This window comes from Solanum lycopersicum, chromosome 10 (assembly GCF_036512215.1).
Source record: "Solanum lycopersicum chromosome 10, SLM_r2.1".
Lineage (NCBI taxonomy): Eukaryota > Viridiplantae > Streptophyta > Magnoliopsida > Solanales > Solanaceae > Solanum > Solanum lycopersicum.
In genome coordinates, this window is record NC_090809.1 from 62,195,320 (window position 1) to 62,318,533 (window position 123,214).

The 123,214-nt window shown below is 32.9% G+C and overlaps 16 protein-coding genes and 2 long non-coding RNA genes across 29 annotated transcripts; 8 read left to right on the forward strand and 10 right to left on the reverse strand.

Annotated features, from left to right (window-relative positions):
* Nucleotides 1-11,231: 11,231 nt before the first annotated feature.
* Nucleotides 11,232-20,700, reverse strand: LOC101251343 (E3 ubiquitin ligase PQT3-like). 2 transcript variants are annotated; one of them, XM_010313917.4, is made up of 17 exons: nucleotides 19,781-20,700; nucleotides 18,839-18,950; nucleotides 18,262-18,343; nucleotides 17,994-18,160; nucleotides 17,768-17,856; nucleotides 17,240-17,308; nucleotides 16,987-17,143; nucleotides 16,762-16,910; nucleotides 16,412-16,576; nucleotides 15,992-16,306; nucleotides 15,804-15,845; nucleotides 15,395-15,662; nucleotides 14,997-15,119; nucleotides 14,558-14,636; nucleotides 12,733-13,415; nucleotides 11,656-11,720; nucleotides 11,232-11,522 (listed from the first exon to the last, which is right to left on the reverse strand). In XM_010313917.4, exons 1-16 carry the CDS (start codon nucleotides 19,944-19,946, stop codon nucleotides 11,711-11,713), a joined length of 2,676 nt encoding a protein of 891 aa, XP_010312219.1. In that variant the 5' UTR covers nucleotides 19,947-20,700; the 3' UTR covers nucleotides 11,232-11,522; nucleotides 11,656-11,710. The 2 variants fall into 2 exon arrangements, with proteins under 2 accessions (XP_010312219.1, XP_004249416.1); XM_004249368.5 differs by having other exon boundaries at nucleotides 14,558-14,633; nucleotides 19,781-20,685.
* A 2,379-nt stretch (nucleotides 20,701-23,079) lies between these two features.
* LOC101251635 (uncharacterized) lies at nucleotides 23,080-34,865 on the forward strand. 2 transcript variants are annotated; one of them, XM_004249370.5, is made up of 8 exons: nucleotides 23,080-23,330; nucleotides 23,425-23,527; nucleotides 23,611-23,715; nucleotides 27,421-27,506; nucleotides 30,458-30,699; nucleotides 32,030-32,210; nucleotides 33,646-33,829; nucleotides 34,306-34,865. In XM_004249370.5, exons 1-8 carry the CDS (start codon nucleotides 23,278-23,280, stop codon nucleotides 34,606-34,608), a joined length of 1,257 nt encoding a protein of 418 aa, XP_004249418.1. In that variant the 5' UTR covers nucleotides 23,080-23,277; the 3' UTR covers nucleotides 34,609-34,865. The 2 variants fall into 2 exon arrangements, with proteins under 2 accessions (XP_004249418.1, XP_069146587.1); XM_069290486.1 differs by having other exon boundaries at nucleotides 23,128-23,330; nucleotides 23,436-23,527.
* A 654-nt stretch (nucleotides 34,866-35,519) lies between these two features.
* Nucleotides 35,520-36,458, reverse strand: LOC101252341 (small ribosomal subunit protein eS17). Its single transcript, XM_004249371.5, has one exon. The coding sequence runs from the start codon at nucleotides 36,145-36,147 to the stop codon at nucleotides 35,692-35,694; it is 456 nt and encodes a 151-aa protein (XP_004249419.1). The 5' UTR covers nucleotides 36,148-36,458; the 3' UTR covers nucleotides 35,520-35,691.
* Nucleotides 36,459-38,967: 2,509 nt separating this feature from the next.
* On the reverse strand, nucleotides 38,968-41,238 carry LOC101243657 (short chain aldehyde dehydrogenase 1-like). The gene is made up of 3 exons (XM_004249733.5): nucleotides 41,100-41,238; nucleotides 40,271-40,548; nucleotides 38,968-39,705 (listed from the first exon to the last, which is right to left on the reverse strand). Exons 1-3 carry the CDS (start codon nucleotides 41,138-41,140, stop codon nucleotides 39,167-39,169), a joined length of 858 nt encoding a protein of 285 aa, XP_004249781.1. The 5' UTR covers nucleotides 41,141-41,238; the 3' UTR covers nucleotides 38,968-39,166.
* A 1,397-nt stretch (nucleotides 41,239-42,635) lies between these two features.
* LOC101252642 (secoisolariciresinol dehydrogenase-like) lies at nucleotides 42,636-48,954 on the reverse strand. 6 transcript variants are annotated; one of them, XM_010313919.4, is made up of 4 exons: nucleotides 48,813-48,954; nucleotides 47,051-47,165; nucleotides 44,316-44,355; nucleotides 42,636-43,627 (listed from the first exon to the last, which is right to left on the reverse strand). In XM_010313919.4, exons 3-4 carry the CDS (start codon nucleotides 44,351-44,353, stop codon nucleotides 42,835-42,837), a joined length of 831 nt encoding a protein of 276 aa, XP_010312221.1. In that variant the 5' UTR covers nucleotides 44,354-44,355; nucleotides 47,051-47,165; nucleotides 48,813-48,954; the 3' UTR covers nucleotides 42,636-42,834. The 6 variants fall into 6 exon arrangements, with proteins under 6 accessions (XP_010312221.1, XP_019066366.1, XP_019066368.1 ...); XM_019210821.3 differs by having other exon boundaries at nucleotides 47,051-47,168; nucleotides 48,813-48,951; XM_019210823.3 differs by lacking the exons at nucleotides 47,051-47,165; nucleotides 48,813-48,954 and adding exons at nucleotides 45,431-45,454; nucleotides 45,630-45,974.
* On the forward strand, nucleotides 46,070-46,905 carry LOC138339019 (uncharacterized). The gene is made up of 2 exons (XR_011211992.1): nucleotides 46,070-46,665; nucleotides 46,744-46,905. It is a non-coding gene; the product is annotated as an uncharacterized lncRNA (long non-coding RNA).
* A 2,744-nt stretch (nucleotides 48,955-51,698) lies between the features above and the next one.
* Nucleotides 51,699-55,790, forward strand: LOC101253336 (uncharacterized protein At5g41620). Its single transcript, XM_010313920.4, has 3 exons — nucleotides 51,699-52,822; nucleotides 53,663-53,785; nucleotides 54,025-55,790. Exons 1-3 carry the CDS (start codon nucleotides 52,346-52,348, stop codon nucleotides 55,396-55,398), a joined length of 1,974 nt encoding a protein of 657 aa, XP_010312222.2. The 5' UTR covers nucleotides 51,699-52,345; the 3' UTR covers nucleotides 55,399-55,790.
* An 820-nt stretch (nucleotides 55,791-56,610) lies between these two features.
* Nucleotides 56,611-61,925, reverse strand: LOC101253640 (uncharacterized). 4 transcript variants are annotated; one of them, XM_004249376.5, is made up of 4 exons: nucleotides 61,460-61,925; nucleotides 59,157-60,147; nucleotides 57,708-57,982; nucleotides 56,611-57,558 (listed from the first exon to the last, which is right to left on the reverse strand). In XM_004249376.5, exons 2-4 carry the CDS (start codon nucleotides 60,143-60,145, stop codon nucleotides 56,804-56,806), a joined length of 2,019 nt encoding a protein of 672 aa, XP_004249424.1. In that variant the 5' UTR covers nucleotides 60,146-60,147; nucleotides 61,460-61,925; the 3' UTR covers nucleotides 56,611-56,803. The 4 variants fall into 4 exon arrangements, with proteins under 4 accessions (XP_004249424.1, XP_010312224.1, XP_004249425.1 ...); XM_010313922.3 differs by having other exon boundaries at nucleotides 59,157-60,150; nucleotides 61,460-61,600; XM_004249377.5 differs by having other exon boundaries at nucleotides 59,157-60,183; nucleotides 61,460-61,600.
* A 9,749-nt stretch (nucleotides 61,926-71,674) lies between these two features.
* On the forward strand, nucleotides 71,675-73,506 carry LOC138339016 (uncharacterized). The gene is made up of 2 exons (XR_011211986.1): nucleotides 71,675-71,894; nucleotides 73,306-73,506. It is a non-coding gene; the product is annotated as an uncharacterized lncRNA (long non-coding RNA).
* Nucleotides 73,507-76,874: 3,368 nt separating this feature from the next.
* LOC101254147 (B3 domain-containing protein At2g36080-like) lies at nucleotides 76,875-82,078 on the forward strand. Its single transcript, XM_004249378.5, has 3 exons — nucleotides 76,875-77,567; nucleotides 78,237-78,520; nucleotides 81,448-82,078. Exons 1-3 carry the CDS (start codon nucleotides 76,976-76,978, stop codon nucleotides 81,496-81,498), a joined length of 927 nt encoding a protein of 308 aa, XP_004249426.1. The 5' UTR covers nucleotides 76,875-76,975; the 3' UTR covers nucleotides 81,499-82,078.
* A 536-nt stretch (nucleotides 82,079-82,614) lies between these two features.
* Nucleotides 82,615-84,965, reverse strand: LOC101254437 (uncharacterized). Its single transcript, XM_004249379.5, has 4 exons — nucleotides 84,638-84,965; nucleotides 83,852-83,997; nucleotides 83,629-83,782; nucleotides 82,615-83,025 (listed from the first exon to the last, which is right to left on the reverse strand). Exons 2-4 carry the CDS (start codon nucleotides 83,987-83,989, stop codon nucleotides 82,826-82,828), a joined length of 492 nt encoding a protein of 163 aa, XP_004249427.1. The 5' UTR covers nucleotides 83,990-83,997; nucleotides 84,638-84,965; the 3' UTR covers nucleotides 82,615-82,825.
* A 3,491-nt stretch (nucleotides 84,966-88,456) lies between these two features.
* On the forward strand, nucleotides 88,457-90,040 carry LOC101254746 (probable F-box protein At2g36090). The gene has a single exon (XM_004249380.5). The coding sequence runs from the start codon at nucleotides 88,522-88,524 to the stop codon at nucleotides 89,695-89,697; it is 1,176 nt and encodes a 391-aa protein (XP_004249428.1). The 5' UTR covers nucleotides 88,457-88,521; the 3' UTR covers nucleotides 89,698-90,040.
* Nucleotides 90,041-91,390: 1,350 nt separating this feature from the next.
* On the reverse strand, nucleotides 91,391-94,972 carry LOC101255044 (small RNA-binding protein 11, chloroplastic). Its single transcript, XM_004249381.4, has 4 exons — nucleotides 94,759-94,972; nucleotides 92,061-92,129; nucleotides 91,875-91,981; nucleotides 91,391-91,790 (listed from the first exon to the last, which is right to left on the reverse strand). The coding sequence occupies exons 1-4, from the start codon at nucleotides 94,865-94,867 to the stop codon at nucleotides 91,686-91,688; spliced, it is 390 nt and encodes a 129-aa protein (XP_004249429.1). The 5' UTR covers nucleotides 94,868-94,972; the 3' UTR covers nucleotides 91,391-91,685.
* A 376-nt stretch (nucleotides 94,973-95,348) lies between these two features.
* LOC101255546 (casparian strip membrane protein 1) lies at nucleotides 95,349-97,784 on the reverse strand. The gene is made up of 3 exons (XM_004249383.5): nucleotides 96,658-97,784; nucleotides 95,924-96,047; nucleotides 95,349-95,839 (listed from the first exon to the last, which is right to left on the reverse strand). Exons 1-3 carry the CDS (start codon nucleotides 96,954-96,956, stop codon nucleotides 95,624-95,626), a joined length of 639 nt encoding a protein of 212 aa, XP_004249431.1. The 5' UTR covers nucleotides 96,957-97,784; the 3' UTR covers nucleotides 95,349-95,623.
* A 1,853-nt stretch (nucleotides 97,785-99,637) lies between these two features.
* On the reverse strand, nucleotides 99,638-100,689 carry LOC101255845 (protein S40-7). Its single transcript, XM_004249384.5, has one exon. The coding sequence runs from the start codon at nucleotides 100,627-100,629 to the stop codon at nucleotides 99,904-99,906; it is 726 nt and encodes a 241-aa protein (XP_004249432.1). The 5' UTR covers nucleotides 100,630-100,689; the 3' UTR covers nucleotides 99,638-99,903.
* A 1,735-nt stretch (nucleotides 100,690-102,424) lies between these two features.
* Nucleotides 102,425-105,763, forward strand: LOC101256143 (uncharacterized). The gene is made up of 5 exons (XM_004249385.5): nucleotides 102,425-102,749; nucleotides 103,158-103,405; nucleotides 104,469-104,581; nucleotides 105,131-105,271; nucleotides 105,356-105,763. The coding sequence occupies exons 1-5, from the start codon at nucleotides 102,509-102,511 to the stop codon at nucleotides 105,606-105,608; spliced, it is 996 nt and encodes a 331-aa protein (XP_004249433.1). The 5' UTR covers nucleotides 102,425-102,508; the 3' UTR covers nucleotides 105,609-105,763.
* Nucleotides 105,764-106,634: 871 nt separating this feature from the next.
* On the forward strand, nucleotides 106,635-109,887 carry LOC101256436 (small ribosomal subunit protein uS11y). Its single transcript, XM_004249386.5, has 6 exons — nucleotides 106,635-106,891; nucleotides 107,406-107,525; nucleotides 107,632-107,677; nucleotides 108,437-108,522; nucleotides 109,307-109,436; nucleotides 109,586-109,887. The coding sequence occupies exons 1-6, from the start codon at nucleotides 106,889-106,891 to the stop codon at nucleotides 109,651-109,653; spliced, it is 453 nt and encodes a 150-aa protein (XP_004249434.1). The 5' UTR covers nucleotides 106,635-106,888; the 3' UTR covers nucleotides 109,654-109,887.
* Nucleotides 109,888-110,953: 1,066 nt separating this feature from the next.
* Nucleotides 110,954-116,561, reverse strand: Wiv-1 (acid invertase). Of its 2 annotated transcripts, NM_001246913.2 has the most exons (6): nucleotides 116,315-116,538; nucleotides 113,021-113,029; nucleotides 111,913-112,934; nucleotides 111,573-111,817; nucleotides 111,375-111,471; nucleotides 111,017-111,291 (listed from the first exon to the last, which is right to left on the reverse strand). In NM_001246913.2, the coding sequence occupies exons 1-6, from the start codon at nucleotides 116,508-116,510 to the stop codon at nucleotides 111,112-111,114; spliced, it is 1,749 nt and encodes a 582-aa protein (NP_001233842.2). In that variant the 5' UTR covers nucleotides 116,511-116,538; the 3' UTR covers nucleotides 111,017-111,111. The 2 variants fall into 2 exon arrangements, with proteins under 2 accessions (XP_069145783.1, NP_001233842.2); XM_069289682.1 differs by lacking the exon at nucleotides 113,021-113,029 and having other exon boundaries at nucleotides 110,954-111,291; nucleotides 116,315-116,561.
* Nucleotides 116,562-123,214: the final 6,653 nt, after the last annotated feature.

Below are 123,214 nucleotides of genomic sequence, written 5' to 3' on the forward strand. Positions count from 1 at the left end.
TTTTAGCTTGGACTGGATCTTCTCCTTCATGTCTTGATGCCTTGAACTTCCGGCATGGACTAGCTTCTTATGTATTTTTAGCTTCTTAGAAACTCTTAGAATTAGTAGTTGAAAGTAGATGTTCTTGTGATGATGACTTCCAGGTTTTGGGAATAATAGATGTTGAATATTGATAGTTATTGAATTGGTTTTTATTAATGAGTTTAAGTCTTTCGCATTACTTTCTGTTGTTATTACATTGAAATGTTAAGGTTTAGATTGGTTGGTTCGCTCACATAGGAGGGTAAGTGTGGGTGCCAGTCGCGGCCTGGATTTGGGTCGTGACAAAACTTGGTATCAGAGCATTAGGTTCGTTGGTCTCATCACACAAGAACAGGTCTAGTAGGGTCTTAAGGAACGGTAGGGGGATGCCTTTACTTTTCCTTGAGAGGCTATAAGACTTTAGGAAAATTCCATTCTTTCATTCTTTCTTTCGTGCTACTACTTGAGTCCAATTGGTATCTAGGCGATACGAATTGGTATCTGACCATCTTCACTCTATTTCGCGGATGGTTAGAACTAGAGCAACGACTGCGCCAACACCAACATCGGCAAGACAAGAAGCGTCTGAGCCAGCCACTGGGGCTGTGGCTCGAGGAAGAACAGCGGCAAGGGGCCGTGGTAGAGGTCGTGGGAGGACGTCCTCTAGAGGAAGAGGACGAGCACCGATCCCATCTGGTACTAGGGCGGTGACTCCTCCACCGACTGAGGAAGTGATAAGAGAGGGGGAGGATGGGGTGAATGAACAAGTGCAGAATGAGGAAATGCCACCCCAACCTACCCCAGAGATGATCAATCGGGTTCTGGCTAATCTTAGCGGGTTATCTGATCAGGGCCAGATACCCCCAGTGTTTTCTGCACCAGCACCTCAGGCTCCGGAGGTACAACATGCGGCTACTATGGCTCCCCGCATGGATGTTCCATTGGAAATAGGCACGTTTCCACGTCTGACTACTGGGCCTATAATGACAAGTGATCAGCATGAACTTTTCAGTAAGTTCTTGAAATTGAAATCTCCAGTCTTCAAGGGTGCTGAATCGGAGGATGCTTATGATTTTCTGGTTGACTGTCACGAGCTACTACACAAGATGGGTATAGTAGAACGGTTTGGTGTGGAGTTTGTGACTTATCAGTTTCAAGGGAACGCCAAAATGTGGTGGCGGTCACATATTGAGTGTCAACCAATAGAGGCACCACCTATGACTTGGGCCTCGTTCTCTAGCTTGTTTATGGAGAAGTATATCCCCCGGACTTTGAGGGATAGGAAAAGGGATGAGTTCCTGAGCCTAGAGCAAGGTAGCATGTCGGTTAATGCTTATGAGGCTAAGTTCCGTGCACTATCCAGGTATGCCACTCAACTTTGTTTCAGTCCACAAGAGCGGATTCGTCGTTTTGTGAAAGGGTTGAGGTCAGAGTTGCGGATTTCAGCCTTACAGGTAGCGGCTACTGCAAAATCCTTCCAAGAAGTGGTAGATTTCGTGGTAGAGGTGGAAGGAGTGAAGCCAAATGAATTCACCATGGCATCGACATCAAAGAGGTTTCGAAAGGGAGTTAAAAGCCCAACTTCAAGAGTTGTTGAGCAAAGGCTTCATTAGACCAAGTGCATCTCCTTGGGGTGCTCCGATTTTGTTTGTGAAGAAGAAGGATGGGAGTTTTCGAATGTGTATAGACTACAGACAACTAAACAAGGTAACCATAAAGAACAAGTATCCTCTTCCCCGCATTGATGACTTGTTCGATCAGTTACAAGGTGCTTGTGTCTTCTCTAAGATTGACTTGAGATCCGGTTATCATCAATTGAAAATATGGGCAACGGATGTGCCAAAGACTGCTTTTCGAACGAGGTATGGGCATTACGAATTTGTAGTGATGTCTTTTGGTCTTACGAATGCCCCTGCTGCGTTCATGAGCTTGATGAACGGGATTTTTAAGCCATATTTGGACCTCTTCGTGATCGTATTTATTGATGATATATTGGTATACTCAAAGAGCAAGAAGGAACATGAAGAGCATTTGAGAATGGTATTGGAAATGTTAAGGGAGAAAAAGCTTTATGCCAAGTTCTCTAAGTGTGAGTTTTGGCTAGATGCAGTGTCCTTCTTGGGACACGTGGTTTCTAAGGATGGAGTGATGGTGGATCCTTCTAAGATTGAGACAGTGAAGAATTGGGTGAGACCTACTAATGTGTTAGAAATAACGAGCTTTGTTGGGTTAGCTAGCTACTACCGTCGATTCGTCAAGGGATTCTTTTCTATTGCTTCCCAATTGACGAACTTGACTAAGCAGAATGTTCCATTTGTATGGTCGGACGAATGTGAGGAAAGCTTTCAGAAGCTCAAAACTTTGTTGACTACCGCACCTATCCTTACCTTGCCAGTAGAGGGTAAGAACTTCATTGTTTATTGTGATGCATCCTATTCGGGTTTGGGTGTAGTACTAAAGCAAGAGAAGAGTGTGATTGCTTATGCTTCGAGGCAATTAAAAGTGCATGAACGTAACTATCCAAACCATGATTTGGAATTGGCTGCGGTAGTGTTTGCATTAAAGCAATGGAGACACTATTTATATGGGGTTAAGTGTGAGGTCTACACGGATCATCGTAGCCTTCAGTATGTCTTTACTCAGAAAGATTTGAACTTGAGACAGAGAAGATGGATGGAACTACTGAAGGACTACGACATCACCATTTTGTATCATCCGGGGAAGGCGAATGTTGTAGCGGATGCTTTAAGTAGAAAGGCGGGAAGCATGGGAAGTCTAGCTCACTTGCAAACTTCTAGACGCCCTTTGGCTAGAGAGGTTCAGACTCTAGCTAATGACTTGATGAGATTAGAGGTAAATGAGAAGGGAGGATTGTTGGCTTCTGTAGAGTCAAGATCTTCTTTTCTTGACAAAATTAAGGGAAAACAGTTTGATGATGAGAAACTAAGAAGAATCCAAGATAAGGTATTGCGAGGAGAGGCTAAGGAAGCACAAATCGATGAGGAAGGTGTTTTGAGAATCAAGGGAAGGGTATGTGTGCCCCGTGTTGATGATTTGATCAACACTATTCTGACAGAAGCTCATAGTTCAAGGTATTCTATACATCCGGGTGCAACCAAGATGTATCGTGACCTAAAACAACACTTTTGGTGGAGTAGAATGAAGCGCGACATTGTGGATTTTATTGCCAAATGTCCAAACTGTCAACAAGTAAAGTATGAACACCAAAGGCCCGGAGGAACACTTCAGAGAATGCCCATTCCGGAATGGAAGTGGGAAAGAATTGCAATGGATTTTGTGGTTGGTCTTCCGAAGACAATGGGTAAGTATGACTCCATTTGGGTGATTGTTGATAGGTTAACTAAATCTGCTCATTTCATTCCGGTCAAGGTGACTTACAATGCAGAAAAGTTAGCCAAACTTTACATCTCGGAAGTGGTGCGATTGCATGGGGTTCCACTATCCATCATATCAGATAGAGGTACGCAGTTTACTTCTAAGTTTTGGAAGACATTGCATGCTGAATTGGGTACTAGGTTGGACCTTAGTACTGCGTTCCATCCCCAGACCGATGGTCAGTCTGAGCGAACGATTCAAGTGTTGGAGGATATGCTCCGTGCGTGTGTGATAGAATTTGGTGGCCATTGGGATAGCTTCTTACCCTTAGCGGAATTTTCATACAATAATAGCTATCACTCGAGCATTGATATGACCCCATTTGAAGCATTATATGGGAGGAGATGTAGGTCTCCCATTGGTTGGTTTGATGCATTCGAGGTTAGACCTTGGGGTACTGATCTCTTGAGGGATTCGATGGAAAAAGTGAAGTCTATTCAAGAAAAGCTGTTAGCGGCGCAAAGTAGACAAAAAGAATATGCAGATCGAAAGGTTAGAGACTTAGAGTTCATGGAAGGTGAACAAGTCTTGTTGAAAGTTTCGCCAATGAAAGGGGTGATGCGATTTGGAAAAAGGGGTAAGCTAAGTCCAAGGTACATTGGTCCCTTTGAAGTACTAAAGCGAGTAGGAGAGGTGGCTTATGAGTTAGCCTTGCCTCCAGGGCTGTCCGGAGTACATCCGGTATTCCATGTGTCTATGTTGAAAAGATACCACGGAGATGGAAACTACATTATCCGTTGGGATTCAGTTTTGCTTGATGAGAACTTGTCTTATGAGGAGGAGCCTGTTGCTATTTTAGATAGAGAAGTTCGCAAGTTGAGGTCAAGAGAGATTGCATTCATCAATGTGCAATGGAAGAATCGACCGTTTGAAGAAGCCACTTGGGAGAAGGAGGCGGATATGCGAGAAAAATACCCACATCTGTTTACAGATTCAGGTACTCCTTTTCGCCCTTGTTTTCCTTCCTTTGATCGTTCGGGGACGAACGATGGGTAAATTGGTATCTAATGTAACGACCCGTTTAGTCGTTTTGAGCAACAGACTTCAATTCTGGAAAAACTGGCAGAAGCGACGGACCCCACGACGGAACGTCATGGGCACGACGGACCGTCGCAGGGTCTCGTTTCAAAACACTTAGAAAATCTGAAATTGGGTACTGAAAATCGACTCTCTGAACTTTGTGACGGAATGGCAGGACGGACCGTCACAGGTGTGACGGACCGTCACAGACCCTTGGTGGAAATATTGGGTCTCTGAACCTTGCGACGACCTGCAGGACGGACCGTCGCAGGCACGACGGCCCGTCACAGGCACGACGGCCCGTCACAGGTTGCGCAAATCCCAGGCAGAATCGGATTTCCTTACACGTTTTAAGGGACGTTTTGGGACTATTCTTTCCTTAATTATAGATTTCGTGGGTTTATATTAATAACTCAAATTCTTGGGGGTTAAAAGAGGTAACCCTAAGTTAATTAGTGGGGTATTATTGCCATCTTTTATTCTTAATTATATACTAATTAGGGTAAAAGAAAGCGGGTTTGAATAAGAAAATAGAAAGAACAAGAAGGGAGAGAGAGAAACGATCGAGAAGAAGAGGAAAAACACCAAGCTTTGAGGATTAACTTGCTTGATTTCAATTCTTCGGTGGAGGTAGGTTATGGTTTTCATGCTTTCATAGTAAACTCTTAATAGAGAATGATATGTATTGGTAGTATTGTAAACCCTACTGTATGCTTAATTGTATGTTTGCATGAATATGATTATGTGATTGTGATAAGATAACATGATGAAAATATTGAATCCCAAATATTGAAAAGAAACTTTAATATACATTATTAATGATGATGCCTTGGTATAGAAGAAGGCTTGATGAATTAAAGTAATGGGATTGATGATGCCTTGGAATAGAGAAGGCTTGATGATTTACAGAATGATATTAGTGGATCGGAGTATCACGTTCTGACACCAGGATAGAATATGGATCGGGTGCCACGTTCCGGTACCAGGATAGAATATGGATCGGGTGTCACGTTCCGACACCAGGATAGAATATGGATCGGGTGTCACGTTCCGACACCAGGATAGAATATGGATCGGGTGCCACGTTCCGGTACCAGGATAGAATATGGATCGGGTGTCACGTTCCGACACCAGGATAGAATATGGATCGGGTGCCACGTTCCGGTACCAGGATAGTATATGAGGATCGGAATGTCACGTTCCGACACCAGGATAGTATATTGAGGAGCGGAGTGTCACGTACCGACACGAGGGGAATAAAGATAATGAATCTTGAAATATGTTAAAATATCCAATCTAATGAACTAAATTCCCAAATGAGTATGATGAGGAGGTGTGAGTCCTCATTGATGTGCTTGGTGTTGTAACCAAGGGTTATGGTAACTGTAAATGCTGCATGCTAAGGATATTAGTTGATTTTATGATATTGCTTAATACATACTGTTTTCTATTTTGAGTTGGTCGATGATATCTACTCAGTACATGTGTTTTGTATTGACCCCTACTTTTATGTTTTTCTTCTTGTTATTTGTGGAGTGCAGCAAACGTGCCGTCATCTTTGACTCAACAGTAACTCAAGCCAGTCTTCGTCACACCGGATCTTCAGGGTGAGCTAACGCTTCTAGCTTGGACTGGATCTTCTCCTTCATGTCTTGATGCCTTGAACTTCCGGCATGGATTAGCTTCTTATGTATTTTTAGTTTCTTAGAAACTCTTAGAATTAGTAGTTGAAAGTAGATGTTCTTGCGATGATGACTTCCAGGTTTTGGGAATAATAGATGTTGAATATTGATAGTTATTGAATTGGTTTTTATTAATGAGTTTAAGTCTTCCGCATTACTTTCTGTTGTTATTACATTGAAATGTTAAGGTTTAGATTGGTTGGTTCGCTCACATAGGAGGGTAAGTGTGGGTGCCAGTCACGGCCCGGATTTGGGTCGTGACATTTTGCTTTCTAATTATTCGTAAATTAATCATATATTAGTTTTTAAAAATATATACATACTAATTATACATTGCATTTGCAGTGTGTAATTGAAGTAAATTTCAATTAATATATTTAATATGCAGTGTATAATGAATAACCATTAAATAATGTGTGTATGGTTGGTGTATATTCATTATACATGAATTATATATTTATTATACACTAATTATACACCTATTATCATTGCATTCACCTTCCCCAAATATATATATATATATATATATATATATATATATATATATATTCTTGACTGATAATTGGATTAATTATTCTTGATTTTCTTAATTGAATTGTACTATGTTATTAGTCATTTATAGATATGTAAGAAATGTGTTATATTTGAATTGTTTTTAAAAGTACACTTTCCTCAAAATATAAAAATGACAATATAAGTCTTAACATAATATATGAGTATTGACATAATATAACGGTCAATAATCAATTCATTTTTTTTAAAAAAAAAGGTATGATTAAAAAATGCAATAAAATTAATTATTATTGGTGGATAATATTTCTTGAAAAATTATTTTTTTTTTTGGTACTAAACAACACCAAGATCGTGTGACATAGACGCATATTATTATAATTATTATTATTATTTCTCAAAAATTATTTTAATAAACTCTCAACTGTTAGAATCATGAATGCAGATCTATCATCTACCTATGGATTTGATCGTAATCAATTATTTTAATTTGTTTTTATCTAATTCCTATTAACTATATCTCATGAAAGTCAACTATGCATGTACTAGCATTTACTATTAGTTTGAATTTTGATTAATAAAATGATTATCATGGAAAAATGGAATTTGTATTGAAAAGTTTTCTTGTTAGGAGGTGATTAAAAATGGACTATGTAATGTGTGGATTCTTATTTAATCAGATTTCAATATAAATATTCTAACATCAGACATGAAATTAAAAAAAGAAAAAGTTATCTTCCGCGCGATATTATAACTATTTTTGGAGTTGTATGGTAAAGTACCTCTAAACTTAATTGATTTAGTAGGAAAAACAAGTAGAAGAACTATCTTAGCCAAATAAATTTTAATTAAAAAGATCTTTACATGAAGTATGATGAAAAGGCATATATATTATTGTATCATAAAGGATATAAAATTATGAGTTATAATGGAAGGGTGAATCCATAATTTGAAGTTAATGAATTTCTCTGTCGACCTCAAGTTAATATTATAATAATAATTGAGTTCACAATCAATTGCTTAGATAATTTCATAATATACATAAAAACTACTGAATTTTTATGAATTAATATACAAACATCTACTTCCGCCCCTACTTATAATAACTTATAGGATTTTGGAATTTCTATTAAAAAAAAGATTGAAGTGAGCAACCAACATGTACATCAACTATCATAGAAGACATTAATCTATTTTTTTTTATAACAAAAATATTATATTCAATTATGTCCAAGTATCGTAGAGGGTAGTGACACTTATTTGTATAACAAAAATATTATTTGAAGTCATAATTTCAAATTCCAAATTGAAGAAATTAAAAAAAAAAAAAAACTCATAATGCAACTAGTCAATAAATTTGGTAGTAATTAAATTTGAATTTACAATAATTTCGTATGCAATATAATTTTAGGTAAAGGTCATCATGGCAAGATATACATGAATTTGAATTAGCTTGGTACTAAGCAATTATATATGAGCAATTCATTGTTGACCTAATTGTTATTTAATTGCCATCGTTTAGTCATTAGCACCTAACTTTAATTCAATTAAAATGTCTATACTAATTATGTCAGGTAATTATTTTAGAGCTTCGATTAATTTGCATTATGATTTTTATACAAATAGTTAATTCAGAAATTTTGTCTACTTTTTGGAGCTTATATAAATAAATTATATATACACTGATTGTATATGTATCATACATGACTATTTTTAGTTTAAGTGGCTCAATTTCATGGTTATTTAGGCTAATTTTTCCTTCGGTAAGAAATGAAACGGGTGGGCAAAATTACGTGAGAGAAAAAAGAGAAATTTTTAGAAATAGTAAAGATAATAGGGCAACTTTCACATATAGCAAATAAAAAATTCATATTTGTATGTTATAGCAAAGTTTGCATGATTGCGCTCCATAGCAAACATAGAAACTGTATAATTCGTTATACATATACAGTTGAAGCAAATTGTATAAAACGAAGTGTATAAAACAAGAAAGAGAAAGACACTTGGGCAGAGAACTGTATAAAAATGAAGTGTACAAAATGAAATCTATTATCATAAGTGTATAGAACGATTATATACAATTTGAATTTGTATAAAATGAGAAAGAGAGAAAGACAAAAGAGACTTGACAAGGAATATACAATTGAATCGAATTGTATAAAACGAGAAAGAGAGAAATCAGATACAATTTGAAAGTTGTATAAAACGAGAAAGAGAAAAAGGCAAAAGAAATTGGGCAGGGGAGTATTTTTATTGTATAATTATAAGTGTATAGGACTAAAATATATGTACTTGCATGCATATATACAATTTTCTCACGCTTTATACAAACAGAAACGCAATTTATACATTTCGCTTCTGTTTGTATAAGTGAGAAAGGCGAGGGTGGCGAGCGAGATCTGGGAGAGTGGCAAGCGAGATCTGGAAGAGGGGGGAGTGAGGAACAAAAATATATGTATTTATACAATTTTCTCTGCTTTATACAATTAGAAACAATTTTTATACACTTATGTTTGTATAAAAAGTGAGGAAGCGAGCGAGAGATTGGAGGAGAGTGGCGAGCGAGATATTTGGGAGAGAGGTGCCTGGGAATTTTTTGCAAACGTTTGCTATGGGGCACAATTAAATCAAACCCTAGCTACTCCATTTATTTTAGGTTATTAGTTTGCTATTATGTACAATTTTCCCAAGATAATATACATAATAAGTCTCTACATTTTAATAATTGTGTTTCATAACTATAGGTATGTTTGTTATGGACACTGTAATTTATATCACTATAAGAAAACTGTAAATTACATGAGAATTTTCATACTAATTTCAGGAATTCTTCATAACTTTGTTTGTATATTTCACTTGTCAATTTACAAAGAAAGTAATATATTATGAATTATATACAACATAACTAGGGTAATCAAATACAAATTCTAGTATACAATCAGAAACAAAATTATACAATTCAGTGTTTATACAAATAAGACGAATAATAAAAAGTAAAAAAATTGTAGCCGCTAATTATAATTTTCTTAAACTATAATTATAATACCTAATGTAAGTTAAATATATATTACTCTACATAATTTTTCGAAAAATAAAAACCTCTTGATGAAGTCTAGTCCTCCGAAAGATGAAATAACATGTCCAATTAAAAAAAGAAACCACTCCATAACTAGATCGAATTTAAATTATCGCTACTTTAATTTATTTAATAATAAAAATTTTCATATTTAATTCAAACTATCCTAATTTTCATCGAATGCAAGAAATAGTGACATAAATGAATTATCTGACATTATAAATAGTAGTACTATTTTTTAAAACTACTGGATCTTGGAGTAACTTGTTTCAGATACCATTAATTATACAATTTATTCATTTTTTTTCTTATATTTTTTTTTTCTAAAAATAATAATAATAATAATTCCGTATAAGTAACTCTAATAATAATGACTTTGTCTGTATGATTTATTGTTTCTTAATTTAGTTTCTGTACCCACTTTTAATTTCGAAGTAAAAGTTCTGAAAATTAAAATTAAATGTTGAGGTGTCAATTATGAACCTCTTAATTATACCAATAAATAAATAGCGGTCAGTGGACCCACCTATTTTAAGTGAACAAGCCCTGTGTTTGTAATAATTATTAAAATTTGATAAATTGTGTACTTTCAATAATAATAATATTTGAGTTTTAATTGCAATAAATGGAAATATGATGTTACTATTTTCTGCTACTTCTTACTCCTAATATTTAAAGTTGTAATTTTATATTGTGTATAGTATTTTAATTATCATATTATTTTATTATTGATATTATTTTCTTTAGGTATTTTTGAAATAATTTTTTTTCTTTATGAATCGAAACACATTGTTGTTATAGTTGTCTTAAAATTATTTGTTATTTTAAAATTTTAATACATTACAGAATATAAAAACAAGTGAATAATAAAGTAATATTAACTATGTGCAAGCTTTTAATATATACATTAACATAATTAAAAATACAATTGCCCTTGTGACTTTTTCACATCCTTTCTACGAGTTTGAGGAGAATATTTATGTAAGCAAGTAATTTTCTTTAAAAACTATGCTACAATAATCTCAGCATAGTAAGTTCATAATTTTATTTTATTTTTAAAGTAAAATTTTCAATAAAATGATAAATAATTTTATTTTTAATGTTTGATGCGATTTTTTTAAAAAAAATAAATTTTATCGAATAATGCAATCGAGAAAATAATTAATGAACGTATAAATTAATTACAATGAACACGAATTACTTATTGATTTTTCTAGATCGGTCAAATTAACTATCAAAAATATAATATGAAAAATATTATTTATACATCGATTTGATAAGATTGACAAATATAACCAGACCACTATTTACAGAAAAAATGACATTGTAAAAAGAAATATATTTTAACATTACTCTCATTGTGATAGCCAAACAACCTTTTTCACTTCAATAGATCACTTCCAACTAAACATTAAAGGGAAATTATAAGGATTGGAGTGAGAATATAGTCTAAACAAATAGGAGATAACCCACAATGATATGAAATCTCCAATGCCACATAATACTGATAATTATTGCAATAAAAATTTGGCGAAATCGCGGTCTTATATTTTGAAATTTCGATGTTTGCAATTATAACTAAAACCAACCATGTAGCATTCATAAGATAATACAATTCTTAGATGGAATCTACAACAATTCATTAGAACGTTCATGTATTGACGATCCTTGGATGCGCAAATTCGTACTGTTCCCATCTCTCAAGGATCAAACCAAAAACTCATACCGTTGCACCGAGAGCTTTGTGAAGTAGATGGTATCACTCAGGAAACTCTATCCAGATTTGAATGTTAAAAAGATGCCCGCGCATTCTGAATCTGCACCCCAATCAAACAAAATGTCAACTCAAAACGAAACGAGGTGAAACAGCAAGGCATGTAAGTGAGAGTAATAGCATTGTCTGAGGCAAATATGTGAAAAATGTCTGAACAAGAGCGAACTACTCTCTACCTGTATTTATATCCATGCAAGATTCTTTTTGATCCAGTCACCCCATCATCATATACTATCTCAACCTGCACCGAGAACCAACGAGTTAAGCATACGTAGAAAAAGGACCACAAGGACATTATGAAAGCTATGACAGGAATGGTAGAAGGATAGCTGTACTCAATAATGAAGAGGCTAAACACACAAAAGAACTCCACTGGCATCTCAAACAAAAATGACTTAGCAACAATTTAAAAGAGATACAAGTGAATATAATGCCACATACAATATGAGATTGTTCCCATCAAAGCTTCAAAGTGATATTCTCACTCACAATACTTGGTGACAAAATTAACATACAACTGTCGAACTAAAAGGCATGCAAGTGAACCTGTGCAGGCTCCTCTAGATAAGTTATATGTACAAAGCAAAGTAGAGACGTCTATATTTTTCTCTTTATTCTCTTCCTTCCCATGAATTATTTTGACATTCAGAATTCTGCCAGCTAAAGAAATATATTATAATAAATATCATAAGACAGGTTGCCAGAGAGGTTAAGCCAACAATGTTCATAACTAACCAGATGCTTTTTTGTTAGCATGACAAACGAGACTCATATTAACTATAAGCCCCTAACTGTTGTGTTCCTTAGATAAACAAACCTAGGTAAGTAAAGCTACATTTAAGACAGTTAAGCCAGTAACATATTTTTTTGCCAAGACAGTAAAACTAATACATAATGCACAAATGAAGACACGACAAGGAAATGAGAAACAAAAAAGAGATTCAAAGCAATATACGTACATTCAACTCTAAATATTGCACAGTATTGCATCAAAATCTACCAACAGAATAGCTGGAAAGAACCCAAGAAAATGGTGAACTGACACATTAGAAAGTCAACAACAACAACATACCCCAGTATAGTGCTACAAGTGAAACGCAAATAATTGACATAGTAAAGATGTGAAAAATGCAAACATAACTTATATGCAGATTACCCCCTTCCCCTAGTCCCCTTTGTTATGCCTAGGAGGAGGCCCCTCCTGCTCCTCTTCTTCCCACCCTACAAAAGCTGGTGGCGGAGATGGTTCGTACCTTGAAGGCTTTCTTTTGAAGTGCCGATCATCATCACTACTCTCGTAATCCACACTCACAGTGGCACTCTTCCTTGATCCAGTAGTCGTTTTGTACTCCCCATGATACCCATTCGTTGTGCCACCCCTGTGGCTCGCTGAAGAACTCACTGGTACTTCACTCGAGGATGGCACCTTTCGCTTCTTTGAAGCTGCTGCTGAATCTTCGGCTGGGAAACTGATACGAGAAAAAACACTGGCCTTCCTCTTATCAACGGATTTGGATTGCGGTTCAGATGGGCCTACGGAGGATGGTTTGGCGTTAGCTGAAGATTCTGAACGGTGATGGCTACTGCTACTGCGATGGGTACCGCGCTGATGGCGGTCCTCATGGCGGTGGCGGTCCTCATGGTGATGATCGTCATAATCTTCATACTTTTTCTTGGAAGAAGGGCGAGGAAGTTCAGGGTCACGCAATCGGCGATCTGGAGACAGCCTCTCAGGTCGGCGGGGGTAATCATGGTCTGGCGATGGCCTCTCAGATCGGCGGCGGTGGTCAAGGTCTGGCGATGGCCTCTCAGCTCGGCGGCGGTGGTCAAGATCTGGCGATGGTCTCTCAGGTCGGCGGTGGTCATCAACGCGGTGGTCAAGGTCTGGGGAAGGCCTCTCAGGTTGGCGGGGACGGCTCGAGCTCGACGGAGCTTTCTGTGGAATCATCAATGTACATATTAATATCAACTATTGCAAAAACAAAGAAGAGTCAAAAATGCAATGCAGGTCTAAAGCCATAAAAAGAAATGAGAAATTCACAGCTATTCAAAAAAAAAATAACATTGACGGAAATACACACTACAAAAGGAGATGACATTAAATTTTACAAGAAATATTTTTCTTGAGAAATAAATTTACATCTCCTTAATTATTTATTTGATAACCAAGAAATTTAAAACTCTTAACAATAGGCTCTTCAACTCAGGTTGAGTTTTCAAAAGGATTTCCTCAGTTTGAGTTCTTTTTTCTGCACTTGGTTTTTCTTTTAATTTTAAGAGGTGTAGCAAATATTTAAAATCAATACACCTTCGTGTACATTTATGGGGACCCGTAAAATGCCACTCCATTTTTGTTATAAGATGATTTACATCACCATCTCCCACTCCACTCAATGATTCTTTTGTTTCCAAGTCTAGACTTAAGAACACTTCTGGAGTCCTATCCACTTCATCATTTTTGTCAAATTAGGCAAACATCATCATAAAACGTTTCTGCAATAGCCAAATCTCGATGCTGTTGGGAAATGGTTTATTTTTTTAAAAAAAGAGGGAGGTACATAAGGGAACAAAATCACTTATCATCATCCACCACATCCAATGAACAGAAACCAGAAAAACGAACTAACAAAAAATATAAACCAACATCTTAATGGGTACTGTTCTGATAGCTCCTAAAAATTGAGCTCCAGTCAACTGCCCGGCAACAAAAAACTGCCACAATATCGTTTGCCATCAAGCAACATCAGGCATTCGAAAGGAGCACCAACTACGGTAGAAAGTCATATATCCCCTTTTTGCATAATGGGCAACTGATCTCCAATACACTCAATCGTCAAGATATCAAGGTAATCCAAAGAAATGTGTCCTGTACTTATGATCTTAGAAAATTATCCAAGAAATTCAGTCTCCAATACTGTTGATTTTTTTACTTTTACATGTAATAGAAAGATGAAACTGGAAACTAGCTGTTAGCTGCTTCTTGGCTAAACCAAGCCAAACTTTTCCCCTCACACACAGCATGTCAACTAAAATATAGGGCCAAAATGGCCTATAATATTTGATGATCAAGATACATACAGATTTGGGTTTCAGGGAAGGACCATCAGCAGTGCTCCCAACATCCCTTGCATGCTCCCTGTCTTTAGGGAACTCCCTGCTGAAAATAACAAATATATTATCAAATTGTCATTGAAGGTGATCAAAAGAGTAGAAGCAGAAAAGACGATGACTGTTGACAATAATAACCTACTAAGGAGGATATAAATAGATTGTGCAAATTGATAGCAACGTGACTACCAAGTATAGAAAACCTAAGTTATACGGAAGCACTAGGAGTAAACAGAGCGCAAAAACCTCTACTCAAAGCTCAACAAGTGATCATAATTTCAATATCATCTACATGTAAATTCTTTGCAAAACCTCAATGCATAGTGCTCAGACCACTGGATGTGATTTAACATCACCCACGGAAAGAGCACCATAATGTGCTACGAATTAACAAGAATGGTCAAATTACCTCTCTCCACGTCTCTCGCTCTCACGTTTCCTTCTCAGATCAGCCTTTCTAGCCTCAAATTCTTCTCTACTCATGATTGGTGGGCCAGCATTAAATCCCATCCCAAAGTCTGCTGCAAGGTCCCTAAAATTTGGTGGCCAATTTTATCCAGTCAGGTACCACTAATCGCAAATGCGCCAACATATTTGTATACAGATACACTAATATAGAAGTAATTAAACTACAATATATGACCATCATCAGAAACTGCAAGAGAGACCCGAAAACATGTGAAAATACTTATCAGAGATTAAACAGAGAGAAGTTTAGAATAAAATACAATGGAAGTTATACCTCTGCATTGGAGGACCGAAAGACAGCATAAGAAGTTTAGAATAAAATACAATGGAGGTTATTACCTCTGCATCGGAGGACCGAAAGGCAGCATAAAACCTTGTCCGCCAAATGGATCATGTGGTACGACAGGAGGCGGCATAAAGGGCACATCTAGAGGACCCATTCCATAAGGATTATATGGCATGGCACCAGGATAAGGGGCTCCAAACCCATCTAGTCCAGGTTGCATGCCTGTCCAATATGGATTATAGGCAGCAGGACCCATGGACATCATATAATTCTCAGCAGCAAGATCTTGTGCAGCTCTCCACTGCATCTCAGCAGCAGCAGCTGCAAGGGCACCAAGTAATTTAGGAACTAGGAAGTGTACAAAGCTCCATCAAGAATGCAGACATAATAATCAAAGTTTTATTCCAAAATAGTTAACAAATCTATCAATACGTGCACAAGATAAAGGAAGCGAGTACATACGGTTCAAAGGCAATCGTGTTTTTTTCTTCTTCTTTTTTTTTCCTGAAAACATAAAAGAACAATATCTAGATGAGAACACTTCCCGATCCAAGGGAAGTAAGAAACTAAAGCATCTCCTCTAAGCTGCTCGGTAAGAAAAAAAACAATAACTTGCGAATCCAAAGAGGTAAACGAAAGAGCACCATTACCTGCCTCCCCAACTACAGGCTTTTGCTGAACCTCTTCATCAGCCAATGGAGCACTCCCCGGGGATACAGGTTCTTTAACACTGACGGACTCGTGTGTAGCTTCAGAAACATCTGCAACCTTCAAAGTTCTTCCTCTTTCCAACATTTGCTGAGAAGCACTGCCATTCTTACCCTCTTCTGCAATCTCCTGGGCTTTAGAATTTTCCTCCTTAACAGGTGGAGGAGGTGGTGGTGGTGGCAACGGCTCACCCCTTGAAGCTGCAGATTGTGAAGGAGATGGAATCTTTGGTGGGAGAATGCGCGCTGACTCCATATCTGGAAGATATAACAACAAAGGCAAGACCTAAGCCTAATAAAAACATCAAGCAGATAATGGACTTGAACGAGAGAACAGTTCAGAGAGTTAGAACCGGTACTGACCTTGAACTTGGAGAGCACTACCCCCATGCTCTGCACTGCTATTATTTGATTCCAATATTCTATTAATTGTATCCCTCACAGTCTTGTTGGGTAACAGGTCATCAGCAAGTATATTTGTGGCCCCACAGACACACACCGACTTCGAGATGATATGATCCCTTATGCCTGAGGATCACCCTTGCAATCAGTTTGAAATTCCAGAATACAGGCACACTAAAATTGAATAGTAAAAAACCAAATTTCACTGTAGAAGCTACAACACAACACCCACATTGAACAGCAAACTCCTTGCGTTTATAGAAAAAACACTTAATCAACACAACACTCAAATTAAACAGCTTGCTCCTTACATTTATCGCAGTAACTGCTAAAACAACACTTGCTTGTCAACACTGCATCTTTCATTACTTCTTTACACAAGGGACAATGAAGCTCTTGTGGAAGATCACCAACGGAACGTATAGAAGGCATCCCTTCAACTTCTCTTTCAAAAGCAGCCCTACAACGAGTGGGCCAGTCATATACATTCTTGTTACAAGCAGACACAGCAATACCAACATAACACGAAATCTTACTCATTGGGCTTTAAAACAGCACTGGCACCACTTGGTAAAGCATATGAACCATCTGGGGTTGCCATTAACATGGACTTCGGAATGCCAGTTGGAGGTTTCACTTTCCTAATGTCAAAATTGGGGTCACCATTTGTTGGACAGTGCTGAATGAAATGCCCTGTAATTATGTCATAATTGGATACAATGACTCAGCATGCTAATAGCAGATTTCATAGACAATGACCAGTACGTGGATGAAGAATAAAAAACATACCAGGCACCTTACAGCGATGGCATACATAGCCTGGTGGTGGTGTTTTCCGTTCCAATCCACCACCCCAACCTGGAAGAGCAGCATTCAATTTGAGTATACATAAAAAAATAGAACTAAATATTCAACTAAATTTGTAAATCATCTAACCAGTAGCAACATAAAATTTAATACATACTTAAAAGCATCTTGACAGTTATCCAACCACATGGAAAGTGAAAGAAACTTGACCACAAGATCTTAAAAAATTTCAACCTACAATTGGCCTGATGAGTCTTTTGTCACTAAATTTTACAAAAGAATGAAATGAAGGCATGTGGAACTGAGACCGGCTTTAATGGAGTCACTTGGACAGTAAGGATTCATATAACCATCAACTTGCTTCCGATCAACGCATAATTGTTGTAATGAAATAAACCCATGGAAAGACTACTATGTCAAGTTAGCAAACACTTAAGTGAACAATGTCCTTCAACCCAACACGGATAGGAAGATTCATAGTAGATTAACAGACAATTTAGAGTGAATTACCAAAACCTCGCCCACCACGTCCACCCATCATTCTTCCACCTTGACCTCGTCCATACCCTCTACCAGCACCAAAGCCATCAGAGGGTTGACTGCATCAACATAAGGACCATAAGAATCATTTTCATACCAATATCATCACATATTAGAAATAGTAACAGCTAATGCAATAAAAACAGAGTCAAGTGTGCATGAACATTTCAAAAGGAGAAAAAAGAAGCTTTCCCACCTCTGCCAATCTAAGGCTGGAGTGTCAATTAAAGCTTTGATCTTACTCTCCTCATCAGCTTTACTTGGAGGAGGAGCATCCTGCACTTGGTTGCTTGACTGTACTGATATTGTTTCAGGAATAGAGTAAAGATCATTTCCAAATTCATCCCATTCAAGATCTTCAGGCTACAAAATGGATATAGATATTTCAGTATGCTTAAAGATCACCAATTGTTACAACTACAATCACCAACACTCTCCTAATGCAGAGTGTTACGGGCGCTTACATATTTGGTGGCAGATGACTCCCCTCCCACAAAATTACTTCTAACTGCTTGAGCCTCCTCAGATCGGTATTCTACCTGGGGCCTGCAGAAAACACATCTTGGTCATATTCAACACAGCTATTATGGCACAGACCAAAAGACAAAAGCAGTACAAGGACATATGATTACCAATGCCCACCCTGGGGAGAGGGGGGAGGAAAAAGAAGCTTTGAACATCATATTCAACAAAATGCAAATGACGGCATTAGCATCTATTCTCCCCCTGTACGCCTCCCCCTTTCAACCACCCTCCACACAGTGTAAAGGTCTATACCCACCCCACCACCATTCTAAGATCTTCATAAGGGAAAGGAAAAAATCAAAGAAAAAGGATCTTGAGATTTAGTAAACACCCATAACACCCCACCACCAGCTCCAAGAAGAAAAGTAACCCACGTCACTCTTTTCTTTGGAATAAACAATGTAACTAATCCAGGTAAACCGTCTTTTTTTCCACAGATTTTGGATTCTCAACGATAAAGCAGTATTTGTATTCATAAATCTAACAGATGAGAGTCAAAAGGATCAAGATTAATACTCGTCTGGTTCTGTTACAGGTGCAGTTACTATGGGCATGCGAGGTCGTCCAGGAACGCGACGAATCAAAACACTAGTATTTTTGGGAATCAAGGTGTCCTCATCAAGATATTCTGAAATTGCAAAAAGAGAAGACAAAACACATAAAGCCCTGTAGAGTTCACAAACATATGGATGGAAATACAAATTATGCAATCAATTTGGTATGATCCAGCATTCATGCACCCTAATCAAAACAAACTATTCGCCGAGCACTATATTCCTTACACAGGATCAACTAGACCATGAGATTTGTTGTGTGACATCAACCTTGAGTGAAATAGGCTCTTCACATGAAACCTTTTTCCTCGGCTAGCACTAGTAAGGTACATATTGTGTGCCGGGTCGTACAATACATAGTAGTATTGGTGAAGTTCTTCAAAGACTACTATGGAATAACCAAGTTGCAGAATGATATGGTACTAGCTCAAGTTTTACAAACCCAGCACTTAAACATTAACGAATAGACGACTCTCCTTTTAAACCAATATAATTATCAACCCACCCATCAAGATGAGATGCCAGAATTATACCAAAGAGAATGAGAACTACAATCAGACATTTTTACAATGCAAAGGTCCTTTTAAGAGTCAATGCATCATCCTTCTCATTTCAAAGGCATAAATTTAGCAACTCAAAATTAAATCGAATCACTGTGATCATCTTCATCTGTTAAAAGCCACTTCTATTTTTGGAAAATGCACATACTAAAGTACCTAAATATATTTGATAGCAGAGAGATCATAATTGAATCAACCAAAATAACACCCTGAGAAACACCTCAGTAACAATGCCTTAGTTACACTAAACCCCAAGGTCAATGTCACACAACAACTTGCGCAATACTACTAGAAATGCAACTAGGAATGCACGAAAATGACTAACTATATTGAAGCTAACCAACCTTCGTTAGACTGGGCGTTGGTGACAACGAGGTCGAAATCTGTACCCCTGCCCAGATGCTTGGATTCAAATATTTTTTCTTTCAAATTACCAACAGTAATAAAGTGACCATCAATTGGAATTGAATCATAATCTTTCGCACTTTTAAACTTAAAATAAACTGACATAGCTCCTTTTTTCTTAAAATTCCTTTTTTTCCTCAAACAAAAACAATATAACAACAACGAGGCCGATCAAAAAATCATAATAGGCCTGATATTGAACTCAAAGAAAATTGATATAAAGTACAAAAATATTAAAAGCTCTTTTTTCTAGCTCACAACTTCTCTTCAATAACTCAAGAAAATCAGTCAAACCAAATTCCTCCAATAGATCAGTAGGAACATCCTCCACGAGCAAAATAATCCGCAAGCTTCCGTCAGCAGCAATATCTAAAGGCAAGCTTATTATAACCAAAATCAAACCACTGCTACCGCTACTCCTTCGACTGGGGACGATCTCGATCCGATCTATCTAATCACGCCGGGCGTCTCTCTTAGCGGATACCCTTGAAGAGGTTGATGATTCTATCCGATAAACTCAGAAGCTTTCTATGGGTTTATAGAACACCGGATTCTTCAGATCGATTGAATTGAATCGAATCCAATCAGCGACGACCAACCGACCGCCCGTCGACCGACAATTCTTCAGATAACAGGAGAGGTTTCTCTACCGGAAATCGTCAATTCCTCTTCGCGCACGGTGAACTCGCCGAAAAGTCCGTTGAATTCCGAAGCGGATCGAACGGAAAACTGAAAAGAAAGCCAAAAGAGTAAAGCTTTATGGGGGGTGCCGGAACTAGGGTTTCCACGGATGAGAAACTGATTGATTGTCGGGGTGGATTTGGGGATAAATTCCAGATTTTATACAGACCCCTGTTACAGATTAGTCCATGTAGTTTTAGTATTTTCAATTTAAACCCCAATTTTTTGTGGAGGCAGTTGTTTTGAATAAAAAATTCCCATTCTTTAATTTCGTTTTAGACTTTCAGTAGCAAATTGTTTTCTTATTATTTACTTTTAATAATTTAATCCATTTAGTTATTTATCCTCTTTGTGTATCTGTTTATTTTCTTATTTATGATTTATTGATCTATTTTTAAGGTGTTTTCTTTGCTTGTCAATTACTCGATTAATTCTTTTGCTACTTTGTTGATTGATAAAAAAAAATACGAGTGAATTCTACTAATACGATATGTAGTTTTATATAGGGCAACTTTCACATATAGCCACTTAAAAATAATTAATTACTTTTTATAGCTATAGTTTAATAATTATAATTTGTAGCTACATGTTATTTGGAGGAGAGAGGCGAGCAAGACTGGGAGAAAGAGGAGAGAGGCGAGAGAGAGGGAAAAAAGAGCGGGAGAAAGATGAACTGTATATGTATATTGGTTAGATAATCATATATTATACATGTGTAATTATATATATGACAAGAGAGATTGGGAGAAGGAGGAGAGATGGGAGCGAGACTGGGAGAGAGAATAGAGAGGCGAGTGAGAGAGGACAGAGAGTGAGGGAGAGGTGAATTGTATATATATATAATTGTATATTGTACATATACATATGTATAAATGGCAAGCGAGAATGGAAGAGGGAGGAAAGAGGCTAGTGAGAGAGGGGAGAGAGTGGGAGAGAGGTGAATTATATATGTATATAGACTAGAAAATTATACATATTTATTTGTATATCCAGACAAATTATACATATACAAACATGACTAATTATACAAACTCTATGTCAGCCCACATAATTAATGTATATTAGTCGCAAGTGGTAATTATAGCAAACTAGAACTATGATAAGTAATTAAATAGTGTAAGTTTGCTTCTCTGTGTAATTTTCACTTTATATATATATATATATACACACACACACTCTCTCTCTCTCTGGCCATTTTCTTAGTTTTGTCGTGTTTTCGACACTTAAAGTTTGTTTATAATTATCATAACTTAATTATGATTTATTGGGATGGTCACTAGACAATTGTTTCATTTTTATGCAAGATAATGTATTTTGAAATTTTTTGAAGTCTAGATGGATTTCCGGGCCCCAAGGCCTCAAAGCTATATCAAGCTACCTTTTGTTTTGTTTGATAAAATGAGCATTAGGCGTGTGACTTATTTTTCATCGAGCCAACTTTCGTTGGATGTGTTGACAGCTCTATTAAGTTTGAAATGTCGTTTCAGATTGAATATCATATGTGATTTTCGTTCATGAGATACTGAATAAACTCATAGTGTATCAGAGATTTAGAATTTTAATCCAAATCCAGTGATGCACCACCAGTTGTTGATGTATCTGCTTTTGCAAAGTCTGGCTCACTTTGGCAAGGCCACTCTGACTCAATTGACCTTTGCCCTCGCTGAGCTCTCCTACGATCTTGCTCCAACGAAATCGAATCTACTCCTGTAGATTTGACTAGCCATGTTTAACCATTGCTACAGGAGAGCTTTTCAGCATCAACAATTGCCGAAGTAACGATCACTAATATTTATATCTCTCTCATCTCTTCATCGTTCCATTGAATTGAACAAGTGTTGGGGTTCAACTTTTGAGCAATTTAATTGAAATTGTGTTGTTTGAATTGAGATTAACTTCAGAACACTATAAAGTATTTTTCACGCTTCGAAATTCCTCTAAGTATGGTTTGCATAAGGTAAAGTGTACACATTCCTTACCAATATCTCCTAGAAATAGGGGATTGTCTTTGAAGGACCCTCAACTCAAGTGAATCAGAATCTTAGTAAATGAAGAAGAAAACAACGAATAAAAAACAACAACTTAGCAACATAAACCATGTAAAGTCTAAAAAAATAAATAATAACTATATAAACAAAAACTACAAGGGTACGACCAGTGCTACGACAAACACTAACAAGCCTAAATCTTTGCAAGGTAAGACAAAATTCAACCTTTACTAACCTTTTATCTTAATACACGACCTCTACTTCTTTCTACTTAGAATATGTCATCGATGCTATGAAAACACGTTACATCACATCTTACTAAATCTTTTCTATCCTTTCATATACTCTTTACAACTAGTCTCTCGCACCTCTTACCTTAAACATCTATGATAGCATACCTCCGTTAAAGAGTTTAAATAAAACTTTAAAATCAAGTTTTGTATCTTTTATATTAAGTTAAATTATTGATCATTAATTTGTTATTGCCTTATTAACTATATATATATAATGTATTTAAAATAATATAATAAAATAACAAATATATAAAATAATATTGAACAATTAAAAATGGACGGCGGTATAATGATTTATTTCCAGCAAACACACTTGTCATCCTTGAGCCGATCTTGACTTTGGCCGCTATAACTTCTGGTAGCGTCTGCCTCAGCAAACTGTGACACTATATCACGTTTACAGCTCGAAGAGAGAAGCAGAGTACTGTGAAGAAGCGAAAAGGGGGGAGAATTGGGATTTCGGAAGAGCAGAAAATGGGAAACTCTCAGTCGAATTCAACGAATCCACGTTTTGATTTAGCCAAGAGGCAATTTCTCTCTAACACTAAGCAATGATTACACAGTTGAATATTATCTGATTCAATTTTGAACTCAAACTGCATATGTTAATTCTTATTGTAGAGCTTTCACAGAGAGGAAATTGGAAGACTTGAAATCGTTGTTCGATTCACTAGCTGCACAATCACAGAGCAATGGAAAATACGTTTCTTCTTCTGTTTTCAAGGTACTTTTTGTCAATTTTTCTGTATTGTCTTGTTATTTTTTTTTTTACAATGAAATTGGGAATTGGGTGTTTGTGCACTATAGGCATATATTGGAGTTGAAGGGCCATTGGGTGATAGAATGTTCGATTTGGTCACCCAGAAGCGTAAGGATCAAAAGCTTACATATGAGGACCTTGTGATTGCTAAAGTAAGTGTTTTTGATCTCATTCCACTGGGTGTTGAACTAGTTACCCTAAAGTTTCCTCATTTGTTGACTTGATGGTATACAAAGGCCTTTTTTGATGGAAGAATTCACCCAAATATCCCCCATCTCAACCCCATAAACTTAAAATAGCTGGCAGTTGTATAATATATATATATATAATCCATGTATAATATGTACATAACCATGTGTAATCTATGTATAGCGACGAAGGATATTTGGGTGAAGATCCTTTTTTTTTATCCGTTTTCCTATTAGCTTTTGTAGTTATGTAACTTAAGATGAAATTTATATGTCCATCCATTGTATTGTATGTTGATGGATTATCTAAGTTTCACGCCAAGCTGGCTGAACACCATGTCTATAAAGAAAACCTGGTGCACTAAGCTCCTCTATTAACGGGTTCATGTGAAGGACCAAATGGTAGTAGGTTTGTTGTATCCCGACTTGCATTTATTCAAGAGGCTGTTTTTACGGCTTAAACCTATGGCCAATATCATAAAAGAACATTTTTCTACACCTATTCATGACCTTTTGGTACGAGCTCAAGTGTATCATATGATCCACCTTCATTATTGTTATATCTTACAGTTGTCGTAATAATAGGACAAACGATTTCCATACTCTGCCCTTCACTCTATAAGAATAACAACATCATGAACATTATTGAATAGTTACAACCTCGATATACAAGGAACTAGATAGATGTTATTACATTTTATTTGAAAAAGAAGTACATCTACAATATGAAAACTACATATGAGTTTTCTATATATGCTCGCAGAAAACATCTAGTTCACAGTAAGGTTGAAAAAAGCGGGTTGTGTTAACCCAGATAGGTTCAGGATTAGGGGAAAGAAATAACCGATTGTGATGAAGCCTTATCCTCATGGTTTTCTATACTTAGCATGATATGGCTACTGGGTTTGGCATTAAATAGGCTAGAGCTTCCATTCTATTGCCTCCTGGTATTGAGGAGTATAACAAGGATTCTCACATCATGCGCGGGTGTGGGTAAAGAAATTAGTTCCACCAAAACAATATGTGGATGTGATGGTAGATGAGAAAGGATTCCCCATTGTAGTGGATATATAGAGTAATGGCAAAGGATTCCCCATTGTAGTGGATATATAGAGTAATATGTTTGTCAAAGATAGTCTATTTCGAATAGGTAGTTGGAACATAGGTTGATTTATAGGGAAGTCAAAGAATCTTTTCTGATAGGTATGAAGAATTAAATGAAATCAATGTCTAGCTGAAACAGGACTATAGGAGAACAACTATGTTGTATGTCTACAAAGAGACTTGGTGTAAAGGAGACAAGGTTAAAGAGATGAACAAAACAAGCTATAATTTGTGGTGTTTTGGTTTGTGAGAGATCCAAGTAGGCACGGGTTAGAAATCATGTAGAACCAGGACATAAATATAAAGTTGCAGAAGTTAAAAACATGTTGATAGGATTATCTTAGTGTGGGAAAGAAAACAAAAAGTACCGTTAGTGCATAGGCTTCACAAATAGAATTAGATGAGGAAGCAGAAACTAAATTTTAAAAATATAGATCTCCATTGGTACAAGGGGGTTCTAGGTGACCAACAAACGTTTGTACAAGGAGATTTGAATGGATATGGGGTTAGATATGTGACACTTAAACTGAGTACATAACAAATATTGTGGTACAATCAATGGAGAAGGGAATGTTTTAAAGTTTGCATTAGCTTCTTATCTCTATTTTTAGGCTTTCAACTAAGACCTACTTTGAAGAAAGAGAACAACATTTGATGGTAATTAAGAGAGAAAGCAGCAATAACCAAATAAACTTCATTCTTACTAAAGGAAGTGACAATTCCACATTTAAGGACAGCAATGTTATACCATGAGAAGACCCAGTCCTAACCATCCAAAGTAGACTGATGCTCTTGCATGTAGAGCGAGAGAATGGAGTGAAAATGGAAAAGAGAAATATGCAACCAGATTTTAATATGCCCACTAAAAGGTTTAAACCACAAAACGTTCAAGGACAAACTATTGGAGGATGGAGCCTGTGACTTAGAAGTAGAGATAAGATCTGCAGAAGTAAATGCAAGTTACATCTTTATTCTTTACTGCATTTGAGTGCAAATGCCATTTTCTATTAGATTGTATGCCAATCTAGTGCATATAGGACTTCCAATAGAATGAAGAGTGATAAGCATGGAAGAGATGTAGAGATTGTCATCATGCTTATGGAAAAGACAAGTGTGCATGTGTGTCTTACCCTGATTTAGTCTACAGAAAACTGAGTTGTAGAAGCTACAGAAGACACTTGGTAGTTTTTGCAGTTTAACTAAGATGAAAGTAAAAGGAATTTTTATATTGGTTAGGATCACAATATTTTTCTTAGTCTTATATGGTTTCTCAGCGCGTTCACCACTAACACGGCTAAGTCGGTTTTCACCGGATCACCAAAACCGCATGCCACATCTTGGTGTGAAAACAAGTGTGTGTGGTGGGTGGGTGGGATTTCAAGACAATGCTGGGGGAGCTATATCCTAACGTCATTGGTATATCAAGGGTCATGCCTTTGAAGATTAGAAGCTGACTGTAGTGCTGGAAATTCCACTAAATCTGAAGCAGATCTCAGAAACTATTCCCTTTTGCATAGTTGTACTATTTGGTTGGAGAGGAACAATTCTTGTTTGAAGGAAAAAAGAGACTTCTTTCTAGAATTAATAATTATTGTCCACAGAATTTATATTTTTGGTGTCACTGCAGTATTGACTTTGAGTCTGTTAGGACCAAGGAGGAGTCACTTGATAATCTATTGTAATGGTATGTTGTTGAGTCATTTACTGCTCTGTACCTTCTTGGTACTTTATAAATAGAACTTGACCTTATCATAAAAAGAAAAAGCGACCACATTTTCATCCCTTGCATAGGTTCTATAGGTTGCCTTCTGTGGGAATTTCATTCCTTGATTCTTGGTAGCCGGATATTTAGTTAATTAGTTTCACTCCACTGGATCCTTTTCTTCAGTCAATCATAGATTGGTTTCTTTGGTAAATCTTGATTGATTTGTACCAGATCTTCATTAACGTATAGTTGACCGGATCATCATTAGCGTATTGCTGTGCATTCAAAACTTCACCATATTAGTGGCATACCCCTTTCAAGGAAAAGATCGTTGTCATCATTAAAATCCTCCCGATACTCGGGGTAGTAATGACTGAAACATGATTTACTTACTATGGTAGGACTCACTGGATAAGCTCAATGGCTGAGCTAGGGCCTAGCTTAATGGGATGAAGAGATGCTTTAACAGAAGACGCAAGACTTAGTCAACTTAATCAACTGCTGGGTATGGTGCTTTCATGTGTCTATCTTACCCTTAAAACAGCCATAATAAGCCTTTTTGATGTTATCTTTTTCTCCTGGAATTTGAGGACTCTCTAGAAATTCATGGCTTCTCCTTATGTGCCATTTCAATTAATCAAGTTTCTTACCAGCATATAGATGCCCCCTCTAGACAACCGTAGTGAAGAGCACAGTTGCCGAGAAAGGTGTTATATTTGTTAACTGTAATTCATTCAGATAATCATTACCCTTTACTGCATAAAGGTGGACATGTATCTCTCTACCTGTGAAGTTTCTATTACGAGTAATAATTGAAAAATATGAACTCATGGTGTATGATTCCACTTTTTATATTGCAGGGAACCTATGAAAAAGGGACAAATGCTGATATTGAAGAGTTTATCTATCAGTTGTTAGATGTCTTTGATGATGGCGTTGTTGGAAGGTAGAACAATAAGCTTCAATATGTTTAAGGCTATGTACAGTTTGGTCCCTCTAGATTTAGTTTTTCATATGTAACTATGCTCGACTTCCAAAATGTGTCAATTATCACTCTTGATCCATGGGGTAAAGTTAAAAAGTCCAAACTAACTTTTTAGTGGAATCGGCAATATCACCAGCTCAAACTTTTTACCTAGAGAACAACTGGAAGAGGTTCTTACTGTAGGTAGGTTGAAGTCATAGAGGGTTGTCGGTCATTTTGATTCGTGAGGGCATCACGTTTTGGGTAAAAGGGTGGACTAGCTATTTGAAGATTTATGTGCTAAATTTCAGTTAGTTTAGTGAGAAGGCTCTCCTAAAAGTACTAGCCAAGGGGGTACACTTGCCATAAGTTGACTTTAAAAAATCTACTCTTTCACTTTCCCCATTGATTCTGCTCCCCCCTGAAAGATGCTGTAATGTGAAGGACATTAGAAAAAAAAAACTTTAAAGTGAAGGATTATTAGAAAAAAATACTGTAAGGTGAAGGGAAGTTACACATTATGTGAAAATCGAGGGGAGTTTTGTTTTACAAGTCTGCAATTAGAGGAAGTAAATTGTAATTACACTATTTTTAATTCAATTAAATGCTTTATCTTTATCCTCCCAAATTAAATTTTAACCCTTTTTCACAGAAAAGCAACTGCTTGGTACAGCTGAGATAGTTTGTGCTCTGTTTTTGCACAGTTGAGGCAGTTATTTTTCCTTCCACACTAGGAGAACCAGGGATAACTTAAACATTCGTTTTATCTTGACCTTGTTTATATTGAACTGACTTGTGAGATTCTCACTTTGGACTTATCTCTTTGTTTTTATTTATTTTAATATTTTTCATTCAAGATACAATTGAGGTATTCTAGTCTTAACACTGACTTGAAAGCTGCTTAGACATCTCAGATTCTTTAGGTCTAGGATACTTTTTTTCATAACTAAGAATCCCTGATGTCTAGTAGTACACGGTTTAAAACTTGGTGGATGATGGTCCACTATACCCTTCTCCACTTAAATTTCCAGCTTTTATAAATGGCAAATGATAATATTTGAAACCACGATGTGTGCCTAAATAACATATTATTTGTTGCGCTTTTACTACGAGTAGACCAATGCCCAGGGGGGCATCTCTTGGACTACTTTAAAATGATAATGATGAGAAGATGATCATTATCAAGATGCTAATGTTATGGAGAGGACGGATCTTAGTAAAAGAATGATCATAATTCCTAGATACGCTCTCAATGAAGACCAGTCAAATGTTAATATAACTGTCAAGCGAAATGGATATCTCGAAAAAGGTTGTGATGCAAGCTTCTGAAAAAATAGGGATTTAAGGCATGTATATTCATTATTAAAAGCTTATATGAAGTTGGTAGAGATTGTTATTGTCACTATCATATGTATGAGTGTGACATTTTTCACAAAAATCGATGTGTCTTTGCCCCCTCATCTTATGATATTCACAACTTCTTTTTTCGTCCTTTACCCTCTCTAATCGAGTGATGGTATAATGATAAATCCAGTTCCCTCAGGCTGTCTTTCTCCGAGGGGATGTTTGCTTCTCTTGGTTTATGCAAAGTTCTCCATGATCAACAGCTTATTAGACTTTCCAAAATTGTTTCTTCTAGTCATCCTTGGGCATCCTGTTCCTTTTCCTGCAGTCATCTTAGTATTATCACTCTTTTCAATAGGTGCATAGTAGACCTTATTGTCTATAGCCTCATCACTCGCCCTGGGTTATTCCTCTTCCGTTAAGCTTTACAATAATTGATCTTCCCAACCCCTTTCCTTGGCTTTCTTCCTCAGGTGGGCTCTCCCTAAGAAGTACAACTAAGCGGGGCTTGCAAACTTTTAACTATTTTTCCATCCTTGCAAGCACTCGATACAAATTTAACCATCAGATTAGTTGGAGAGTCAAGTGATGTTTGTTGCCTTTGAAAGTGCTACATTTCCTCTCTAATAATAAGGTAAAATACTTACAAGAAGGGAGAAAGCCTGGAGCATTACGCTCCATGAAGAAAATGGTGTATTTAAGTTTAGAATGAGGCAACAATACTGCACCTACTTTTACTGGATAGGCATGTATGTTTGTCCACTGTACTCGAAACATCTGGATTGGGCCTCTTTTGTTAAATAATATCATTACTTTTTGAGGTGGAAGTGATATAGAATTTTATTTCTGAGAATGGATCTCCATTGAGAAAAAACAAGAGGAAGAAGGAGGAGGTTCCAGCTTTATTATTCAAGATAGGTAACATAATCACGTCACACTGATTGATAAACATTAAGTAATATGTACATACACTTTTTGAATAAAATGCGATTGACCATGCCTTTGGGGTGTCTTTTGTGGTCTATTTCAGCAAAATAATATTCTGTAACTGAAGTGAAATGAGTTCTTCCCATGAACTAGAAGCTGTCCTTTTTTTTTTTTTTTTTTTTTTTTGTGAAAAACCTAGAAATCATCCTTGTAAGCTGATATGGATGTACAGAGGATCCAACACTGGTTAGTCCATGATAATTGGAAAGAGCATATCATCTGGCATTAGATGACAGATTGTTTCCTGTATTTCAATTTTCAATAGTTGTTGTCAGATGAAAGGTTCATTTCTTCCAGAATCCCTTTTCTTTCTCTTTCTCTTTTTCCTTTTGCACTATGTGGAACATATATTTGTATAATGAGAAGCTTTATCTTCAGTTTATGAGCTTGACTGCCTAAACTTGGATGTCAAATAGATTCATTGAAGCTCTGGAAAAATAGCCCTAGCCTTGTTCGGTTTTAAACACAGAATTGTTCATAATGATTAAACATAGTTCTGGATCCAATATTAGATATCCATACTATTGATTACCAAAAAGAGAAATCAGTACTATTGTTTTCTCCTTTATGGTGGTAAATACATCAGTGAAATCAACTTGCAGATCAGATCTGGAAGCAGTCTTGACTGCAGTACTAAGAAATATATCTTCTCATGAGAGCCATCAATCTGAACCTAGTCCGGACAGGGAAATTCTCGACATTTTCCTCAATGCTGCAAATTTGACAACGGATGATACAAAATGCGCTGAAAGTTGTATGTCTTTTGAGGAATTTAAAAGTTGGTGTGCCCGTCTTCCATCAGTAAGGAAGTTTCTCGGAACTCTGTTGTCTACACGTGATTCAGGTTTCTGCTTTACAGTTCATCTTGTGTTTTCTATTTCTGTATTTCCACTTTTTTTCCTTGTCATTTGTAGTTTCTCTTAGAGGAATATCTTTTCTACATATTGGACATTGCTTACTGGGTGAATTTCTGTTGGGCTTAAATGTTAGCTTTTCTAACATTACTTCTATATTTGCTGAAACTTCTATGACAACTATGCATAATACTAGCTTTTCCATGTAATAGACATTTTACTTGTGTTCTCTTTGAAACTTAAATGTTATCATACATATGCCGGAGTTGTTAATTATACTGTTGTAGTTGCTGTTATGGGGATTCTCATAACCAGTAGCGTGCAAATGATTTTAAGTAAGCGGTGTCAACAATAAAATACGAGAACAAACGAGAATTCATTGTGATGATATCATATTGAAAAGGCAATCTAGATTTTAGTACTAAACATAATTTAAGCATATTGCCCAGTGGCATATCTAGGTGTGCGCCACGCTCAAAGTGTGATATGGTGCAACGGTTATTGGGTATACCTCTCTAAGTGAGGCCGGGGTTCAAAATCTATGTCTATCTTGTTATTTTTTTACTTCTTTCCCCATGCCTTTTGCATTTTAATTAAATTTTTTTTTTCTATCTGTGTTTAGTTTATTCTTCCAAAATTTCCAAGAATTCCTGTTCTCATTTTGTCGTCATAAAAATATATATTATTAAACCAAATATGTAAATTAAAATTAGTAGCAGTGAAGGATATAGCATATAGCCAGTGAGTTCAACTGATTCAAGACAAAATATCAGTACATATGTAACTATATAAAAATAATTAACTTTGAACATAAAATTCCAAAAGCATAATGGATCCAATGGTAAGAACTTAAAGGTTGAAACTCGTCAAAAATAACCTCATCGTAATAGTGCACCCATATTTTCGAATTCATGGATCTTCCTTCTGCATATTGCTAGAAGTCTTTTCGACGAGTTTTCATTCTTTAATTTGTATAATGATAACCTCATCAGAGATGCTTTAAACTAAGTCCTTTTTCATTTTGAGACACCAAAAGGAGGTGTAGCATAGTAATTTAGTTGATTGTTAGTGTATGACGATTTGGCTTCAATTCTTTGTAACCATGACTTTACTTATAACAACTCTAGAATATTGTCAGTTATGCACATTTAAGTTTGTGCAAAGAAATCTTTTTTTTAAAAAAATAATATTCATTCCACTTCTCCACCTCCAAAAATGAAAAAAAAACCCCAAAAAATGGTGAATTATTTCCCCAATTGCAAAACAGTGGTCAAGCTAGGGTGTAAACAGGGTTTACTAATCTATTAGTATTTTTTGCAGGCTCTGAGGTTCCTATGCTAGTATACCCAGAGAACATTGATCCTGCTGTAATATTGTTAAGAAAGGAATATGCTTGGCATATAGGTGGGGCCCTCCCACAAGACGAGCTGCATGAATGGAGACTTTTGTATCACAGTACAGTACATGGCCTAAGTTTCAGTACTTTCCTGGGGAACATTTCGTGAGTGGCTTCCTGCTTAATTATAAATGAGTTTCGTATTGAGTATTAACTTTCAATATCTTTGATATCATTGAGTTCCTTAAATTAGTTATAATTAGGTCAAAAGATTTTCTTGGTAGTCACCTTTTTTTCATGTTTACTTGGTGCTTGACAGAACATTTTTCAGCTTATTAGATCACTGAATATGCTTATATTATTATCTTTCAGTTTATCCTAACATCCACTTGCACAACTTGCTATTAGATGCCATTTTGATAGTTTTTTATTATAAAGGTTAAATGCCACGAGATCAGCTGCAGAGTTTACATAAGTATCCTTAGTTCAACGGACTTGAAATTTTGAGATAGTATCACACACATTTTACCAATAGGTTCCTAGCAAAACTAATTGCATTTTATAATGATAGATGCTTTCCTTAGGAAGGTTAGAGGTATCTGCCAGTTGCATTGATATATGAGTGGAGTAAGGGGTCATTTGGTAGTGTTTTAGCAAAAATAATGCATGCATTAGCTCTATGTATTAGTAATATCTTGTTTGGTGCACTTTTTCATGCTATGTATGCTAATTATACACTCTATTGTGTATTAGGGAGTGTATTGCAAATACCATGGATTTCTAGGTATAAGTAATGCAAAGGAATTATGCATGTATTATCATTCATGGTTAAAGACCCAATTACCCCCCAAATCCCCCTTTACATCTTTTTCACCATAATTATGGAGGATATTTTTATAAATAACTATTTTAATTCTTTGCATTCTATTTTTAATAAACCAAACCAAACAATGCATAAGAAATAATCTATGTATAATTAATTCAAGCATTGCTTCTGTACACTCTGCCAAACGACCCCTATGTGGCGTATTCCTGATCCACCCTCTAAGAAGCTGTGATATTTATCTATGGTGGTGATAGGGCATTGCATAATTCTCATGGCCCACTGCACTCTCCTTTTGAGATGCGCCACCCTTGTCCACCCCTGCTCTGTTTTGACTTGTATATGTGGTTTTCCCTACTTAGACCTAGCCTGCAGGCATTTCTACACACACTACATGCGCATGCAGCCTCGTTAAGTTTCAAGAATCATTCATTGTTTTCTTCATGAACTTTGCATAACCGAGTCTCAAACCAACCAAGAAACTAATAAGGCATCTATAACACAGTACGAAGAATCCAAGGACGACTCCAGAATTTGTTGTTGAAGGCTTGAAATGGCCATTGACACCCACAAATAAATCTCATTCATTAGCTGCATGAATCCCACCACATGAGCGTACACCATATTGACATGTGCCTTTTTTGTTGTAGTAGCTGAATGATAAAATTTGGCGCAACTAATGCATAAATGCCATCACTTTTTCCTCCCCTTTCTATGTCCGAGTGTGGTTAGTGTCAATTTTGTCAGCCAAGTATTAACCCCCTACTTGAACTGCAGAAATGACAAAGGACCAACTTTATTGGTAATTAAAGACAAAGAAGGCTATATTTACGGAGGTTATGCATCTCAGCCATGGGAGAAGCATGCTGACTTTTATGGGGATATGAAGTCTTTCCTCTTCCAGCTATACCCAAAGGCATCGGTTTACCGTCCTACTGGAGCGAACTCTAATTTACAGTGGGTAAGTTTCTGAACTTTTTGATATCAGTTACTTTATCCATATTAGCTGTCAAAAGAAATAATGGATGCACTTGGTATCGTTCAAGAAGGCCTCTCCATCTTCAGAACTTTAAAGTTCCTCCAACTCTCCAAAATTTTATTTTTCCTATAACCCCGTGGACTCTTCATTTCTCAAGTTGCAACTCGTTGCTATTGGTTACTATATTACCTATTGCCTTGGAATAGTAAGTGATTGTCTCACATTGACCAGCAGTCACCAAGATCCTTGATGGATTTTGGATTTTGAAGCTTGAGGTTAGTCATTCTTCTCTTGCCTTCTGAGGCTCGTTCAAGTCCCCTCAGTACAGCGGTGCTAATCTTCCTGGCTCCTTAAGCCTGGATGTTCAGATGTTGAAACAGTAAATACTTGCGAAGTGGAATTTTATTTATCAACTATCGAAGTAATACTAAGATGTTTAAGCTCTTTTCTTTCGGCAGTGTGCTATACATTTTAGTTCTGAGAGCATCCCCAATGGCATTGGTTTTGGAGGACGAGCACACCACTTCGGCTTGTTCATCTCAGCTAACTTTGACCTGGGGCATACTTTCACCTGCACGACCTTTGGCAGTCCTAGCTTGTCAAAGACCCACCAAATCTATCCAGAAGTGATAGAATGCTGGGGAGTTGCGATAAAAAGAGCTCAAGATAATCAGGATAGACTTCAAGGTACCGTGTTAGAAAGATTTAAAGAGGATCGCCATATGCTTAACATGGTTGGACTTGCAAATTCAAGTGAGTGATGTGCCCTCTGTACTTTCTTCTTGTGCTGAATTAGCACAGTTTCTAGAGTTTATTGTCTTGCGTGTAGTTTAATAATGTGTTGTGTTACTACAATATAAGTGAGTGCAAAATCACTAGATGCTCAACCCCGTGTATGCGTCGATAGCATCTAGAGTGTAATTTAAGGTTTTGCAATCATTACTATCCCTGGAGTCTTGGCAAATTTCTTCATGCCATTCTCCTAATCATTGTTAATAGTAATTGTCATTTTGATGTATTGTTAGCGTATGCAGATTCAACATTTTGTTACTCTTCTTAAGGTGATCTCAACATAATAAGCGCCTTGTCATGTTGCTCAATTTGTTGGCATAGATATGAAAAAGAAACAAAAGCATTTTTACAATTGTGATTCAATGTGTTTACATATTGTTCTCCATTCTAATATGTGAAATGAGAAAAATAAAAGATAATTAAATCTTCAATCGAGACAGTTCAACAATATTGTAATTTTACAAGTGACGTCTGAAGAAGATATCTCAATCAAATAACATTTTTTTTTGTGTTAAAAACATTTCATTTATGAAACAAAACATGAATGCAATAAGAAATAGTGTCGAAATAAAACATGTAGGTTTCAAGAAAAAAGAGTTTTGCATATTTTCGTTAATCATATATAATTATATCCATAGATTTCTCGAAACAAACCATGAATAAAACGCAACAAAACCTTTTTCCTTTCCTTTCACATTTATGAATCGAAGCAATGAGATTCGATTCAATTTTATGATTAAATCAAATATATTCCTTCGTTAGTTTAATAACAAAAACTGACTATCATGGGCTTCATGGTACATAACTTGCCATTTTAGAGATTTTATTTTCGATAAACCTCGTAAACAGAAACACACGTAGTTTAAGAAAAAACAAAAGCTTGGTAAAAATGCAATATTCAATTCATAGAGAGAAATGCACATTACTCAGAGATTCAAAAATACTAAATTAGTTCACAAAATCCCAAATTTAAACAATAATCAGATAAAATCAAGTCTACAATTCAGCAAAAATAACTTCTCATAACCAAAAAAAAAACGAACAAACCGATCTCAGTAACCACCACGACCTCCACGTCCGCCGCCGAACCCACCACGACCACCGCCAAATCCACCAACAGGTCCAGCAATAGCCACCGTCTGCTCTTCTTTGAGTACAACACCAGGTAATTCGCTCATACCCATTGAAGCAAGCAAGTCAATAGTTTCCTTATCAACTTCAATCCTCTCAGTATTAATAGCAGATTCATCAGGAACGAAGTCCATACGGCGTTCTCTCTCTTCCTCTTGTAGCTTAAGAGAAATGCCTCTAACCGGACCTTTTTGGATTCGCTTCATCAGATGAGTAGAGAATCCAGCGATCTTGTTGCGGAGACGCTTCGATGGGATGATAGCAACTTCTTCGAGAATCTTCTTGTTTGTGTGGAAATCTAAAGTCATTTTTGAGTAGTAACGCTCAATCACTTGACGTGAAGATTTCTTCACTGTTTTTGTACGGACACGACCCATTGCTACTTACCGGGACGGCGGCGAAGGGGCGGGGGGTTCGAGCTCTGTAGGGAGGAAGAAGGAGGAGAATTAGGGCTAATTGGTTACTCTAGGGTTTTAAAAGATTGAGAATTTGGAGGAGAAAATGACAAAAATGGTTCCTCAAGTTTGTGGTAGGTTCAAAGTAGTCCTTGAATATATTTTTGAATAGTTTTGGTTGTTTACGTTTGTTAAAATTGAACACTATTGATCCTTTGATACGTAAATTTATATTTAAAGGTGTAGTTGAGTATTAAAATTGCTCACTTTTAATAAAGTTACAAGGATTATAGTAACTCAAATATAAAGTATCACATTTTCATTTTATAATTACACTTTAAGTAATAATTAAACTTTGAAAAAATAGTATGATTAATCGACCTAATTTTTACCTTTTTAGACCTAATTGTCACTGTATGTTGTTTTTTTTCGACTTATTCTAAATAGGAGAAAGGGGTATTACAATTTTTAAGCGAAGTGAATTCAATTGTATCTCCTTTATTTCGCTTAGCTTTTTCCTATTGAGGTAGTGATGTTTATGCATGTATATATATGACAATAATAATTGAAAACCCTCTCCTTTTCGATCTTTTTATTTTCACACGTCTATAAAGTACGTATCATAAATACTTCGTATTTATTATCATGTCTTTGGGAATGTATTAAAACTATAAAACTGTCCATTTCAAAAAATAATAAAGACCAAAACTAGCTTATATATACATTGAATAAAAGATGTAAAATTCACAGGAACTCAAATATTAGTTAAGCCCCATAGTTGAAGAACTTTGTGTATATCTTCAGTACAAACACTCAACTTAAAAAGGTAAATATGTAACATTTCCAATACGAATTATTCAATTTAAAAAGAAATTATTGTTGTTCTCGTTTAAAATAGTTGATCCAAAATAATTATTATTATAGAAAATCATGATATAATGAATTTTTTTTTCTCATTTTACTTAGTATTAACTGTGTTTAAGAAAAATAAACATTGAGTAAACATAGAAAACTAAAATATGAAAAATACAAACACACAATATTATGATTGTTTAGATCAGCTTAACCTTGCTCTTTTATCAAACATTTACTAGTATAAATAATATTTACGTGATCAAATCACTTGAATAATTCGAAATTAGTTACCTGAAAACACTTCAATAAAATGTTACAATAATCAACATACTGATCAAAATTCATTTCCCATATGAAAAAAAATATAATTCAAAAAAAGACTTTATTTATGAAACATCTCATCCCTTTTAATGAAATGTAATTTGTTCTCAGATAATCCTATTTTTATTTTCAGTATAAATATATATGCTTTTTTTAAAAAAATATTCGATGCGATTAAATTTTTATCATACCGATAGTAGGGTTGAGTGTACTTCATAGATAAATAAGACGATTAATGCATGAGTGGGCAGAATCTCAAGCATCATCAATATCACATGCTCTTATTAAATATTGGTGCCTACTACCGACACTAAGAAATAAAACATAACATACTTATATTTTACGGAGATTTAATATTTTTAAAAATATTTTCATTAATATTATCCAATAAGATATAAGTGAAAATTCGATTATGAAAGAATATTATTACATACAAGATTTAATTTAAAGAGATTTTACTCATTTAACCATGAAAAAAATAAAGTGCCAAGGGAAGAGTGTTTTCATTTTTTCTTCTGTTTAAATAATATGATCAGAACTCCTTTTATCTTTTTGTCTATCGATCAGATCATCGTCGAGTAAAAAATATTTTATAAAAGGGAAAATTGTCTAAAATATATTCAAATTTTGATCAAAATTATTATAATGATATTAAATTTTGGAAAGAACCTTTTACGGGTATATATGTGTCCACGTGAACATTAATATTGCGTAATTATAAATATTAATGTATCCATTTGGACACATATATACCCCTTAAAATACACTATCAATAATGCATGTGGAGTAAAAGATCCTCCATAAAATATGATATTATAACAAAATATTCGACCAAAATTGAAATATTTTTGAGATCCTATTCATTTCATAAAAATCCAAACTAAATCATAGGACCCCATAAAATTGAATAGGAGTATCTTACTATAAATTCAATTATAGTATAAATATTACGTTAAACACATTAATAAGCATTGTGTATGCATAATGCATGCAAATAGGGACGTTAACATATATTTGTTTTTGAAGCATTTCTTTTCTTTACATCAAAAACTCTTAAAAGAAATGTGAATAAAACTAAATCATTTAAATCAGTTCTTTTTTGAATAAATATAATAAATCTATTATTTAATAAATAAAATCATTTCGACTCAATGAAATTAATGGCCCGTTAATATTTACCCCTTCAATCCTCCATGCTATAGATGAGGCACATTTATTATTTATACTTGTATAACACCTCATCAAATAGAGGATATTAATGCCAATTCCGCAATTTGCATGATCTTATAATATTGTAGTTATTACATATATGGCTCACAATTTTCTCTGGATATATCAATATATATTGTCCGGCTTTTCAACATTTTAAATTTGAATAATACTATGTAATAAATTTTTGATGTCTTAAATTCAACCAAATTCCATCTTTGATTTGACTAGATCAAGATAAACTATATAAAAAAAAAAAAGTTGTTGAGTACTTAAAAGCATATATAACTGTCCAATTTAATACAGTCAACAAAACGAAAAATGGTCTTTTCGCTAGTGATTAACAATTTCTTTTAATGTTAACAATGTATATTATACTAAGATAAAAATCATTTTGATTTATATATACATGAAAAATTAGTTAAATAAATTAAAACAGTACTATATTTCATCAAATATATATATAACATACAAATGTCATCGATATTCGTAATTCATAACAATCTTCTTTTAAACATAGGAAATAAAAATAGAAAAACTCCTTTACTACGTGCCTCTTACGCCATGCAACTTTTAAATTAAAATAATTGAACCTCAAAACAAATACGAAGAGAACTTACTTCGAAAATAATACACTTTGAATTGTTTTTATGTAACTCATATTAGTAGTACTATAACCTCCATCAATCACTAGGTTAACTCCGCTTACAAACTTAGACTCATCACTTGCCAAATACAACGCCGCCTCCGCCACATCCTCTGCCGTCGGAGCCACCCCTTTTAAATTCGCCGACGAGCAAATTATTCCGTCCACGACGCTCTTATCGACACCCATCGCCTTCACTAACATCGGTGTCGCCACCGCGCACGGCGAGACGCAGTTCACTCTTATCCCGTGTTGCCCTAATTCGGCACATAAATTCTTCATGAGTCCCACCACCGCGTGTTTCGAGGCGGTGTATGAATGCGGTGATTCACCCGAGGAAACGGAGGCCAAACTAGACGTAAAAAGAATGACACCTTTCTTTTCTGGGATCATGACCCGGGCAGCATATTTCGCACCGAGAAATGATCCGTACACGTTAACGTCAAATACCTTTTTGAAATTCTCGTTATCTGCGTCAATTATGTTGAAATCGAGATTCCCCGGAATTCCTATATTTAAGAATGACAAAATTAAATTAGCTCATAAAAATATAAGTCGATCTAAATTTAAACTTGTGATGGTCAATTTATCAAGTGAATATTTCCTTTTTAGGCCATTATTTTGAGTTGTCTTTATTTAAAAAAGTGTGCAAATATAACACTTTAGAAAATTAATATTCTAAGTAATGGTTCAAATGTATGTTGATATGTTTCTCTTGCTAATAATATATGGTCTAACATTTGAATAACTAACAAATTTCTAGATTTAACAATTTCTGATTTATTCGAAAAATCTTTAGATCGTAATCTAAAATTTCATAAGTTATAAAAAAAGAAGAAGTTATTTATAAAACAACCATCCAAAAAAGGATAACTAGTGAAAATTTCTCCATTTTGACTAAGAGTATTAATTTTGGTATGAATTAGACGGATTGGATTATGACTCATTGTTTAGCTTATTTTTTCTGTTCATTCAACTCAAGAAACCTTTAGAGGTCATTGTCTATGTATTAATTACATATAGCTTAATTTAACCTATATAAAATCAATTAAACCGCTCATTTAACATTCCTACCTGCGTTGTTGAACATGATATCGAGTTTTCCATACTTGGAAATTGTTGCGTCGATAAGGTTTTCGACGTCGGAGACCTTTGTTACATCACAATGTATGTATGTAAAATCATTGTTTTTATTTTTAGGACAATTGAGGAGATCATTGCAAAGAGATTGTCCAATTTCATCTTGAACATCAGCTATTACAACTTTTGCACCATTTTGTAAGAAAAGTCTTACTGTACTTTCTCCAAATCCACTAGCTCCTCCTGTTACAATAGCTACTTTCCCTTCTAATCTGCATTTCCGAATTCAGAATTTGAAATTTATAAAAAAAAAAAATTTAACAATCTCAAGTCAATATATGATAATAATTGAGTTTACAGTAAAATATACTGAATTTTCACCAACTCGTATTTCATACTTGTGCATTCGCCATTGATATTTTATAACAACTTAAATTTTTAAATGAGATAATACATAAATTATTAATATGACATCAAAATGAATGAGAGTAGATCTAACACATTGTACGTAGATGAGTTCAATTAAATTCATAACTTTTAACACATATAGACCTAAATTTATATGTGTAAACCTCATAGAAATTGTTGCAAATATTGAACTATGAAGATATAAATGACATAATTAAGTAAAAAAATTGTATGGGTGATAAGTACTACTTCATTTTTAATCAGAGATTTCGGGTTCGAATCCCCTGATAAGGAGTAAGGAGTTATGTTTGTTAGGAAGCGCTTTAGCCTGACTTCTAATACAAATTTAGTCGGACTCTAACATGAGTATCGGATATCACGAAAAACAAAAAATAAATAAAAGTAAGGTTATTACCTTCTGCTTGTGTGAGCTATAGGAGAGGAATAGCCATTCATTTTTAACAATTTTTCTTGGAAATAAGAGAGGAAGTTCTAAGCCAATGAGATTTTATTGTAAAAAGAAACAAAGAAGCATTTTATAGAGAGAAGATGAGGTACCCTTTTAATGCTATAGTATTTTATTATATAGTTATATTAAATCAGTTTGACTCTAAAGTTATATGGGGTACACATGCTTTGTTGCTATTATAAGTTGTGGTAGTAATTGATTTAATTTGTACGATTTGGTGATGTTTAATTAAGTATTAATTTTAAGGATAAAATGATAAATACAAATAATCATATTTAGTTTAGATCATAAAAGAATTATTTGATTAATAAGTCGAAATCAGTTTATTATGAGAAATAATTTTATAACTTAAGCCTGTAAAAATAAAGAGAAATTTTGAACATGTCATAAATTCTTGAATATTGTCGTTTTCAAAGACAAGGTGATCAAGAGACTATATTACTCAAGATTAAATATACATCACAAAAAAGTTCAAACCACTTATGATCTTGCCAATTAAATACTAACACGAAGAAGGTCTAAATAATTAAGTGCTTGAGAAATATGTTATTAACGACTCTCGAATTATTAGAAAAAAATTCAAACAAAGAAGAAAGGAAGGAAATATATGGAATTATATTTACATTCTTAACAAATAAAATCACTTTATTTTTATTCATTTTATGATTACAATTTAATCTCTATATTTTCAATTTTTATAAAAAAAATACTTTAAAAAAAATAAAAAATTATAAAGCTTATAAAAATTTTAGATTTTGAATTGGCCTCAGGTGGAGATCAGATTGAGTTGGCAACAATTATTGGTCATGAAGTAAATGCTTGAGCTAAATGTAAAACATTATATTAAAAAAATATAAATTAAAGCAAAAGGAAGCAGATCCAACTACTACCAAATTGGGGCACAATTATCTTGGAGTAGTAATAAATAAGTAAATTGCAATTTGCCATGTGCTGCTTGAAGGCTAGTCTCTATATTACAGCTCTTTATCCATCATGGCATTAATATTTTACATTAACGACAAAATGATCTTTTATTATCAGTGGCATAATTTAAATATAAAAAATAATCATATAAAGATTTTCTGGTTATTATTTATTAATTTTTCATGAAAAGAATCACGCAAGTAAAAACATGTTAAGGTTATTTGTGTTACTCGTAGTAATGACTATCATATTGACTTTTTCATATTTTCTTATGAACGACATTGTAGATCTCCAAAAATGAATAGTCAAAACCGACAAGCACAAGCTCTTGTGCTGGATGTATTTGGAATTTGTTGTATAATGTCCAAGTAAAAATCATAATCACTTGGTTTAAATTTACGAAACACGCTTTCTTGTTTAGTTTGTCATAGAAAGAAACTCATCTTTTTATATTTAAAAATAATGTATCTTAGATGCAATATAAAAACTGCATATTTTACCAATATAACGAAAGACATCTTATTAGCGTGCGTTCTGTAAAAGGTAACAATGGATATCTTTAATTCTAAAATCATAACTTAGTATTTCCATAATAACATAAGTGTATCAGAAACAACCTCTCTATCCCATAAAGGTAGGAGCAAGGTGAATGTACACAGTACATCACACTCTCCCCAAACTCAACTTGCGGGATTAAACGAAGGTGGTTGTTGTTGTTATACTTGTTTATAAAAAGAATTGAATGAAATCCCATATATCAAGATTCTGGATACTTGAACATGCCTAGTCCTGGATTAGACACAGTGAATCCCCCATCAATGAATAGATTGTGCCCACTGATATACTGGGCATCATCACTTGCTAAGAACAATGCTGCTTTTGCAACATCATCCACCTTCAGAGTAGCACCTTTAAGGTTCCCAATCGTGCTCATCGCGTTCTCAAGCTCTTCATTTTCAAGTCCAATGATCTTTGTCGCCATTGGCGTGACCATCGCGTATGGTGACAAGCAATTCACACGTATACCGAATTGTCCTAGTTCCACCGCTAGGTTCTTGGTAAGACCCAACACGGCGTGTTTGGAGCTGCAGTAAGCATGTGATGCTGCAGCTCCAACCTTGGAGCTTACACTAGCGGTGGATATGATGCAGCCGCTACGTGTCGGGACCATGACTCGAGCGGCATGCTTCATGCTCAAGAAAACTCCTGTTATATTGATGCTAAGGACTCGTTCAAAATCTGCTTTTGTATTGTCGATGATTCTTGGCTTGGTCTCGTCGCATATGCCAGCATTGCAGATCATGATGTCGAGTTTTCCAAATGTGGCGATGGTTCTGTCGACAGCTTCTTGGACGTAGTCTTCGTTTGTGACGTCACAGTGGATGTAAATGGAGTTGGATGAGCCGCCAAGGGCGTTGATGACCGAGTTGCCGAGTTCATCTTGGACATCAGCAATGACCACTTTGGCTCCATGTTCAAAGAAGAGCTTTGCAATTGCTTCACCGATACCACTAGCTCCTCCGGTTACAATTGCTACTTTCCCCTCTAGCCTTCATATACAAAAAATGGAAGTTATAGAGATCTCAATTTCATTGCATTTTTTGCTTTAGAAAGAAAATCTGATCTCCAATCGAATTTTCTCCTCGTTTTTTAAAGACAGAATGACAAGTTAAAATTTTGAGGTGAAACATCTAACTTCCTATTATAAAAACAACATACCCAATGTAATCCCACAAGTAGGGTATCGGGAGGGTATATATATACAGACCTCACCCCAACCTTTGTGGGGTAGAGAGATTGTTTCTAATAGACCCTCGGACTCAAAACAAGAGAAGTTATATGGAGAAGAGAAGCAAGAAAAAGACAGCAAAATAGAGTAACTGATAGCCAAAAAAACACATTGAAGAGCAACTGATAGCCAAAATAACACATTGAAGAATAAGAAACTACGTGGTTATACAGTATATGATAGTCAAAGAATATATGATCTAACTTCCTATAATATAAAGTATTTAGTATTAATATTTGACAAGTCTATTTATAATTTGGATGAGAGCAAGATCTTATGCGCTTTACTTGAAACTGCTTATAGCATTTTTCAGCAGAATATGCTATGGCAACAAGAGATATTGATCTCAATGGATCTTTTCGAAAGATAAAACAAAGAATTATATGAACTAAAGAAAATCAAATTTCATCCTTACTTATTATATCGAGAGAAGGCTTTGTGATACATACCTTTTGCCGATTGTTGAAAGGAATGAAGCAGAAGCCATAGCTGGGAAAAAAACACAAAAAACTTGATTTAGGAGGAGAAATGTGAAAAAATGCCCTCTACATTGAAGAAGCAAATAATGATATATACAAGGAGACTATACAGAACTGTCTTTTTTGCTGAGCATTTTAGACGGCCTACACTGATAGAATATACTGCATAGTGAAAGTGCAGACAAAATTTGGAATGAGAAAATATGTGTCTTTATCTCTATTGGAATCCATGAATTAATGATGCGAAAAAAGCTATTTTCATTTCTTTCCTGGTATATATCATTTCAAATTACTTATTGACAATGATGTTTCAACTCCATTTATCTGCATTTTCCTTTTTGCCCTTTCTTTCTTTAACTTCTGTGAAATGTTAATGAGGTCGGCATAATATCCTGTTTCTTTCTTGGCAAGATCGAAATTACCTTAATTCTTAGTTCGATTCAAAAATCTGCAACAAACACAGTGAAGATACTGGAAATAACAAAATATACACATATAAGGTGCATAAACAAAAGTAAGGAAGAAATGCTTTTGGTTTCTTAGAGTTTCTTTATACCGAGGGTCTATCGGAAATAGTCCTGTGTAACTATACTGGGTATGTCTGTTGTTTTGGTGTCTTAGAGCAAACATTGAGAGTGTTCAGGTAAGCGTATAAACACTTTTTGACTTATCTACGCGTTTGATAGACTGAAGCTATTTAAGAAAGTTTTAGGTCCTTAATCAATACTAATAAATAAAACAAGTTTGAGATTCGAACACACAAGCACTACCTCATTCCAAGTGCTAAAACCACTATGCTACAACAGTTTGTTGTATTAAGGGTGTCCGAAATATATTATCTAAATCATTTTGTGCATCATTTTACTTGTATATATGATATTTTTTCCGACGAAGAATTGGGCACCCTAACATGAGTGCAGCTACGCTCCTGGGACCCACAATAGTAAGCAAAATATCATCTAAGTTATATACATCAACACTATCAGGCTGACGGTGTATAAAATTTAAACTCAATAAAATATTGTCAAAACTAATCACCCTTTAAAGTAAAGGTGAAGAGAAGATGTTAGACACCTATAAATTACCTTTCTTCCAATATTAACAACAAACTTCTCAAAACCATAGTGAATTTTAGAATCAGCATAAAGTCAAAGCAGCATCAACAACAAAAATAGGAAAATAAGAAGAGAGTCAGTTCCAACTTGTATAGTTCAAATTCAAACTCAACTAACCAAGAATGATTAAATAATGAAAAATATATTACAAGCAACATATAAATTTTACCTAACTGAAAATAGTGGAGAACTGAATACTAAATTAACTTTGAGGTCTATCCTGCAGAGGTACTCAAATTGGACCAATGATCGATTTCACAATACATTAAGTCATCTATATTATTCAACCAAACACCGAAGATGAAATCAGGACTTAAAAAGAAGAAAAATATTACTTGCTATAACTGACCTATGCCTATTGGTTAGGTAGAAGTTAGGTTAATACACTGATTAGTCAATAGCAAGAATCACATTGTATTGCAAACTGTATAAATTTATTTGTGTAATAAACTAACAAGTTGATAGCAATAATGAAGCTACTCTAACATAATCTATATACTCTCTTCAGGAGATGAAACTGACTCTAATTCCCTAATGCCCCATTGAAAAATTATTCAATTCAAAATATAAACAAGTGAGGTATTTCAAAATCTTAGTAAGGCTTCTAAATCTTATATGGCTGCCACCCCCCCCCCACCCCACCCCCCCATACACACACGTTTAATATGAAGAGTCTAAACAAGTCGAGTATTTAAATACCTTTTTAACCCTTTTGAAATGCTTTTATATAAGTGGATGTAAAATGTTGTACAACTCAATTCCCATACACATATTATACGAAACATCTCAGCATTGAATAACTCTGTGCTTTCATGCCTTTCAGGCCCTGTAAAATTGAGGTTCACCCCCCTAAAATACAAAGGACACACTGGCTGTTAGTAGAATTACCCCTTTCTTTTGGCAGGGAAACTATGGTAGCATGTTTTTCCGCCACCAGAAATGCTCCACACAAATGGCAGTCAGACGTGGACTTTGGTTAAGCTCCACGTGACAACATATCTGTCATTTGTTTGCTTCAATCTAAACCTTCTTAAACTTTTTGTGTTGTAGTAAATGAATACCTCTGCATTGACCGACATATTTGAATCAAAGCATAATTCCTTCAAATTACTAGATCGGGACTTGGTGAAGAGTAGCAAAACAAGCATAATTCATTTCTTGATTGCTCATCCTCCATCTCTCTTCTCAGAATTCTTCTAATAAAGGTACGCTACATTTATACATTTGCTAATCAGAGAAAAAAGCAAGTTCGTAAATTTTTCTTTCTGTTTTATTTTTTGCAGATTTTTATGTTTTTTGTTTCAGATTTAGCTCATTTTCATGGATTTGGGGAGTCCCAAAGCCTGTAGGTCATATTATGCACTTCTGTTTTGTTGCTTCGCAACTAATTTTTTCAATTTATGTCTTAGACAAGTTCATTATAATTCACGAATATCTTCGTACTGTATCTGCTTCAACTAAGACTCATTCTGATTTATATATATATATATATATATATATATATGGAAGTCTCAAATGTATATGCACTAGAGATGACAAAAAAAAAGATTCTCTTAGATACTTCAGCACAGACTAAATTCATAAATTTACCTTTCAAGGCTGGCACTGAATAGGCTAGTTGTTGGCTTTGGTGCCAGGGCCACCATAAGTAGTGTTACGTAGCACAAAACCGAGACCATTTGTTCATGAACATTGAAGTTACAACCTACTGAAATGAAAATTCACCGAGTTATAGTATTGGCATTAACATCAATATCGAAATTGCTCATATTGTCAAGATAAAATATCCTGTTGCTGAGGCATATGGAGGCCCAGCTACCTACTCACCTAAACTTGTTAACAAATTTACTTTTAGTAGGTAAAATCTTAGCATCATGGTGGAATATAATAAGATTGTAATTGGTCCTGACTATTTGATGCACGATTTTGCAAAACACATCCGTTTTGATGCACAATTAGACATTGTCAGGAAGTCGCACAAAGATATCTTATCAAATTTTTATAACACATCCGTTTCTCTGATACGTGTGAGTCACTAAGATACAAAACTAGTAAGATATGGCATTCAAGGGAGACCCCAAAAGCATCTTAGCATCACATCCAGCTTGCTAATCGAGGGGGAGGCAGCGTAGTAACTCATCAAGAACTTCAAAGCTTAAATGAAAAAAAATGCCAGTAAGGTAAGCAAATGGAATACTCATCGCTAGCTTCCCCGGGTAGGAAATGGAGAACTAATAGCCAGCTTCCCCGGGTTGCACAAGCAACAATATGGTGTTTATGAAGGAGACATCCCAAGGAAACTCTCGTTTTCGTCATTTCAACCATCTTAATCAATTTCATGAAGTAGTACACTTACATCTGCAACCAACCAAATACTTCTTTTCTATTATTTAATTTACTTATATAATCTTAATTTTTCCAGAAACAGCATCTCTACTTCCACGAGATAGGGGTAACGTCTACGTACACTCTACTTCCCCAGACCCCACTTGTGGGATTATACTGAGTATGTTGTTGTTGTTGTATCTGATTTTAGTGTTTTATTCTTTTGCTTCTCTGTTAATTGACTGGCTAAATGATTTGCAGCAACTGGCAAGAACTTGGGATAAAATTCCTCCTAACAGCAACATGTTCTCTTTCTTTTTATATTTATTTATTTGGATTCTCCCACATTATCTATAAGAACAATTATTACAACAATAAGCCTTACTACTTTTTTTTTAAATAACTTCCAATAATTACTAGATACTTTTTTAAAAACTCTACTCTCACTCCCCCAACAAAGAAATAGAAGAAGAAAAAAACTTTAAAAACTGCATTTGCATAAAAAAGCAAAGTTGATTCCTTTTCTACGAATAGAAAAGCTCCCTTTTAGCCATAGATTTTTGAAGTTGAAATTCAAAAAATTGAGTCTCTGAAGATGTAACCAACAACAACATACCCAACGTAGTCCCACAAAGTAGGGTATGAGAGGTTAGAGTGTACAAAGACCGTATCTGAGAGGTAGAGAGGCTATTTTCCATGGACCATCATCTCTAGTTTTTGAAGTTGTAGTAGAAAATTCATTTTTACTTAGAAAAATTTGAACTTTTTGTGAGCGGAGGTCCAAAAACTGGTATGAACTTGAAAATATTTGAAGATAAAATTTCATGGCTAACTGGATATTTGAAGATAAATTTTCGAAAACTTCTACCAAAATCTGTGGCTAAATGCTAGCTTAAAGTATGAAGTGAACCAGAAAAACAACATGAAAATGCAATAAACGGGAAAATGGAAACAAAAATATTCAAAGATAAAGTGTAAAATGCACAAATTCAACAAACTGTATAACGAAGAAAAAATGAATTCTTACCCATTCGGGCTTTACTGTAATCATTTCGGGCCCTTGAACGGGCTTGACGAGGCCCAATGTTGCGCTTAGATAAGAAGGCGGCGCCGGCGCCGGCGCCGGCGTTAAGAGTAGCGCGGCGAGTGTGAATTTGAGCCGATACAGTGTTATGGGAAAGTTTAAAATAGTCTCTTAAGTATATTTTTGAGCATTTTGACCCCTTAAGTTTGTCAAAGTTGAGCACTTCTTGTTTTTCTGTTTTTATCAACAATTTAACAAAAACTGTAAAACTAAAGATTTACTTAAAAACATTAGAAAAATCTAATCAAATTTTAAAAAATCATAACATGAAAAGCAATATCAAACAACAGAATATATATATATATATATAGACTAAAATAAGTAGGAGTTGCACCTCAAATAATTTACATCAAATATAAAAAATATATCAAAATAGAAAAAATGATCAAAATTCAAATATCTGACCCTAATTTATTTGTATAGGCATAATTATTATTATTTTATTGTATTTACATATTATTTATATATATATATATATTATATATAAAGATAAGCATAATAAAGAAGTATCAACATAATTTTTAGATTATTTAATTTTCGTTTTTCTTTGGTATTCCATGAATAAGGGATTGAAAGAGGTTTGATATTGTAAAATATAGTTTTTTTTTAGAATGCTAATATGAAATACTTAAAGCATTGTATTGTCTTTTAGTACAACACATTAATTAATTTGGTTCAATTTTGAGGCATTAGGATAATAAATACAAAGATTAACAAAGACTATTAAATTTTTATTGAATTAGATAATTGTCATTATATCTAAAAGTATTATTATGAAAAAATTACATAAATTAGTACATTTTAATAAATAATTACTGATTTTAGCAATACTTTTTATTTATTACCATTTATAACAATGTTATGTCAAATCTACAATATGAATTAAAAGTGAATTATGTATGCAATATATATGAATTATAATTGTTTTTTGAAATATATTATGTTTGTTTGGTAAAAATTTGACATATTGTATTACAAGTGTATTAAAATGTGCGATAAATGTATTATCCATTATTAAAATTTGTATTATATATGAATAATAAATTGTTATTTGTAATATGTATTAAACTTGTATTAAAAATGAATTAAAAGTGATCAAGTGAAAAAAAGATATTATTGCTATAAATGGTAAATATTTTTTTATTTTAGTATATTTATATAAGTTTCCCAAGTATTATTGCCAAGCTTTAGGACCTTTACAAAAAATCGTAATCGCCGCTAAAAATACATATATATAACCATAATTAAATTATTGTTATTAATTACTATTGACAAAAATTATTTTTAACATATTTATAATATCGGTTATTGTTATTTGTTATCATAGTGGAGATTGAGAGCAAATCAAGAATGATTTTTACCACATTTTAAATTAATCGAATCTTTCTTGGTCATTATCATTATTCAAATCCCACTTATCTTTTTTTTTTCTTCCACTTTTCTACACCATCGTTAGGTTTGTAACTTTTTTTTTTTGGAATAAAAGTAATGAATTGTAATATCATTTCATATTATAAGTAGGCCACCCTTTGACCACATTTCAATCTTACTTGTCATGGTGTGATCAAATTGTCTAAATTGTTTTAAGAAAACATTTTTAAAGATGAAAAATAAGTTTTGTTATTAATAAAAATTAATAAGTAATTTTGTTTATAAATAACTTAACTAAACATGTTCGTTTTTTAAAGCTTAGTCACTGACATTTAAATTGAATGGAGGGCATATCAAATTTTTTCTTTTTAGATGAATATATATATGTGAGCTTCTTTTTGTAATAATAATATATATTATAACTTTATAAGTTATTTATATAACGATAAATATATATATAAACCACTTTTATAATAAAAATATATCAATTTATAATAATAAATCATAGAACTATATCAAACGCTTTATCCTAAAAAAATAAATAATGAAAACTACTTGGAAAATGCCAAAAGAACCACACAACAAGGAGGTATTAGAAAAAAAAATTAAGAACAAAAAAGAAAAACACATGGTATTTGAACAACTTTAGAAATGAGATAGCTACCAATAAGCAATAATTCCACCAACAGAAGAATTTTCAACTATTTAAAGTGCAACCAATAATGGAATTTAATGGAAATATTAAAAAATGGACAACATTCTTTAATAAGAAAAAATTGTAGAAAGCATATAAAATGACTAGAAAAAACAACTTATCATCGACCCTCCGCTTTTAACTAGACGTCGAAGATTTAAGTTTTGAGCATAAAAAAATTATATTAAGACTTTGCCTCATGACATCAACTCTATAATATGTGAATTCAAATGAGTCGATCATCAATATAAATATTGAGAAGGAAACAAAAAAAAGAAATAAGTATTGAAAAAACATTCTTTAACTCAGCCTAAATAATTAATTTCATCCTCAAACTAGTATTAACCTAAAAACACTCCTTTACTCTAATAGCTGAATTGAAATACATCCTCGATCTTACAATATGAGTGATATACACTAATACCTTAAATTCTCGCCAAATTTAAAAGTCTTTTCAACACTTCTTTCGTCTTTCTATTAACAATTATATGTTTATACAATAGTTTGAGATAGGGATATACTTACTATGTTACGTGGCAGGTAAAGAATATATTTTAATCAAATAGAAGAATATTTTCTAGACTGTCAATAGTTTAAAAACAAAACTAACTAGTTGCGGGAAGTTCTAAGTCGTAGATTTTAATAAATGATCATCATAGCACAACAGAGCAGAGGCAGAGCAGCCATTGAGGAGGAAACGTGTAAGCAAGAGACAACGGCAAAAACATCAATAGTACAGTGAAGATGAGAAACAAAAATAAAGAGAACCAAAAAAATAAAACATTCTTCTTTTTGTCACAGCAGCAAAAAAGCTACAGTATCAGAATTCAGAATATTGTGATGGTAGCAAACACCAATAATTCCCTTGCACGTTCTTAGCCTCACATGCTCAGTGAACTTTCTTTTTCATCGATATCGATGTTCGATTAATTTTAACTTATGTTAAATTTACAAAATAAAAGAATACTTATTACTCCACTCGACAACGGCAGCGGGTGCTAATCAATCTTTCCTATGGATACACTTATGGCTACCATGTACTAGTTACAAAAATGTATAAAGATTTGTAATCAAGAGTCAAGCTGTCAAAATATAACTTTCCTAATTGTTATTCTCTGTATGCATTATCATTTCAAATCAAAAGTATTAGCAAACACAATTTTGTCTCCCTTAACACTTTGTCCCTTCTTTACCCTTTCTCATTTTGAATGTCATTATCACTTCTAAGTGAAAAAAATTCAATCTTTTTCCATACCCAAGTTGAAAAATCCAATCTTTTTCAGTATCTTTAAGTTTTCTGATCAAGATCTTGGAACCCCAGTTGAAAATTTTCAAAATCTAGCAGTTTTTTTTGTATGTATTTCACTTCAGATCGTACTAGAGGGGTAATATTTGGGAAGGGGAATTGATAATGCCAAGGCAGAATCAGGCTATGGTGGAGGGTTTAATACCCAAGATCCGTAAAAGGGGTTGTTCATCTTCTTCATCTGCATCATCAAAAGTGTATAACTACAGATTTAAACGGGCTATTTTAGTTGGAAAATCGAGAAACGGGCTCGGGCTTGGGCTTGGGCTCGGGCTAAGAGGGTCTAGATCCAGTACACCAGTGCCAAGTTGGAGGGCAACTCCATTGAGAAACGTTGTTGAGTCACCCAAACAGTCCCTTGGTGGTGGGATATCACAGCCAGTTTCAGCTAGAAAACTTGCAGCTACATTGTGGGAAATGAATGAAATGCCTTCACCAAGAATAACTGAGGAAGACTTGGAGAAAAAGAAGAAGATGATGATGAAGAAGGAGAAAATTCGGGCTGGTCATATGAGTTCGGGCTCTGTTTCGGGCTCTTTGCCTCCTCATTTGTGTGATCCATCTCATAGCCCGGTTTCTGAGGTGAGCTACTGAGCTCACTCTTTTTGAATATGTTTAGTATAATGATCATAAACATATCTAAAGTATCCTGTTTTTCCGAGTTTCATACATGAACTATCACCAACTATTTATCAAACAAACGTTTTGAAATATCACCATAACTCAATCTATAGTTGATGTAGGGAACTCGCATACATGATAGTTTCTATCACCAACTATTTATCAAACAAACGTCTTGAGATATCACCATAACTCAATCTGTAGTTGATGTAGGGAACTCACATACATGATAGTTTATGTATGAAACTCGAAAAAATGGATACTTTAGGTGTGGTTTTGACCCTAAAGTGTTGTATCTTGATGTGGGAACTATATTTTGCTGAATTCAGTTAGATTAGTTTCCTGTGGTTGTTAGAAATCCAGTGAAAATGATGTTTGTATTAGTCAATTCTCAAATATTAGTTTAGTTAGGTAATTACCTAATACTAATATATGGTTGATGTAACTTGTATGGTGGAAATATTGTGAAAATGACATTTTTCATCCTCTTACTTGTCCTGATTATTTTGTTCCATCCCACAGAGAGGAAAACAAAATGGATTTGTCGAATGAATTTGCTGTATTGTTGATGAAATAGCTTATTTGACATATACAGCTTTAACAGAAATGTTTGTCTTGTTATTACTGGCTTTACAAAGACTCTGCCTTGAGAAGCTGTTTGCAAAGATTATGATATGTTTTTTTTGTTCTACTCATGATGGGGTGTACCTTCCTCGTCTTCCGGATGAAAGATGACAAGTTGAGTGGATCGAAGTTACTTAAGTTTGTTGTTGGTAATCCATATTTGCATTGATTGTGCAGAGGATGGATCGATCTGGAACAGGAAGCTATCAAAAGAGATCATCAACAACTTCTCGTAGACCAAGGACTACAGACCATAATGTTGGGATGTTAGATTCTTTAAGCAGCGCCAGTTTTATGGAGGTGGCAACCAATTCCTTCATGTTGGTCAATTTTATTGTTCTTAATACCTCATTAGCATGCAATTTAAGTTCATATTTACTTTTGGTATTATGTCACACTTTCTGTTTCTTCGTGTTCGTGCAAGTAAAAATGGAAATCAATGGTTAGGTTGTAAAAGGGTAGATTTGAAATGTATTGACTTGGTGTGAAAACTTATGTTGCTAAAAGAGAGTGATGCTTTATGTAACTCTGTAATGCAGCTTGAGACCAGATCTCGGGCCCAGACTCCACGGGGATCAGTGGCTGGTTTTGGCAGTCGTCTGAAGGATGTTAGTAACGCTTTGACAACATCGAAAGAGCTTCTGAAAATAATCAACCGAATTTGGGCACATGCTGATCAACCTTCATCTAGCACGTCACTTGTCTCTGCGTTACACACTGAGCTGGAAAGGGCCCGCCTGCAGGTGAACCAGCTTATCCAAGACCAGCGCTCGGATCAAAATGAGATTAATTATCTCCTTAAATGTTTTGCTGAAGAGAAAGCAGCTTGGAAGAATAAAGAGCAACAGGCAGTTGAGGCTGCAATTGAGTCCGTTGCAAATGAACTTGAGGTAGAGAGAAAGCTTAGGCGGAGATTTGAGAGCTTGAACAAAAAACTTGGCAAAGAGTTATCGGATTCAAAAGCATCATTTGTGAAGGCTGTGCAAGAGCTTGAAAGTGAGAAAAGAGCCAGAGAAGTAATGGAACAGGTATGTGATGAATTAGCTAGAGATATCGGTGAAGACAGAGCTGAAGCAGAAGAGATGAAGAGGGAATCTGCAAAAGTTCAAGAAGAGCTTGAACAGGAAAGAGAGATGCTCCAGTTAGCTGATAGATTGCGCGAGGAAAGGGCTCATGTGAAACTCTCCGAGGCCAAGAATCATTTCGAGGAGAAAAATTCTGCTATTGACAAGCTAAGAAAGCAGCTTGAAGGATTCCTGGGGAAGAAAAAGACCAAAGGTAAGAGAAATGGTTCCCTAAATTTCAGAAATAATGAAGATACGGCATCCTTGAGTAAAGAAAAAGACGATGATGGAGAAGTGGAGAATGTTGCAGACTGCGCGGAAGACTCAGCAGAAAGTGATCTTCATTCAATTGAACTAAACATGGATAATTCTAATAAGAGCTACAATTGGGCTTATCCATCTAATGTAGTTCGTGAGTCAAAACGAATATCAGTTGATGAAAGAAGAGCAAGAAACTCCATAGCTGGGCAGCCCAGAAGAAGCACTCCCATTCAAAGGAGCATTTCTGGTGGAGTTGTCGAGTATGTCAATCAAGCTGCAAATCTTCCAACCTCAGGAGATGGATTAGACAGGGAAAGACTTCATGAACTCGAGAAACTAGGCCAACGATATAGTTATCTGGATGAAGCACAGAGACTTAAAGCAGTGAAGGGCCTTAAAGATCATCTATTAGCTAGTTCCGGGACAGGATCTTGCAAAGACATTTCCAGCCCCATCCGACAGTGGGAGCAACCTTGGCCTTCTAGAGATCCTTGTGCTACAATTCAGGAAAAATCGAGCATTATTCAGGGGAGTGCCACAAAATCAAGGCTAGGAGAAGGCCAAAGTGTCAGAAGATCAAGACGGTGAGATTGTTTGAATACGCATGATCTTGTCAAGGAGAAGGGGCCTTCCAATTGTAGGAACTTGTTAAACTGGTTCCACAATGGCGGTATGGCCTAAGTTATCTGTTCACTTGACAGTTCAAACCAAGATTGCGCGATATATATTGACATGTCTAAAAGAGGTTAACATCTTGTTGATTACAATTCAGATGTCATTTTCAATTGTTTTCTTCTGCCAGTTTTTCGTTACATGACTCCTTTTTGTTAAGGCGTGTTTGAATTAGCCGAAATCCTGTAGAAAGTTGTGCTAATTTTAGCAAACAGCTCACTGTGTAAAAAGTTCCCAGCTACTACTATAATGCGTTTCTCCCTTGTACACATTTTCCTCTTCTATGAAGTTTTCTCTTATAAGATAAATCATGTGCCTTTATAAATTGTGTATCTTATTTGAGCTTTATTACCAAACTGTATTAAATTTGAGACCTTCACTTTTATTTTGGTGTAAACTTCAGATATTAATTCTTCGTGACAGCAATAATATAACCAGTGTAATTCCACGAGGGTACATAACTTTACCCCTATTTTAAAGATAGAGATGTTGTTTGTGATAGACCCTCGGCACAAGTTAAAAGCATCATAAAATTACATATGTAAAGGAAAATACAGTAATGCTGACGACAACAGTAAGAACAACACAGATTACTATAAATGAAGCAAGAAAAAACAAGATTTAGTAATAAAACCGATGAACAAGATAGTATGTGTGCAGTAATAACAACCTTGATACAGATAGCAATTCATTTATTAATATACATAATTTATAATTTGTGCAACTTACCTTCAGATTATGAAAGATTTTAAGACCAGGTTACTTGTTGTGTTTGATGTTCCAAGTCAATTTTATTTGTTTAAAAAATAATAATATTAGTCACATTTAAACTGAATTTTCTTTATACTTTGTCAATTCTTTTACTCCCCATCACATCTTAACATGAACTTCAACCAAATATGGAAACATATAATAACACATTGAGTGGCAATATACTACAACTTACTCGGTGCAGTCCCACAAAATCGGATCTGAAAAAGGTAGAGTGCATGCAACCATACCCCTACCTCAAAGGTAAAGAGAATGTTTCCGATGACCCTCTTGGCTCAAGGAGGAATGACAATATACCATCCATGCAAAACATTTCGATAGCATCCACAAAAAAAAATAGGAGGAAAAAAGAACATCTGAAAGATCAATTGGACAAATACCATTGCTAGTTGTTTAGTCAAGTAAGAGTGGGTAGAGCTCTCATTTTGTTACATGAGGCGATGTCATTCAATATTCATCTCAATTTACAACAAAATAGACTAGATACAGTCTTAGTCCACTAAACAGTAGATCAAAGGGAAATGGAATAGTCTTAACATTATCGATTAAATCACCTCGTAGCAGTTCTTGCACTCATTGATGTATGATAATTGGTGCTTCTATCTTTCCTGTAAGAAGTGTAAACATCATCATATTGATTAGGTTCGTTTGGATTGGCTGCGGCTCCAAGTCCTAATCGTCCAGAGCTATTCGATCCAGGTTTCTGCGGAATACTTCCATCAGGATAGGTCCCAGTTTCCGGATCAACTTGAAGGTTAAGAGGTGGAGGAATGCAAGCTCCTCCCTTCCGGACAGGAGAGTCTCTCTCATAGTCATCGTAATCGTTGGCTGATTCAGATTGTTTAATAGGTCCTTCTGATGGATTCACTTCTCCAATATCTCTAAAAAATTTAGACACCCTTTCAAGAATTTCAGATTCTGACACAGTCGAGGGTGGTATGACGGTGGGAATATCCAAGGGGCTCATGGGAGAGTAAGGCACCCCACTACCAATCTGCATCTTCCTGACCATACCAGGAATCAGACCAGGAGGGAACAAGGGGTACGGAGGTACTTTTTCACCTACATTTGCAATTGATGCTGGTGTCAGATGAGCTGCCGGTTGTAGATTTGCTGGTGGAACAGAAGATGGTATAGGCATTAACCCAGGAAATCCAGTAGGCGGAACAGCACCAGCATGAAATTGCTGTGGTGCGACAGATGGTATAAGAGGAATTTGTTTGCCTTGATCAGCTAGATTTGCTAAACTTTGCTGGTCAGGCTTCCACTGAAAAGTACTCTGATTTGCTGCCTGGTGCATTAATCCTAGGAATCCATAAACAAAACCGTAAGAAATACAAACAAGTGTATATTTTCGCTTTTGCAACAAACAGTGCAGAACGTTCTTTTGTTATGAATATCTGATATTCCACATCTTGGTACTCCAGACTCCAGCTATAAAGGCAAAAAATTACCTGCAGCAGCAGAAGTATCTGGCATGATTAATTCCTTTGGAGGAACAGAAAAATTTGCAGGGATTCCACCTATCATCTCATTTTCAAGTGCACGAATAGTATCCTGATCATAAACCTCCTTCGTACCCCAAAACTGTAGAATTTTTTGAAGCCGAGATTGATTTTCTTCCTTGTTTTGAGGGTTGTGGTATATCCTCGCAAGCATGGGACCCAAAATAGGCTTAAAAGCAAGTGCCTCATTGTCAAGCTCCGGAGGATTAATTCGTCGCTGCAAGCTGCAAAATTCAGAAAATAAAATGAGAATACAGCTGAGTATCATTTCTGTAAGTAGGGAGGGTTTACCCAGAAAGATAGTGAGAGGATCAAGTGTACTAAACCAAATAGTTTTCTTGACAAAGTACAAAAATGTAGGAATATTTTTAGACACCTCCCATCAGGTTTGGCTTTGTAGCACTGATCTCCCTTGTGATTTATGATATTATGTTTATTTCCCTTATGTTGATTTCCTTGTAACATTCTTTTAATAGATTTTATCATTAACATCGAAAATTGTGACCAGGCTAATATATCCTTTCTGATACTCTTTGTTTTATTAATTCAATATATAATTTGGGCAAAAAGCACACATATAAAAGAAGCATACCAAAAAGTTGAAAACCTACAAAACTATATGGTTTTCGTCGAACAACACCCAATCATCTATACCTAAAGAGAACAGTTCAGAGTGGCAAACGTAAATTGTGCTACAAAACCAACGAACACTGAATACATCAAAATAAATGATGCATATAGGCTACTCATCGTAAAAAAAGTGATGTCGGTAGGCTACTTTCTTATAGGATTCTTACATGCGCCCATCACTACCAATGATAGACCTTCAAAGATGACGTACACTCAGAGTTCATTAGTTCTTGTTGACATCAAATTAGAAATTTTAGCAAAAATTCTACCATCTAAGTACCCCAACTGCCCATGCAACCACCTTTGAACCATTATCCAACCAGCAGTAACAAATTTCTACAAGCATAGACCAAGCATTTCATCCTAAACACCAGTGTGCCCCGTCTCAGCTCTATTGTACTACTTCTGCTAGTTTGTAAAAAAAAATATTATTCAAAAGAAGGGCAAAGAGATTTTTAGGTTGGTACAAAGCAAGGCATTAATCACGAGAATTAGCCAATAAAAATCTATGATGGTCCCTATGCATCTTGACAATCAAGAGTAATTTCAGAGTGTCTTCCTTTTATTACAATTTACAAGACAAACTTGATTTATCTTAGCTGATAGAAGAAGTCAATAATATACACCACAGAAGCAATAAGAAATATTTTGCACTTGAGGAAGTTTAAAAAGAAAAAGGAAAGCATTGACAAAAGGAAGGAGAACTCAAGAGTTAATATATCTAGGAGCTTGCAGTAAATCATTAAGCACCAAGATATCAAATGTTACCTATCAAATAAGATGTCATTGGCAAGATAGACTATATGCAGTTGCCTCTCCGAATCATCTACGGAAAACACCCTGTCTCTGAGCGCCTCAGCCAAAGCAGGTACAAATGGAGATCTCTGCATAAACCAACTCTTGGCACCTTTAATTGACTCTTTCGTACCAGTAAGATTATTTATGACATTACTAAGCTCCATCTCTACATCTGATGGAAGAGGCCTAGATAGACCTTTGAAAGGCCCATATGAATGTTCATAATCTGCTCGGCTAAAAGGCTGAGAATGATGCTGATCATAAAATGGTGGGAAAGGGGGTCGATGCAAATGGGATGGACCTAACATTGAAGCAGAAGCATTGGAGGCATTATATGGAGTTAAGGGTGAAGGACTCATCATAGGATTTGGTGGATGCATCATAGGCAATGAAGAGGATGGGAAAGGAGGATTGAAGGCCCCACCAGGGGGGCGAGTAGACATCCAAAGCTTATAGCGATAGTAATAATGACCTTCACCACCAAAGAGGAAACTGTAAGCAGGATTGTCTTGCTGCTTTTCACGGATCATGGCTTCAAACTCAGGACCATTCTTGACAGCATATTCAATTAATTTATCAATACGCTTTTGGAGTTCAGGATCAGATGGTGGAGGAGAAGGAGGTGGGGGAGAATCATACGGATTGAAAAAAAGTGATGGAACAAGATGAGGAGGCATGTGTGGTGGAAAAGCAGGAGGTGGTTGTTGTTGCTGCTGAAGATGAAGAAGATGTGGAGGGGGTGTATGCGGATGGAGTTGTGGTTGCTGCATAGGGCGAGGGTAAGGGAACTGTTGAAGAGAAGAATGTGGGCCTGGAAATGGAGGACCATGAATTGAAGGAGGAAATTGTTGATGTTGGGGATGAAAACCAAACTGTTGTTGCTGTTGTGTGTTAGCTGCTTGGTGCTGCTGTTGAGCAAACGCCATGGCAGCTGCATAATCAGGAGCTTGTCGATCCATAACTACTAACAAAAATTAGCAGGACCTGAATATTAGAGCTGTGTGAAGTCCCGTATTAAAACATAATCAGCTAAACTAAAAATTATATAAAACAGAACTTGACTCTAGCAGGAAGAAAATGAAGGGGTGGGAAAGGTACATAAAAGTGAACAAAGAGATGCATCAAAAAGAGAGCAGTAAAAAATGCTTTCCGAATTCATAGCAGCGCATAAAAATTTTTTTTTTTTTGTGATTTAGCATAAGTGATAATAAATTACATGCTTCATTTTTGTTATCTTTCGGAAATAAGAATACATTCTAAGAAAGACAAGCAGCTCAAACCACTTCATACTGCCTCATATGACTCTAAACTTCAGACAGGGGGGAAGAAAAAAGGTTTTGACAATGTTCAACCTGATAAGAGAAACGCCCAGAAGGAAAATACTCTTACTTGGTCATTTATCAAGCAGAAAAAGAGGTTTCTTTTCCTGTTGTTCAGGACCAGATTATGAAAATGGGAAATTACAAATGTTTCACTTATTTGCAGACAAGATGAGGAAAACTTCGCAGCTGCAGAAACTACAAAATTTCCAGCATATATGGTTTCAGAGGTTTAAGACACACAATTTTAAGTACTTATTTTCATCTTCACACGTGATTCTTCTGTAGTTAAAAGAAAGAAGCAAGCTACACTCAAAATTAAAAAAAGAAAAACATCTCTGATCTCACTGACCTTTACAATGAGCTTTCATTTTTGTTCGAATTATAATGCTTTATTGACCTTGCATGCTTGCATATGTCACAAAAAATTAACGAACTACACTAATACCCTCAACAATTACTAACAATCAATTTCTCCAACATCCAAAGCGGTACCAACTAGGATTGACCCTTAAATAACTCCTGTCATACCAAACACACTTGGTTGTTACTCAACACTCCCATTAATCGAATTTCTTACATAATAGGCTGCTAAGCTCAACCCAAGCGTCAGTGTCAATGCACTGATTTGAATTTTAACAAAATCTATCCAATTCTACTTTTCAATTACTTAGGTTTAGAACGTTTGGAATAAAATCACTTGGGCGCTTAATTCAACTAACACAAAAAAGATACAATTCACTCAACGATTGTTCCTTACAGGGAGGAGCATTGTTTATTCCTTTCTCCGTTTCAATTTATTTATTATAATTGCAACATTAATCAATCCAAAAGAAAATGCCTCTTTCCCTTTATTACACAGCAAATTTGGAGCTATTTATCAAATTGATAAGCTAAAATAAATCATATATGCAAGTAAGAAGAATCATATAATAAAAACTAGAAGGAACTTACAACTGATTTTCGTCGCCGGCAGACGGAGTTCGCAGCTCAGGGAAGTGGTGGCAACGTAGCCGAAGGAAACTGAAAATTGGGGGATTCGGAGCCCATATGTTCAGCTACAAGTAAACTTGGGCCTGGTAGAATTTGAGATCCACGAGCCATTCCTTCCAATAGGCCCAAATACTTTAATTTTTGGGGAAACTTTCGTAGTAAAAAATTATTATAGTATATGAGTTTATTATTATCGTTCAACGATATATACTTTTGTTATCTACATAACTTTTTTCTTTTACTTTTTTATAAAGGAGTTTTAGCGCATTTATATCACGGATATAGTTTAGATTGTTTTCATTAAATGTGCAACTTTTTAGATGATCCGAGTAATTAACGTAATAATATGATTAATTACATTAATTTTTGCTATAAAATTATAAATGGGATAGTTTTTTTCCATCCTATCACTAGAACTGGAATTGATAAAACTCTCAAAGCGACTTCTCCACTACATATGAAATGAGACCTCAGATTAAAGACACAGAAGTATCAATTATTCCAACACAACCCACGATAATTACTTTTAAAAAATTTAACATAAAAATAAATACTAATCGTCTCATTTTTTATTAGGTCAGGGATAGAATTTAATATGGTAATCTAATTAGCAGCTCGTATAATCCCTTATTTCAACAATAGTTGTCATGTTTCACTTTTTGAACCTTTGATCAATATTCTTTTGTCACGTCTCAACGAAAAAAAAAATTACAAACTCATAATACTATTCGTTTATTTTTTTATCATTCAAATTTTAGTTTTTTAAATAATGAATTAATCTAATCAATTTACTTTCAAATACTAATTGAATTGACTCTTGAAAAATGAAACATGACAACTATTTTAAAAGAGAAGGAATATACTTATTTTAAGTTTATAATAATAACAAAAGAAAAGTTAGGTTCACATCAGTGTTTGAAACTTAAGTACGTAGCTTTTGAAATTATGAAAACGTTATAAATATTATGAAATGATGTCAAATGTTTTTGAAACAAGTCGAAATGGATGGAGCATCTAGATTGAAGTGATATGTGAAATATTTTTGTAGTAAATAGGCATCTTTTGTTGAACTTTTTTTTTTTTTTTTGCATTCAAAGTTAGGCATAGAAATAATACTGTGACATGTCATTTTAATGTTTTTCATTTGAATTTTTCCACTTTGGTTGGTCACTCATCTGTCCATTTCATCAATAATGTTTGAATGATAAAAGATAAAGTCCAAAGTCGGCAACTAATTTGACATCTTGAATACCCTTGTGCTTACTAATCACACTCACTAAAAAAGTTATAATAGGATTATCTAAGTTCCTTTATTTTTAATTCAAATGTTTGTATTTGAGTTTTAAATATAAAAAAATTATATTGAAAGCGTTATGAAAAGACTATTTAATGCTTAATCGAGAAATAATCGAACTTGTTTATACATATAGAATGAGAAACTAAAAAAGAAAATGTTATCACGTCATTTAAAAAGAGGCATGCAAACTATGCGCACCCTTAAATTTAATCTCTATAGACGTCATGGGCCTTGTAAGGGACCACTCTTATTATAAAATATTAATTATTTTAGATGATAAATTTTAAAAACTCTTCAACACTATCACATAAAATTGAAATGGTGAATAAGTGTTTATTTAGATAGACAATTGCCTTTCAATTCAAAACGTGAAATACAACAACATCAAACCCACAACACTAATGTGAAAAAATTTATAATGCTCCTTCTTTATCACTGAGTTGTCAATTAATATTATATTATTAGGAGATTCACAAGTTAATATATATATATATATATTTTATTTTCAAATATAAATACAAGATTTATGAATAAATTAATAAATTCATTTGAATGTATGAACCCCCACCTAGCTCCGACTCTGCAATCGAAGAGGATGAAATGATTGTTGAGGAAATATGTACCCACTCGATAGCAATTTATGTGGACACAAGGAAAGCCCAAAAGAGAATGGAGAATGGGCCAACAAAGTGGGCCTAATAGAGGGGCTGACGGTGCTTATTGATCTTGTGGGCCCCAATATGGGTGCCTTGAGTGGGCCCCAAATTGTGGAGGACTTAATTCACATTTTTAAGAAATAGCAACTAACCGGCCAATTTTTTGGTTATATTAAGCGAATGGATTTATCATTCGAGCAACTGTCTTGTTTGAGTTATTTTTAAATTTTATTAGTAAAATTTGAAATTTCAAGATGGTAACTATCTTTTTGATAGTAGGATTTAAAAGTGATTATTTATTTATTTTATCCAAAAAAAAGAAAAAGAGATTACTGAGTTTGATGTGAAGTTAAATAAATTTCATTCAATTAGTCAAATATTTATAAAGATATTTTCGTTAGGAAGCCAAGCTTAATGAAAATAAAAAAAAATGAGCCTCCTAATGAAAGTAAGAAAAATAAGCTTTACTAGTGATATTAACATATCTATTGTGTTCTCCTCATCCTCCAACACACCTCATCTTCACTCTCACACCCATAGCCATCATCCGACACCAACCAGACATTGGGAAACATTTTCTTTCGTACCAACTACAACTTACTACTTCAATACTATTCTACACAAATCACTTTCAACTCTCAAGTAATATGACAGATTGAATAAAATGTCTTCTTTTTTAATTAAAGATTCTTGATTTCAATTTTTGAAATGGAGAATTTTTTAATTAAACAAAATTGATTGTAACGTAAATGTAAAATGATATAATACACCATTAATAACTTATCTATTAAGTAAATACCATACATCACCAATTATGTAGTAGTGGTGCTTATTACAACCTTCTTTTGCCCCTCACTAAAAATTACATTTAAAAAATAGTTAGGATAACAAATTCAATCAATTTTCTTCAAATGGAGAAAATGATGAAAAGGAAATAGTGGTCCTACTCATAAGTCTATATATTGCTCAAGAAAAAAAATATCACAATATATCTAAATTAAATTGATTTATCTAAGAATGATATCTTTGATTTTCATAGCCAAAATGAAAAAGGTGCAGTCAAACAAAGCTTGACCCACTAGAGTCTCATAAATTATATTTGAGTATAATAATTAATAATAATAATAAAAGCTTTTTAGAAAGAGTTTGAATAAGTTGGTTGAGTTGTTAATTGAATGAATGATCATTCAACTTTTTTTTTCTTTTTTTTAAATTCAAATAGAGATTTCAAAAAGTCGTTTCATATTTATCGTAAAAGGAAACAAATCTCATTTCTTCATTACAAGGTCCTCGTTTGATTAATTGAACAAATTTTATGAAAAAGTACTCAAATTTTAGGAAGAAAATAAAAATAAATATTCAATTCTTTGTTGTCTAACTAACAAGTATTGGGATGGTATTTTATTAGTAAAAATAGCAAAATGAGATTTAATAAAAGTTTTCTTCTTCTTTTCTCATTTGGTTTGATACTTCTACAAAATTCTAATTAATTCTTATTCACATAACATATATTTATATAAAGTTTTAACTGATTTAGATTCACATTGCATATATTTCTATGAGTTTTAACTAATTTAGATTCACATAGCATATCATCTATTAGTGAATCAGTAAAATGCTCCCTACAAGACTTCTTTGGTAATTAGACCGCGAACCTCAGTGGCGTAGCCACATGTAGTCTACGGTAGCCAATTGAACACCATTTGTCAAAAAATTATATAATACATATAAAAAATTGTATAAAATATATCGATCAAACTTATTTTCCAATTCATATATATTAAATAATCTTCGACATCCTTAACAAAATTTCTGACTTCGCTACTGATAATCCGTAACTCTAAATTAAGAGAAGCGAGAGATTATATTCATCCGATCACCATTCTTTTGGTAACGTGGCAATGATTATTGTTGTTATGTTATGTTATACTAATATATTCTTCTGTTTGACATGAAGAGTTTAATATACTAATCCAAAAGTAGCCAAACATTAATCTAAAAATCTGGAAATAGATCAGATCTATCTTCATAATCAACTAGACAAATATTAATTAATATATAATATATAGTCATGGTAATTAATTAAGTTGAAAATTAATTGTAAATACTTAGATGCTACATTATATGCGTACACGTTATATCATGAACTAAACCAAAATTTAATATGGCTATAATTTAATAGTGGATATAAAGTAGCTTTGACCTGTCTTCTAATTAGATTAGGCACATGTTATTAGTATATAAGCATGGTAATTAGAAAATTAATTATTGTACCATACCTAGTTGCTAAATTATCTGAACATATATATTATTAGCTAAGACTAAATTAAGAAATTAAATATGGCTTTCAATTATAATTTTTTGACATGTCCTCTAGTAATTCGATGAGGCACATGTTATTAGTAGTATATAAACATAGTAGTTAGAAAAGAATTTATCTCCACACTTATGAACTAATTAAAGTAATTACTAGTATAATATATTATTCAAAAGTTTTACATTATTTTAATCATTAATATATAACAGAAGATGCGTATCAAAATTTGGATTATGATTCATTGTTCTCAGTCTAACATAATCTTTGGACAGATATTTTAATATTGTATTTAAGTAATTCATGTCAGAAACAAGCAACTAATGAATTATAATAAATCAATACAATTGTGGTGGATAACTGAGATCTTTCATTGTTAATAAGAATTTCGAATTTAAAATTTGAAAATAACTTTTTTTAGAGTGTGTTAAAATTTTTCACATCGGTAGAGAGATGAGAATTTGATCTCCTTATATGAATTTAGACAAACGAGATTACTTTAACTAATTAACTTTTGGGATTGAATTGTGTCAGGTGTCATATGTTTACATCGTCTCGATGTGAAGGGAGTTTTAAGAAGTCGATGGAGGGATGAAAAATTTGTCTCCTTATTGTAGACTTGGACGAACCTCGAGTTAACTTTTTGGTTTGAGTTAGGATTGGTGTCATAAATCAATTTTGAATTTAGTCGGACTTTAATATGTATCTGACTTTGATATTGAATGAAATTATTTTATTTTTAAATAAAAGATCAATAATAGAAGTTTTTTTGATTAATTACAATACGTCTGAAATCAGCTAAGGGAATTGGTCATTATTTGTTTCACCTACGGTGCTACGTTTATAAATTCCCCACCACTTAAATATTTTTTTTTAATTGTTATCGATCTCTAATAATTATAAGTAACATAGCAAAAAGATTATATATTATTGTTGCAATTGGTTTGATTCTTATTATTGTTATAATTATTAATATCATTAGATAAAATTATGTCAGAGATACACAATTTTGTGTGGATTTCAGTAAGGAAGTGTCACAGATTGATCTGTATACACGTTTGATGTTTTTTTTACTTGGAAATTGCACAAGTCCAGATACAAAGAGTGTTGTCGGCACGAAAGAAAATATTTTTCTTCGACAAATAAAGTTAGTTGATTAATTTTTTAAATTAAATTAAATTATATTAAAATTTTAAAAATATTTAAAATTTTATTTATAAATTTAATTTTTTGTATATTAATATAATGAATAATACATTATAAATTAAAATTATTATCATTTGACTCTACAAAAAATATTACAATAATTAAAAATGGATGAAAATAGTATCATTTAAGTATTCTTTATCTATAATTAAATATTTTTATAATTGTAATTATTAGACTTGTTCCACAACCATACTGTCACGATCCAAATCGGGCCGCGATTGGCACCCACACTTATCCTCCTATGTGAGCGAACCAACCAATCTAAACCTTAACATTTCAATATAATATCAACAGAAAGTAATGCGGAAGACTTAAACTCATTAATAAAAACCAATTCAATAACTTCTAAAAACTCAACAACTATTATTATCCCCAAAATCTGGAAGTCATCATCACAAGAACATCTACTTCAAATTACTAAAACTAAGAGTATCTAAGAAGCTAAAATACATAAAAAGCTAGTCCATGCCGGAACTTCAAGGCATCAAGACATGAAGAGGAAGATCCAGTCCAAGCTAGAAACATTAGCTCACCCTGATATCCGGAGTAATGAAGACTGGCTAGAGTTGCGGTTGAGTTGAAGATGACGGCACGTTTGCTGCACTCCACAAATAATCAAAAAGAAAACATACAAGTAGGGGTCAGTACAAAACACAGGTACTGAGTAGATATCATCGACCAACTCAAAATAGAAAACAGTATATATCAGATAATATCATAAAATCAACTACAATACTCAACATGCGGCATTTACAAGTACCATAACCCTTGGTCATAACACCAAGCTCATCAATGAGGACTCACGCCTCCTCATCATACTCATTTGGGAATTAGGTTCATTAGATTGAGTATATTAACATTTTTCAAGATTCATTATCTTTATTCCTTTCGTGTCGGTACGTGACACTTCGCTCCTCATATACTATCCTGGTGTCGGAACGTGACACTCCGATCCTCATATACTATCCTGGTACTGGAACGTGGCACCCGATCCATATACTATCCTGGTACCGGAACGTGGCACCCGATCCATATTCTATCCTGGTGTCGGAACGTGACACTCCGATCCTCATATACTATCCTGGTACCGGAACGTGGCACCCGATCCATATTCTATCCTGGTGTCGGAATGTGACACTCCGATCCTCATATACTATCCTGGTACCGGAACGTGGCACCCGATCCATATTCTATCCTGGTGTCGGAACGTGACACTTCGATCCTCATATACTATCCTGGTACCGGAACGTGGCACCCGATTCATATTCTATCCTGGTGTCGGAACGTGACACTCCAATCCTCATATACTATCCTGGTACCGGAACGTGGCACCCGATCCATATTCTATCCTGGTGTCGGAACGTGACACTCCGATCCTCATATACTATCTTGGTACCGGAACGTGGCACCCGATCCATATTCTATCCTGGTGTCGGAACGTGACACTCCGATCCTCATATACTATCCTGGTACCGGAACGTGGCACCCGATCCCCTAATCTCACTACTTTCGTTCATCCAGCCTTCTTTTATACCAAGGCATCATCATTAACAAAGTAGATTAGGGTTTCTTCTTCAAGATTTAGGATTCAATAACTTCATCATGCTTATTTTATCACAATTAAATAATCACAACATGCAAACACATAATTAAGCATAGAGAAGGGTTTACAACACTACCCAATACATATCATTCGCTATTAAGAGTTTACTACGAATAGTATAAAAACCATAACCTACCTCCACCGAAGATTAGTGATCAAGCAAGCAATTTCCCCAAGATTTGTTCTTCGTTTTCTCTCTTCCTCGTTCGATCCTCTCTCTCTCTCTTTGTTCTTTCTACTTTTCTTATTCAAACCCTCTTTCTTTTACCCTAATTAGCATATAATTAAGAATAAAAGATGGCAATAATAACCCACTAATTTACTCAATGTTACCTCTTTTAGCCCCCAAGTAATTGAGTTATTAATATTAAACCACTAACTTTATAATTATAGCAGGAATAGTCCAAAACGTCCCTTAAAACATTTAAAGAAATCCGACCTCGCCTGGGATTACGCAGCCTGTGACGGGCCGTCGTGCCTGCGACGGTCCGTCCTGCTGCTCCGTCACAGAGTTCAAAGACTGAAATTCTCTGAAGAGTCTGTGACGGTCCGTCCTGCTATTCCGTTACGAAGTTCAAAGAGTCGATTTCAGTACCCATTTTTCAGAATTTCTAAGTGTTTTGAAACGAGACCCCTCGACGGTCCGTCGTGCCCATGACGGTCCGTCGTGGATTCCGTCGTTTCAGCCTGTTTTTCCCGAAATAAAATCTGCTGCTCAAAACGACTAAACAGGTCGTTACACATACAATATCAACAAAATGGAGATCTTAATTGTTTGGACAATCTCAAGTTTCATTTAGATTCTGTTACAATAATAGCAGTACTGATTAATATATGAAATTTCATAAAATAAAAGATATGTCTTGTCAAAACAAGACACAAAATAGATAAAAAGAATGAATCTTTAAATAATATATATTGTTCATATAAATATTTTTTTTTTGAAAAATTATGAACACTAATCTTCTTGGTACAATATTAAATTTATCTTCACACACAATTAATATTAATTTATGATGAGCTCGAAATTCTATAGATTGCTCGTGAATTGGAGCCATAGATGAAAGAAGGTGATTTCTGACTTTTTCTTCTGAATCAAATATAGAAGGACATGAAGCATATGAAAATAATGAAATATGCATACATTAATGATTGATACGATTAAAGAGCGTTAAATCAACGAGTTGAATTCGAGTTATTTTGAATGAAATGAATGGGTGAATTATTATGGATTCAGGATTCAATTAAAAAGTTATTTAAAATGTAATGAATTAGATTGAAACTAAGTAAAATGTGAGTTAAAATTCAAATCGCTCTATTATTATCAAGTTTTATTTACTTCGTTCGATCTTTTATAATATATTTAGTACTTTATACAAATATTGTTTTTTCTTTGTTATGATAGTATATAACATATTCAATAAAAATTATCTTTTTAAAAATATTTTAACGAGATTCCAATTTCAATGAATCAATTTGGGCTGCATTTAAATTTTGAATTCAGATGAAGTGAATTATGTTAATAAATAAGATGGTTGAGAACCAATCCAAACTTGAATCAGTACAAATGTTAAAATTTTATGAATTAATTTTATCACCTATATTTAAAATAGCAAAATCAATTTTTTTTATTTAAAACGTTCAAAATTATTATACATATATATTATAAAAAGTAACTTTTAAATCTACATAAATAATTTTTCTATATACATAATATATTTTTCGATCGTAAGGTATTAATTTAACTCATACCACCCTAAATGTGTACTACATAACCATATAATACATGAATGAACGTACAATACATACATAAAGATATAAATTAAACAAAGTGCCCAACAACCTCAATTATATATATATATATATATATATATATATATTTGCGTCTGTTCCCAACATGTACTTTTAAAAAACAACTTGGCCAACCTTTTGAAGGGCAAAAAAGGTTGAGTTTATGAATCTACCTGGAAGTTAAGATGGTATTTGTCTCAAACACGCAAAAATATAATGAGAAAATATCTTAAACTTTTTGTGCATTGCTAGATATACTTCCGTTCATCTTGGGCTCTATAAAAATATTATTCGTTGCATATATATTGAACTTATAATATATTTTTGAATAACTCATTACGATTTGTTAGGATATACTATTAACTATGCGTTTTAATATAGTATTAATATTAAACAATTGTTTATTTATTTATTCAATTCAATAAAGTGTTACATTAAATAGATCAATTGTCATATATGTGTCCTTAACTTATATAGTAGATGATTTGGTGTATAGAGTGTTCTTATAAGTTAAAAGTTATAGTTCACAATCATAGATGGAAATTTGGACAAAATCATCAGAAAAATTGTAGCACGAGATTAAATGTAATTTATCTTGATTATGAGAATGACATAGTTCTAACTTCTCGTGCTAGTGCATTTGGTATGTATTGAACGGGACCAAGCAGAGATAGTTGTTTTAGACTGACTGATAAAAACATATTCTCTAAACTATTAAATGTACTTATATTCTTAATCTTGATATAACGATTATGATCTGTATATATTATTTATCATTTTGATTTATTAAAAGGTGAGATTCTGAGATGGGTCAATATGCCTGGTAGATTGGATGATAATAATATATATTGGTGAAATAATTAGTTAGTTGATGGAATCCATGTCTCAGTATAGAGATTGATGATACACCTTTTATGAGAAGCTTGTAAGTTTTCATGTGTAAATCCGGCCGGTAGATTTATGAATCTGGCACATGAAATAAGTTAAGTATTGCTCTAAAAGAAGTTAGTCATTGAATTAAATTCGTCAGTAATTTAATTTATTGATTAGTATCGGTAATCTTAACATGGGGAATCAAATAAGTGTTTAGTGGTGAATTTCGAAATAAATAGAGGAGTTCAATTACGAATTTTTAGTGGAATGATTTGTAATTTATTATGGTAAGAATAATTCAAATTAATTATTTAGAATTATTTCCATAATAGGAAGCCTCAGTAATAAATTCTGTGGTCCCTCCGATGTCCAATCTAACTAGAACTCAGAATCCTATTTTTTAGTAGAAGATGGAAAAGAAACGTGTATTTCAACTTCTTGAAGAAAAAGGATTTGTTTTTTCTTCTCCTCTTGGGACTAGGAAGACATCTCTATAAATAGGGATTTTTCTAACCTAGATTGAAGAAAGAGTATTCTATTCAATACTTGCCCACCCAAGTATTGAGAGAGTTCAGTTGTTGACTGGGATCACTGTAGAAGACTATAGAACTGGAGTTGGATTTACTTTAAGATATCTGCACACGCTTCAAGAGGTAATCCTGAGTTAATTTTCAGCATACTTTGTATGTGATAACTATTTGTGATTGTTATTTATATTCATGCAAGATGTATGATTCTGGAATGCTTCCGCTGTGTATGCTATTTTCTAACAATTGGCAGTTCAAATCAAAAATATCGTTGAGTGCATGCATGTATGTATATATATATTCGAATCAGTGGCGTGGTTAGAAATTTCATGAGTGATATCCAAAAAAAGGATTTTTTGTTTGGATATCAAAAATATGTTATTTAATTACTTCGTGTATCATTTTACTTATGTGTACAGTACAATTTTTCGATAAAAGGTGTATAATTGAACTTCTTCAGTATAGCGAAGCTACGCCCCTGATTGAATGCATAGTGAATTTATAAATAACTCGATATAAATAAAAGTTCAAATAACATATTTCGCACGTAAACGGCAAATTATGTATGTTAGATGTTTTTCGAGAATTAAGTGATATTTATTTTGAGACGGAAGAAATAATTAGTGGGGTAATATGTGGACAAAGAGAAAGAAGAGGAGGGAATTGAAACAGCAAGGCAAATAAGAAAATACAGTATAGTTGTTTGTTGTGATTGGACAATATCTTATCTCTATATTTATTTTGCTTGTGCTTATTGGAAAGTGAAGTAGATCTAGGGATTTCTCTCTTTTAATTTTGTCTCCTTTTTTATTTGCTTCATCATCATATAGTATATTAATTATTATACAACTAGCAAAATGCCAAATGTCAATCATGTTGCTGTCATGCACGTGAGTCGTGACACAATTTAACCACTACAAATTTTATCCTTCTTTAAATATTTTTAAGACATAGTATTAGTTGATTTTTCGAAAATAATCTGTTTGATGTCAAAAGATAGAGGTAAAAAATATAAAGATTAGATTCTTTTTTAGATCTTTATAAAATTGCGCTTGATGTATTAGTAATGTACGTTGTAGTACGCGAGAAATATTGAAAATATTTTTAAACCAACGTGACTTATTAGTTTCATTTCTCAGCTATTAATAATCTTTAAAATACTTTTTTATTTGACTAATTAAATTAAAATATACCTTTGATTTTGCAACGTGAGCGAAAAACATTTCTAATTTTTCGTCAAATTTAGAGATGTCTGACTTTTTATTAACAGTCTCATGCTCCAATAAGAAGTTAAAACCACCTGCCATGTCATGTTGCATAACGAGGGTATATTTTAGTTTAGTAATCAAATTGATGAGTGTTTTTAAGATATTCAATTATTCAAAAACGAAATTAATAATTTACATCGAATTTAAAAGTTAATAGACGGTTATACAAGGTAATTTTCCTCCTATTTTATTTATTTACTAGTTTTTAAGGCATTTTTTTAAAAAATCAAAACTTTGAAAATTGTTGACTAACTATTTTATTTCTGCAGGAAAGACTAGAAGGATAATTATTTATTTGTTTTTACAAGTAGATCTAGTGGGTAGTACAAGTTTTTGCTTTAGGATCCAACGCGTGTAATTTTTGAATCGTCTTATGATTATTTAATATAGCAAACATTATCTTTTTTGAAATTCTCCTAATTTTGTTTGCTAATATAAGGTCTCTTACCAAGAAAAGAGGCATTTTGGAATCTACCTGCCCAAAATAAATTCTATTCACGTGAGTTTTTCCATTTTAGCCATGAAATAGTGGTACATAAATAAATCAAATCAAAAAATTATTATTAATATAATTTTTTTATTATATATTTATAGATTCTTTAAGTTTAATCAATGACTAATAAATCGATCAACGAAAATATGACTTCAGAAAATTTATTCATAATCTCCTATTTTTCAATAGACTCGCATTCAAACTCCTCGACGTTAGATGTTCCCTTGCTATTTCTTAATGCGTTTTTGAGTTTCAGTCTGTTTTATATTGAAACTGAAGGCTAGTTCACTTGATATAATGTATTTGTTTGATTAGCAATTCTTCAAGTTTAATTAATAATTAACTAAATAATCAATGAAAATATAACGTTAGAAAATGTATTCATAATCTTTCTTTTTCATTAGACTCGCAATGTTAGGTGCTATCTTCCTCGCTATTTCCTAGGTTGAAGACTAGTTCACTTGATGTACTTCTGATAATTAATATAGAGAATTTAAACTCTATCGATAAAAAGATTCCTTCGTTTCTACCTTTCAACCTGACCTATTTATTTTAGAAAAAAAGAAAAACGCTCACACACGACACAAGAGGGGCCCGTTTTGGCCTGCCGTTGGATTAGAAGGATTTGGTACAGGTGTCAGCTGGTTGGCCCCCTACCCACAAGCCAGCAAACATAGTAGCATGGTCCCTGTTTGGCTTGTATTCACTCTCTCTAATTCACATATTTTTTATTTATAACATTTAAAGAGAATTAATCCTCGAATATTAGTATTGTTGTTTAATAATATTTTATTATAATAATCGATACGATTTTAGATGAATATTATTATTATAAAGAGATTTAATTATATGTGTTTATATATGTTCTTTCGACTTCAAATATGTATCGATTTAGCAAATCCAATTGTTCCATAATAATTAATGCTTTAAGAATATAATATAATAATTAAAAAACTTTTTTTTTAATTGTGCTTGATTCTCAACAAAACATGATTGTTCCGTTTGGAAGGATATATTTTAAAAAATATGCATTCGCTTTGTTTATTACTGATATCTTAATTAATATATTTCTTGAATCTAAACATTAGTTATATACTATAATTGATTTTACATTAAGTATAACTCAATAGCAAACATGGATCATACTAAGGATATTCAAAACTTTAATATATATATATATATATATATATATATATATATATATATATATATATATATATAAGATTATTTTAGTTTTAACCTACATATATCGTATTTTTATATATTCATAAATTTTTTCGACGAAAAATATTTGAGTGATCATCTTTAGTGATATAGCTACATCTCTAGTATAACTGTTACATGAAAAATCATGGCATTAGCCACACAAGCTTTTCCAATGCTCGTATTAGCATGAGGCAAAATACAACTATTCTTTTGAATTTTCACATACTTTTCGTTATATTTATGAAAAATAATTGTATAAACAAATAATTTATTTAAAACTTATGCAATGTATATATTTTCAATAAATTAAATCAAAATATATATAAATAATAATTTCAATATAACTAATACAAATATTATTAATATACTATATCGAGGACTATTTGTATACATCCATGTCCCTTGCCAAATGAAGCCCCTGATAGATAAAGATAACTTAGTAAATAATATTTTTTTTTTTGATAAACATGACTTTTTAAAAAATAACATAACATGTTAATTTTTTAAAAAAATAGAAGAGTACTTGTTGAACAGTAAATTAAATTGCAATGTATATATATAATGATTTATTTTTCTTATCACACAAGTAACTTTAATAAACTTAGGGCCCGTTTGGCCATAAATTTTTCAAATAATATTTGAAAAAAATTTGGCAAATAATGTTTGTCCATACAATTTGTTATTATTTGGCAAATATTTTTGACAAATATCCTAAATTTTCAAATACTAGTTTTTTCTAGTATTTGGACCAAATATCATTATTTGGGATATTTTAAAAATTAAAATTTTACCCCAATCTTTTATCTTTTACAAAAACACCCTCTCTAGTAGTTGCTTGCATTGTATTACATCATTTTTTACGTGAACACCAAAATAGTGATGAAATATTTAGTGAATATTAAATAATGATATGATTGTTGATGAAAATTATTAAAAATTGGCTTTAGGTAACAAAGTCATGTACTTTATCTACTTCACGATGTATGAAATAATTCTTGTTGTACTCACTCCAAATTATCACATTGCTTCATTGTCATGGACATTATTTGTTATTGTTGTAACTAACATTCAATTGACTTGTAATACAAACTTTTAGTTAGTTTTGATAGTTTTTAAAACTTGTGTGTATAAATCATATTTTTCTAAAAAGGTGAAATATATTTCCCAAATTTTATGGCCAAACACATGGTGAAATTTCACCCAAATAATATTTTGCCAAGAATATTTGAAAATCTATGGCCAAAACGCTAGCTTACTGTTGTACTTGCATATCTCACTGTCTCATTTTCATTTTTGTGAAATTAATTTTTTGCTTCTTCAAAAATAAAATATACGGGTCCTTTGGTTCTACACCTAAAAAACATAAGAGGACGTCCTATGCTTCATCAAATAAAGTTTAATTAATAATTTTGAAGTCAAATATATTTATTACACTTCTCTTTATGATTAAGTAATTTCCTATATCATAATAAACTTAAAAGAAGTTAAGTAGAGCACAATTTTTTTCTTAGAGTATCACATAGGATAGGTAGTCAATTTTTTTTATTTTATATAAATTTTAATGTCAATTTATACAAATTTAAAATTGAATGAAATGAAACTAAGTTTAAAAAATATAAATTATCTACTATTCCTTCTATAATCGTATCATTATTATTTAATTCGGATAGTATAGATACCACATTATAATCCTTTTATGTTACTATATTTAAAATTTATTCTCAATTTTTCCACCTCGTGAAATAAGATTTGAATATATATTATTCTTATACTCTTTTTGTTGAATAATAATAATTTAATATATTATTTTGAGATGTCTAATAATATTTCTCTATTTTATAAAATCAAAAAATAATTTAATACTTGACTTTTAATTTACCTTTATAATTAGTTATAAACATTTCGCAATTAATTTCTTAAAACATTAATTTATTCTATCAAAGATATAATAAAATTATCATTTTATTTATAGTTTTTAAAGAATAGTACAAATTTAATAATGGATAAATATTATTAAACAGAAAGAAAGTATACATTAGATTCTTTTCTTTTCCTTTTTTTTTTTAGTGAATTCAAAATTTTTAAATTCGAGATAAAGAATATTATCAGCTACGAATTATTATCACGCTTCTAGGTCCGTTTAAATATAATTTTCGTTACCTGTCCCCGTTCACGTTTCCTACGTCATTTATAACCCCATTGTTCTCCCCTTTTATCTTCCCATCTCTTTCTTGTGAGACATGTCCATAACCCATTTCTCTTCACAAAACTATTTTTTCAGTGAACACTACAATTTCATGGAAGAATCATTGAGAAATTCTTCGTCTCCTCCGAAGCAAAACAGCAATCAATTAGAAGAAATTGAAATCCCTAAAGAGCATTTGTTCGAGAAGCCATTAACGCCGAGTGATGTTGGGAAGCTCAATCGATTAGTTATCCCAAAACAAAACGCCGAGAAGTACTTTCCTCTTAATGATTCGATTAATGATTCAGGTGAAAAGGGATTTTTACTGAGTTTTGAAGATGAATTGGGGAAATTATGGAAGTTTCGTTATTCGTATTGGAATAGTAGCCAGAGCTATGTGTTGACTAAAGGATGGAGCCGCTTCGTGAAGGAGAAGAAATTAGATGCCGGTGATGTTGTTTTGTTTGAGCGACATCGTGTTGACGGTGACCGGCAATTTATTGGATGGAGGAGGAAGAACGGTGCCGCCGTAGCTGCCGCTTCTGCGACCACCGTCGCTCCGCCGGGAGGTGGCGGTGGGTGGGGGCAGATACATCCGTTTCCGTCGGCGGCAGGTGTTCCGTACCAAACCGACTTTCTTCACGCAGGTAGTGTTTTCTTCTTCAATACATACATTTCGCATTGAAAATCTCTTGATTTTTTTTCCTTCATTTTTCAGCTTTTTCAACTGTACCTACATGCAGACAACTGCTACACGTATCTTTTTTTTTTCTTTTTCATTTTTTTTATGTGTCAGCTCCCCAGCGTCGGTATACTTTGAAGTTAAAATTTGAAAATTCGACTTTTAAAATTCAAGTAATATATTTTAAAGTTGAAACTTAAAATTTTGAAATTTAGTAGATAGATTTTGAAATCATAACATGAAAATTCAAAGTTTGAAAATTTAAATTATGTTTGTATATGCATTTTACTTGGAATTATTTCAAAATTTTGCAAAGCAAAAGTGAAATTTCTCTTAAAAGCTAGCTTAAAAAGAAAATTCAGAAGTAACAATAGTAAGTGATTGATTTCATTAACTCCTCGTATAAGATTATTGACTCTAAAGATTTAATAATATGTTGAAGATAGAATTGTTTGAAGCATCAAAAAAATTATAAATAAAGTCATTGAAAACATCAAATTTAAAATTTATACTATATCAAATCAATAAATACATAACTCGTATTTCTCGTACACAATATTTACTAAACTCACTTGATCAATTATGTTTGTTTTTTTTTGCTTATCTATTGATTTGGTTTTTATTTAATGTATAGGTAGAGGAGTAATGCACAACCAATTAACAACACCAAATGGGAATAACACAAGGAGGCAAGTAAGGTTGTTTGGTGTGAACCTAGAATGCGAGGTTGATGACTCCTCTTCATGGTCCGAGTCATCAACCCCAGATGGTTCAATATCATCGAATCATCACCAACAAAGTCAAGAATACTATCAGTCACAAGCTGGTCAACACTATTACCAATACCAAGTCCATTATTCAAATCCTCATGCTAATCCTCCAGCTTCATCCTATAATAATAACCATCATTATAACACGGTACGCTCTTTATTTTATTAATTAAAATTTGAACTTTTTCCGCGTTTGAACATGAATTTAGTAATACTTTAAAAAGAAAAATATGTGTTTCCTTTAATGAGACAGATGTATACGTACTCTGCAGTCGCCCTAGTTGATATTTTTAATTATAAAAAAAATACAGTGCACCTAGCTAGCTAGCTAACATGTGTATTATTAGTTAAATTGGAGATAGGTGACAAAAGGCCAACAAAAAAACATAAAAATAGTAGTGTAGTTGAACAAGTAATGTGCTACTTTTGTAGCAGCAATCAATTTTTCTACTTGCTTGTTAAAAATTAAATAACAAAAATTAAAATCATGTAAGCTGTTTTGGATTTGTGCTATCTTCTTTGCTCAACTAGCTAACAACTACTTCCTCTTCCTCATTTCAAAATTTTTCATCATCTCTATAAATAGGTTTGCTGCATATTAGTTGTTAACCTTAAATAGCTATCCGAAATTACTTGTCAAAATATAAAATAGAGATAATTTTTTTTTTCAATTTCAAAATATAAATATGGTAAAGTCCCAAAAAAGTTCCTCCGTTATTAATTGTCGTATTGATGGATAGTCTGAGACTTGTTCAAGTGGTTAAGCATCTTTCACCCTCTCCTGTAGATTGGATGTTCGATCCATTCTGAAGGAAAAGTGAGAACACATATTGATCCTCCTGTCTCTACCGATAAAGAAAGTCTTAGTTCTCGTGTCTTATATCTTAATAATTTTTGTAGTGGTCTTAGAGGAGAAATTTATTAGACTTAGATTGGGGGATCTAGTCATTTTGAAGGAAAACTGAGAACACATATCTTAATGATTTTTGTGATGGTCTTGGAGGAGAAAATTATTAGACTAGGTTGGTTTGGGGTTTCAAGTCACTCTAAATGGTAAGTGAGAACACATACTGATCCTCTTGTTTCTACCGATAAAGAAAATCTTAATTCTCGCGTCTTATAATAGTGATATTTGAGGACAGAACGTTTAGACTTGCAAGAGATGAGCATCTTAAACTATATTTGATTGAACGATAAAAAAACCCGTATTTATTAAGCTTTTAAATCAACAATATATACGTTATTCAATAATGTCGTTTTCGAAACTATTTTATCTTTTCCAAAAAGAAGATAAGAAATAGATATTGACAAATAGTAACAGGCGTGTTCTAGAGAACTCCTTAGCAACCCTCTGAAAATTTTGCTTCTCCCATATTTTTGGTTTGTAGGGTCTATTTAAAATAATAATATAATCTCAATTTTGATTTATGTGTCACTATATGATAGAATGTGAAAACTTATTATTATTATAACTAAAAATTATCTTATAAAAGATAAAATAAGAATTTAAAGGTTAATTTTTCTAGATGTAAGTGACCTTTCTAAGGCATATTAAAAAAACATGCCAAATAAATTGGGATAGCACGGCGTGGTCGGATCCAAAATTTTAAAAATTTGTTATATTATTTTTTACAAATATACTTGATTTTATTAAAATTATTGAGTTCAACTGCCTTAACCATGTATGGCTATTCTCTAATCTTTTCCTTCTTTCCCTTTTTAGCACAAATGTGAGGAATTTCTTCTTCTTATATTACTTTTGTGTTTTTCACATGTTTAGAGTCGTGTGAAAGGAGAATTCATTGGGAATAAAATAATTATGAATAGTGGCCATAATATATCTTTATAATAATTTGGTATGTGGTCCTGACTACCATAGCAGGCAACTTGAAGTTAACTTCAACCAACCATAAGATATTTTGGATCAAACCTCATATTATATAGTCAACTTTTCTGCTCACCACTAGAGTCAGACTTCTACTTAGGAAGCAAATCAAATTCTGTGACTTAGCTTATCAAAAACTAATGTCTACTACTTTCTTAGTAGATAGAAGTATTGAAAAACATTCCTAAGAAGTATATATGTAATACTTTCAATCTGTCATATGACATAGCAAGTCGTGTCAAATGTAGGAGCATGAGACTTTTACAAAAAAAAGAGAGAAATGTCTCTAAACTTGGTGAGAATTGAAGAGTGTATTTCACTCGTTGCTAGATCAAGGTGCATTTTAAGTTCAGTTAGTCAAGTGATTTAAAAATGTCAATAGTTTGAGAATGAAACTTACTGAGTTTAGTGGTATTTTTAATATTTCTCTCGTTACTTTTTATAACTCTTCTTATATATTTTCAAACATTTAATTTTATACTTTTCAAGAACATATTTCAGATTCACATAAAATAAAATCAAAGGAGTATTATTTTAGCTTGGGTAGTGACATCATACAACATTTTTGCAAGATAATTATTACCTTTTTGTAGCAGCTAGGTAATGTTCTTTTCATGCCAAGCTAACACTGTGGTTTTTGAAATTGACAAATTAATTTCCCCACTTTTAGAGAAAGACTTAATGGGGCCATTTAAGTTCATTATTACAGGAGTAAGATTAAGATAACCAATGGCCGAGAGTTTTTAGGATTCAAAATATGAATATGCTAAAGTTATAGTGATTCAACGCCTACTATTTATTGATAAAATATTAATTTTGACCTTAATATATAAATCATAATTTTTCAACAAAGGGATATCGAAAGAGCCTCTTCAGGTACCCTATCTCCACTAGCATTACAACAAGTATACCATTTAATGATGCATGGGTAAAGTCAAATGTATGACGTTTTCCAAGCCTTTAACATGAAGCAAAAATACTGCTCCACAATCCGAGTTGAAATTAATTTCACGGAATACGTGTCACCTCCCTAGAAACATGTATTAGGTATAAATTCTGTCTATCAAAATAAATAGATTGAAAAAATAACCTTAGGTTGTCTACGTTGAAAATTGAACATGAGACCTCATAATGTACATATCTAACCTTTCTTTTGTGGCAATAATTATACTGTATGGTCGTTGTAACAGGATATGGATTACTCAAGAGATGTCAACCAGATGAGATATCATCAGGGATAAGATCTGTGGATGTGACATAATGATTGACCATCATGGGCCACTTGGAATAGAAAAAACAAGCAATTAAAAGAAAATTCAAAAGGGAAAATCCCAGATTTTCTGGCTACTTGCTCTCCCAAAAAGGTGATGTATATCAACTCCAAGTCCATAGGGAAAGTAATTGAATAGAAATTGGCACTTTGAAAGAAACATCAGAGTGTTTTTGGGGGGGGGGGGGTAGTTGGACAGCTGAGGTGGGACATCCAAGTATAGATTGACTGACGTAAACAAACACTCAAATGAGGCTGTTCGTTTACAAAATCTAGTCGATCCCTACTTGATTGAGACTGAGACGAAGTCGTAATTGTTTGTTTACAAGAATTTCAAGAATATATAGATAAAGGAGTTTTTTTTTTTTGTTTTACTACTGTAAAGATTTTCCTAGGGCTTCTTCACCAAGAAGAAATATGGTGGAGACCAGTTTCTTTGATAAGATGGCAGTGTATTCTGTTGTCAGTGACAAACACAGTGTCTTAGGAATACTATTTGACATGTATTCAAAGCAACTAACAGTTTAAACAGCTTAATTCATTTTGTTCAACACTCTGTTCAATGTACTACTATTACTTGTATATGTTTTGATGATTCCTATGAAAGAACTGTTGAAAAGACTCATCAATCTAACCCGTGAACTCTAAGTTCAATTCTCAAGAAGCATGTCAAAAGTAAAAAATCAAAGACCTTTTCCATCAAACATTACAAACAGTAATACTAATCTATTTCATTCAATCACAACTTGACTATTTAGAAAGCTTAAAACTGAACAAACTAGGTTTCTGCTAAGGTAACATTCTTGTCTCGATAGTTGATGCCGACAGTTTAATGGATGAGATAGCAAAGAGAGTTGCTGGACTCTACAGAAGCCATTACGAAGCGCCATTAGCTACCCAAGGTGCTAATAACCAGCCTCCCTCTCCTCTTATTACTAGTGATGGTGTCAGGATTATCCTGTGCATATTTAGATTTTAACTTCTCACCAATATAAGTATTGAGTAATTTCGCCACAAAACTTAGATAGATAAGAAAGATGAAATCACTCTACCAATGTGTTGGAAAGAAGATCATCAAAAGGAAGAATGAATGGAAAGAGAGCAAAATTAAAGCAGTGCCCAGAAGCTGATAGCACACTCAAGTATTGTTCATGTATATCATCTGCATTCTAGTAATGTGCAAAAATGAGAAATAGATACTCCTTAAAGTGATTACTCGAAAGAAACGAGGGAGGACATTGAACAAGTTCTTGCAGTTGGTATTGCAAAAGATAAACTCACAAATTGTCATTAGAATTTCAAGTTAGTCCTTTGGAATTGGATGCATCAGTGTCTTTGGAAGATTTCGAGTCTTCAGTTTTCTCCATTGTTTGTTGGATACCTTCTTGATATCCTTGTATGAAACTTTTGAGTGCATCTTTATATGCAGAAGCTCTTGTCATGTAAACTCGTTGCAGTGCTGGTCGTAGTGTCTCCATTCCACCTCTTGCAGCCACAGCTACGGACAAAACATGCAGTTGTTTCATAACTCTATTTAGAAACAATTTCAACATGACTGAACAAAACGTTGTGCAATCGTTTTATGGTTATGAGAAACTTTCAGCATATGTTATTGCAGAGTTTTTGGTGAACTAGGACCTCAGAGATTCGGTTAAAATTTAAAAAGATCAAAATAGAATACACTTATCCATGAAAGCTTACACACCATGCTTATAATTCCATCCAAAGAAGACTATGTGGAGGGTCAAGAAAACAAGGTGACTAGCTGAAATTCAGTAATAAAATCAACATACAGGACAAATGATAACCACTAAAACGAAATGTAAAATCAAATAATCATATATGTAAAGCAAGAAAATATAACTATAATCGCAAACAACTACTGTGTGCTTCATTTAAGGAAACATGAAGCTTCACTTTTCACTTCAAGCCCTATAGACCTTGTCACTTTTATGCACTTTTTGCTTTTAATATCACCAACTCCTACCATTCAAACCCGAAAGAAGTAGAAAGGATGTTTTGGAATGTGTATTCAGACATATTGTTCACCTCTAATGATCCAACAATCATACCATGAAAGACAACTAGTGAGGTATCTCACCTAAATCCTCCAATGTTGAGGGTTCCTTCTCTTTTCCATTACCATCCAACTCGCCTTCAATCTCACGCTTCTTTTTGTAATCATTGGGTCGAAGTTCAGGACCAATGTCCCTCACCCAGCTTGCAGCATAAAGCCTAGACGCTTCCTTAAGCACCTGAATCAATACTACCAAGATTAGACAGTAACATTACCAGAAAGACAGAAAAATAAAACGAACACTCACAAGATAGCGCTCCTTCAAAGATAGTTTCCTGCGTTTTTTGAAGTGAGGAGGGTCCGGTAAAGATGAAGGAAAAGCAATCTCTTTCAGATCATATCGAACATAATCTGATACTTTCCTCCAAACTACCTTCAACTTCATTCTGAGTCCTGAAGTACCATTACATATAATGCGTAAACTCCAAAGTTAGTACATGATCAAACAACATACATACACGCGTTAACAATCCAAACTACGCCACTAGACTTGAGGCAAAATTCACGATGAATCAAAATATGATCAAACCGTCTTCAGACATTCATCACAAAATCAATTCTAACATGCAAAAGTCATTTATGAGACTTACAAATAAATTTTTTGATGTTAACAATCTACCAATCAAGGAAATAATTACACACACTTCTGTTAAAACAAAATGGCAAATGTAACTATAAACAGATCAACTTTGTTGCAAGTTCAATCATGTATACAAAATACATTCCAGTAAACAAGACTTCATTCCAAAAAAAAATCACATGTTTGTGCATCTTCTCTTTCAGGCAAATCACCAAACACATTGTCATCACAAATGAACTGTACACAATTCATATTCCAAAATACACAATTAAGGGGAAATCTCAGCTGCACACTTGATTAACTACCTATAATTTTCTCCAAAATAAGCTATCTGAATTTTCACCCAAATTAGCTATCTGAATTTTCGCCTTAAAGACATGATTTGGCAGCTTGTAATCCCTATCTAACCCAATTTTTTTAAAATAATGTGCATATTTATTATCGATAACTTACCAATAGTGAAGCAGCTCCGCCAAAAAGAGATTGGGGAAAGATGGATACTGGAGTCGGACCTTCGTTCATTCGAAACCCAATAGAAAGAATAAAGTATTTTGAAAATTAAAGTATAAATATTGATGAATTTATTTAAAATTACAGAGAAAAAAAAAGTCTTTTTTAACTATTTTTAATGAATAAAATTTAAAAGTATGAACTTTAAAAATTTTATGTCAAAGTTAGATATCAACAAATACAATATAATATTGTGAATTATATTGTTGCAATTCGCGTAATATATTCTTGAATAGAAACGTACTTAAATGATTTTATGGTACCTTAAATTAATTCAAACTTAATGCTCTAGCCATATACATAATAATGCCCCAATTCGAGAAGACACAAGACATTCAAAAATTACTTGTAAAACTTCAAGAAAGATAAATATTAAGGAAAAACGTAATAACTTATGATTATTTAAATTGAATAGAGTCGAGGGATGTCTATAAATAAAATAACGAAAGAAAGAATAAGTTACTCAGTTAATATTGATCCGTTCAAATTTAGTTCAATTATTCATTTGTCACTTTTTACTCCTGAGCTTGATTTGTAAGGTAATACATAAACTACTTCGCTATAATAAAATCCTAATACAAAATTACTGATGATCGAATTTAGTATGAAATCATACATAAACAATAGTTGAAATCAATGGCTTTTCGAAGATTGAAATCAAATTGACCCTTGTGAACAATTTAATACACAAAAATACTTTGTCTCATGCTGCCATTTTTTTAAGTTTTAAGTACCAAAGATATATGTCATTACTGAATAATCAAACTTTAAATTTAATTCTATAATAGATTAATGTAAGATAGGAGAAAGCGGGACCAAAACGATGACTGACACAGTTATATTGTATTTTTTACTTTAATTTTATATCCTACAAATTTATTTTTAATAATTTTTACCATAAAAAATCTGAAAAAGAATGGATAAATAAGTAGTAAACAACATATATTAAATGACCATAAATTAACCTATGAAAACATTATTATTTTTACATTGAATAGATTGTGACTCTTTTATAAAGACATTATAGTACATATAATTCACTTTTATCCTTCGTTAGCTATAAATTCAGAGTATTAGCTTAAGTTTTCAAAATTAATTTTCTAAACTTCTTCTACATACTCTCTTATAATAAATATTGAATCTTTATGTAATTTGTTATTCATGTCTTTAAGTTTAATAAAACTATTAACGTTTAAGATATCATTATTTTAATAACAAGCGTATATACCTTATCTTCGAGAAAAAATAATTCAATGCATCAAATACCCAAGGACGCACAATAATATTTGTTAGCTCAAAAGATTAAGTTAACATTAATTTCTCAATTTTTGAGATTACTATTTTGAACACATGATTTACTAAGAAAATAAAAAACAGTTACACAAGCACCCATTGACTTTAAAAGTAAAAAATTCATAATACCTTTTTTTCTGTTTTTATTCTTATATAATTTATAACAATTTGCCAAGTTGAAATATGTGAAGTCACAGATAAATGCATGAACCAACAGGGGTTCAATGCCCATTAACTTAAAATATCACAAAAAGATTCCATTAAAGAGTCAATTAGTCAAACCACTAAGAAACACAATTATATTTATTTACGGTGTGATCACGTTGATCCTTTCTTTATATTTTTTAATGATCGAAAAATCTATATATAGCTAATTTTTTTGGACCAATGCATCTTCGAAACTCAGAAATGATAAGCTCGTTTTTTTTACTTCTCTAGACTCTACTTAATATCAAAGTTTAGTTTCCTTGATATAGGGTTCAGACATCAAACATGTACTTATAGTAACATATTACTTATTAGTTCCTCCGTTTTAATTTATGTAGTATTTTTTGAATTTAGGAATTCAAAAAAGTTTTTCTTTAATAGTAATTTTTTATTTAACTTTTAGATATTTTGAGTTGTTATTTATTGTGATATAAAAATATTCTTACATAGTTTCTGCAAATGTGTAAATTTTATTTCAAAAATTTAAAGATTTTATGTCTAAATTTACGGTCAAAATTTGAACTATACGACATATATCGAGACAAATATATTACTTCGTCTATCCAAATTTGTTTGACTTTTTTTTTATCAGTCAGAAAAAGTGATATATTTTTATATTAAATAATAATTTAGTTTTAAAATGTTCATTTTACTTAATAAAATGTTTTTAGTCAGACATCTATCATTTATTTTATATCATAAATTTTAAAAATCATATTTTCCATCTTATAATTTACGTTAAATCAAAATAATTCATATAAAATGAAACGAAGAGGATACGTAATAATTCTTCTATTCTTTCTTTTTTTCTTTAAGAGAAAAGAAAGAGGGTTCCACAAGTAATGCATTAATAATAATAATTAAAAAAAAAAGTTTAGTACAATAGTATAATATGCATGACAAATAATGATGTAGACTTTTTGGTCATCGGTATTACTACTCGTACACTCCCTTGTATAGTTGTATTTACTTTCTTAATTTTATCCTAAAAAACTTATGATCTAAATATTAATAAATCCTATAATATGGTTTTTTTTTAATTCAATGCTGGGGCGACTCTACAGCTTTGCACAAAAAGCAATCGCGTTAGCCCCCAAAATTTGAGGGGCCTTATTTTTTAAAAAAATAATAGGTTAAAAGTTTTTTTTAAAAATAATATTGAATGTTATTTGTAGAAAATAAATTTTTTTTATATAAAAGAGTAAAGAAATAATAAAAGTTTGAGAAATTATGAATACTATGCCTCAAGAGAGATTAAATAATGACTATGATAAACTTTATAAAAATATGTATTCAAATCTAAGGCTTCCATTTAAATTTAACTTTAGGCCACCAATTTACTAAAGCCGCTCCTGATTCAATGTACTTGATCTAAGTTTTTAAATGAATTATAACAAAAAATAGATCAAACAAATTAAAGAAAAAGAATAATACGTAGGATTTATATTTGCTCATTCAAATCATAAGAAAATAAACACAAAGCTAACGTTAAAACACCGGCAATTAACAATATTATTGTGGACTCTGCATGTACTTCTATTATTATTTTATTAAGACCGTGTACGTAATTCCCCTTCCATTGGCTTCTATTTCAGGACCGCCCACGAAAGCTACGTTTAAGAGTCAAGTAATTAATTATAATTTGAACGTCAATATTTGTTTAGTTTGATATCGTTATGATTATTTTATTATTGTATTTTTTTTTCGTATATAAATTTTGTTATGTTTTACTTAGTTGAGATTTTTTTTATTTTTTTAAGATTGCGTATTTGTAATCTTGTTGAATTATATTAAATATGTTGTTATTATTGATATTTTAGTTTATGTAAATATATTTAACTAGACGTATAGTTTAAAACTCCTAACTAATTTACTTCATAAATAACAGATTATGTAATACACAGAGATGGAGTCAGGATTAAAAATTTGAGAGTTGATGATTTGAATCACGATTCTAGCATAAAAATTGAAAAGTATCTACATACTATTAATTATGTTTGTTGAAAGTTCACAAGTTAATATACATATATATTTAATTAATTTTTTAATATATATCTCTAAAAAAATTATTAAATTTATCCAAACTTATAAATTCCACCTAACTCCGCTCCGATGATTATGGTGAAACCATCATGTATTAAGATTAAAATTCATGTATTCACGAGTCCACGCAGTGGCAGCGACTAACTAAGTTTCCGTAATTATAGAAAATACAAAGGGCCTTTTCCCCAAATATTTCACTTTCCGTTTCCCTTTGCAGGCACCTATAAATACAACACAACTTCAAAGTTCAAACTCTCAACAAGCAAAAATTTCACACTTCTCAAATGACTTCCTCACTCCATAGTCCACCAATCACCACCACTATCACCACCACCGTCACGGAGGAAGATGGCAGCGCAACCGGTTTTGCCGATTTGCATCCATATATCATCGAAGCTCATATACTCACTCGACTCGACGGACCAACTCTAGCTTCCACCAGCTGTTCCTCCTCCACTCTCCACCACCTCTCCTCAGAAAACCACTTATGGTCACGTGTATGCCACTCCACTTGGCCGTCTACCGCCACTCCTCGTATCAGCCACGTCATCTCCACCTTCCCCGACGCCGGTCACCGTACCTTCTTCTCTCAGTCCTTCTCTCACCCTTCCTCCGAGAATAAGCAAATTCACGATGTAGAGTCAGTGAGTTTGACGTCGCTAAGATCTACTATATATATAATCCTATCAAACTTTTTCTCTGTGTGTTTGTTTGATCGGAATCGGAAACAGTGGATTGTTCAACAGACAAATTCAATTGCAAGCCGTTCATCTTCACCGCCGGAATTAATATCGGCCGTCGATATACACTACAAAAACAAAGCGATTTTCAGTAACGTACAAGAGACTGAAACGACGTCGAGTTGGTTTCAATCCTCGCCGTTCAGAATCGACATGATAGATCCAAAGGAGGTGATTTCAACGCCTATCAAACACCCGAGCGACGACGGCACGTGTACGGATCTGATTGATCACATGACGTTGAGTTGGATTTTGATTGATCCGATCGGCCGGCGATCGATAAACCTCTCCTCCTTCAAGTCCGTTTCCGTACAACGGCACTGGTTAACCGGCGAAGTGCAGGTACGTTTTACTTCAATCCTAACCGTTGATCAAAAGAGAGGTCACGTGCAGTGTGATATAGTTGTCACGTGCGGTGGATCTGAGGTAGGAGAAATGCAGGTGAGGGAAGTGTGTTTGGGAGTGGAGGATATGGATGGAACTCATTTGAATGGGAGGGAGAGTTTGGTAATTTTACAAAATGTATTGGAGGGTAAAAGGGGAAATGGAGCTAATAGAGGTGAAATAGGGAGGAAGAGGTATAAAGAGTTTTTGGAAATGAGAAGGGAAAGAAAAGAGAAGAAGTTGAGGAGAGAAGGGGCATTAGATAGTTTATGTGTTGCATTTGGGATATCAATTTTTGTGGCTTTTTGGTGTTTTCTATTTTGTTTGAGTAGGTAAAAAAAAAGAAGAGAGAAATTCTAAAAAAAAATCTATTTTATGCAATAAGGAATAAAAATACTTGTAATTATTATTTTAAAGAGAGAAAATAGAACAGATTGATGCACAAAAAATTCTGTGTTAATAGGGACGACGAAAAATTGCACAAAAAAATTCTGTGTTAGTCGCTTAACTCATGACCTATAAATTATATGAAAGATAATTTAAGATAGTAAGTAATACTTGCTTCTTATGCTTCAACGATGTGTAATAATACTTTTTTTATTTTCTATGAGATGAATTATAATCGTACAAATGTATATAATTTGTTTTGAATGATAATAAAAAAATTTTAAATCTTGAATTTCATATTCAATCAAATACAATCCTAATCTGAGGAAGTATATTTGATTAAGATAATATAGCTTATCCTTTTCTTTTTATTCTTAAGAAGGAATATATTTTATGTCACTAGTGTACAATCTTCGTATAATATCGACATCAATTAATGAAAAGCACAGTTCTACCAAATGCTCAACTATTGATTATAATTATATATGGACATGTCTACCTCAATTCGATGAAAACAATATAACGCATCATCAATTCTTTAATACAATTAAATAATGTAGGACAACTAGAATGATGTTACATTATGAAAGTTCAAAGTTTACCTAATTCACGAGTTTATGCAGCTCTACAAACACATTAATGTATATTCGTAGAGTAACGATAAAATTATCTTTATGTTTGTGTTATTTATTATGTCACAAAATCAGCAACTAATGCTTGTATTTGGTAGGATAAGCTGCCTACGTCGCAATGTAACTTTCTTGATGCTTTGTACACTGAAGCTAGGGGTGTCAAAAATGAACCCAAACATAGATAACCCCCACATACTTTTAAGGGTCGGTCTCAAGATAATTTTAATTGAGTTCAATCTCAACTCACTCAAGCTTAACCCATTTTAAGAAAATCCTTAATTGAGCCCAATTCAATTTTCAATTTCAACCCGTTTTAAAACTCTTTACTAAAATATGTTCCTATATTAAAGGTATAAATTATTATCTATTTAACATATTTTAGGATTTATCTTGTTACTTTTTTTAAAAAAAAAAATCTTGAGAGAAAATTTGAATTGTGATTATAAAAGTTAAACATCACTATGTTAAAATTATCGAGATTAATCGGGTCAAATTGGGCGGTTTAAGACCCAACCCGTTTTTTAGATCATTTGAACCCAATTCATTTGAGCCCATAGTAAATTTGAGCAGGTCAAGACCCAACCCGATTTCTATCTCAACCCATTTTAGTATATTCAATTTCAACCCAACCCGTTCATTTGACACCTCTAACTGAAACTATTCTTTCATCACCAAACATGTTTCTTGCCTGCATAGCTAGAGTGGATGCGGACCTTATCTCTCAGTAGACCCTCCGTTCAAGAAAAATATTCCAATTTCCTTGCCTGCACGAAACTTGTAGATAGATGCCTCATCTTTCTCTTTTAGAGAACAGTACATTTCAGCCTTCACAAATTCACATGGAATTTTGTTGGAGTCAAAAAGTAGGCTATTCTTTCTCTTTTTTCTTCGAAACGTAAGGATGACTTTTTAATTTAAAAGTGTATTTAGAATTATATAAATATGAGTTAATGCCACCCACCTACCCACTCAAACCATCGCAAAAAAAAAAAAATTCAAGGGAGAATAGATTAGTGGCAAATCAACTACTGCAAGATTTCCACATATTTCGTTCTAATAGTAGAGTATACATAATGACATAATTTTCATATTTGAGCCAAACTTGCCATCATTACAATTGCATTACACAATTCTTTCACTCATATTTGAAAAACAACCAACTTCCTTTGACTATTGGTAACTTACTTTGTATAATTCTTGGTTGCCGGCCAAACAAGAAACGACGCTCTCCAGATTAATCATTTTGCAAGAGCAAGGCCTGCAACTCTGGCTGCACTAGAGTCAGAGTGGTCTGTTTGGTAACTCTCATTGTTCTACTGGTGGCTCAGGGGGTCCTCGGGCTATTGGCGTACTGCCACCATCAGTTTTAGGCTTAGCGTAGTCCACAAAGACAACTCGTCCATTAAGAGGCTGCATCATTCAATATACATGATTGAACGATAATGAACATGATAGTACACATCAAAAACAGATACAGCGATAATATGGACATACCTTGCCATTCATTTCTTGCAAGGCCTTCTCCGCTTCATCTTCAGATGCATAGGTGACAAATCCAAAACCCTTGGATCTGTCTGAGACTCTATCCGTCACAATTTTAGCTGACAAATAAAACAAGGTTAAACTGAAGACGTGAAGTCGTACAATATCTAAAAGAGAGCTCAATATTTGTTTGTTCACCTTCAATAACTTGACCATGTTGCGAAAATGCCTCTGACAGTGCCTTCTCTGTGGTGTAAAATGAGAGGCCTGAAATAACAATATCTCATAAGTTTGTTTCTCTCGATAATGATCTTTCTTCTCTCTTTTTTTTTTTTTTTGCATAAAGTGGACAATGATCTTCTATATTGTTCGTTTCTCTTTCCGATGGCAGAGCAGTGGGTAACGAGTACTCCTTTAGCCTTCTAAATAGGATGAGATGGTCAGCCTTTTGGCAACAACTTGTTTCTGTCATATAAATATGAATAAAAAACCTACATAAAGGATCAATACGCAGCACACCAACAAATCCCCATCTAGAAAGTTGATTGGTTATTTCTGAAAGGAATGAGACATATATATCCAGTTTCGCAGTACAAGAATATAAGCTGTTTACAACATCATTCAAACACAACTAGAGACACCACACTGTAAAGTGAGGAAACCAGTGTTTTTTCACGTGTTTCCTGAAAGTACAAAATCTTGAACATATGGAAAGTACATGCTATCCTCAAATACTCATAAATGGCAAGTGTAGGCGGAGTTCTTCAACTGGTAAGGTGTTTGTCTGCAGTTAAAGTTAAGATCTTGACAACTTAGATAATTTTCTAAATAAGCCATTTGAGTATGTGGCGGAACTAAACAAGATCAACTCTGTAATAGATTTTTAATGGCACTCAATCATAGTTAGACAAATCATTGCCATTTAAGAACGAAAGGAAGACTGGCCCAAAATAAGTCATAGATATTGGTTGGCTAGGAATCATCTCATTAAGGATAAAGTGAAAAGTTTAAAGTTAAATTGTTGTACCAAATTCAGAAAGATGTCACTTTAAGGGACTGACTAAAAAAGTAGATTGCCACATAGATAGCGACGGAGCAAATTGGAAAAAGCTCCTTTGTGATATCAAGTTAATTAAAGATGATTTATATATGTTGTGCTAAATTGAGTTACTAATATAATACAGTAAGCTGCTTTAGACATATAGAAAGCTTTTGAAGATTTATTGATATTGCTCTTTATTTGTCATGTCATAATATCTGTAGAAGCTACATTAGAGGTTCTTTGGGGGGCTGCAAGTATAGCTACATTGTAAAAACTCAGTTAGCCAAGTGCCAACACTACATAGATGGACTAAAACAGGACTATTATAAGTCAGATTGTAACGGAAGAAATTGTAGTAGTAGGAATTTTGAAAGGTGAGAGCTAATACAGAAAACAATGCACTGCTAATCGAAGCTATCATATATCCCCCATGTTATTCCCCACTTCAGGTAAAAACCAACCAGATGAAAGATCTGCAGTTGTAAATGGAAAGATAAATGGCCATTTAAATTGAAGTTAACGAGGTTAGACTCTGTTCTTGCAACCAAACCCCTACCTATAGTACCTAATATCCATTACCCCGAGTAAGTTCCATGATATTTTTTACAGAAGGACCCCTGAATCTTCGTTTCGGGCATTGCAAATGTTTTTCGTCCATCCTTTTCCAGATATTTATGCTAATTAAGATACTGATCTTTCTTGTCTACGTTTCTACTCAAAAGAGTGGAGAATATGTTAAAACTTTTTTTTTAATTTCTCTGTATAGCTTCTCGAATAATTTTTGTATTGTAATTAGGCAATATCAGAGAGATTTTTCAAGGTTGCCTTTAGACCTAAAATGAGAAAAAGACTGATTGTTTTAACCCCAAAGCAGTGTGATCTTGTCCTAATCTTCCTTCAAGCCCCCCCTTCCCCAGCATAGTGTGGGATTTTAGACTAGCTTATGGGCACCTTGGGTCCTTGACTAACTTCATGGGATATTTGCTACCTCCCACCAACAAAGGTATCGGGTATCTCTGTCTATGAAAGCTTGGTGGAAAGAAATAACCTGGTGTTTTAGCCTCCGAGGAATTGAAACCGGAGACCTCGTGGTTCTCAACCCACTTTACTCACTACTAGGCCATAACTTGGATGCAAAAATTAAACGGTTGTCCTTCCAACTAACCAACCTATTTTTATAACTAATGACAATTCTCTCCAATCACTCCTAGACGGACAGAAGTAACTCTTGCTTCATACTTGCTATTTCACATCTTGCTTACACAGTTACGCTTCAAGCAAATAAACTAGAAAGAAACTTTCTGCCTATCAACCGAGTAGGTGATTTAAGATTAGCTCCTACGTTTTGGTTCTTTTCTCCTATTTTGATTGCCATAGGAGAATCATTCTCCATCTAAATAAATACTCCAAGAGGATCCAACATACCTCTTTGCAAGAGTTTTGACTACTACAAGAAACACAGCCTAATTCCACAAGTAGGGTCCATTGTAAAGTATACGCAAACCTTAACCCTTACCCCTTCCTAGAGAGGCGAGAGACTATTTCCGCTAGACCCTTTGCTCAAGCCAAAACATTTCAAAGCAGGTCACAAAAAATACACAAATAATTCAATTCATTTGCATACAACCCTTCTTTATTACTACGTTATTTAATAACAGACCCATAAACCCTTCATAGACCCAATTGCAAAGCGTATATACCTAGGCAACAGCGCTACAGAGGCAAAATAAACCCAAAAATATCATTTTTTATCAAATAATCACAATTTCATTACGAGAATGAGCTCTTTCATATGAATTTTCTAAAAAACAATCGTCTACACAAGTGTTTAAAAGAGAAAAGGAAAAAAAATACCTCCAACAAATAGCTTAGAAGCTATGCCTCTTCGAGAAAGGAAAATTGTAGAGTTTGATATTACAACACTTGTATTTTTGGGTAATAATAATTTTCTCAAGGCAGCCATTGTTGTGCTGTGTAGAGAGAGAGAGTGAAAGCCGAATGTTGAAGAATGAGATGGACTTTGAAGTATTTTGATTTTGGGCTTGAATTTAGTACTGTTTGAATATTTGCACCTATAGCCCCTTAAATGATCTTTACATAAATAGCCCATCGAATTTACTATTAACTTTTCTCAAATAGATCGATATACATAAAATACATATACTATATATTTACAAGCTATTTTTAATCATCTATCACCAATTTTATCAAAATATGCTTCAACTGTTCGTTGTTCGCTTTATCTTCATGAAACATCATCACTGTTCCATGTGTTTATATAAATATTTGGTGATAATTCAGATAGAAAATTCATATATATGATAATAAGTAATAAACTCAAAGAATCAAAATACTTAAATATATTTTTTTACTTACTCTTAATGAAAGTTAAAATACGGACAATGCATAAATGAATATTGAATTATAGCCATAATACATGGATGAAAATTGAAAACTACAATGTATAAAATTCACTATAAAGATTACAGCATAACTTGCAACATAGATTCCCTGAATTTACCAATTATGATTTACAAGACTTCCCAAATTTCCCCAGAAACACAACATCCACACCATAACAAAACAAAAGCAAAACATCAACACTTAAAATCCAATATAGCACTAATTATTTTTTCAATATACGACGAGACGAGTGAATGAAGATGCTGTAAGCAGTAACTAATACTTTTTTTCTTTTTCCATAAATACGAACACGTCCTTAATGTCTTCGAAGAGCGGAAGCAGATATCACCACCATGAGGATTAAGAGCACCACCGTGACAAAGGCGGCCACCACCGCTCCACTGGCCCTTTGACAGAAATCACCAAATTGTTGGCAAATTGCTAACCAATTTGCATCTTGGTTTCCATTGTGAGCCAGATACACTATGGCCGCTGATGACCCTGCTGCACCCGTTGCCAATGCAATAATCACCTTCAAAGTTATCAAGAACATATTTGGATTAATTTTGTAACGACAAAGAATATATTTGATTTCTGATAATAAAATTCTACGTACCGTATCAAATATAATGAGGAGTAGCCTTGGTACAACTGCATGGGATCGTACAATGCAAACAATAGAAAAAGGTACTGAGAGGACAAGGTATGCAACAACTATTCCCATACCTACCACAAAAAACCTGTAAAATATAGCAAAATTATTTAATTAATTAATTTTCATATTGTTAAAGAATGAAAAAAAATTGCACATCGATAGTTAATGAGATGGATGAACTCCTTATAAGGTTTGGACAATCCTTTTCCCGTTGAGCTAGCTTTTAGGATGTGAGTTAGACCTAAGACCTAATTCAACATGGAATTAGAGCAGGGCCCGTCTCACCCAATGTTGAATCCCCCGAAATCAAAACAGTCGACGCACCAAATGCTAAGCACTGGGTGTAAGGTGGGGGTTAAAGAATGACAAAAATCCCACATATTCAATGGTTAATGAGAGAAGCGGTATAAACTGCCCACGCACCAGGTGCTAAGCACTGGGCGTGAGGTGGGGTGTTAAAGAATGACAAAAATCTCACACATGAACAATCCTCCTCTCTTTGAGCTTGATTTTACGGTGTGGGTTAGACCTAACACCTAATCCAACACATATATAATGTAGTAAATTATTTACATATCATGCACATAAATAAGTTTTAAAAAAGTAGCCAATATTAGACGAGAAGTCAAAAGTGTTTATTTCAGATTCGACGTGTTACTTTTAAAATAAGCAGATTTTGAAAGTGATTTACTTACGAAAAAGTAGGAAGATCGTCGTAGCTAGCTTCAAACTGAAAGAACTGAGTGAAAAAGGGAAGAGTTTCTTCAGTAGTAGCCATAGCCACAGTAGCACCTAAAGCAGAAGCAAAAGCAGCTATTCTTAAAATAAGGTCAAAAATTGCAATTCCTCTTTTAGCACCTCCTTTTGCATGTCCATCATGACCAACAGCAGCAACAATAGCAGGAGCAGCTGCTGTTCCTAAAAGTGGGGCTTTTCCTTTCTTTTCTTTGTTAGTTTCCACAACATCAATTTTGGTTGATTCACTTTTTTCCATTTGTAATTGAAAGAATAAAAATAGAACAAAAAGTGGCTAGAATTTAAATGAAGTGCTATTTGCTTGTTTGTTATGAGAAGAGCAAGAAGGGGTAGAACTTATATAGGGTGGATTCGTAAGGTGCTAATGGATTTTTGTTATTTTGGTAATGGAGCAAGAAGAGTGGTTATTTAATTAAAATACAATTAGTAGCTACTAGCTAGTGAATGAGAATGTGATTAATTTATGTGATACTTTTGAATATCGGAATTTAATTGAGTCTGTCTTTTGCTCTAACTTTTTTTATTATTTCAAAGAATTTGAAGATTTCATGTCGTCAAGTTTAAATTGTTTGACTCTCGAAAATTGAACGATATTGTTGAATTAGAACACAAGTATCAATGATGTCAACTTTTGAATTAGATAGCAAAAAAGATGGAGATGATGGAGTAGTTTTAAAAAGATTATAGAATATTCTTTTGAAATTGTTTTGAGTTGTCAACTAACCAACGAACTTGTACTCTAATCCATTAAGGTGGGACTGATTTTATTTTCTCCCACTCTACCTTAACACCTAACCCAACTTTAGAAAATTGAATTGAACCTTTGTTTTAAGTCTTTTTGAACCTTTGTTTTAAGTCTTTTTTTGGGGTTCAATTTTGGGAGGCTTTATGCCTTAAAAGAGATCCGATTGTGCGTTCTAATCACGTCTAACACTCACAACACTCTGCCTAGCTCAAGAGATTCAATTGTGCGTTCTAAACATGTCTAACGCTCACAACACTCTGTCTAGCTCGATATTTTCAACCAAAATCCTATATTGACACTATTGTCCATCAAATTCTATAACAAGTGTATAATAAAAGACACACAGAGATGGAATTAGTGATTTAGGTTCTTTCTTTTTTCTTTTATAGAGGATATCTTTTTTTCTATTTTTGTACTGAAATTCATGGACATTACTTACATATGTTGTCTTTTGCAATTTTTCAAGTACATTATGCTAGTGCCTTAGATGCAAGAGCAGTCTTGGCACCAGGAAAAGGTTAAAGTGTATGGAGGTTCTAGAAAGGGTAAAATGTATGGACTCTCGAGTAACACATCAAAACAGTGAAAGAAGAACGATACAAAAGTGACATAGCAAATAATAGGAAAAACATAACATCGCAATCTAAAAACAAGGAACAATAATAATCACCAAATAAGGCAATAACTGAAGCTCAGGAGGGCCGATGCTCATGCATTTGGATCAAACTTTGTTCATCGAAATCTGAATCCTGGAAATTTCGATTACCTTCCTCAGGGCTCTGTAACTTGAAATTAATGCAGAGCAAAACCATGATTTGAAGATATCAACGGTAACAGTCAAAGATGGATGTTCTTCTACAGCTTCAATGACAAGGCTAGTGTGAGGTGTTATGTGTCACAGTCATGATACATGAGGCATTCAAAGATAAGGCCTAATGGAGTTGGAACAGAAATAATGAGAACCCAAGATTCCACTCCAAGAGATCCAAGAGAAGAAACAAACAGCTAGGTAGACAGAGTTGCTCGAAATTTACGCTAGTGATACTGGTGAGACAATGAGATGAAGAAGGTTCTCAGTGAAATATGAAGGTGTGTTCAAGTTGGTGTGAACACCACCATAACCACAAAAAAGAAAGACGGGTGATATTTTCAGCTGTTTCAATTAGATGAGGAACTGCTAGTTAAAGGAAACTATAAATTATGGTAAAAGCAGGATTTATATGAGGAACTACTGAAACTTGATTCCAGGGGACCAGTCCACTAATTCAGTTCACACATTGTACAGAAGGAGCAAAGGAAGTCACCTGGACTGCTAAATTAAGTGTGAGATTAAACTATGAACTTCCACTATAGTCTATAGACATAGCAAAGATAACAGAACTAAATAGCTAAAAGCTGGAAACTTTTCAACTCACAGATAATGAAGCGCGTCCAACAGGATCATATAAGAACTAAAAAACTATCTTTGCACTGAAAAAATTGCCAAAAACATACAACATGATGCAAAATGTCACCCATTTTTCCCTAGATGATAACTTCATCTTCTTTCAGTACACTTGAGCCACATTAAAAACTAAAGAAACTTGTAAGAACATTTTCATTGACTATATACAAACATAACTAGATGGGAGAAACTGCTATATAAAGGACACTATAAATCATGGTACAAGCAAAGGATTTACAGGAGCAACTTCAGATACTTGCTTCCAGGGGACCAGTACACTAATTCAGTTCACACATTGCATAGAAGGAGCAAAAGAAGTCACCCGAACTACTACATAATGTGTATGATCAAATGTAATTAGCTACGGGAATTCGACAGAGGAACCATCAGGACAGGCAATGATCTATGACCTTCCACTATAGACATAGCAAAGATAACAAAAATCAATGGCTAAAAGCTAGTAACTTCTGAAACTTGATTCCAGGGGACCAGTCCATTAATTCAGTTCACACTTTGCACAGAAGGAGCAAAAGAAGTCACCCAAACTACTACATAATGTATATGATCAAAGGTAATCAGCTATGCAAATTCGACCAAGGAAACATCCGAACAGGCAATGATCTATGACCTTCCACTTTAGACATTGCAAAGATAACAAAGATCAATGGCTAAAAGCTGGAAACTTTTCAACTTGCAAATAATGAAGTGCGACCAACAGAATCATACATAATTCAGCAAAACTCTTTCGCATAAATATTCAAAGAGATCATTGCCCAAAATGTACATGTTGATATAACATATCAGCAATTTTTTCTAGGTAATAACTTCATCTTCTTTCAATACACTTAGGCTATATAAAAACTGAAGAAATTTGTAAAAACATTTCTTCACTGCCTATATACAGAATATAACAAAAACATCAGGTCAGTTTTAAACTTCAGACATCTAAAACAAGATCCATATTCTATAGTTATATCAACATTCATTGAGCATACTTCAATCCTGAAAACCTGTTTGGCGCCACACAGCATTGCGAACCTGACGAAGATCCCTCCCCTTGAGAGTTCTTCCCACGCCTTCCAGCACCGAGAAAGTGGTTCTAGGAGACCTCATTGATCCTCGGGCCACCATTTCATGCGGAGGTAACATCTCATCGTCGGCATCATCGTCGTCAATTTCAACTTCAGCAAGGTCTCCCTGCTTTGGTGCCTTCTTCGCCATTATTGGAACATTGACAGGAGCTGAGTGCTGGAACTTCCTCGCCGGCATGGATTTTGAGTGACTAAAATTATTGATACCTGATGGCGGCTTAGGAATCAAAGGAAAAGCACGTGCAGACGGTATCACAGTAGAAGGCGAAGATGAAATCGGCGATTGCGAGATCGAATCCGTACTAGATGGCGAAGAAGCGATTGAAGGCTTCCGACGGACAACAGGCAAATTAGTTTTCTGCTGATCCTCCACTAATGCCGCGAGAATACCAAACTTCTCAGGCTGCCGGAAACTATTCCGTGAAGGAGAAGTAGAACGGAGTTGAGATTCAGTCAAAGCTCTTCCAGTCCAGAACACATCATCTTCGTTAAGCTCATCATCATCGGCCACTGGTTCATCTGTCCCGCCGACGAGAGCAGCATCACTCAGCGGCGGAGAGAAAACGCCGAGAAACCGATCGGAGGATGGAGATTGACGGTGGCGGAAGCTAACGACGCCGTTTTGATCCATTTGTGAGAGAAAGTCACCCACTTCTATGCTGCGTATGTTGGAAAACGTCACTGATATAATCTTTTTTAGATTCATCAGAGATTTATGAACCCATGGGTCCCATATTACTTACTATCCAACGGCTCAGAATAACTCATAATTCATCCAACGTTGGATGCTTAAGCAGCGGTGGCCATTACGTGGCGATAAGACGCAGAAAGTTTTTATTCAAAACGGGAAAACGTCATTATCTCATTTTTTCAGGGTTGTACATATATATATATAAATATTTTAAACTTTGATACAATAATTTTAACCGTGATTCATTTAGACATTTTAATTTTAACTTGATATAAATGTGTGGTTTATATTTTAAAACTTAAAAATGTATCTAGACACTTTTAGGAGCTATGCATTCTAAATATAGATCTTCAAATTTGGTTTTATGGGGCCAATTTAAATATAAATAAAAATATCAAGATGTTATTGTTAAAGTTGAAATTTAAATTTCTCTAAATAATATTTTTACCTTTAAAAGGTAAAATTAAAGTTGAAAGAAATATTATTATTTGTGGTCTTCATCTATGAAATTTTAATCGATATATATGATAACTTCACATTAAAAAATGTTAATGACAATTTGGCCGAGTGGTCTAAGGCGTCAGATTTAGGCTCTGGTCCGAAAGAGCGTGGTTTCAAATCCTTGTCAATTTTTTTGTATATTTTTATTTATTTTCATAAATTAATAACATTTCTTTTGATTTTAACAAAAAAGATAGATTTTAAAAATCTATGTCTAAAATAATTATTGATTTTTGTATAAATAAAAATAATTCCTTTTAAAATGAACTTTTTTTTTTCTTAAAATAAAAAAATGTCATTATGTTTAAACTAATTATTATTTTTATATATAACAATTGAACTTAAAAAAACAATTGAAAAAACAATTGAATAAGTACCTGAGGATAAATAAATTCTTCAAATAAAAATAACAATTAGCTCTTTTTTTTTAAGTTATTAAATGTTGATATTCTTGAAAAATATGATCGAATATCTTGAAAAAGAGATTAAACAAGTAAGACAAGACTTGAAGATTTTTCTTTAATTATTTAAATCATATTTTTTTCAAGAAAAATTGAATAATCATAATTGTTTCTCAAGATATTTATTTCAAAAATGTGTTTGAAGAAAAATAATAATAAAGATTTTGCCAAAATTATTTTCTCAAAAATACTTGTAAATCTATAGCCAAAAATATTGTGAAATAGATATTCACGTTAATTTATTAAACTAAAAGATAATTTATACTTAGATTTTTTCATTTATTAATTGATATTTTTCTTTATATTTTCAATATGTTGAATTTATTATATTTAAAAATAATATATCATATTATCATATCCTTGTTTTAGTCAATTTTTCAATATTATATTACTCTTGCTACCTTCTGATCTAATTTAAGTGAATTAATTTAATTTATTAAATTTTTTTGTAAAATAGAATAAGTTAAAATTACATCACTATATTTGTGGCACTATAACATCATCAAAATTTACAGTTTTAAATATATTAATACCTAATAGTATGATAAAATAAATATAAAATATTAATTAGTGAATTATTATTTCCATCTCAATTTATATGGTATTTTTAAACTTTAAGGTCAAATAATATTTTTAACAATAATTTTTTAATTATATATTTTAAGTCATCAATTATTTAATTTATAATACTTTTTATAATTTTTAAATTTGTAAAATTTATTTTAATTTTTTTGTAAAATACTATATTTTAAATATTTACACTCGAAATTCATGTAAAAGGTAAATTGCTTGCCATTTAAAATTCAAGTCGTGCCACAAAGCAAAGAACTCCGAAGCAGAAAACCAGACCGGTAAAAATGTCGAGCATTTGCAGAAGCAAACCGGTCGAAGGCCTTAGACTCCTGAACCGGGTTCTAACTACATCGACGCCGTATATCCACCGGTCAGACCGTTCCATCGCCACCGTAGCTTTCGAAGAAGTCCGATCTTCGCCGGATAAACCTTACGATTTCACAGCTTTTATATTCCACGGTCTCTTAGGTTCCGGTCGAAATTGGCGATCCTTCTCTCGTTCTCTAGGTTCCTCCCTTTCTGCAGGTACTTTAGTCAAATCAATTTCTAGCTAGTTAAATTAGTTTCGATCAGTTATTATGAATCTTTTGTATTTTGATTAGTTTCATTCCGTTACTGGTGAATAATTTGGGCTAGTTAATGGATTGATACTCCTTCGCCGTAAAATTATACTGTGCAAATAAGTAAATTTCATGTGTGTGTATATACTATATGTTGAATTGGATTAATCTGTTGTATGTTTAATTTGGGAGAATTGGTTTCGTAGACAACTTGATATTTGAGCTGAAAAGGTCATTTTCTTCTATTCAATTTGTCTCATTTCATCGTTTAATTCTTTATATTTTGTCTCTTTAAGTGAAAACACTTCTGGCTTGTCACTGCGTTAAAATTTTGCAGCTTATATACTTTTGTATGTGTAATGTGTTTTTTTAGATGGTGTAAATTGGAGGATGGTTCTTGTGGATTTGCGGAATCATGGGAATTCAGCTAAAATTGAAGGCTTTGTGCCACCACATGATATGGAAAATGCTGCAAAAGATGTAGCTAATTTGGTGATTTCAAAGGGTTGGGATTGGCCTGATGTTGTTATAGGGCATTCCATGGGTGGTAAAGTCGCCTTGCAGTATGTTGAGAGCTGCTCTCGAGGTGTTTATGGCCAATCGGCTCGATTGCCCAAGCAGGTGCTTGCTCTTTCTTGCAATTGATTGAAATTTTTTTTTCTAATCCTGCTTTTGAACCTCATTCGGTATTCATGGATAGCTGCTCGGATCAGCAGTTGGGTCGTGTGTTACATATTAATTTGGTGAAATGGTAGTTCAATTTTGCACTTTTTTTTTCTTTCTGTGCTAGTATCTGGTTTAGCTTCTTTTTTTGATGTTCTATTGTTGTTAAGATTATCTTGGCAATATGCAAGTCATCCCATTGCCTGTTTAAGCAATGTCCTCCTTCATTTAGTTCAATCTGTTTACAGGATGTTTAAATGAAGTTTTAGCTTATCCTTGATAATACCATGTAAGGAAAGAACCTTGTTCTTGGAGATATTTGAAAGAAGAAATAAGTAAAAGATAAAAGACATATACTATAGCTCTCTCTTCCTCTCAATATGAATGTTGTTCTATCTTTGGTTTGCTTCTTTGATCTAGAATGTGTTTATATAAAACTATTCTAACCATGAAAAAGCTACAACCGGATGGTTGTCACTTGCCTGTGTGTTTATAACTGTTTCATTGAGGGGCAAATGGAGAACTTGCGGAAGTTATGTAGGTTTTCTTTGTAGAATACGTTATGGTTCATTATTATTATCTTTTTAATGGTTTATGTTGTTGCCTTTAAATCTATTATTTCATTCCCTTGCACAAAAAATAAGTGCGTAAGTTTTGATGTTAGCTAGATCTACGTTGAGAAATAATGCTTAAAAATTAGTCTTTTACTTGTAAATTCTTGTAATTTTGGAGTGTCTACAAACTTATGGAATCAACATAAACACGGCAAACACTGCATACACTGTGCGAGCTTAGCTTGGCAGCCTAATATACACTTCAAATTGGTGATGCAGCCACTTTCCACAAACTTCTCCAGTAAATTGGGGAATCTTGTGCAAAAATGAGTCCCGTGGGAATATAGAGGTCTCAGACAATAATCTGAGTAGTGACTGCTTTTAACTGTCTCTGATTGTTCCACTTGCGTCATGTCTTTGCTGAACTCTTTTGTTAAACTATATTTTACTCCCCTGATGCAGAACAGCTCTGGGTATTGGACTCTGTCCCTGGAAAGGTGAACCCTGATGATAGCAATAGAGAAGTAGAGAAAGTTATGCAGACACTGCAGAGCCTACCTTCACCAATCCCCTCTCGAAAGTGAAATCTCTATTCCTTCCTATCACCTTTTTTTAATGTGATACAGTATATGCATATTTTGGTTGTGTCTAAGTTTTATGCTCAAGATGTATTGTGTCATTTTGGTATTCAGATTTATACAACATTATATCTAGATTTATACAACATTATATAACCAGTTTCTTTTGGACAATTTTTGGATGATCTAGCAAATAGTCTAGCTAAGTATTAACGGTTGGTGTGTAGCATTCAATTGGACCTAGAAATCAGCAGGACTTGGAAAGGGTGTAAAATCACATATTATGTGGGTTTTGCAGTAGTCTGACACTTGCAAACATTTATGCTTTCTGTACTATGTCGTAAATAATAACTCAATGAGATTGCGACATGTCTTGGTTAAGGCTTTATTAACTTCTAGGATTGTTGAAAACGCCAAGTGCTACTTAGCAGTTAGCACACTCTACTTGCACCTTTTTTTGACGCGTTTAGTCTTTGCCAACCTGAATATTCTCATATGAGTTTTCTCGAACATGTTTTCTCATTGTCTCTTACATGAATCTTGCATTTCAGATGGCTGGTAGATCACTTGTTGAAACTCGGGTTTTCCAAGGCATTATCAGAATGGCTGGGCAGCAATCTTGAGAAATCAGGGGATAGCATGACATGGAACTTTAACATTGAAGCTGCTGCAGAGATGTTTGATTCTTACAGGTAGAACCAGATCCATTCTTCTTCAAGAAATTCTAGTGATTGTATTCTTGAAGGTTGTTTACTTAAAAGAATGGAACTTTTCAGGGAGAAAGATTATTGGCCTTTGCTGGAGCACCCGCCAAAAGGGACAGAGATAGCGATTGTGCGTGCTGAGAGAAGTGATAGGTGGGATCCAGAGACTGTCCAGAAACTCGAAAGCATTGCTTCCAACAGAACTGGTGGATCCGAAGGCAAGATGTCCTATCATCTCCTTCCCAACTCTGGTCATTGGGTTCATGTCGAAAATCCAAAGGGGCTTCTTGAAATTATAACTCCTAAATTAGCTTCTATTGTTTAGCAAGTTTCCTTTGAAAGGTTTCAAAGGGTCCTAATTTAAACATTCTCACGAAAGCATTTTGTTCTTGCATATCTTGATATCTCTCAGTGTTGTTTCCAGTTTTCAATAATTGAAAAGTGGTGAATTCCGTTGTTGCAAGAAGTTGGTTTTCAATATCTACTGATCATATTGCGTGTTCGATGTATCATGTATGAAACAAGCATAAGTAGAGTTAGATAAAATATATGATTAAGCACAGTGACGGAGTAAGGGGGTTCAACATATGAAGAACAAAAATTGTTTTAATCATATATAAATAGTGTGGTTATTCAACGAAAAGGATTAGAATGAATCCTCTTCCTAGCTCCGTCCTTGGTTTAGAATACCTAATATCAACTTAGAAACGAGAATTATTATAGTTGATAGTAACTTATTTGGGATTGAGGTATAGTTATTTGTTGTGATTACTATCACTCATAATCCTTGAATTTATGTTGTAAGAGAATAAGAGTGTGATCTAGTAGGTTGAACACTATGATGTCTCACACTCAAATTCCAGTAAAGATAAAATATTAGATGATTTTAACCTTTAATTTGGATGATATCCATAACAAACATACATTAAACTATGAAGTTAGCAACTACAACAATCTTAATGAAGGTACCCATAGTTTTTCTTTCCTTTCCACATCTCGATATATATGTCTTTCTTTGATTTATCATTCAATAGCAATTACTTTTTAAAAAATACAGATTTTATCTTAATCAACACTAGATATCGAACCTTAAAGGGGGCCATTTGTAGCTGGATAAAAATAAATTGGTCATGTGCTAATTTTCGTATAACTTATATAATATTTGAAAGGTAAATAGATAATAAACTATTCATGTGTTAAATTAATATATCGCTTGATTGACTATTTAGAAACCCCCTAACTAATACATGTATAATAATAAATAACTAATCTACGCATAACTAATATCTGCGTAATTAAGAGAAGATGAAAAAGAAGCAGAAGAATCGAACGAGGAGCAAATACTGGTTTTGTTGAAATTTGTGATTACAAATTAAATATTTTGTAAAATAGGCTATAAGATATGCAAACAAAGGAAAAAGGCCCATCCTGCACATTCACAGTCCAAAATAAAGAAGAGGCCCACTTATGAATTTGTTCTGGAAACCCTAACTATATAAACAAAGGCATAGGCAATTAAGCCTCTTACTCGCACCACCATTGCAGCTAGGGTTTTTCAAGCTTCAGCAGCAGCAGCAGCAGCACACCTGCAAATCAACCTTAGCCATGGTATTCTCTTTTTCAATGAGGCGATATTGATTTTAATTTTAATTCATGTGTGATTAACCGAATTAAACTCGTATTATGTTAGAAATTTAGTCTGAAAATTTGAAGTTTAGCTTACTGAAGTTAGGTTTGTTTTGAGTATTTGTGGGAATGTATCATCAATAATATAATTATTCGGCTAGATTTGTATGCTCAAACTGAGATTTTTAAAACTCTTTGTCTGTATACTGACAGTGGCTAAGCCAGAAATGTTATAGGGTGTTCATGATTTAATATACATGTATAAAAAAGTATCTTTTGACATATATCCAGTATTATTTCTATATAGATTTAGTATAATTTTTTGACGAATTGTTTCCTACTGAACACACTTCCCTTGATGTAATTGTGATGTAGTTCTGCATAGTGATGGCCTTAAGTTTGGTATAATGGGTGGTTATTTTGTCATGTCTTTATATTTGCTTCATTATTTTAGTATTATTAAAGTTTATATGGATGGATTGTATTCGGTTGGTAGTCGAGGAGAAAGACCAGAGAGCCCAAGGAAGAGACTGTTACCCTTGGACCAGCTACCAGGGAAGGTGAATTGGTCTTTGGTGTTGCTCACATTTTCGCCTCTTTCAATGACACATTCATTGTGAGTTTTTTATTTCTCCACCTTTGTAAATTGACTAGTTTTGTTTTTGCAGAAGCTGTATAATTAATTATTTTGTTCTGAATTTGTACTTGTATATTAATTGCAGCATGTGACTGATTTGTCTGGACGCGAAACAATGGTTCGCATTACTGGTATGTACCCTGTAAAATGGGAGTGATTGCATCTGTGTAGTATCTTTGTTCTGGACTTCACCATTACTGAGTTGTTGAAAACCTTAATTTCACCAGCCAATTAAGACTTTAACATCCCCACTGTTCCCAGAATTTACATTTTGCATTTTTAAACTTCCTGTAGAACAAAGAACACATTTTGACAACAACAATAACTGGGCCTCACTGCCAAACATGTTGGGGGCAGCTATATGAAACCTCACTGATCTTGCTACCATTTAAACTCATCTCAGGCTAATACAATACAAAATAAATAAAATACTAGGAAGTTCTTTATACTGTAAGGCTAAACATCTCCTAGAAAAAGCATAGGAAGTGAACTGTTATCATGTCTAATATGTATTCTCAACTAACAGGTGTAAAAATAAATCACTTTTCAACTTCCAAATTCAATTGATTAACACATTGTACTCATTTTCTCCTTTATATTTAGTATGCCTATGCCCCTATTTATGTTACAATTTCTGTTGGCACAAAATTTAAGATAGAAAGGAAGACTTTTGAATGTTGTGGTCTAAAACTAACTTAAGATTTTTCTGTAACTCTCAATCGTTTCATCAAGTGTAAAACAATTTCTTTTAGTTGTTTCCTACTATATAAAAGGTGACATTCTTTTTGGGGACATGCAGAACATTATTAAATCTTCCTTAATTGGGAAACTAGTTAGGATGAGTGGTCTTTTTGAGCTGTCTTTTCATCTAGAGTTGGTCTACTCTATAGGTGGCATGAAGGTGAAGGCTGACAGAGATGAATCTTCTCCTTATGCTGCTATGCTTGCAGCACAAGATGTTTCTCAACGATGCAAGGTCAGATTTATTGCTCAGTCTGCTGTTGGAGTTCCTTTTCTCCACCATTTTTAAGAAATGTAAATTCTTCATGCATTTCATACATAGTTTTAAGCACTAGAAGATTAAAAAAACTGTTTTGTATCCAATTACTTGTTCGCGGATTGCGACAGGTTGCACTGGTTATAAAATGTTAATGATATGTGAAAGATTTTAAGCTTGAGCGTTGATGTGTTAATAACTGACTACATTTATGATCTCATGTATGTTTGCTCCTTGGCATATTGGGTTAGGTCCAAGCTTTTAGGATTTTGTGGGTTCTAAGTAATGACAGATGTCATTGTAAAAAATCGATTTTCAGTACTTTAGATCAAGATGCTTAGCTTACTTGAACTCTGCTCTGTTCTGTTGTTCCTTTTTTCAACACCTCTTGCTGTTAATAAAAGTGAAATTTTATGTTGATTCAATCTGTCAAGGTCATAGGTTATTCAGGTATACCTCTGTCTTATTGTGTGATGACTTTTGGAAACATTATTCTACCTATATTCCTCATTAATATTGTTTTGTAGACTACGTCTAAGCGTGATCCTGATGTTTAAATAACCAAAGTAATGCCAAATTGCATATCAAATTTAGAGTATAAGTCTAATTGTTGGATTACAATGTTTCACATCAGATAGTGTATGAAGATTAAATTAGTTTTCTGAGGTTGGCGTAGCTTCCTTGATCATGTTTTTCTTGTGTCTGTGAATAGCTAGGAAGTCAAGTTGTTGAGTTGCAACTCACTATTTTTAATAATTTACAGGAGCTTGGAATTAATGCCCTTCACATTAAGCTTCGGGCTACAGGTGGGAACAAAACCAAGACTCCTGGTCCTGGTGCCCAGTCTGCTCTTAGAGCCCTTGCTCGATCCGGAATGAAAATTGGACGCATAGGTAAAACCTCTTTAATTGTTGCATAGTTTCTTCATCTGTATGGTCTCTAATTGCTTCGGAATTTGGTTTTGTTTACAACGTGCTAATTTTTTCTTCAACTTCTTTAATCTGAATCCCCGCTGAAAGTACTTGTTGCTGTATTTTGTCAGAGGATGTTACTCCTATTCCCACCGACAGTACTCGCAGAAAGGGTGGTAGAAGAGGAAGGAGGCTGTGAATTCTTCTCAGCAACATACATGCTACATGGCGGAATATTTTGGTTAAGAATGCAACTCTGTTTGTGTTTTACAACTTAGTTTTGAACATTTTGTAGCCAGAGTTGCAAGTCATTCTGACTTGTGATCATTTGGAGCTTTTTCAATCTTGTGAGATGGAAATTATTTTGTTGAGTTGGATTAGCAAGTTGACTTCGTCATTATCTTCATTAAAAAGTGAACACTTTTTGTTGCTTCGTCTTGCTTCATTGGTAACATTGTGATCTATATACTTGAGATACCAGAAACCGTAACACTTTTGATGTCGCATTGAGAGTCAACTCAACAATGGTTAGAACAATCAAGCTTGCCCAGTGACAATTGAAATGAAAAATAACTAGTTTTTTGGATTTTGAGATGATAATAACATTGTAATGTTAGCAATGGACATGCTGTTAATGTGGTTCTTACTCAAATTAAACTTGGAGTTAATGTATGTATTTATGGTAATTTATAATTGATAGAACAAAAGTCTGATCAAACACACATGAAATCAACATCAAAATAGGCCTGTGAACGGCTAGTTGCTAGGTTGAATTTAAGCTTCCTATACCAACATTGTCCATAGTAAATAGAAGTAAAACGAGTATGATATCAAATAGCAAAATTTGAATTTTTCTTTTATGTTTGAAAGGAGGAAAACAAAAGTAACATGTTAACCAAATTATTACTTCTTGACTATGAATTTAAATGACAATTTTGGTGAAGTAAATATAGAATCAGGGTTAAAAGAGTATCCGGATTAATTGAATTGACAATGCTATCTGATGGTTCAAGGACAAGATAGTGTTGGTCAAACCCCCGAACCAATTTTATTAGGAAATACTCGAGTTAGGTTGGGGTGCTAGGTCTTGAGTAACTCGGAGAGCCTGTTGATAATTTAACTGTTCAGTGTTTAGAGAGCCTGTTGATAATTAAAGGCTTCGTAAGTCTTCAACCAATATATAAATAAGAAGAGTTGTCTTGCATTTTCAAGACAAACATAAGTGAAAAATGAATTCTCTACACAGATATTGAGAACTTGTAAGAGTTGCCAAGCTTGAAAATTAATGTAAAAAAATTCATTGAGAAACATTCTTAGGCTTAAGGTAAGTTTTAATTGTTGTTCTTACACCTACATTATCTTTTGTTCAATATAGTTCAAGACCGAGGGACTTGTGTCTTATGTCACGAGTTTAAGCCCAATACAATATTTAAGTTAAAAAACGATAGAAGACGGTCGAATCATTCCGAATTTAATATATCAATCATAATGAAAAAAAATTGCACCAAGATACTCATTCTCTTAATTCAAAGACATTTGATCAATATATGACAAGATTTTTATATTTTAAAAAAATTGCATCATTTATGAATAACTGCAAGTTAAATTTCTATACTATGGTTTCTTTGTGACGTGGCATAATAAGATAAAAAACGTTCTAGTGCAACTTAGCATTAGCCATGCTCCAAGCATTTAGAGTCTCAATTGTGATCGTCTCTGCGCCATTGTTGAAGGCGAATAAATGTGCTTTATCAAATATCGCCAACGTTGGATAAACCCTTGATGTAATGCACGTTTTTCCTCCAGCACCAAAACTTTCCACTATCGAATTATCAATCTGAAATATAATTAAATTTTTAAAACACGCGAAATTCGTATGAAATAGGTAAAAATTAACAAAGAATTGAGATGAGAGCTTACCAAACTTCTAAGAGACAATTTCTTGTCTGCTAAATCTACATCTACGTATCCAGCAAATGATGGTTTATACATAGTAGTTTCATTCTTTAGGCTTGACCTGGTGACATCAATGGAAAAAGATAAACAAACCATTCAATTGTAGTTGAATGACAATGTGACACATTCTTTTTTTTTTTTTTGGGCGATGAAAGAACATACCTTGAGGCATCGGAACACATGAGAACCTTGTAATTATCATGAGCCTTGAAAACTCTGAAGAAAACGGGTGTGTATTCTTCTAAGTTTTTAGAAGCCAAAGTTAGAAGCCCAAAAGGCCCAAGACCACCTTGAACCGTTGAACCTTTAATGGCGCATACATCTTGCGCATAAAGATCAGCCCAACTAGAATCAAATGGCTCTGCCTTGTCTAAACTCGCGAATGAGAATATCACTTCAACGTCAGCCTGTAATTTTCAAATATAATTTGTATTTTTAACTCGCGTCTCAAATAAGTCATAAAAATGAAACAAAAGGAGAGAAAAAAAAATCAATCCCTAACCTGTGCAACTGTGATTCCTTTGATTTCAACCTTTTCTCCCTTGTTCAATTTTTTGTTATTTAATTGAACCTTTTTCTTTCTTAGTGTTTCTAATTCTTGAACAGGCCATTGAACCAATTGTTTCCCACTAGGATCAAGCCATATTTTACGAGGAATAGGGTGAACCCCGGCCCATCCTTTTTTCACATCGTTATCAACAGTATCTGATTCATTAGCCCAACCCAATAAAATCCTACGATTCTTGCCACTATCAAAGAACGTCTTGGACGCGTAATAATTACCGTAATCAAGTCTCAATCCTTTCCATCCATCAATAGAAGTGTTATCCGGAAAGTACTTATCCTTTTTGGTGTCGTACGTACCAACTGTATAGTGATCAAACCTCGTAACATCAAAGCTAACTTTAAGAACATGTTTAACATCTTTTCCATCGTACGACGTGTCCAAACCATTTTCATTTTTCAATGACACTGGAAAAAAATCAGGACATTCCCAATTCCCAGTACCCTGAGCTGAGTGGAGTGGGTGTTTAGCTTTTGTCCATTTCATGAAGTTCTTATTACTCTTGTACATTATAACTTTTCCCCTGTGATTCCTCACACTCCCAACCAATACTCTCCAGTATCCATCTCTGCCCATCCAAGCTGTTGTTGGATCGCGAAATTGGATTTTATTTATGTTTTTGTCCGCGACAATCAATGGATTGTTATCGGGCTTGATCCACTTACGAAGATATGGATCAGACATGTTAGCTGGAATTGCGTAGTTTTGGACTTGTGTTTTGTTAGCATCCACAATTCCAGTGTAGAGGATCACAGGCTTGTTGCCTGGTAAGATTGTGGCTGACCCGGACCATGTACCGTACTTGTCAAATACTTTAGACGGGTAGATAGCGGGTTCGAGCGGGATCCAGTTGATCAAGTCCTTTGAGACTGAATGAGCCCAAACAATGTTGCCCCATGTTGCTCCTTTTGGGTTGTACTGGTAAAATAGATGGTACACTCCGTTGTAATACATTGGACCTATGGAGAACAAAAGTGATAATTACTACCAAGTAAAAATTAAATTTACTTATGGTTAGTAAAAAGTATTAAACTTTTTGACTCACCATTTGGATCTGTTGTTTGTTTGAAGCATCAACATGAAAAAAAACAAAATTGAGATTGATTAGTCAAAATGCAATTGGAATATATATTAAAACTTATAAAAATGTAAAATGTAAGAATACTAGAATGGTAACATGGATCATCCAACTAAATTAATATTTAGATGAAAAAATTAAGGGAAACTTACGTAAATATACTATAAATAAAAAATATTTATCATTTATAGCAATAATATATTTTTGAATAATACACTTTTAATTCATATTACAAAAAATAATTTATTATTTACATATAATACAAGTTTTATTGATAGATAATATATTTATTTCACGTTTTAATACGCTTATAATTTAATGTGTCAACTTCTTACCAAACATGTATAATATATTTTATAAAATAGTTATAATACATATTATCGCATACTTAATTCACTTTTAATACATATTGCAAATACTATAAATAGTAAATAAATTAAAAATATCCCTAAAATAAGTAATTATTTATTAAAAGACATCTATCCAAGTAATTTCCTCAAAAATTTAATGCACGTATTTTGAAGTTCTGATGGATGGGCTTTCATTGTCACTAAAAATACAAAAAAAAAAATCTAGGAAATATAAAAAGTTTTGAGTGTTTTTTTTTTTCTTTTTCAACATAGAAATCTACCCTATTTTATTTTATTTAATATTTTTAATTTTGTAAGTTTCTAAAGGGAACCAGCTCATGCAAGGCCCACAACCTCTTTTCTATTGGAAAAAAGGGCAAATTAAAGAGAGACAAAAATTTATGACTTATTCGTAAAGAAAACTCAAATATACTATTGAAGTTAAGAGTCAACAGAACTAAATATTTAATATGTATGAATAATTCATTCAAAATCGAAAAATTATAGATACTTAATAAATTTCCATGAGTTTCTACGATGAGTACAGTTTATAATATTATTTTTGTTCTTAATTATTTGTCTATTTTTTTTATAGTTGTCCTTAATTACTTGTCTAATTTGACAAATCAAGAAAGGATAATTTTTTACCTATTAAACCCACAATTAAATAACTTTTTACTTTGAAAAATGTAAAAATTTTCATTCACTTCATAATTAATAGAGGTAAAATGATAAACTCACTACGTCATTAATTATTTTCTTAATAGGTGTGCCAATTCAAAAGTGGATAAGTAAAAAGGGACAGAACGACTATAATAATAACTAGATATGTTCACAATCAAATACATAATAAATTTTTAAAATTTATATATAGAATTTAAATAAAAACTCGTACTCAAACTTTTTAAATCATTTTTACAGTATAATTTGTGAATTTTAAAATCCTGAATCCGTCGAGTCAGAAACAAATAGGTATAAAGAGGAAAATTAAATAAAGTGAAATGACGTGCCCGAAGACCAAAGACTTTACTACAAGTTGCCAATATTGTCCAAACCATTTTGACTTTTCTTTATTCCTCAAAAAAAAAAAAAACGAAAAAGAAAAAAAAAAGTCATTTTCTAATTGTTTTTTTTTTTTCTATTGATCATGATAGTAACAACAAGGACTATATTTATTATTGTTACATTATTTCTATCCTTTTTTTTCTTTAAAATTACACAAACTGAACTGTCAAGAGAACTAATGAAATCATAACAAATGTATAGAGTAATTCATATTTTTATTTTTTTAAATTTCTTTTCATCTTTACGTCATACATTTTGGCTCTATATATTTCACGTACTTTTGGGCTCTTCACATGTTTTATTTGTATATGTATATACTATAATATAAATAATATTATATATACGATTGGTTCAGATTCTACCACCAACCCACGTACCACACCTGGTTTGGGGGTGGGAGGTGGAGTTGACTATACTATATTATATTATTATTATTATTTTTTAATTTTTCATTCGTTATCTGGTAAATCGATTAAATTAAAATTTACGTCTGAAAATCCCATTTCGAGTTAAACGCTTCCTTAAGAAAAGGTTACTCTGTATTCAAATAAATTCAAAGTCGAAATCTCTTGATTAAGAATGAAAGTGTTAACACTTTATCTCAATCGTCATATATATTATATTATCAAACTCTATTTTGTTCTTCGTATAAATGTATATTCAATATTTTATTCAAAAGATATCACATGACACATGCATTAAGTTCATTTTCTCACGTTAGCCTAAAGTTGACCGCGTATTAGCTGTTACTAAAAAACACATCATAAACCTTTCTATGAGTAAGAATTCTTTGAACCGACGATGTAAAATATACTTATGATTTTTTTCTAACCATCATTATACGATCATTTTTTTATCATATTAGATTAATATTTCATTTTTAAAAAAAAAATTCTTCTACATATAAGTAAAATATAGCAGGCTGTCACCTAAGTTTGACTTATTATAAGTTGATCGCTGATGTGAACAAAATTAGTTTCAAATCTTCTAATATCTATAGAACGGCAATATTGTATTAATTACAATATGAATCTACTTGTCATGGGCAACATGTAGTTTCATTAACTCAAAAGCTGTCAGAGTATTATTATTATAACAAATAGTATCAAAATAGCCTAACTTTTTCAGTCAACCTAACCAATCAGCTGGAAATTAAATAATTATTAGATAAATCATTTCTAATCATTATTTCCTCTATTCATATTTATTTATTCATAAATACGTAGGTTGTACATATGTAGATACTTCCAAAGACAAGAAAAAGCCATGGATGAAAGTGGATGCAAGCTTTAAGTTTATTCAAAATTGGATAATGCACAGCCTTAGTCCAAAATTTTAGAGACACAATCTTTGGTTTTCACGCTGATTCGCTTTTTTTTTTCAAACTAGTGTCACGTCCGCCGAAAGTAGAAAATTACTTATAAAAAAAGTTCACTGGAATAATAAGACCTTAATATAGTATAAGTAAATCTCTAAAATTTCGAACATAAATTAAGGAGGTGTTTGTGCATTTTTCCTTCTACATTTTAAAATAGTGATCATTTTGTATTAATAACTAAATTCTGAATTTTCCTTTTTATACGTATTTAGTCGATTTCTTAATGCATATGCACTAATCAAATTAAAACTGTTGCATTTGGCAGAAGGACAAAATCAAATTTCTAGCTCCGCTCTTAATAGTAGATTTGACAAAAATCACGACTTTTAACCCAAACATTATTTTCATATAATTGTGCATAAAAAGAAATACAAATAAGAATAAATACATGTTTTCAAAACTTTTTATGCTCGACTCAGAACGTCTAAATCATAAATTGAAACAAAAATATAGACATGAAAAACGTACCGTTAATCCAATTTTTAGGAGGTTGAAAATGATAACCAGTTCTATGGACCTTGCTAGCATCAACATGACTAGTAGTAGATTGCAAGTGCATATAAACTTTGTGAGAAGCATCAACAAATACTCCATTGTTGATAAAGAAACACAACACAAGAATTGGCAAAGCCCAAAGAGAAGAAGATTTTCTTAAAATCTCCATCTTTAATTCTTTCTTTTTGTGTTAAAAAAAGAAAGAGATAGAATTAATATGAAGTAGAAAGAAAGGGTATGAAGAGTATTTATAGATAAAAAAAAAAGCTCATAGAAATGAATAGATAATTATCAAAAGACTAAGATTGTTGACATGTTGAGCAAAAAGTACATAGGAGTAAACGTTGAATATTAATTAAATATTTTTTTTATCGAATTAAATTTGAACAAGTAAAAATTAATCGAGTTAATAAATTGATGGGTGAATATATTACGACTAAGTTTTAATTATCTTATTTATTCTTTTCTAAAAATTTATATGACGTATCAAATAAAAAATATCTTCTTGAAATTTTTAAAATAAATTTCCCACGAGATAATTTAAAATACAATTTTGATGAACTAAATGACTAAGCTAATGCATAAGCGTGTGAATAACCCGTCCAAACATATAGATAAAGTTATATTTTTATGACCTAATTTCATATCATATAGTTTTATTTAATTAATAAGCAGTCTGAGGGCCGTGTAGAAAACTCTCTGATGTTTCTCTTATCAAATTTTAATTTTGAAAAATATAAATTGTAATCCTTCTTTCCCACTACTTTCCTCCCCCTTTTTTCTTTTCATTCGATGTCTGGAGCCTAAATTAGAGCTTCAATTAAATTCGAATTGCGCATGGTAGGGCCCATTTGAGGGTGGCGCTCTCAACAGGATTTTCTCCATATCCAAGGCTCGAACCCAAGAACTCTGATTAAGGATGAAGTTTCTTAATTATAAATTCTAAATTTGAACGGTGTGTATGAATTATTTTATAAGCCTTTTGTGGATCTTTTCCTCGAATGAAGTCTTACATAACACGAATATAATTTAATTACATATATGAATACAAATATTGGACGCCTAATTAAAAAAAAAAAAAAAGTTGACTTGGACTTTAATTATTTATTTCAAATCAACATGGAACTGTCATTGGATCACGGTAAGTTAACATTTACTTTTTGGGGTTTTAATTAGTCTTTGTTTTATAATCCCTTTGTTCCATAGATCGAAGTGTAGTATGCATATAAATTATTATAATTAAGGCATTAATTAACTCTAATTTGATCCAGTTTATTTTTTGAAAATTACATTTAATGAAAAGTAAAAAAAGTTGAGTTACGTTCAAGAACAACTAATACTTTTTTCCTCACGATAAAAAATGACAAATATTTATAATATAATATTTCGTCCATCTCAATTTATATGACATAGTTTAAATTTTGAGATCCAAACTTATTTTCTTTGACTGCGTATTCAAACATGTAATTTTTAAGATACCTTTTTATAAATTATGTAAGAAGTATTATAAATCACACAAATTAACAATTTAAAATATTTTTAAAATATATCAATAAATCGCGATTAAAGATTTTTTATCCCATCTCAAAGCCCTTACGTATTTAATTGCGCTAACACCAGATGTGTGTGAAGAGTCTTATATCGATCATTTAAGAAATGAGTGATTTCTTTAATATAATTTGGACAAAATCCTCGCCTCGTGAACTTGTGTTACATTAGGTTCAATTTTTTTTTAATTTTATTTGTTAAATAAATACTTAAATTGATAACTAATTTGACTTTTTTAAATCATACTATATACAAGGTTGAACCGAGTCTTATCCTAGCTAACTCCCAAGTTGTCACAAGTTATCTTTTAAAAAAATTTATGTTATAAGTAAAGAATATATTTTGGTGGAGAAAACAATTAAGGAACTTAATTAGAAAAATCAAAAGAACAAATATCATGACATATTTGACAGTTGACCAACTCAATAGAAAATTCAAGATAACAAAGAACATAGTTAATTAGTGTACGTAATTTCTCCAAGCATGTAAATATTGAAGAAAGTTACCTTTTTTTTAATCTTCAAATTTCCGTATAGAACATTTTCTTATACTGAAAATTTTAGAAATAACAAATATGATATATATAATAAGCTCTATAAGTATAGTTTCATTTGCTATGATGGTTATGATTGTATATTTCTACTCATTTGTCTATTTTTGTCTGCAAATAACATATGGTAAGTATCTATACATTTTGTATTTATACATTTAAGATTTTTTTCAAATTAACTTTGTTTGTATATTTCAATTACTAATATATTAATTATTGTTATGATTTTTTCATAAATCGTATACAAATAGTTAAGATAAAGATATATGAAATTCTGAATTTATACGATCAAAAATCAAATCTTACACCTGAATTATATAAAACATGCAAATTACAAATCAGAAGAATAGAAAGATCGAACAAAATTAATATAGTTGCAAATTAAAATTTCGCTAGTAACATTTAATATGATTTAAATATTCATTATTCTGAAGAATTTTCCCTTTATTTTATTGTGCAAAAATTGCCGTGTGTAATTTTAATTATTTTTTTTAACTCTTGATTTTTCAAAACGATGTGATTATTTAAAGCAATTAAAAAAAAAAGAGTACTTGAATAGTCAAAAGTCAAAGGATAGAATTAGGGGACAATCCCAAAATTGTGCTTGATTTGTCAAACTTTTTTTTTTCTTCCCAATTTTTGCCCATAATCATCATGGAAGGGACCAATCAGCAAATGGCTATTTTAGCCTCTAATTATTTTTCCTTTCATATACTATTACTTAGTTTTTAATTTTATTTTATTTTGATTTTATTTTTGCTTTTGTTCAATTTCGATTCACATTTAACAATCTATTATATTACGAATACTTTTAAGACTCGTTACTAAAGAAGACACTCGTAGAGAATTCGATACACCTCATTAAGGTGAAGGAAGTAGAATGAGTTTACTGTTGTTTAGGCAATGATACATACATACATACTGTTTACTATACGAATTTGTACATATAATAAATCGTAAAACTTAAAAAAATAATGTTAATAGCTTAGTGACAAACGAGCGATTGCCAAAACCCATAAATTCAAATATTGAATCTCGTATTATTATTGTATTATAGTCTTTCTTTACCTTTTAGTACGTCAACCAATATTATTACCATGTGATTCGACTTCACAGTTACATATACATCATATTATTTGGTACAACAATGAAATAAATAAAATCATTTTATTATTATGATATAACTATTAATTTAAATATCTTTATATTAACTGATATCCTATTTTATCCTTTTATTTCTCGTATCAAACGACTTACGTCCTCTCCTTGACTGCTAAAAAATGTTGCCAAAGAATTGTGCTCGTGACATTCTTTATGACAATATATACTTTATGTGTATTCATTCAATTTTTGGATTTCACAAATGCGTGGAGAAAGTGAGAGCCACATCCCTTTTTTCTTTTTCTTCCTTATCCACTTATTCTATCTTAATTATAAACGAAGAAAAAAATAAGATAATAATTAACATGCTAAACTTTATAACACGTGAAATAGAATAAAGTAATTAAAAAGAAGAAGAAAGAGAAGTGTTCGATCCACATTTGTAGTTATGAAGGGTGGAAAAAAGGTAACTTGAAGTTATTAAAGATAAGATTAAAATCCAAGGCTTGAGTCATATGTAGTGGTTTCTATTTCTCATGAAAAATAATAAGTTAATTAAGGTGTATAAAGGTTACAGAATCGATAACGTAATCTTATATATGAGATTATGAAAGATATAAGTTATGATAAATAATTAATTAATTAGTTGAGAATTGTTTCGTTTATTCTTCATATTAGCTAGTAGGTGTAATATTACATTGAGAGTTCTTGTTATTCTATTATTACGATTATTTGATCATTCATAAATTTGAATTATCGTATTTTTTTTTTGTCATGAGTAATGACGATTAATTTTTAATTTGCTTTGTCATGCTTTCTTTTAGGCTTTATTTTAATTTCTTTTATCTTGTTATTTTCATTTTTTGAATTGTCTTATAATGTTTTTATTTGATGTATGATCTATTAAAAATTACTTTTTTATCTTCAAGCTAGAAATAACATCTATATACGCACTATTTCTTGTAGATTCACTTATAAATTGCAATAAATATAATAGATCATTAATTAAACGTCTCTTTTTAATAAAAAGTAAATTATCTGTGCTTACATAACACAAGTTGGGGGTGGCTAGCTGGCAAATTTACAGTTCATTCATTTGACTACACAACATGATACAACAAGATTTATTTTATAAAGTTGTATTTAAGATCTATCTTATTTTTGTCTTTCTCATCTATTTTATAATTATAATATAATAAACAAAAAACTATTGACTGTTAGATAAGGACCTTTTTTACAAGTTGACTATGTGACGGTGGATCCTAACGTAATGCCATAGGAAATGGGGAAATCAAATAATTTAAGAAATTTCCTAATAGAAATATTGATTCTTTTAAAGAATATTAAATCCATTATATATAGTTCGGTCCAAAAAACATATATACCTAAGGCTAAAAGATCTCAAAATAATAATTTCTCATCATAGTAATAGGATTAAATATTCGGCATGTTGATTTTATTTTATTTTATTTTTAATTTCTTGTTTAATGTCTAATATTTAAATTATCGGTTCGATTAATTTAAATTTACATGAAATATATAGTGTCCTATTCAGGGGTATAAATCAACTCAAAATTAAAATTCTTTATTAAGAAAGGAATAATTTAATCCACTATACCATATTATTTATTGGTTCATTTTTCGAAATTAGATCGATATGTACTCCATCTATGACAAAAATTTAGTCTATATTAACAGTATCTTATAGATGATTTCTGAATATCAGAATATTAATTCATCTAAATTTATGGAATTGACGGTTTAGAAAAAAGAATGGCAACTCTTGGTATGTTGTTTTTAATATACTTTATATCTCAATCTTTTTTTAAAAAATTGAAAATACTTTGAAAAATCTTCATATCTCTCTAGATAGAGGGGCAAATAACGTGATAGCTTTAAAATAGATTAGCATAATATTATATCAAAGAGTAGCTGGGCAAATCCACGGAGATTTCAGGGATTCACTCAAATTCTTCGATAAAAAATTAATACTAGTTCGAATTTTTTTTTTCATTCTATAAATAAGAAAGTCAATTCAATTTATTTATTATTAAGAAGTTGTGTAATTATTAGTCTTCCTCTATAACTTTTTCACTTCTGATCAACTTTAAAATGTTTTTGGTTAAGATTTCAGATTAATAAAATAATTTAATTTTCGAATAAATTTAGTGATGATTTAATATACTGATGAAAATTTGGCAAAGACTTCTATTTGTATTGTCAAATTTGGTGTCTTAGAAAGTAGTTCATTATATATTTTTCCACTCAAGGCTACAAGTGTGTCCAATGTGCAAAAATATTTTGTGAATTTTATAAGTACAATAATTATGATGACTTTTACAAAAAATTGATTAAATTGTTTTGCACTACCACTACTACTCTATCTGATTTATTTTAATTATATGGTGCTTATTATTAATAATAACTGATTTAAGATAATTATAATAATAAACTTATTCTAGTGGTAAGCTTAGAAAATAATTATAATTCTTTCATGACTTTTTGAAATAACATGTAATATTTCAAAATAACTATTTTTAGTCAATATAATATTGTCTATTGTATTATTAGTCAAGAACTTGTGTCCAAAGAGGATCTTCAATTTTAGGTAAAATATCTTCATCGGAGATTTTGTTGTTAGTTCTATTAAGAAAATCGTAAATTATTATTGCGTTATTTTACGTTTAAGAAATTTAGTCACTCTATAAAAATGGTTAACATATTAGAAGTTTATAACACGTTAAAACGTAATAATAGTCAGACACCAATTTGACGTATCATATAAGATTGTTACATATTTTTTGAAAAAAATTTAAAATTATTTTTCACAATTATCTTTTAAGACTCTTAAAAAGTAAACTTCTAATAGTTATAAAACTTTTTCACCTACATATCTATCAAGTTATTAAAATGAAAACCTTATTATACTAAGAAGTAAATTTCTAATGGTTCTAAATTTTAATTTCCCTCTCTTTTTTATTAAAAAACAATGCAAGAAACTTTATGCCATGCGGATAATAAATAAACCCATGTGTTCTATTTATATTTTATATAAATATTTCCACCACTTTTATACTTAAAAAATGGGGTGTGAGGAGCATGTCTTTTGTGGATGTCAACTAATTTTTAGATCAGTTGGCCAAACCAACCAAAAGTGGAAAGTGGAGTTTGGATTTATCTTATGGATCTTCATAAAATAAAATACTTCAACTAGAAATATTTTTATTAAATTTTTTAAAAATAGAATCATTTGTCCTCAACACTCTCGTCTATTAGTTGCTTAAGTTAATCATATAAAATATGTCTTTTTTCTCTAATATACATTCGCATCAATAAGCTGTAGAACCTTAGCTTCCACATGTTTACTAGAGGTTGCTACATGTAACTAAAGAAGATGATGTATTTTATATTGTTAACTTAACTATCAAATACACAAATAAAAATCTGCAATTTTTTTTCAATATTTGAATAAATAATATCTAATCAAAACACTTTATTAAAAATCGAGTTGCTCAATTAAAACATAACTTAATTTGAGTTTCTAAATAAAACATCTCTATTACGTAATTATGTAAATTTCTGACTTCCAACTACAATAATATTGGTTTTCTCATTGGTATATACAACAAGAGATTTGATTCACAACTTTCCAATTTAAGTCAAATAATATGAAC

What these genes read in the sequence shown, in the direction of transcription:
- LOC101251343 (XM_010313917.4), bottom strand. Translation starts at nt 19,946, where the DNA reads ATGTCAGTTTATTTTAAGTTTAAAAGTGCGAAAGATTATGATTCAATT. An exon ending in AGTCATCTGCCACCAAATAT is followed by an intron (nt 18,161 to 18,261) that starts GTAAGCGCCCGT and finishes TCCATTTTGTAG; the next exon opens with CCTGAAGATCTTGAATGGGA. An exon ending in CCAGCCTTAGATTGGCAGAG is followed by an intron (nt 17,857 to 17,993) that starts GTGGGAAAGCTT and finishes ATGTTGATGCAG; the next exon opens with TCAACCCTCTGATGGCTTTG.
- LOC101251635 (XM_004249370.5), top strand. Translation starts at nt 23,278, where the DNA reads ATGGGAAACTCTCAGTCGAATTCAACGAATCCACGTTTTGATTTAGCC. An exon ending in AGGACCTTGTGATTGCTAAA is followed by an intron (nt 23,716 to 27,420) that starts GTAAGTGTTTTT and finishes TTTATATTGCAG; the next exon opens with GGAACCTATGAAAAAGGGAC. An exon ending in GATGATGGCGTTGTTGGAAG is followed by an intron (nt 27,507 to 30,457) that starts GTAGAACAATAA and finishes ATCAACTTGCAG; the next exon opens with ATCAGATCTGGAAGCAGTCT.
- LOC101252341 (XM_004249371.5), bottom strand. Translation starts at nt 36,147, where the DNA reads ATGGGTCGTGTCCGTACAAAAACAGTGAAGAAATCTTCACGTCAAGTG.
- LOC101243657 (XM_004249733.5), bottom strand. Translation starts at nt 41,140, where the DNA reads ATGAATGGCTATTCCTCTCCTATAGCTCACACAAGCAGAAG. An exon ending in ATAGCTCACACAAGCAGAAG is followed by an intron (nt 40,549 to 41,099) that starts GTAATAACCTTA and finishes TCGGAAATGCAG; the next exon opens with ATTAGAAGGGAAAGTAGCTA. An exon ending in TATCATGTTCAACAACGCAG is followed by an intron (nt 39,706 to 40,270) that starts GTAGGAATGTTA and finishes TCTTAAATATAG; the next exon opens with GAATTCCGGGGAATCTCGAT.
- LOC101252642 (XM_010313918.4), bottom strand. An exon ending in CTTTCAACAATCGGCAAAAG is followed by an intron (nt 43,628 to 44,315) that starts GTATGTATCACA and finishes TTGTATATGAAG; the next exon opens with GCTAGAGGGGAAAGTAGCAA.
- LOC101253336 (XM_010313920.4), top strand. Translation starts at nt 52,346, where the DNA reads ATGCCAAGGCAGAATCAGGCTATGGTGGAGGGTTTAATACCCAAGATC. An exon ending in CTCATAGCCCGGTTTCTGAG is followed by an intron (nt 52,823 to 53,662) that starts GTGAGCTACTGA and finishes TTGATTGTGCAG; the next exon opens with AGGATGGATCGATCTGGAAC. An exon ending in GCAGCGCCAGTTTTATGGAG is followed by an intron (nt 53,786 to 54,024) that starts GTGGCAACCAAT and finishes TCTGTAATGCAG; the next exon opens with CTTGAGACCAGATCTCGGGC.
- LOC101253640 (XM_004249376.5), bottom strand. Translation starts at nt 60,145, where the DNA reads ATGGATCGACAAGCTCCTGATTATGCAGCTGCCATGGCGTTTGCTCAA. An exon ending in AATGACATCTTATTTGATAG is followed by an intron (nt 57,983 to 59,156) that starts GTAACATTTGAT and finishes TGAATTTTGCAG; the next exon opens with CTTGCAGCGACGAATTAATC. An exon ending in AGATACTTCTGCTGCTGCAG is followed by an intron (nt 57,559 to 57,707) that starts GTAATTTTTTGC and finishes ATGGATTCCTAG; the next exon opens with GATTAATGCACCAGGCAGCA.
- LOC101254147 (XM_004249378.5), top strand. Translation starts at nt 76,976, where the DNA reads ATGTCCATAACCCATTTCTCTTCACAAAACTATTTTTTCAGTGAACAC. An exon ending in AACCGACTTTCTTCACGCAG is followed by an intron (nt 77,568 to 78,236) that starts GTAGTGTTTTCT and finishes TTTAATGTATAG; the next exon opens with GTAGAGGAGTAATGCACAAC. An exon ending in ATAACCATCATTATAACACG is followed by an intron (nt 78,521 to 81,447) that starts GTACGCTCTTTA and finishes TCGTTGTAACAG; the next exon opens with GATATGGATTACTCAAGAGA.
- LOC101254437 (XM_004249379.5), bottom strand. Translation starts at nt 83,989, where the DNA reads ATGAAGTTGAAGGTAGTTTGGAGGAAAGTATCAGATTATGTTCGATAT. An exon ending in CTTTGAAGGAGCGCTATCTT is followed by an intron (nt 83,783 to 83,851) that starts GTGAGTGTTCGT and finishes GTATTGATTCAG; the next exon opens with GTGCTTAAGGAAGCGTCTAG. An exon ending in CTCAACATTGGAGGATTTAG is followed by an intron (nt 83,026 to 83,628) that starts GTGAGATACCTC and finishes TTTTGTCCGTAG; the next exon opens with CTGTGGCTGCAAGAGGTGGA.
- LOC101254746 (XM_004249380.5), top strand. Translation starts at nt 88,522, where the DNA reads ATGACTTCCTCACTCCATAGTCCACCAATCACCACCACTATCACCACC.
- LOC101255044 (XM_004249381.4), bottom strand. Translation starts at nt 94,867, where the DNA reads ATGGCTGCCTTGAGAAAATTATTATTACCCAAAAATACAAGTGTTGTA. An exon ending in ACATGGTCAAGTTATTGAAG is followed by an intron (nt 91,982 to 92,060) that starts GTGAACAAACAA and finishes TTTATTTGTCAG; the next exon opens with CTAAAATTGTGACGGATAGA. An exon ending in TGCAAGAAATGAATGGCAAG is followed by an intron (nt 91,791 to 91,874) that starts GTATGTCCATAT and finishes TGAATGATGCAG; the next exon opens with CCTCTTAATGGACGAGTTGT.
- LOC101255546 (XM_004249383.5), bottom strand. Translation starts at nt 96,956, where the DNA reads ATGGAAAAAAGTGAATCAACCAAAATTGATGTTGTGGAAACTAACAAA. An exon ending in GACGATCTTCCTACTTTTTC is followed by an intron (nt 96,048 to 96,657) that starts GTAAGTAAATCA and finishes TATATTTTACAG; the next exon opens with GTTTTTTGTGGTAGGTATGG. An exon ending in TCCTCATTATATTTGATACG is followed by an intron (nt 95,840 to 95,923) that starts GTACGTAGAATT and finishes ATAACTTTGAAG; the next exon opens with GTGATTATTGCATTGGCAAC.
- LOC101255845 (XM_004249384.5), bottom strand. Translation starts at nt 100,629, where the DNA reads ATGGATCAAAACGGCGTCGTTAGCTTCCGCCACCGTCAATCTCCATCC.
- LOC101256143 (XM_004249385.5), top strand. Translation starts at nt 102,509, where the DNA reads ATGTCGAGCATTTGCAGAAGCAAACCGGTCGAAGGCCTTAGACTCCTG. An exon ending in CGGCTCGATTGCCCAAGCAG is followed by an intron (nt 103,406 to 104,468) that starts GTGCTTGCTCTT and finishes GATGCAGAACAG; the next exon opens with CTCTGGGTATTGGACTCTGT. An exon ending in GAGATGTTTGATTCTTACAG is followed by an intron (nt 105,272 to 105,355) that starts GTAGAACCAGAT and finishes GGAACTTTTCAG; the next exon opens with GGAGAAAGATTATTGGCCTT.
- LOC101256436 (XM_004249386.5), top strand. An exon ending in CTTTCAATGACACATTCATT is followed by an intron (nt 107,526 to 107,631) that starts GTGAGTTTTTTA and finishes TATTAATTGCAG; the next exon opens with CATGTGACTGATTTGTCTGG. An exon ending in AATGAAAATTGGACGCATAG is followed by an intron (nt 109,437 to 109,585) that starts GTAAAACCTCTT and finishes GTATTTTGTCAG; the next exon opens with AGGATGTTACTCCTATTCCC.
- Wiv-1 (NM_001246913.2), bottom strand. Translation starts at nt 116,510, where the DNA reads ATGGAGATTTTAAGAAAATCTTCTTCTCTTTGGGCTTTGCCAATTCTT. An exon ending in AAGGAATCACAGTTGCACAG is followed by an intron (nt 111,818 to 111,912) that starts GTTAGGGATTGA and finishes TGAAAATTACAG; the next exon opens with GCTGACGTTGAAGTGATATT. An exon ending in ATGTGTTCCGATGCCTCAAG is followed by an intron (nt 111,472 to 111,572) that starts GTATGTTCTTTC and finishes TGATGTCACCAG; the next exon opens with GTCAAGCCTAAAGAATGAAA.